The sequence below is a fragment of the Nyctibius grandis genome, chromosome 1 (genome assembly GCF_013368605.1).
Source record: "Nyctibius grandis isolate bNycGra1 chromosome 1, bNycGra1.pri, whole genome shotgun sequence".
NCBI classification, from domain to species: Eukaryota; Metazoa; Chordata; class Aves; order Nyctibiiformes; family Nyctibiidae; genus Nyctibius; species Nyctibius grandis.
In genome coordinates, this window is record NC_090658.1 from 89,101,433 (window position 1) to 89,245,611 (window position 144,179).

General features: G+C 41.7%; 1 protein-coding gene and 1 long non-coding RNA gene across 7 annotated transcripts; one reads left to right on the forward strand and one right to left on the reverse strand.

Moving 5' to 3' along the window:
* Positions 1–41,265: 41,265 nt before the first annotated feature.
* MAP3K7 (mitogen-activated protein kinase kinase kinase 7) lies at positions 41,266–90,425 on the forward strand. Of its 6 annotated transcripts, none has more exons than XM_068423336.1 (17): positions 41,266–41,498; positions 53,429–53,539; positions 55,182–55,247; positions 56,173–56,218; positions 56,867–57,005; positions 58,154–58,278; positions 62,253–62,381; positions 64,418–64,548; positions 64,949–65,030; positions 66,222–66,373; positions 67,015–67,174; positions 69,566–69,646; positions 75,949–76,013; positions 81,807–81,915; positions 84,711–84,772; positions 85,327–85,442; positions 87,488–90,425. In XM_068423336.1, exons 1-17 carry the CDS (start codon positions 41,409–41,411, stop codon positions 87,666–87,668), a joined length of 1,845 nt encoding a protein of 614 aa, XP_068279437.1. In that variant the 5' UTR covers positions 41,266–41,408; the 3' UTR covers positions 87,669–90,425. The 6 variants fall into 6 exon arrangements, with proteins under 6 accessions (XP_068279437.1, XP_068279517.1, XP_068279845.1 ...); XM_068423744.1 differs by lacking the exon at positions 41,266–41,498 and adding an exon at positions 54,493–54,551 and having other exon boundaries at positions 53,451–53,539; positions 56,847–57,005; XM_068423503.1 differs by lacking the exon at positions 41,266–41,498 and adding an exon at positions 54,493–54,551 and having other exon boundaries at positions 53,451–53,539.
* Positions 66,696–72,339, reverse strand: LOC137676786 (uncharacterized). Its single transcript, XR_011050138.1, has 3 exons — positions 72,099–72,339; positions 71,117–71,192; positions 66,696–67,141 (listed from the first exon to the last, which is right to left on the reverse strand). It is a non-coding gene; the product is annotated as an uncharacterized lncRNA (long non-coding RNA).
* Positions 90,426–144,179: the final 53,754 nt, after the last annotated feature.

Genomic DNA, 144,179 nt, shown 5'->3' on the forward strand with positions numbered 1-144,179 from the left:
TCGATCCATGTTGGGCTAGCTGGGTCTTCTTACACTAGCTGATTTATTGCTTCTGCCTGCTAAAAAAAAGAAAAAGAAGAAGAAAAAGAAGGTGTTCTGCCTCCATGGCGAACAAAGTACCTAAACAATGTCTGAAAATGAATAATTTTTAGCCTGGCTGCTGGTCATCTCAGTGGCAGGTGAGCTGTGACCTTTCACCAGCCGTTTTGCTGAGACGCATGCTGATGCTGGCATGTATAAACGATTGTCAATTTTCCTTATTAATTTATTTGGCTGCCTCATGTATAAACTAGAAGATCTCATTCACCCTATATGTCCTCAGCATGAATCTATCATATTTACCTAATTTTGTGATTTCGCAGTGGGTTGCCCAACCTCCTGAAACTGGAGAACCACTTGAAACACATTCAATGCCTATTCGCTCATGCAGACAGAAAATGGGGGCAGATGGGTGAATTTACAGTTATTGGTGTTCCAGTATAGGTCAGAGAAACAGGTTATCATCATGCTCTTCTTATTCAGTGGCATCTGAAGCACTTCAATGATTCACCAGGGTCTAAAATAATGTCCTGGAATTTTAAAAGATGTCCTCGTATCTGTCTTGGTTGCATTAATTCTTTCTTCTTTCCTCTGGATCAGAGAAACAAATCACTTTTCTACTGGCCAAAAAGCAAGTTTATGTTGTTGCAAGTTGCTGTGTGGAGCTTTTCTATTATCTGTAAATATGAATTTTTGACTGTGGCTACAAAGAGATAAAGAATATTTTTGTGTACTTGGTTATCTTAACCAAAAGTCAGTTTCTGGCCACTTTTTCTAATAGGCTGAAGAATCAAAAAAGAAATTTAACAAGGAATAACTACTGTTTGCAAAACTGAGTACCTCTCCTTTTTATACAGTGGTGGGGTCATTCATTTTTTCATTAAGCATATGCAATTGGTTAACCAATCCTGAACTATTCTTATATGTACTAGAAAGGGTTACAAGCGTAAGTACAGAGATGCTGTGTTGTAGGTGGTCACCAAGAAGGAATTTGACTACTCCAAATGTTGAGTAGTGAGTTATTTTCCTTGATGTCTCCTTTCCCATCCATTATGGATCTTAAAGAGCACCTTAATGCTGACTCAAAAGGTTCAAGAGGGAAAAGAAAAACAATCCAGCAGTTATATGACTTTAAGAAAGGAGGAAGATGCATAGAAGAAAGTACACAAGTCTGCACTGTAGAAAAACAAAGAAAATTCAATAATGTCCACTTAAAAATAGAGTTAAATAGTACTGATGGAGGTGGATATTAAAGTTGATGATACCCTATGCTTAGTGAAGAGAAAAAACGCCAAATCAAAGCAAGACTTAGACCAGCAGGGAAAGAATGAGTTATCTTGCAATTCCTACAACAGAAAAAGCATCCAGAAGATCTGGGGCTTTACTTTCAAGTATTAAAGCCTAAAGAAAAATATGTCAGACCACAGCTCAAGCCAACAGCTATTAGGAAGAGACCAGTGGCAAGAGTTAAAACAAACTGGAAGAAATTTTTCAGGTAGAATTCCAGTGAAACACCTCAGACCAGAGTGCTACAGCTACACCTAAATAAAAGAAACATTAGAAGGGGTGATTTCAGTGCACCTTTTGGACAAGACCACACCACCAGTCTTCATTCCACAAACAGAGCTCCCTGATGGCAAGGCATCCCCAAAGATCTCGAACCGGACAGTAAAACAACCCCCTGCAGAGACAACAATGGGATCTAGACCTGATGACCTCCCACTTTTCTGGTCTGTCTATCTTCATCACAGTTTTTTCTCTGTGGGTGTGATGCAGGCTAAGATTTTGTCAAAAGACAGGAAGATATTCCCCACCAGCACTTTGGGCAGGGCTGGCATGGGGACAGTCTTCAAACCCTTACTTATTTTAAACCAAAGCATTCGTCTTCTCACTTGATTTTTTGGTTGTTAGATGTAACAGCAGTTTTGTTACTCAACATGATGACTGCCGGAGAACAGCCAGTGGGATCTTCTGGACAAAACTGAATTGGGTTACTCATTACTACAGGAGGAGCTGTCCCTTTGAGAATCTATGAAATTCAACATTGCTTGCTGAAAAAGCCTTTTGTCATTCTGATAAATGACGACCATATATGGGACTCTCCACATAAAACAAGGACTTGCCAGCCCTGGCATTTGCCCAGCTACAGCATTTGACACTGACTTCAGCTAAGTATAAATATAGAATAGTGCATAATGGACATTGGCCTCTAACAGCATGGAGACCTTGAGTTGAATTCAGTTATAGAAAAATAGGTTCTAGGGAAGATTTTGTTGCTGCTGGAAAGTCACAAAAAACTGTTATCCCTTCCTTCTCTTTTCCCAAAGGATGGGACCATAAAGCAAACCTTGGTATTTCTTGTCTTGGAGATATATGTAAGGATCTAAGACTGGAGAAAAATAGTGAAGAAAACATGAACGTCAAGATAGCAGGAGGGCTTGTCATTCCTAGGGATGGAAGGAAACCATAATGCATCAACTTCACAGAATTTGAAAAGGCAGCATGCTCAAAATGAGTAAAAGGTCATGTGAATCATCAGGAAACTCCACCAATACCTGAGACACATCTTTGCCACTTGAGGCATTCATCATATATCCCTGAACAATAGGCTACCTCTTATAATGGAAGTTTAAATATCAAGTCTACCTAACTTGGTATCTGACTTTTCACCTACATTTTAGGCACCAAAAGTGGTGTTCATCTCATATTTAGGTCTATACAGTATAGATGTGTACATCTGAGTTTAACAGTGGAGTCCAGAAGGCAACTTGTTTGGCCTGCATTGGTCAGGTGAATAAACTCCATTGATGGTCTTGGTTAGATCGGCAGTGACCACATCAGGAACGAGACATCTACTCACCAGTGGACTTCCCCACCTAAAATCAGACAAAATTAGTGAAGCAGTGTTCTTAAAGAAAGTGCCCAAGCTCTCTGAGTAGTGTAGACATGTCTTTTTGAGGGATTTTAGTCTTTAAAGTTCTAAAGAAAAAAACTTGTTAGGACTGGTAAGGAAACAATGCAGAAAGTTATTAATGGGGAACTATAATCACAGGGTGCTTGATTTGTTTTGCAACACAGAACAAATCCTCAAGTTAAGACTGCAGTAAACCTCATCCAGCTTTTGAAGGGAATACAGCCTGTTTGTCTTTACTGAACTGAATCCTCAACATGCAACAGCTAATTAAAGACTCCAAAAGTCTCTAAATACTTGACGAATATTGATATATCAGCCCAAGACCCTCACTTGGGTAGCTGGCTAAGTCTTTTCTCATTTAGTTCAGTGACGTTGAGAATGACTGGTGATTTCATCATCTTCAGCTCCTAATAAAAGAGCTAGCCCAAGTGATAAGATTTATAAAGAGGATCTTTCTGATATATAAACCAAAGAAATTACTTCTGAGAAAAGACGGAAAATGGAATCTCTCACTGTACATATCTACATTTGTAAGATATGTGGGAAGAATATTTCCCAAAGTCCTTTTCATTAAAATGAGCAATAAAACAAAGGATCGAATTCAGAGCTGACTTACAGCAGAGAAATATTATGAAGAATTTGACTCTGCTAGAGTCAAACTATTTACACTACTTCGACCAACCTGGCCTAAAATACTTAAAACATGGTCAGTTTGATGCTTAGGTTCTGACTCCTCACACTATCATGTAAGATTTACATGCTGAGGAATATTTTTGCTATCCATTTTCCTAATTCACAGTGCCACTGGCAGCAAAGATCTAGATACCAATCATTTTTCAAAATACAACTGAAGTCTAACTATAGTATCAGCTTTTATTATTTTCCTACCCGCCTGATGCTAAACCTACCCAAAGGTTATAAACATAATACAAGCTGGCAAGCAAAGGCACATAATTAAGATGCATACGAAATACCCCGTGCAGCAAGTAAATATTTTCTTTTTAATTATATTATTACCTGGGTTTATGTTACTAAATTGCTACACAATTTCATATATAATTGATTTTCCAAGAAAAATATTACCAAAGTGGTTCTGTAGTTCAAAACAGCATGAACTTAATAATATACAAATAATTTTTGTCTCACAACCTACAGTGCTGCATGGGATTTAGTATGCTGAAAAAATATTCCTTTATATTAACAGTAATTTTGAAGGTAACATAAAAACACAATGACTTTTTTTCTCTGTATTTGTTAAGAAGAATACTAAAAGTGCCTCCTGTGTGGATATATTTTGTAGGTGCTTTTGCAAATTATGAAAATAGTTGTGAGGAAATATTTGGATAAAGGAAGACAAAGTTCCAGGTAGCAATAGGTTTCATACTGAGTTGATAAATGCAATTAGGGATCAGAAGGATGAACAATTACTTCAGGGGGGTTTTGATACCAGAATGCAATATCGGATGATTAGAAAACTGGAAAAATATCATCTTTTTTCTTGCTGTATAAGCACCCAGCAGTCTCAGCACGAGTGAGAAAACCTTTGTGCTAGGGCAATGGATATTGCATGCCTCAAAGTGTTCACAGGCTCAGTAATCAAATATGAGAAAGGAATACCTGCCTGATCTTGAGAAACTGTTAATCTACATTACTCCAGCACAATGAAAGGAGTATTGTGAAGAGTTGAAATGAAGCAGATCTGAGGGAGATCCTTCTTGGCCCAGAGGGTCTGAGATGGGTGGAAAACGTTGTCCCCTTGCAGGAGAAGAACAGAGAAACCCAGAACCCACCGCTACAGTTCTGATGAAGGGGTAGATGCATTTCACAGCAACTTTTAATGAAGGAACCACGAATTTATCAACGCTAACATCTTGCCAAACAAATTATAGCAATATCACAGGGTTTGTGTTACTAATTGCCAGAATTTCTCATGTAATTAATTGTCAGAGAACAATATTGCCAGCAGCATTCCACCGCTGCTGTCCGATGCTGAGAACCTCAGCATGCTACCAGCTGCATTGAGTTCCCGTTGACTACAGAGGACGCGCAGCCTCCCCCAGACAGAGAGGCATGGGATGGGTCTTCGCAGTCCTTCAGAGGTGAAGTTTTTGTTGAAGAAGAATTAAACTAAACTTGGTAACTTAACCTCTGATTTGGTCTCTTAGAACTTGGAGGGAAAAGTAATGGGATAATAAAACGTGCTGATCAGCTGAGCAATTCTAACTCAGTTATTTTTTCCATTATGTGGCTAATAGCTTCTTCTGAACAGGCTTGATTTTTGTATCTGTTTGCATTAGAGTCAATTTGCAGTATGAGATTGGTATATTTATTGAATGCTACACTTAGCTGTAAAGTTAAAAGTATGACAAGCTTCTATGAATTTAATTACACTACTGTGAGACACAGGCTTGTATAGATGCTATAAATTAAGTTTAGCAAAAATGACTGGTGTGGTGAATGGTCAAATGGAGGTTACTAGCTCCATGAAGTTGCTTTAGTGCTTTCAAATGCTTTATGGACTGTTGTTTTGAGCTGAGTTGACCAGACTTTTGGGACTTGCTTATTTTGTGGAGGTAAACATTCAAAATCAAGCCAACTTTACCTAAATATGTGAGGCTAACCTGAGCCTGAATATGTTCAAACTTGGAGGTAAGTTAGGATTCAGTATCACTGAGCAATGTGACTGTGCACTGGTGATTCTTTAATACATTTGAAACCGCAGAATTTTTTTCATTACTGAAAATACTTAGTATTCTGAAAGGCAGAATGAATTTGATAGCAATAAACATTAGTGCTTTTTCTCTGCTTTGTCTAAACCCTTCTGCTCTAAGCACTACAGACAGTTTCTCTCTTTTCTTGTTCCAATGCGTAGTTGACAGCTCTACCCAATGTCCTTTTCTACCTTTTGATTTTTCCCCTGGCTGCTAATAGCATTCACTATTTTATACAGCTTCAGTCTATTAACCAAGTGCCTGACCTTGTGGGATGCTGAACACCTGCTGGAATACACTCAGCGCCCGTAATTCTCATTGATTTCATTAGGAGCAGAGAGAACTTGCTCTCTCCCAGGTCATTGGAGCTGACGAACAAAACCTCACTAGTAAAGACAGAGCTCTTGGTGGACCCTTGCAGTTCCAGAAATTCAGACCAACGTCAGAGGTAGCTGCCTCCAGAGCACCCAGCCTGGGACTGATGCCAGACAGCATTAATTGTCAAGAAATATAAATTAGGAGCAAAGCTACTCTTCATGTCTTACACAGTCAGTGGAGGGAAACATTAAGACGTGCCCCACTGGGTCTCACCAGTGATCCATCTAGCCCAGTACCATGCCTCTGACTTGCACAAGAAAAGAGACACTACTAAGGACAGCCCACGAGCCAGATTGCTTCCTACAGTCTCTTCTTCGTGTACCCCCAGCTGTTGCTGTAGGCATGTTTGAAGGTACGTTCCTGCTTCTGAGACTGTTCCAACAGTGCAGCGTTTGGTGAGTAGCAGCAGGTCTGCCTTTACCTTATCTAGCGCCTTGGTGACTTTGGAAACTTCAGTCATATTCCTCCTCAGCCTTCTCCTCTCCAGCTGTATTGTCTCACATCTGTAACTCATCCTCATTCAGCAGCTGCCCCACTCTATTAATTACTCTACTCACCCTTCTCTGCATCTCCTCTAGATCCCCTATGTCCTTCTTGACATAGGGCCAGAACTGCTCACTGTGGTCAAAAATGGGGCACACCAAAGGTATAACAGCAAAACAGAGCCTTCTGTCTTGTTCTGAGTGATGGTGGATCTGAGCCGCAGAGCTTTGTGTTTATACACCAGTGACCATGGGAGCTGTCACATCTACAGCAGCTGTGCACATCCAAGCCAGTCACCCCAACCTCTTTTTAAGGAAAAGCCCCCTTCAGACATGAGTCATCTGATTTATTTTCTCATCTATTTTAAGAGAAAATAAACTGCTTTCTAGGTGCCTGCTCCTTCCTGCTGCCTGTAAAGATAGACTACACAGCTAAGGCAGGTATAGACACCTGGGCTGCGGCTGTGTACAGCCAACCAGAACAATCCCTCCTGGTGTGTCTCTGATTTCCAAGTCTGCTCCCTGCCTCCTTGCGCTGGGATTTGGGGAGAAGCGATCTAAGGAAGAGAGTCCTGAAGCATCATGCAGTGAATTAAAACTTGGTTTGACCCAGGAAGAGGTGAGAGAAGAAAGGGAGATGTTCTTAGCATAGGTTCATCCAGGCTGCAGGTTTTCTGGGCAGGTGTGGCTTGGGCTAGGCTTGGTTAAAAGGGAGTTTCTTTGGCAAAAAAAGGAGCATTTGAAGTGTTAAGCTTGCACAGTGATGTGAATGAGAATATAAACTAGTGATAAAGGAATACTGAAATATGTTCTAGCAAAGATTGGGACTAAGAAAGAACAAAGAAAGGGTGATAGACAGATAAATACCATTTTCTTTTGCTTTGTCCTTTCCTGGAGAGTATGCTTTTCATTTCAGGAATATGAGTAGTTTATTACAAAGTGTGGGGAGTGACAGATAGAGAGAAGAAAAGACTGAGTGCCAACTGCTATCCCACCAATTATTTTGTGCCCCGGTCACTACTGCAAGAGTGATTCATTCTGCTTTAGTTTACATGCATAAATTTGGAACTACTCAAGAAAACCATTTTGAGGGTTCACTTCAAAAAAAAGGAAAAAAGGGTGAGTATACGAAGAGATAAAATACAACCACTGCACTCCAGTCCAGCCTTGTTTTGAGTATCTTCAAAGATTTGCACAGTGAATTAATCTCCAGTAAGACAACTCATGTGTGATTTATTAGGCATCTTGCTTTTGTTTTAGTGAACTTTCCTGTGAGGGAGCATGTTATAATCAACTTTGAAACACAGAGTTAGTCATAACCTTTAACTATGCAGACACAACCATCTCTCCATAATATTTACTTACTGGCTTATTTGTTTGCAATTCTCAGGGTAGTAAACTAATAATAAGCTCCGACTAAGTCACTGAAAGTGATAATAACCTTTCACTGACATCACTAAAACATATAATCATGAACTATAAAGGTTTAAAAACCTGGAAACTGCAAAGATCAAAGGTGAAAGCTAAGAAGTATATATTAGAAATAACAACAGATGGCCCCAGAATGAAAACAAATGAACTCATTCCTAGAGCTCTGCTGCTATTCGTAAGCCATTACACTGGGAGTTTGTAGTTTATGAATTAACTGGGCCCTTCCTGAGAAAAAAAAAATCTCGTATTCACTATGGAGCCATAATTTGTATAAAATTCTTTACATAATTTTTATCAAATTCTAAATGTAACAAATATTTGCAAATTTATTTTTTGAATTTTAAGATGTATTTACCAGCGACCATTTGCTCTCATGTTGTTTGTTAGGTAGAAACCTGCAGAACACATTCACCTCATAATATGATAGCACATGCACCAACATTCAATCACAAATGCCGTGCTGACACTTCTCATAGGCTCCTTTGCTGTACAGTGCTCCTGCTTATCAGGTCCAGCCAAGCCTGCTGTATCCTTCCCAGGAGACATGAAAGGAGCAATGAAGAATGGAGAACAGTATGCCTTATGCCAACTGCTACCCCTTATGTTCTTTTCTGTTCCCATTTGTAACTGAATAAATAAAAACAAAGGTCAACATAAGCAGTACAGCTGTCCACATGCACTGTTTACTTTGCTGTTCCTTTGATTTTATATTTTTTTTGCCCTAACTCTAGAGAGGGTTAGTTTGGAACATTATGCCACTTGAGAGTTGAAATACAAAGAACTGTATTGAAATGTATATTAGCATAAAAGCCTCTAGTATTCACAATGCGCATTTTCCGTTTCTTTTCTATTCCTTATATTCTCTTTCAGACTATTTAGCTAGAGCTGTGGACTTCCTTGCCTATTCCACCTTGTTGCCAGAGGGACTCCAGTCTACAAGGGAACAGGAACAGCAGGACAAATAATGGTCAATGCAAAACTCAGACCCTAAATATTTAGACTGCTGAAGTATAGTAGCTTGGCCCTAGCAGTCCTGGGCCTCTGCTAAGAAGGATGTTTCCTAACTTCCACTCCTGCCACTATCAGTGTATGCAGTGTTAAAAACTTTGCAGGTGCATACAGTGCCCCACAGGAACAGTGTGACTGTAACATTTATAAAACCTTCTAAAAAGTCACTCTAAGTGGAGCATCACATACTTTGTGGCTCCTTAGGCCAAGTCCACAGTACACATAGGACACTCCTTGCCCCCTCCTTTCCCTACCTTTATTAGAAGGTCCTATATGCCCTCCTCCCAAGCACTTTTATTCAAATAGAATAGAATAGACTATTTCAGTTGGAAGGGACCTACAAAGATCATCTAATCCAACTGCCTGACCAATTCAGGGCTGACCAAAAGTTAAAGCATAGAATCATAGAATCGTTTTTGGTTGGAAAGGACCTTTAAGATTATCAAGTCCAACCATTAACCTAACACTGCCAAGTCCACCACTAAACCATGTCCCTAATCACCACATCTACACATCTTTTAAATACCTCCAGGGATGGTAACTCCACCACTTCCCTGGGCAGCCTGTTCCAATGCTTCACAACCCTTTCAGTTAAGGAATTTTTCCTAATATCCAATCTAAACCTCCCCTGGCGCAACTTGAGGCCATTTCCTCTCTTGTTATCATTTGTTACTTGGGAGAAGAGACCAACATCTGCCTCGCTACCTACAACCTCCTTTCAGGTAGTTGTAGAGAGCGATAAGGTCTCATCTGAGCCTCCTTTTCTCCAGACTACACAACCCCAGTTTCCTCAGCAGCTCCTCATAAGACTTGTGCTCTAGACCCTTCACCAGCTTTGTTGCCCTTCTTTGGACTTGCTCCACCATGTTGCTTAGGACATTGTCCAAACGCCTTTTAAACACTGACAGGGTTGGGGCATCAACCACCTCTCTAGGAAGCCTGTTCCAGTGTTTGACCACCCTCTCGGTAAAGAAATGCTTCCTAACATCCAGTCTAAACCTCCCCTGGCACAGCTTTGAACTATTCCCATGCATCGTATCACTGGATACAAGGGAGAAGAGCTCAGCACCTCCCTCTCCACTTCCCCTCCTCAGGAAGCTGTAGAGAGCAATGAGGTCACCCCTCAGCCTCCTTTTTTCCAAACTAGACAAGCCCAAAGCCCTTAGCCGCTCCTCATAGGACGTTCCTTCCAGCCCTTGTGCCAGCTTTGTTGCCCTCCTCTGGATGCATTCAAGGACCTTCACATCCTTCTTAAATTGTGGGGCCCAAAACTGCACACAGTACTCAAGGTGTGGCCGCACCAATGCTGAATACAGTGGGATAATCACCTCTATTGACCACCTGGTTATACCGTGTTTGATGCACCCCAGGATGCAGTTTGCCCTCTTGGCTGCCAGGGCACACTGCTGACTCGTATTGAGCCTGCTGTCAACCAGCACCCCAAATCCCTTTCTGCAGGGCTGCTCTCCAGCCACTCCTTTCCCAATTTATACTTGTGCCTGGTGTTACTCCATCCTAGGTGCAGAATTTGGCATTTCGACCTGCTAAATTTAATCCCATTAATCTTTGCTCAATGCTCCAATCTGTCTAGATCCCTCTGCAAGGCCTCCTGTCCCTCAAGAGAGTCAACAGCACCTCCCAGTTAGGTATCATCAGCAAACTTGCTAATGATGCATTCAACTCCTGCATCCAGACAGTTGATAAATATATTGAACAGGACTGGCCCTAGAATTGAACCCTGAGGAACACTGCTGGTGACCAGTTGTGGGTTGACCCTGGCTGGAGGCCAGGTGCCCACCAAAGCTGCTCTATCACTCCCCTCCTCAGCTGGATGGGGGAGAGAAAATACAATGAAAGGTTCGTGGATCAAGATACGGACTGGGAGATCCATCAGCAGTCACTGTCACAGGCAAAACAGACTCAACTCAGGGAAACTTAATTTAATTTATTACCAATCACATCAGAGTAGGATAATGAGAAATAAACATCAAATCTTAAAAACACCTTCACCCCACCCCTCCCTTCTTCCTGGGCTTAAATTTACTCCCAATTTCTCTACCTCCTCCCCCCGAGCAGCACAGGGGGATGGGGAATGGAGGTTGCGGTCAGTTCCTCACACGCTGTCTCTGCCACTCTTTCCTCCTTAGGAGGAGGACTCCTCACACTATTACCCTGCTCCAGTGTGGGGTCCCTGCCACAGGAGACAGTCCTCCATCAACTTTCTTCAACATGAGACCTTCCCACGGGCTGCGGCTCTTCGTGAACTGCTCCAGCATGGGTCCCTTCCACGAGGTGCAGTCCTTCAGGAACAGACTGCTCCTGCATGGGTCCCCCGTGGGGTCACAAATCCTGCCAGAAAACCTGCTCCACCGTGGGCTCCTCTCTCCACAGTCCACAGGTCCTGCCAGGAGCCTGCTCGAGCGCAGGTTTCCCACAGGGTCACAGCCTCCTTCGGGCATCCACCTGCTCCAGCGTGGGGTCCTCCACAGGCTGTAGGTGGATATCTGCTCCACTGTGGACTTCCATGGGCTGCAGGGGGACAGCCTGCCTCACCATGGTCTTCACCATGGGCTGCAGGGGAATCTCTGCTCCAGCACCTGGAGCACCTCCTCCCCCTCCTTCTTCACTGACCTTGGTGTCTGCAAAGTTGTTTCTCTCACATATTCTTACTCCCTTCTCTGGCTGCAATTGCTGTTGTGCGGTAACTTTTTCCCCTTCTTAAATATGTTATCACAGAGGTGCTACCACTGTCTCTGATGGGCTTGGCCTTGGCCAGTGGTGAGTCCATCTTGGAGCCGGCTGGCATTGGCTCTATTGGACATGGGGGAAGCTTCTAGCAGCTTCTCACAGAAGCCACCCCTGTAGCCCCCGCTGTGGCCAAAACCTGGCCACACAAACCCAGTACACCAGTCACCAGCCAGATGTAGCCCCATTCACTACAACCCTTTGAGCTCTGCCCTTCAGCCAGTTCTTCACCCAGCACACTGTGTACCTGCTTGTCTCACAGCTGGATGACTTGTCCAGAAGGATGCTGTGAGGAACAGTACCAAAAGCCTTACTAAAATCCAGAAAAACTACATCCACTACTTTCCCTTCATCCATTAAGTGGGTGACCTTATCATAGAAGTCTGTCAAATCAGTTAAACAGGACTTTCCCTTTGTGAGTCCATATTGACTGTGCCTGATGACTGCATTATTCTTCAAATGCCTTTCAATAGTACGCAGTATAATCTTCTCCATAATTTTGTCAGGAACTGAGGTTAGACTAACAGGTCTGTAGTTCCTTGCGTCTTCCCTCACACCCTTTTTGTAGATGGAATAACATTGGCTTGCTTCCAGTCAGTGGGGACCTCCCCAGACTCCCAAGACCTTTGATAGATGATCGAGAAGGGTCCTGCCATAACATTCTCTAGCTCCTTCAGTACTCTGGGATGAATCCCATCAGGCTCTATGGACTTGTGTACATTCAGCTGATACAGCTGGTCCCTTACAATTTCAGTGTCCACAAACAGAAAGTCACTGTTCCCACACTCATGGGAAGCCTCATCCTCCAACTCAGGGGACCGGGCAGCCCAAGGTCTATCAGTATTACTAAAGACTGAGGCAAAAAACACATTGAATGCCTCTGCTTTTTCTTCATCACCATTAATCAGATGACCAACTTCAACAAGCCCTTCTTATTATCTGAAATAACACTGGCCAGTTTCAACTCTAATTGAGCTTTGGCCTTTCGTGTCTTCTCCCTGCATAAATGAACCACAGTTCTGTACTCTTCCTGTGAAGCCTGACCTCGCTTCCAGAGATCATACAATTTATTTTTCCTCTTGAGCTGTCACAGAACTTCACAAAACCAAGCCAGACCGACTAACAAACTAGAAACAGGGTTTATTTTACAAAATGATAACAAAATCAAACTAAGTTTTACTCTAACTGAAACTGCTTTGAGAATCTGACAAACATTAACAATCCACAGGTTCAGAATGTCATTTGGGAGTTAATACTACACAACTGACTTAAGAATTCTTAAGGTTTATGGCCGATGATCCAAAATGTGCAATCACTCACCTAATAAAGGGAGAGCTCTCAACCTCGAGGAGTTTCCTTGGGTGACGTCTTGACCCAAGGGGAGAGTCCCCAACTGCAGACCCACTGCTCCAAGGAAGACCGACTCAAAATGGCTCTCCATCGGGGCTCCGTTTATACACTAATCAAATCTGATCTGTGGTCAAATATGGTCACGTAGACCCACCATTGGCTGAGGAGCCCAACTTCCTCACCTTTTCACCAAAATACGTAGGTGCTGACCACCACCATGTGGGCATGACAAGAGCTCTGGTGGGAAGTTTTTGTGGGCTTTTGTCATGTCTGTGTTATGTCTTTGTTAAGTCTTTATCAGGCCTTTGTCAGGTCTTTGTCAGAGTGCGTGCATCTGCCACACGAGCTCCACAAGGAGTTCCCTGTTCAGCCAAGCTGGTCTGCTGCCCTGCTTGCTTGACTTACGACACAGTGGAATTGCCTGCTCCCGCGCTTCTAAAAGGTGGTTCTTAAAGACTGACCAGTACTTGTGGACTCCTAAGCCCTCAAAAGCAGATTCCCAGGATACTCTACTAAATAGCTTCCTGAATAGCTTAAAGTTTGCTCTCCTGAAGTCCAGGGTAGCAACTCTGCTGTGCTTTTTTCTCCTTACACTGAAAATTTTAAACTCAGCCTTTTCATGACCCCTGTGGTCAAGACAGCCACCTACTTACTATCTTGTCCCCCACGAGTCCTTCTCTATTCACAAATAGCAAGTCTAGGAGGGTGTCTTTCCTAGTTGGCCCACTGAGTATCTGTGACAAGAAGTTATTTCCTACAAACTTCAAGCATTTCCAAGACCTGCTCGTCTCAGCAGTATGATATTCCCAGTTGATGTCTGGGAAGTTGAAATCTCCCATAAGGACAAGGGCTACTGATCCAGAAATTTCTCCTAATTGCCTATAAACTAATTCATCAGTGCTTACATCCTGGATGGGCGATCGGTAATAGACACCCACTACAACATCTCCTTTGTTTTCCATCCCCCTAATCCTTACACAGAGGCTCTCCACCACATCATCACTAACTGTAAGAGCTGTGCAATCAAACCTCTCCCTTATGTATAGTGCAACACCTCTTCCTTGCCTTACCTGCCTACCCCTCCTGAACAGCCTGTAGACCTCCATCCCAGCACGCCAATCATAGGTCTCATTCCACCAAGTCTCACTAATACCAACGATATCGTAGTTCTGGGAGCTGACCAATGTTTCCAGTTCATCCTATTTGTTTCTCCAATGCACTTCTGAAAATTCCTGCCATGCCACCATCACTGTTTTTCCTGTCTTTTTGATGGAGGAATAAATATTTCAGGGAGTCAGCTCTTCAAACTGTTTTGGGAGGATAAGCAAAGCTGACATGGACAGTATAATTATTTTGGAAGAAGTGAGTGATTGCTATCAACCTGTCCTTCAGTTTATAAACAATTAGAGAAGTGAGTGAAGCTACTGAATCTGCTAATCATATGCCAGGTATTCACATCTTCTCTTCCTTTTTTTTTTTCCAACTGTTACCTGAAACAGGGTTTTTCCACCGACAATTGAGAATATTCCCCGAAATGCCCTGAGCAGCTATGCAGAAGTTTCTTGTTATAGGGAAAGGAAAAAAAAATGCCAAACTAAGTACAGAAGCTTATTTTGTTCAGATAAGAAACAAAGTGTACTTTTTCTTCCCCTAAACAAAGCAGTTTTAAGAGCAGGATGGAGGACACTTAAATCAATAACCATTAAGAAGCACAAAGATGCTAAAAGAATACATCTTTGGAGAAAGAAGTTATCAGGCTTGATGTAGAAATTACTGAGTGAGATTCTGTTTATGCAGGAGGGGTCCAGATTAGATTATCCTAATAGGCCTTTTTTGGTGTCGCAGTCTGAGAAACTACGAAACATGAGAACAAATGAAATAAATATTGCTCATCCCTGTCACAGCTTTTCCAGAACACTTCCCCAGTGACACAAAACTCCACTCATTCACTTACTGCATTGAATTTATTTTTGTTCTATGTATAGTTTATTATATGAAGGTTTTCATATTGGGAAAATCATGTTTTTCATGACTTAAACTCCAAGTCCTTCTCTTCTTTTCAAAGGGAAATACAGAAGAGAGTAAACACAACAGCCACACCAGCTGACAGCATTGTCAAAGAGGACGTAGGAGCAGGAAGGACAAGTAACACTCCGGGGGTGGGAGATGCTCAGTACCCATTAGAGTAACCATTGGAGCCTGGAAGCTGCCTCACAGCAAAAGAAGAGCCACATTTGACTGAGCGCACCCAAGGAATAGGAAGCAATAACCTGATCCTACAGATGTCCATGGGAATTTTGCCATTCATTTATACAATCAAATACTGAATAGCTACTTTAATTGCCAAAAGAAAAGTGTTATAAATATGGGACTGCTTAGGTCAAAACTAAAGGATATTTATATAGACAAGAAAATATACCGTCTCAAACAGCTGGAAATCTCACTCTCCATCCACTAATGACTGGATTTCCAGATTTTGGGAAAAATCCTATTTCTCTGCAAAAGATGAAGGGACCATCCCCTGCTATCCCTCCATGGCCAGGTAACGCTCCTCTTCCTGCTTGGCTGATGTGCTCTAGAGCTGCTCCAAGAAAAACGGCCGTGGCACCCTCCAGGTTGATCTGTAGTAGAAGGTACACCGTTCATTCCTTCCCCTGTTCCCACCCTAGTGGATTACTGTGCACTTGCCCCTAAAGCTAAACAAACACTTGCACGCCTGCCCCAGAAAGGCCATTTTGCTTCCCACAGAAAATCCTCGGAGGGGTATCAAACACTCCATGCTGCTACTGGAACAGTTCAGAGGATTTATGTTTTCCAGGAAACTCACTTTGTGCTGTGCTTTTGCATAGCTGACCAAGCACCAGAAGACTTATATAAATGTACACAGCTATTGGTTTAGCTTCTCTAGGTGCCTCTACACCACAGGGTTAAGAGCAGTATGACATATGCCTCACATTTCTTCTTAAATTCCACAAAGAATATCTAAAAATGAGTAATCCCTCTATAACGTGATGACACAGGAGATATTACTGTGCTCAGGGTGTAACAATATAATGCTTCTCTTCACTGGTGATATTTCAAAGCCTTTAGAATTAGAAATACCGCCGCTTTTTTTTTCCATTTTTCCCTCTTATTTAAGGCAACGGATTACTTGCAAGTCAAAAATCATGTATTAGCCATTGGGAAAGAAGGAGTGCACAGTTCTGGACCATAGCGTTTTCATGCCATCAAGTGCATTCCACAGCAGTATGAAGCTGAGATTTCCTCACAAATAAGAGCACTGTGATGTGAATGCATTCATCACAGATGGGGGCTGGTTCAAGATCTTGCAAGCATGATTTTTAGTGTAAAATCAACTATTGGAATTTCATTAAGCTTAAAATTAACACAATTTATTTCCAAACAGTATTAATCATAATTACTAGAGTTCAGCTTCTGATTACTCTGGGAGTATACATTCATCACATATATGCAGCCTAAATAGAAACTTATACCATAGTTTGTTGCCAATTGACAAAGATATTACTGAAACAAAATAAAAATTAAGTTGCAGCTTGAAGAGATAAAACCAATGTTTTAGTCAATATTTCACCCATAGTTGAAAAACCTGACTGATTACATAAAGGTATCTTATCAGAGTGGAAAGTAGAGGCATGAGGAGACAAACAACATCTAATCCATGTGTGGAGTAACTTCAGTAAACTTCGCTGTAGTTATACCAATGCCAGGATTAGCCCACAAACTTTGAATTAAAGTAGGAACCATGCTCTGACAACATGATTGTAATTTTTTCATTTTAATCATTGAGGAGAGAAAGAAATTGTGCAGATTCCAAGAGCAGAAAAAGAATTGTTACATTTATGATTCTCCAATTATGGCTTATGGGGACTGTTTCTCAGCCTTCTCTTCACCCCCATGAAGGTTTTACAACCAGGCTTTTGAATAAAACAAGTGCTTTCAATAGCACCAGCAACATAATGACACACTTTTGCAAAGGAGGTATTTTCATTTTGCTTTGATTCATGTCTCAACTTACAGAGAATCAGCCTTCTATTTGTTCAGATTGCTTAATCCTCACTTATGTTTTTGCTCTAAGTGGATACACAGAAAAAGCCTTCCTAAGGTTGGTCTTTGCTATTTCCACTCCTCCTTTATAGTATTGTTTGAAAGAGGACCTATTTTAAAAGGAATAAAGTGTTAAATAGAGAAGAAAAGCAAATCCTCTTGTATATTCTGCTCAGCCTGAACTGCTCTCATAGGGGTCTAGGCTGAGGAAAAATGTCTTCTTTGCATCTCATGTACGCTGAGACAGTGGACCCTGAACCCAGCCGCAAGTTATCATATGCCAGCAGATCACTTGGTCAGGTCAGCAGGGAGGGATTACTAAGGGTTTCAAGGTCCATTTGCTTTACAGTTGATGTTCACTACTTTGGAAAAGCAGAAAAATTAGCAGTCCACAAATTTTCCCAAGAAATGTTGCTGACCTTCTCCCTGATTTTATAGACTATTGTGCATGAAGCTTCTATATCCAAACTTAGGTCAGATAAAAAGAGGAATCAAAATGTAGAGCTGGCCAAGATGACATAAATGATTCATAAATCACAAGGACGGATGACATGATATGATATATGATATGATATGATAAGATATGATATGATATATGATCAGTTAGCCTGACCTTTCCTTTCCCCAAGGAACTTTAACAAGTGACTCCTGCATCAAGTCTATGATGTCTCAGTAAGCTATAGCCCATCTCTGAGAAAAATATTCACTATTGATTCAAAGACATCAGGCAATTGAAAAGCCATCTTATTCCAAGTTAAATTGTTTTGTGGATTAATCACCCTCAATACTAAAAACACACATCTTATTTGTCCATCTTGTTTTCTGACTATTGGATCCCATTATCGCTTTTCCACTGCATTAAAGACCTATCTCCACAACTATCTTCCTTACCTAAGTGTAAATCATAATTAGTTCACCTCTTAATCTCATCTTGGAGAATCAAAATACATCAAGCTTCTTACATCTCTAAATTTATGGTATATTTATAGACTTGAAACCATTTTTATTAAATCTTGGTGAAAGACTTGTGACAGGTGCAGTAACATTTCCCTGGCTTTCAGTATTCCTCTTGAAGACATTCTGGTCTGATTTATTATTATTCTTGTAAATATCTCCCCAGCATCGAACAATGTGGAATACTGTTTTCTCATTCATACCTGATATTCCTTCCTTACACACCTAAACATTGTGTTCATGCTCTGTCCTTAGCACTTCCCAGTGAGTTCCCTCATTCAGTGGCTTAGCATATCATGAACTCTAGCCTTTTTCAGTCACTGCATTTTAGGATATAACACTTGATTTTTCTGACCCTAATTGGCCCAGTTTTGCTAACTTTACTCATAGAAAGCTGTGCAAAGCTACATGAGTTGTTCTGACTGACTGAATGAAACTCTGCAACCTAAAGAGGCACAACTCAAAGAGCCAGGTCTCAACCAGCGTCAATGAACAGAGTTCCCCTTGCCAACCCATGGTGTGACATCAGCTGACACCAATTCAAGCTCTGGCCTCATGCATTCATCATAAGCACAGCAAGGTATTTTACAGCCATTCATATAGCTGTTTCTCCCTGAATCTTTCACATCCTTTTCTACCAGATAGGACAGAAAGAGGGGCAAGAGTTCAACAGAGTTTCCTTCAAACATAATGGGAAAGTAGGTAGATGACCTGTCTGTCACCATCTATGAGACCCGACCTGTTGACTTGAAGGCTCAGACAAGTGCTAGGTAAGCAGGATACTGCACAGAGTTGATGCCTTTAGTGGAGCAAAACTTAAATGCTTCTGCCTAACGCTTCATCTCATCATAGCAGAAAAAATACTAAGAAAAAAATCAGCTAACTTATGGCATACTTATCTTTATGCTGCCCAGCGCAACACCACAGGCTTTTCTTTCTTTATCCTCATGGTTACTTTAAGTTCTGACAGAAACACATTTTTGTAACATGCCCCTTTCTAACCTGATAAGCTTTTCAGGTCTAGAAATCCTTCTGGTTAATAAGGGTCATCAGCAGGGACTAAGGAGGGACAAAGAGGGATTTTAATGTGAAATCAGAGACACCAGTGAGAAGCAAGACACTTGAGAAGTCTGCCAACATTCGTGTCATAGAAAATAACGGATCTACATTTAAAAATTATAGCCCTATTAAAGCACGGAGATATTGCACTAAAGGTGTTAAAATAACCAATTAAACATGCAGTTTTACTCCTGCAAAAATACAGAGCATTTCTGTGGAAAAAAATACCACTGACAAGAGTTCACCATGACTGCGAGAAATAAAAACAAATAAATAGCTTTAATTGGAAAATGAATACTTCAGACCACAGTGCACAGTTTTGTGGGCAAAGTGAACCTGTTAGCCAGCCTTTTAATAAGCACCCATTGTACTGGAATCAATTTAGCTTTTCTGTGAACATGGACAAAACCTGTTAATAATTTAACACACCTTTGGTAAAGGAGGAATGCTGTAAATAAAATGTAAACAAATAAAACAAAAGCAGTGCTTTTTTTATGCAACTAGATGGCAAATTAATGGAAAAGATAGCTATCACAACACAAAGACTGAAAATATTAAGCACGCAGAAATCACGAAATCCAAAACTTAAGATTCCAAAAGAGATATGAGCTTTATCATATTGCATAATACGTATAACATGTTTTTCTTCTGGAACAGTTTTTATGTTAAGTGTGTGCTCTCAGCTCTATGTTTGTTTTTTTCTATAGACAGAAGCAATGCATATCACAGAATCACAGAATCACAGAATGTTAGGGATTGGAAGGGACCTTGAAAGATCATCTAGTCCAATCCCCCTGCCGGAGCAGGATTGCCTAGATCATATCACACAGGAACGCGTCCAGGCGGGTTTTGAATGTCTCCAGAGAAGGAGACTCCACAACCTCTCTGGGCAGCCTGTTCCAGTGTTCAGTCACCCTCACCGTAAAGAAGTTTTTCCTCATATTTATGTGGAATCTCCTGTGTTCCAGCTTGCACCCATTGCCCCTTGTCCTGTCAAGGGATGTCACTGAGAAGAGCCTGGCTCCATCCTCATGACACTTGCCTTTTACATATTTATAAACATTAATGAGGTCACCCCTCAGTCTCCTCTTCTCTAAGCTAAAGAGACCCAGCTCCCTCAGCCTCTCCTCATAAGGGAGATGTTCCACTCCCTTAATCATCTTTGTGGCTCTGCGCTGGACTCTCTCTAGCAGTTCCCTGTCTCATGATCAAGGAACATGAATGCATGATCCAACCAGAGCTTTCATACAAGCAATTGTAGGTATTGCACGTTAGTGGGAAAAAAAATATGTATTTATTTAAATTACGAACCAGCAATAGCTCATAATTGCATCAGGGGTGGAAAAGCACTTTGCATTAGTTCATTTATTTCAGCGTGTTACAGGTTTTACTTGCTGATTATTCCAAGCTTTGCCCTGAGTGAAGGTGATAGAGGCCACGGAGCATCAGCCCATGCAGGCGTGAACAGCCAGCTGCCGGGGTCACCCACTGCTCTCCCAAATTTCACTGTCTGAGCAGGCTTCTAAGGCTAACCCAGGCCACAACGCTGGCAATCTGCTCTGAATAAATTTGCTACGTTAGCAAGAGCAGCGTAGCCATGTTAGGCTAATACCAGCTAGAGAGGGACAAACTGCGTATACAGCGTGCTAGTGTGGAAGCTCCTCTTCCCACGCATCCACTGAGGCTGGCTGGGCTGCAAGCAGTGCCGTGCACCTCCCTTACAAAGTCTCCTGGGGGCTGCCCCTGCGGGCAGCAGCTCAGGTTCACCAGGGCATCCGACCTGCTCTCTCCTGAGTGCCCACGGGGACTCAGCCCTGCCTGAGCAAGCCCCACAAGCCCAGCCGTTGGCTGACACCTCTCCATGGGGTAGGATAGCCTTCCTCCGTCTGTACACAGCGCCAGCATTCAGCATGCAGCCAGCCTAGGCACCTTCTTCATCTGAAGTTCCCCCCAAATTATTTCCTTTGCCCTTCCATCCCACTCTTCTCTGGCTAGAAGCAGCTTATAGGTCCATGGATATCTCAGCTGCCAGCACATTTCTGGCTGCATTTGCCACAATCCCGCAGCACTGCGGGATTGCAGACCCCTTTTGAACAGCTCTGGAGGCCAGTGCTGCTCCAGATCCAAGGAAAGCAGTCTGAGGGGCACAGGGATCCTTCATGGAATAATTCCCCTATTTGTCAAGCTCTCGTTACCTTCCTTCCATAAATCTTTCCAGTTTCCTTTCCACACAGATGTGGCTCCCCACCTCAGCCGTTAAACTTCCATGGAAGGTAGAACTTCAAGTTTACTCATGTTCTGCCACTTGGAGAAAAGCAAAGATTTGATTGCTAAATAGAGGCCCATAATCCATAACCATGTAATTGTATGTTACGCCAGTGACTTCTGTTAAGAACTGAACTCAGGCAGAGGCGCCGGGCTGACAGGGAAACAGGGGCTGCTGCTGCTGGGAAAACGAGGGGAAAAAAGGATGTCGAGAAGGGGAGGGGAGAGAGAAGAGAGGAGCAGCGCTGAGAAATATGTGAGCCCTGGGAAAGCGGGGGATGAAGACAGACTGGTGAAGAAGGCTTTGTGACGGTGCTGTGACGGGAATCCTGGCAGAGCCTGCCGGAGTAGGTGGCTAACGTCAACGCACCAAAGAGACCACAGTAGAGAAATACAAGGACTGGAGCATTGGTTTGGTAGTTTGTTCCCCTGAAAAAGTTTCACCCACACTAGGAGGGGATATGGGAAGTTGGAAAAAAACACTCGTGTCAAGTCCTTCTAGTGTGATGCACATCTCCAGCAGACGTGGGAGAGTTTTAGAAAACCAGCAGTGCAGGGGCACACGGCAGGAGAAAGGCAGATAAACCTTTTGCTGAGGAACTAGAGCAGAGGCAGAAAGAAGCTCCAGAACTGCTGCCTCCTGGCCTGTCTCGTCCTGGAGAGCCCACACAGGGTTGTGATGGGTTCATCTGTGCCAGGATGGAGGTGCTGTGGGAAGATGGAGGGGCCAGATGTGAAGACCAAGCAGGAAAGGCGGGATTTGCCTGCAGTGTTGTGAGCCTTGCCAGACATTTGAGCTGAGCTTTGTTACAGAGTTGAAGATTTTGTGTTCCCTGTATGGTGATAAGTTCACATAAGCAACAGTGAAGGCACTGGAATATGTCTGCACTTCTTATTTCCTTTATACCATATGTCCCTTCCCATTAGACATGAGAGGATCCCATTTCCAGCTTAGGATGCATGAGTGAGAACAAGGACAGAAGGATAAGAGAATTGCGCAAAGCCTCATCCCTCTGACTTTTATAACCCTTGTCATCTATCAAGAGACTGACTGCTTCTCTTGCTTTTGCCTTTTTTTTTTCCTCCAGCATATTTGTAAATGTTATTTACTTATTGTCACTAGCTCCTTTGGGCTATCTACTTTAATTTTGTGTCACAAATTGTGACCGGCAGCATTTTGTTGCTGCTTTCTTTATTAAAGAAAGGAGCAACATGGGAGGAGGCCTCCCATCCCCCTGGGGTGAAATCGGTGTGCTCAGCTCGCTCCCTGAAATGCCTGTACACCAATGCACGCAGCATGGGGAATAAACAAGAGGAGTTGGAAATCCTTGTTCGGTCGGGGGGCTATGATCTAGTGGCAATCACAGAGACTTGGTGGGACACCTTGCATGACTGGAATGTGGTCATGGATGGCTATGACCTGTTCAGGAAAGACAGGCCACTAAGGAGAGGTGGTGGAGTTGCTCTTTATGTGAGTGAGCAGCTAGAATGTATTGAGTTCTGTCCAGGGGCGGATCAGGAGCGAGTTGAGAGTTTGTGGGTGTGAATTAAGGGGCAGGCTGGCAGGGGTGATACTGTTGTGGGTGTCTATTACAGGCCACCGGATCAGGATGAGGAAGGTGATGAGGCCTTCTACAGGCAGCTGAGAGCAGTCGCTCAATTACAGGGCCTGGTTGTCATGGGGGATTTCAACTACCCTGATATCTGCTGGGAGGCCTACTCAGCCAGCCATCCTCAGTCCAGAAGGTTCCTCCAGTGCATTGATGATAACTTTCTGATGCAAATGGTGGATGAGCCAACTAGGAGAGGAGCACTGCTGGATCTTATCCTCACTAACAAGGAGGGTCTGGTTGAAGAGGTGAAGGTTGAGGGCAGCCTTGGTTGTAGTAACCATGAGATGGTAGACTTCAAGATCTCATGTGGCAGGAACAGAATAGCTAGCAGAATTGCAACCCTGGACTTCAGGAGGGCCAACTTTGGCCTTTTCAAGCAATTGCTAGGGGAAATCCCATGGGACAGGGTACTAGAAGGTAAGGGGGCCCAAGATAGTTGGTTAGCATTCAAGGACTGCTTCTTCCGAGCTCAAGATCAGAGCATCCCAGCAGGTAGGAAGTCAAGGAAGGGTACCAGGAGACCTGCATGGTTAAACAGGGAACTGCTGGGCAAGCTCAAGTGGAAGAAGAGGGTGTACAGATCAAGGAAGGAGGGGCTGGCCACTTGGGAGGAATATAAGTCTGTTGTCAGAGGATGTAGGGAGGCAACTAGGAAAGCTAAGGCCTCCTTGGAATTAAACGTTGCAAGAGAGGTCAAGGACAATAGAAAGGGCTTCTTCAAATACATTGCAGGTAAAGCCAACACTAGAGGCAATGTAGGCCCACTGATGAATGAGGTGGGGGCCCTGGAGACAGAGGATAAAAAGAAGGTGGAGTTACTGAATGCCTTCTTTGCCTCTGTCTATACTGCTGGAGGCTGTCCTGAGGAGCCCCAGACCCCTGAGGCCCCAGAAGAAGTCAGGATAGAGGAGGAATCTGTCTTGGTTGATGAGGGCTGGGTCAGGGACCAATTAAGCAACGTGGACATCCATAAATCCATGGGCCCTGATGGGATGCATCCGCGGGTGCTGAGGGAGCCAGCAGAAGTCATTGCTAGGCCACTCTCCATCATCTTTGCTAAGTCGTGGGCAACGGGAGAGGTGCCTGAGGACTGGAGGAAAGCGAATGTCACTCCAGTCTTCAAAAAGGGCAAGAAGGAGGACCCGGGGAACTATAGACCAGTCAGCCTCACCTCCATCCCCGGAAAGGTGATGGAACAACTTGTCCTTGGTGCTGTCTCTAGGCACATCACGGATAGGGGGATCATTAGGGGCACTCAACATGGCTTCACCAACGGGAAGTCATGCTTAACCAACTTGATAGACTTTTATGAGGACATAACCCGGTGGATAGATGATGGTAAAGCTGTGGATGTGGTCTATCTCGATTTCAGTAAAGCGTTTGACACGGTCTCCCACAGCATCCTCGCAGCTAAACTGGGGAAGTGTGGTCTGGATGATCGGGTAGTGAGGTGGATTGTGAACTGGCTGAAGAAAAGAAGCCAGAGAGTGGTGGTCAATGGGACAGAGTCCAGTTGGAGGCCTGTGTCTAGTGGAGTCCCTCAAGGGTCGGTACTGGGACCAGTTCTATTCAATATATTCATTAATGACTTGGATGAGGGAATAGAGTGCACTGTCAGCAAGTTCGCTGATGACACAAAACTGGGAGGAGTGGCTGACGCGCCGGAAGGCTGCGCAGCCATTCAGAGGGACCTAGACAAGCTGGAGAGTTGGGCATGGAGAAATTTAATGAAATATAACAAGGGCAAGTGTAGAGTCCTGCATCTGGGCAAGAACAACCCCATGTACCAGTATAAGTTGGGGGCAGAGCTGTTGGAGAGCAGCGAAGGGAAAGGGACCTGGGGGTCCTAGTGGACAGCAGGATGACCATGAGCCAGCAATGTGCCCTTGTGGCCAAGAAGGCCAATGGCATCCTGGGGTGTATTAGAAGCGGTGTGGTTAGCAGGTCAAGAGAGGTTCTCCTCCCCCTCTACTCTGCCCTGGTGAGGCCGCATCTGGAATATTGTGTCCAGTTCTGGGCCCCTCAGTTCAAGAAGGACAGGGAACTGCTCGAGAGAGTCCACCGCAGAGCCACAAAGATGATTAAGGGAGTGGAACATCTCCCTTATGAGGAGAGGCTGAGGGAGCTGGGTCTCTTTAGCTTAGAGAAGAGGAGACTGAGGGGTGACCTCATTAATGTTTATAAATATATAAATGTTTATAAATATGTAAAGGGCAAGTGTCATGAGGATGGAGCCAGGCTCTTCTCAGTGACATCCCTTGACAGGACAAGGGGCAATGGGTGCAAGCTGGAACACAGGAGGTTCCACATAAATATGAGGAAAAACTTCTTTACGGTGAGGGTGACCGAACACTGGAACAGGCTGCCCAGAGAGGTTGTGGAGTCTCCTTCTCTGGAGACATTCAAAACCCGCCTGGACGCGTTCCTGTGTGATATGATCTAGGCAATCCTGCTCCGGCAGGGGGATTGGACTAGATGATCTTTCGAGGTCCCTTCCAATCCCTAACATTCTGTGATTCTGTGATTCTGTGATTCTGTGATTTGTATGTTACTGCTCCAACAACAATAAACAGTCTTCAGCCCTCCCATAATTTGTGCTCTATTTTGTACCAAAATCTCACAGGAATATTTATAGTATTCCAACCCCAGCAGGGTTAGGAAGGAACTGTGGACATCACTATGGCATGCCCACACTTCCAACTCACATCCTGGTCCCTTTTACATAGAGGAAAAAATTATGCAAGAACATCATTATCAGCACTTCTACATTTCTCTTTGCATCACTAAGCATCACTATTGGCCCATTACCAAAAGATACCTACATTTTGCTGGCATTTAGTCTCCACAGTTCAGTATGTTATATACACCTAAAAATAATGCTTCACTCTTAAAGCACTTTAGACACAAAATTTCTTCTGAGTCTTGAGCAGTTCAGAAACCCTTTCTCAAGACAATTTTACATACAGAACTTCTTCCATCAGAATTAATATTCTACTCATGTGAATGGCCTCGCCAAGTTTCTCTAGAGTCAACATGTCAGTGTTTTATGTGCCACTGAATTTGTTATTTTTATCTGTGAATATTGAAATGGAATTAGAGGCTTGACTCTTTCCCCGTCTATTTAATACTTACTCCCTTTCTGACAGTCGTCATTCTCAGTTCTCTTAATTTAGATCATCACACTATCTCCAACCAGACTGTAAACCTGAATGTGATGGTCTGATTATTAAAAATTATTGAAATTGTCTTCTCTTTCCACACTTGATCTTCTTTAAATACTCATGTCTCGCCACAAATAAAATTTGTAAAAACAATTCTTAGACCAGTCTTTGTGCAATAATGCTAATAAAAGCAATAAAAAGTATTTTTTCTGTCATGAAAAACTTGTTTGTGTGTGCAGAGTAGGTATTTAACTACATTACAGGACATTTAATCGCGTTTCTTACTAGCAATGATGCAGAAGCTATATCCTATGAAGGGAAGTTCTCCAGACAGATTTGGCTCCGGGGATCCCCAGAAGGCACATGGTGTTGCAGCAGTTCTGGGTTTCTGTTCTTTTGCACAGCATGAATTGAAACTACTGCCTCTATAGTACAATATATTACATTAAAATGTAAAACAGATATAACTGAGGGGAATAAGAGGAAGGAAGAAAGGCCAGAAATCTCTGATATTAACCAGGATGAATCAACTTCTTTTCAAATGTGTTTAATTCCTATAGGCTTGAGTTACCATGTTTTAAAGCACCACTCATTTTCTTAAAGGTATTAGTCGGGGTACAGGAGCTGTGAGATAAAAATAAGGTTGGATAAATCTGTGTCTGCAGCTCAGATCAACATCCGTTAAGCAAGAAGCTGCCTGTCATTTTGTCTGCTTTGTATGCCGTCACTGTTGATCGCTGAGTGCAAGGATTCATGGCATTATCACAGCGTCCTTCTCTAGACCTAAATGCTGCCTTCAACACCATTTGTTTTTTTATTACTATATAGTAGAAAAATTGAATGACTCACACTGCCCATACACACTGGCTCATGCATTTGTACACAACAGTCAGAGCCAAGGGTTGTCTGAACAATACACAGAGTGATGCTTTGAAAATTCACGTTCAAATAAGATCCCCCTCTCATTTCTAAATTACTTTCTTCCTACTTGCAAATGCATGTGAGGCATCCACACGAGGAAATACGCTTTTTTGCTATACCAGGCCTGATTGTTCGAGTGAGGACATTTTTTCCTCATCAAATCAATTTAAAGAGAAATATATCCCTCTCTGTAGGATTTGTTGCTCTAGAAATATATAGTGAAAACATCATAAAGAAGCTATTAATGACTATTGTTTAATTCTCAGGGGTTTTAGAGTAATTTCTTTAAAATGCTATTACATTTTTATTGAACTTGTTCAGGTTTTTTAATAGCTTTTAAGGCTAGAAGGGGCTACTGAATCATTTAATCTGACCTCCTGTATTGCTCATAAAATAGCACCCAGTTAGTCCTGTCTTGAGCCCATTGCATTTGTTTGAGTAATACACATCTTTCAGTTTCAGCTCATTCATTCTAAGGGATCCCTGGGTAGAATTGCCTTTCAAAAAACATGGATGGAAGCCACATTTTAATTGGACAGACAGGAATCCTGGCTCTCCTCTCCCAAAGAGAAAAAAAGAGGAATTATGAGAAATTAAATTCCTGTAAAGTACTGAAAAATAAGGGAATATTGATTACTGAGATTCCTTCTAATAATAATAAATAAAGCTATAAATAGTCATCTATTGTCCCCTAAGCCTAAACAGCCTCTCCCTTGGCCTGAACTAATTTTAGTGACCTAATTAAGTCACAAATTTTGAAACTTCCAGGTCTCAACCCCTCTCATGTGTTTGAGGTATCTCCTTTGGTATAAAACAAATTGCATCCCAGAAGTGCCTAGTTTCCTTCATTAATTAATGAAGGCAGGCGATTAGCTCAGCTACAAACAGCTGTGTTTGGGCAGATGAGTCTCATTCACAATGACTTGATATTCAGCCGTCAAAAGAAACAAAAATTAGAAGACCGTTATGTAGCATTTCTCTGCTTCACATAAAGCTCATAGGATCGTCAATACAGGGAGTATGAGGTCCTGGGTAAGCTGCAAACGTAACCTATTAAAGGGTCTGACAGGTATTGCTGTCATGCCTTGAACAGAAAGTCATCATGAGGAATAGGCTAAAATAGTTGCTTATTTCAGGGTTAGAAGCACCTAGCAAGTACTAAGAAGAAAAATGCTTGTTTATCAACAGATTTCTTAAAAATAGAGTCCTGTAAGAAACAATCCTCTCTCAAGGCCTTGCCAGCATCTACGTGCACCATGAAATGGTGGGGTCAGAAAATATGGACTAAAACGCCAACAACCCAGAAACAACACGCAGTGCTGCATAGACTTCATTATCCCCCACCTTCGCTCAAATCTCAGCTGCACAAGTGATGGTTGAGCCCACTGACTGTATCCCCAAACTGGCAATGAGCCACACATCACCATAAAGTATAAAAAATGCCATAAGTGGCCACACCATTGCTATTGTTAAGGAAAAGGATGGGGAGAAGGGGAAGGCGAATATACTGGCATCACCACATGAGCCAGAAGTAGCTAAAATTTGAAAAAATGACTGGACAACCTGGAACTTGAGAGACACAGAGGTTATGTTGGAGGCTGTGCAGTACACTTCAAAAAGTTTGTAGTCACTGTGCAATATCCTTTCTTTGACACTGCATGCCCAGAGTATTTAATTTAGGTTTGGATTTCACATTCACACCAAACTCCCAAGGAGCCATATCCATCGATAATGCTTTCTTTTATCTCTGATTGGTTAAAAGACTCCATCCTAAGCAAGTCCATCTTAGTTATATACGCCATCATTAACTCCCATCTGGATTGTAACAGTGCATTTTATTTGAACATGAAGGACTCAGATCTTCAGAGACACCTGCTAGCTGATTACAGTGAACGAATCATATTACTTTCTCCACTGATTCCACAAAATATTGAATTAAGCTCAAGACTGCAGCGGTTTTGTTCAAAGTATTCCCTGGACCTCAGAAAGTTCTGTCACAATGAAGCCTTACAGGGTAAGAAGAAAAGTTATTTGCTTAAGAAAGAACTGCCTTGTGATCTAGTCTGCAGCTTCTCAATCCCACAGAGCATCTCAGCGTCTCCTCCACGGTGCATTTTATGCCTATGTAAAATTTTAAAGATTCTAAAAAAAAACAAAGCTCACAAGCACTCACCCCTCTTCCCCAGGGGTGAACTGGGAGAACAAACCCCAAGTGACAAACGTTACTCGTGGCAGTAAATACTTTATGATTTTGATGGCAGTAAAACTGCTACTACAGGGGACACACTCTAGATGTTGCCACCTCTGATAAAAATTGTCATGTTCAGATGGATTGATAATCATACAAATTACAATAATTCTTCTGCCTTTGCTACATATTATTCAGCTATTCTTTTCCTGACTTTTATTGCAGTTCCAGCTATGGGATGGACCAGAATAAATATATGCAAAGTAATCCCTTCTTCCCATAATGAAATAAAAAGGCAATATATACTGTGACTAACTTGCTTCTATCAGAAGTCATAATTCTTCAGGCAGACACACAAAGGCAGATTTTGCCCCGTTTACCTCTGCTCAAGAAGGACTCACTTCTCCTCTTTCTCTGCCAGATGACTTCTGAGGTTTATTACTAACTGAAAGATTATATCTGTAATAATATTATTTTTCTACAAGGTAGTGCCCACCAGGAATAACAGACTAAATAGTGTTCTAGCTTAGACAATTGTTAACACACACCACATGAATTCTTTCTTGACAGTTTCAATGATTGTGCCTGAGTGTTTACAGAGTCTGTTTCACAAAAGCACTTACTGGCTTTGCAAGCCTTTTGCATATAGGAAACTGGGGAGGGGGGAATAATTTGCCCCACACAGAAGGATAAATAAAGATGTAAAAATCTTACTGTCTGTAAGGGACTGGTACTAGTTGTGAATAGTGACTTTTGGGAGATGTCAGGGATTTGCAGGATCCTCTCCCCCAAAAGAGATTCTATGTTTTCCCCTTTGCATTTTGATCACCTTTAGGAGAGCGTTAGCTCCGAAGGCTGGATTTCACATTGGTGAGTGAGGAAGGTCAAGGCAGAGCTCTCTGAGTGACTCTCCGATAGGGAGGACTGTGAGAGGGGGACCTGACACCCCTCAGAGCACAGCAGCCATTAACAGCACTTCCCAAGGAGACGTGGCAGGGGAACTGCAAATGCTGCTCCTGAAACCGAATACATCAATGTCATTGTCGTCCTTGCTAGCTCAGATGCATAGCTCTCAGCTGGCATATTTATTATTAATTATTATTAAATTTATTTATTTAAGTGTGCTTTGAATAGATAGACGCATTGTCAGTCACCAAGGACTTAATATCTAAATTAGTTAGGACAAACAAACACAAGATGAAAAAACACCATAGCAAAGAGCATATGAGGGGATTACTAATGAGGAGAGAAAGAGAGAAGTAACTGTTTGAAGTGGTGGGTTATTTAAGTGAGCCTTTAAAGAAGAACCCATGGATTTTAAAACCAGACAATATGACCATTACGATAGTTGAGGCCAACCATTTTATACGATGCAAAAAGCACGCTGTAACGTCAAAATGGGTGCTCACTGAAATATTTCAACCTAGGTCTTGAAGCCACCTCACAAGTGGGATTCAGTTCCAAGTCTTACTGTCTATTTCCCTGATTTTTTTGCTTCCTGATGGATGAAAAAAACCCCACACATTCATAAAATGAGGACAAAGAGGTTTTCCTGATACAGGAGAAGGGATGCAGATAGTGAAGCACAGCAAGAAGAAGGGAGAAGGCAAGGGAATAAACAGAGCAAGAAGGGGATGGCACAAATGGGCCATTCAGAGGGAACTGGAGTATGTGCACTCAGGTGAGAAACATGCAGGGAGTTCCTAGGGTATATAGCCTTACAGGATTTTAAGTGAGCTTACTATTAAAAGGGCTGGAGGTAGGAAGCCAGTTGCAGAATTAATAATGTATGTTTAGAGTAGCTGAAAAGGATAATAACTGTATCAGCAAAGCACCACTAGATAAAGAGAGGAGGAATGAGCAGGGCATGAAGGCCAAATGAGATCTAAAATGTCTTTGGCTCTTTAATAAAGGCAGGCTTTTATCTGAGGTCTTTTTCATTTCTTTCATCCAGATAGAACAGAGCAGCAATTTATATCATTTATTAGATAAACCAGAATCCATTCTTCAGTGGATGACTAGAATATATGTTTGAATTCTTCCAAAAATGATAAAGCAGTAGAAGAGGAAAATACACAGATTCCCAAGCTTTGAGGGTCAGCTACTTCACCCTGGAGCATCATGTAGACATATCTGGCAAAATCAACTGACAAAGAAATTACAGGAGCATAAGAGACTTTCCACAGGTCATTATCTCAGCTCTGTTACCTCTTAAGTGCATTCTTAAACAATTTCTTATAATCTTGATCCTGTAGTCCCCTTTGGTGGCCATCTCAAACTGTCGACCCTTAATTTTCTTTCAGTAACACCAATGTTGTGCTTTAGTTGAAGTTCCCTAAAGCCCAAAACAGCTCATAAAACACTGGGGTTTCTGGTTGCTTTACGTCAGAGTCTGCAGATGTTTCAGAGTGCACATGAGCTAAGTCTGGCCTGTGAAGGGATGAGTCCAGCTTAACAGTTTTCTTCGGCTTCAGAGAAGGAGCATTTAGGAACAGAAACCAAAGCTGGAAGCCACAGGGCAAATATTTTCAGTGTCTGCTACTCTTCTTTGTGTGATATTCCTCTGCTTTCAGAAGTGTGATTCTTAAAATTATCTTGTGTGGCTTCAATTCAATCTCTGAAGCGCATTTTTATAACAAAGAAATACTGTTACCGGGATCCAGTGCCATGGGAAATAAGAGTCCCGGTTTATAGGGCATATGTACACCTCCTTTTCCTGCTTGTAACTACGTAGCTCACTTTTCCCCCTGCAAAGTTGACTTGTGGCACCAACAGCATATTCTGACATGGAAAAAATTATATCGGAGAAGCATTTAATCTCTTTTCACCTGTTTTTTATGAACTCTAAGTCCTAGAAACAAGAACCATACCCATATTACTAAATATTCCCACCAGCAATCCTATCTATGTACTACTGGCAAACCACTTCAGTGTGATTCCTTCAAGCATATTTCTCCCATCCTGAGGTCTCAAGAGCCTTCCTAAGACACATGCTTATTCTTCTTTGTTAGATCTCATTCAAACACATTTGAGACACTGCTCCCAGGTCCAGAACACCAGGGCATTGCATATATTTTTCTCTCATGTAGAATTAATATTCCTAATTATCTCCACCAAGAAAAAAATGGAGATCTGAAAGAACCCACAGAAAGTGTTATTTTAAGCATGCATATTTGCAGGGAAGTCTCAGGATTCAGTGGACTTCTTTGTAATGGGGGAAAATAGTAGGAAGAAAGAAGCCTTTATCAACAATAATAGATGGACATTGTCCAAAAGCAGAGCCAAAAGCTGAAGATGCTGTTAGGTCATTTTCCAGGTAGGGTGTACAGGCATTTAACAGACCATAGCTTTATCCTTTGAGAAGATATATTCATAGATAAATTCTCTGCTTGGGATCTGATGCCCAAAGAAGGGACTCCCATTTGTAGAGCGTACAGAATGTCTGAGTCAAAGTGTCTTGTGTAGCAATTCTTATCCTGCTCTCACATTACCTCCAGCATAATAATATGAACATAATATTGACAGCAGACTCCAGCGATCTGCTTTGCAAGCATTATACTTGCCTGGGGACTAGTGGCCCTTCAGCTCTTCTTTTAGACCCTATCTGCTGTTCCCATGCCTCCCACTTCCTCACCTCACTGTTGGGAAGTCACATAGCCCTAAAAAGAGGAGTATCTTCTGTCCTGTTTTCACCTCAGCAGGACCAGCTCTATCCTCTGACCTAGAGGCCATGAAGGGCAGGCTGTGGACCTTGGCAAACAAGGCCTGCTAGGCTGCTCGTGGACTTAAGACATTCACTCTGCCTCAATAAAGGATTGTACAGTGCCACATGGATGCACACCCTTAATTCGGGACCTGCCTAGGGTCTCTATCACTTGCCCGAAGCATGTTGTAGTCCCTTGCCCGCCATGAAGGACAAGAACCTGGAGTGGGATGCTATTTGAAAGGAAGGTTTGAAAGATAATAGCCACACTCAGCTCTCAAATTTATTTCTGCCACTCATGAAGAATATACAGAAACTCTATAGAAAACTAAATAATTTATTTTTGAAAAAGCTATTAGATATCACTAAGTAATGCATAGATCACTGTTTTCTAATGTCATATTTTTTAAATTACAGTCAAATGTGAGCCTCCAAATGCATTAAAAAGCTTCATTGTATATCACTGGACCCCATTTTGATGTCCCCTCCTGCTTTTAACTATAGATTGTGCATGATGCTTCATACCTTGTACGACCAGCATCTGTACAGTAACTGCTTTTTCAAGGTATCTATGGTGTATCAATGTACATTAGGTGAAGAGAAACAGACAACACACAGAAAAATAATGGATGTAAAAGATCATAAAAATAGGAGTTCACATTTCTAAAACTGAGCAGCCCCAAACCTTCCTGAGTGCACGCTTAGCTTGGAGCACAAGCATGACTCAGTGGGTCCCAGTGGCTACATAGATATAGGTGAATAAAGCGGGCCACAGCCTGTCCTCTGTTCTTGAGACCAATAATTACTGTGCAGCAGGTACCAATATAGCTTAACTCTCTTCCCTGTAAAGCACAGGCTACAGTCAAACCCTGATAATCTCTGTCTAGGGGAGTACTTGATGTCCTGGGTCAAAGCCATGCCAAGGACTATGCTGACCATGTAACAGCATGTAGACCCCCAGACTAGTGCTCAGGCCTCTATCTTAGCCTTATTCCATTTACTAAAATAAGCTATAAACTACAGTAGTGTATTAGTGTAGACAGGACCATGGAAATTATGCAAGTTCTCAAATGCGATGGTGGGTGGGCAAACACATGGAGCTGTTCACTATAGATCTTACAGACCTCCGCAAGCTACTGGAAGAACCCCATGTACTGACACAGAGGTTGATTTAAGCAATTAATTGTGTTTTGTTTCTGTGCTTGACAGTGGTTAGGTGTGTTTTCAGGGAGAAAACTGCATTCTCCTGAATATTTAATGGTTTTAATTTATTTTCATTGTTGTAATTAATTGTAGGTGCCTCTTTACCTACACGTAACTAAAGGGAAAAAAAAAAAAAAGGATGAATTTCTGAATAAACTTACAAGAGCTATTGTTTTAGCTTGAAAAACAAGGGATTCTGACATAGACTGATTAGGTTTAAAAACGCAATAAAAGGTGAAAAAGTCCAAACAGCAATAATGGAGTTTTTCTGATAACCACAACTTGCAAAAGAATCTATTTTTAATGAGACAAAAAGTTAGGAAAAGAAATCACGCCAAAAAAAAGAGTCATTCTGCTAAGAAAATTCATTCCAACACCAAAACTGTCTTCTTCACAGACAAAAATCTGTCTTTAAAACATCTGCTGAAGGGTTACAGAAATAAATCAACTACAGCCAAGAGTTCTATAGTCAGTACCACAGTACCACCTTGTGGGGAAACAAAAAAGGCCTCGGTATTGACTTCTCCCACTGCACAGTTTCAGGAAATACCCATCATATAAACACAAAATTCTAAGACAAATGAAACAGACTCAGGAAACAGCAACGTACGCGCTGCATGATTTCTCCCAGTGTCAAATTACTCTTTTTGAAGAATCCATGTTCTAGTCAAAATCTTTCAGAAGTCTAATGTAAAAACTTCCTGGAAGAAAAATGTCTCCTTTTACATTTGCTTGCATTCCTTTCTTGACTTCCATTTTCTGCAAATTTGTTTCTCTAGTAACACTGAATCAAGAGAACAATTGCAACAGGCATGTCAAATTCCATCCCCGCAAAACGCTTCATAAAGTTAAAGGCTATGACATAAACAAACTAATGCCAGGACCTTTGAGATTACTTTTTTTTTTATTGCTTTTCTCTAGCTGGTGTAGAGATTAGAGACGGTAATATTCCCGAGTACATTTGAAGAAATAAGGTTATCAAATCCTCAGATACCCAAAGGGAACTATCAGCTGCTTTTCTCCATTTCTTTCACATCACAAAAGAAATTTGTATGATTAAGTAATTGCTGGCTATCAGAAGAAACAGTTGCCCAGTCATCATATTTTAAGAGCTCTATTAAATGTAATTTTCACACTTTCAAATATAACTTCTTAGAGGCATCTCTGAATTTAATGCCCCTAATAAAGCAGAGTAACTAGTTCTTTCTTTCCTAAGTGGTTTGAATATTGGCCAAACCAACAGGCAGACTTCCCTCTGCATTTTACCAATGGGCAGCACTTTTAACATCTGCTCTTCCTGACATTTCATTTTGGGGTATTCTTTTCTGGAGACCAACAGTCGGGTCAAATTGGGATAAACTGTGCCAAAACACAGTCTTGAATTAATAGTCTTGAATATAACATTGTCAGGGAAGGGAGGGGAGGGAAGAATTCTTTGGGGGGATTTTTGTTTGGTTGGGTTTTATTTTTTTCCAATATAAAAATAAAGTTTAAACCTGGTTGCATTCCTGCTTTGAAAACCTCCCATTAACGGAAACAGTGCAGGATCAAATCCACGAGAAAAAAAACACAATTGTATTCAGGTTGACACTTCATACAAAGCTAGGCTGTGAATTTAGATGTCTAGAGTTTGGGGGCTGATCCACCTGCAGCTATAATCTACTAAGAGATGGACATTGGCTTTAGCTGGGTTGGTGTCAGATCCTGATGGCGGGATTCCTCGCACCTCACTTTAAGTAACCAGAAATTAGGCAATCAGTCCAGTTGCCCATACATACCTAATTAGCGTCATCTCAGATTCCCCGGGATATGCTTCCTGGACCTTCAGCTCATGACTTACATCACATTTGCCAGCCCCGTACAGACGTCTCAGAAATCTTTGGGGGCCTCAAAAGTCACTAGACGGCTATGGGTGGGAAGATGAATCAAGCCCTAGGTGTCTAATTGAAGTTTGTCATGTAGGCTCCATCTACAGTCAGTAGAGAAAGAGACATCTCCAAAGAGTAATTCATCATGTCCTAATACATATGTCTACGACAGATGGGAAGAAATACCCTCTGAAGATGCCTGTCTCTTCTCACTGACCAGAGAAGGCACTTGGAAACCAGATTTCTAACTTTCAGGTGATGACATTCTGCCAAGATGAATCCAAAACCTAATGTACAACAGATTATTGACTTTCTCTCTATTTTGCATCTTGATAATACACTCCAGGTTGCACATTGTACATACAATTTGGACAATGTCATCTGAACTATAATGTATACATTGTGCCACAAGCCTCAGAGGAAGGATACTAAACAGTCATCTCAGGTCCCATCATTAGTGGTGGTACTTTTAGTACCTTTTTCCCCACCAGCCTGTCACAGTTTAAGGCTGGGCTGGCTATTAATCCAGTGGCAGACGCTCTCTGTTACACCTCCCCCCCAAAGGGGAAGGGAAGGAGAAAAGGGAGAGAGACTTATGGGTTGGAAAGTTAAAACAGTTTTAATAAACTATAATAATGAAAAAGAGTATAATAATAATAATAGAAATAATTAAATATATACAAAACCAAGATCAAGCTCCCCCTGATGTCAGTCACGTCACCACCGGCACTGCAGGGCAGGCTCCAGGAAGGCCCAGCGACAGACAGGAACTCGATTCAGGGACGCACGGATCGGGATCGGGGGCAGCAGGAAAACGGACAGAGTCCTCTTCGGACACCGGCCATAGCAGAAAGGGGTAAGACCCTCGTTATCCACCCGCTTTATACTGAGAATGACGTGTATGGGATGGAATACCTTCATTGGTCAATTCTGGGTCACCTGCCCTGTCCGCTCCTCCCTGGAGGTGTGACCCTTCTGCGGCTCTTCACTCGTAATTATTGAGGAATTCAGCAGTGACCTTAGTTTCTCTAAGAATAAGTACAGCAAGAGCCTTTTCATCCCTACCGGTGCCTCAGTGACAACTACAAACTTCGAGCGTTATCAGTCCTGGAAGCAGACACTGTCTGCAAAACATGCAGTTAGTTTCAGAAAGTGCAGTTACTTAGAAGAAACTTAGCTGAAAGTAAAAATCACTGAAAGCAAAATTGGTCTCTTTTAGGCCAAACCAGGACACAGCCACTTAGTCAGCCAGCCCCAGCTGCTGACAGCTGCAACGTGTTAGTTTGGTTTCAGGCCTGCATCTAGATCATCTCTCAGCTTTACTTTGCCCTTACTTGCACAGTGGCTGCATTATACCTCTTTCCTAGCTCTCGTGGTGGAAAACTTTGAGAGATCTAATACGCCTCAGATTAGGAGGCAAAATAAGGTTCAGAAACAACTGTGACTATTTGAGTTCCTGTTAAGAGAAAAATAATGCTGGTTTGCTTTTCTTAAAACCCTCCTAAAACTGTTACGTGGAGTGATTTTAAGGGAGCTGGACGGAGGGTAGCCAGGATCATATATCTGCACCTTTGTACTCATGAAAATGTGCCCAAATTCTAAGCCGTGAGATTCTGTATAAGTTGGATAAATTTTAGCTATGATATGCAGATGTTAGGGCTAAGTCTCAGGTCTGTTAAGCTGGCCATATAGACTTATTTTATAACTTGCATAAGACCTACTGCCTCATCTTCTGAAAAAAATATAGCTCTTAAACCTGCTCTATGACAGGAGCTACAACAGCTCCACAGCACTTATCTCAGGTTTGAGCATTTGTGCATGCTCTGACCATAGTATACTGAGACTCCGAAGAATCTTTAAGTAAGTGGTCACGTTCCTGGCAGTGTAACCTCTTTCTGATGTTAGAGACAGGCGATTGAGAGCCAGAACATGGCCTTCCCAGGTTCTACGTTTTTCTTCTAAACACAAGAGCAGCTTTTCTCCGAGAGAAACACAGCCTGTGGAGGATGCAGCTTTTCTTTTCCTTCACCCTTCAAATGCATTTGTTGAAAAAATAGTTAAAATATTCTGTTTTGGGGGTGTACAAGTTATACCCGGTCCCCAACACAGCTAATTAAGACTCTCTCAGTCAGAAAACAAAAAGAAGTAACACCAAAATTACCACATCCTTAAAACCCCACCTGATCTTCATAACAGTGACATTTTGATAATGATGATGACTCTGCCTTCACAAAGAGAGAGCTCATTATTTTTGAGATACATATTTCTACATCAATTTCTGAAAGGAAATGAACCTTACAAGCAACTATAATTGGAATGCTCTCCTCTGTGCTCTTAATTCTCATCAATAAAAAAAAATAAAGGTAATAGAAAAATCTCACCACTAAAATATAAAAGACTGCAGTTGTTACTTGCCTGATATATATCCTCAAGACAGGTCTGTGAAACATAACAAAAAGCCAAATATTCAGTTACTTTTACTAGAGATCACCAACTGCCACCTAAAGTACCATCACCTACCTGGCCATCTTTCTAAAAAGCACTGATGCAGTTCACCTTCCCTAATGCATAACATACGTGTCCTAAAAAAGAAAAAGGGAAGTTTTAACTTCAGAATTCTGCCTGACACCACGCTCAAGATTGCAACTAGGTATCGAGACCAGCAGCAATACATTTTCACACATCCTTGTTTTTCATTCACTCCTGTTCCTTGGCTTCAGTTGACTTTATGTGTTGACTGCCTTGAATCCCAGTCTTAAGTGTTTAGAGAAATGAAGCAATTAATCTAGCACTATGAATTTATCTGAGAGGAGCCTGGTTTTGATCTGATCTGCAGTTTCTCAATGCCTCAGAAATCCATATTCTTGATCTTCCAAAAACCAACATATTGCACACTCAGCAGCTGAGACAGTAGCAGCTGCTTACACAAGTGATACACTTTCTTTCAAGAAGTCGTCAGATGCAGGTACAAACATGGCACTTTGTGACTCCATGTCACAGTATGATCAAGATGTGCATTAATGGTGGCTTTCATGAAAACAAAATTCAAATACACCTCTGGGTATAGCCAGGTGCTAGATCTGAATCATCCAGAGACTACATGTTTGGAGAGCACCAGGGTCGATATGAACATCCAAACCTACACACAACCTCTGAGAAACTAGGGGCTCTGAATAATCCCATTGCTGGATGAAGCAGATATTAGCCAGATTTTGTGGTACCTGGAACATTCCCATGTCTAACAGAAGCCTCTTTAGAACTTTCTAGATCAAATCTTATCAGAAAATCAAAAAGCAACAGGAATTCAATGCATTCAGGACAAGAGTCTGCTCCCCACGCACACACAGATCACTTGGGCGATGTAATCACACCGATCCAACCTGTTCTGGAGACTAGTTTCATCTTGCATGCAGCACAGTAAACCGGTACCTGTACCACGACTGCTTGTCTGGGATTTCTGGATTGCTAGACATCTGGGAATCCCGGACAAATTACTAAAGCTGACAGAAAAACACAAGAGGGGAGCAAACAACCTAAAATGACAACCTGTCACAAAGTGCAGTAGCTCAGACAGAGGTACTTTAACTTTTCTAACAACAGCTGAGCCATCATGAGAGTAGGTCACTGCCCATATTCATCCTTGATCTTCTCTTTCCTAGTTAATTGCTTAAGTGGCTTTCTCAGGCAGCTCTGCAAACCAGCTCTATCTCCCATTTTATGAGACTTCATTGGGAGGTACATTCGCTAGCATTTTAACGGAGGAAGATCTGGGAAAGCTTACTAGATCTACTAAAATTACATACTATTAATAGTATTGTTCAATAACATAACTTTTTATATATAGCCCCGAGGCTAAACATAGCGAAATGAAGCACAGCTGTTTCAGTGAAACACAGCGGCTATATCCACTCATCGCAGTACTGATTTCACACCGTGGGCCGCCCTGAAGCCTCAGCCTGTGAGATTTACCACCAAAACACCGATGCTTTGCTCCAGTCAGACGTTGAAGCAGGTGCAAACTGTCAGACAAGTGGGCCCAGAGTCCCATTAGCTGGGGACTGGAGAGGGAGCGGTTAAGGTACACATTCATTCCCGAGTTCTATCTCCTTACTGCTATGTGTTTACATTATTCGCTTAATTACCCTCCGCTCCCCAGCTAACCTCCTACACACACTTTCCCCTGAGAAAGAAAGGGCCGCTGAATTGCACAGGCCACCCAACGCCGCGCTTCTGCCTTCACAGAGCACGTCCCCCCTACATACACCTCTTCCCCTGGGGAAATATTTACACATATATACATATATATTAGGAAAAGGTACATTCAGCACTCGTGGCGTGCTGCCCCGCACTCGCACGGAGCTAACGCGCAGCGGACGGCTGCCTCAGCCCCGGCCTGGGCCCTCTACCCCCGCCCGCCTCCTGCAGAGCAGAGGCACCGTCCGGCGGCGGGGAGCGGAGGGACCCGTGGTGAGCCGCGCCCGGCAGCTGCCTGCAGCCCGGGGAGGCCCGCCTGCCTCTGCTCCTCCAGCCCCGGCTGAGACCCGCCGCCGAGACGGCAGTGTCCATTCCTGCCCCGGGGGCAGCCAGCGCTGCCCGCCGCTGCCGGCCGTTCCTCAGCGGCCCCGGCCCGGCCCTGCCTGCGGAGGCGGCAGGAAGAGGAAGCGGGCCCGGGGCCGCGGCTGCGCCCCCTGGCGGAGGCGGGCGGCGGGGCGGGGTCGCCGCCGCCAGGCCGTGGCCCCGCCGCAGCCGCCTGAGTAGCAGCCGGTGTCGGTGCCTGTCCCGTTCCCGCCCCCTCCCTCGGCGCTCCCTCCCCCTCTCCCTCCCTCCCGCGCCTCCTCGGCCGGGGCAGCAGGAAGCGGCTCTGATGTCAGCGGCGGCGGCCGCGGCGCGGCTCTGAGCAGCTCCCCCACCTTCGCCGCGGCCCCCTCGCCCCGCTGCCGCTGCCGGGGCTGGCGGAGGAGCCGGCTTCGGCCCCCGGGGCGCCCCATTCCCTCCGCCGGGGACGCGCGGCCGAGGCGGCGCGCAGGCTCCGCAGAGGCCGCGGCCTAGGGCAGCCGGCGCGGCGGTCCGCGGGGGTGCGGGAGGGCGCGGGATGCGGAGCGGCGCCGCCGCCGCCGGCGGGGCCTCCGCCCGCCACCACTGAGGCCTGCGGACGCCGCGGATGCGGCCTCGCCCCGCGCGGCGGCCCAGGCGGCGCCTCGGCCAGGCTCTCCCCGACCTGCGCCCGCGCGGAGGGCAGGAGCCGCCGCCGCGCCCCGCGTAGCCCCGGCCCAGGCCCTCGGCTGCCCGGCGCCGAGCCCTCCGCCCCCGGCCTGCCCTGGCCTCTCCTCCCCCAGGTGAAAGAGGAGGGATGTCCGCTGCCGCCTCCGCTGAAATGATTGAAACCCCCCCGGTCCTCAACTTCGAAGAAATCGACTACAAAGAGATCGAGGTGGAAGAGGTGAGTGAGGGCCCCGCCGCCGGTCCGCCTCCCCGTGCACACCCCCCGCTCCGCGGGCGCGGCCTGCTGGCGGGCCGGGGCGGGCAGCCTGGCCCCCGCCGAGGCGCCTGCCCCGCTGCTGCCCCCGGCGTTGCCCTCCCCGGCGCCGTCCCTCCGCTGGCGGAAAAGGCAGCGGAGGCTGCAGGGCCCCCCTGCCCTCCCAGTGCGGTTTCCTTCTCCTCTGGATGCTGCGGAGGTTGGCACCAGAGAACAAAAGCGGTATGGCTGGGAGCGGGGGTGCCAGCTTACTTACACCAACCCTAGTGCTGTGCTGTGGGGTTTTATTTAAGCGGGATAGATTTATTCAGGACTTTTTAAAAGTTTCGCCGCCTATTCTGCCATCCACTTTAGTATGGGTGGCAAACACGGTTGTCAAACGCTGTCACAAGAGGGAACTGTTAATTCTGATGTTTCTTTCAGATCTCTACTTCTGTATGCCTCTACTTTCTCCTTCTGCCACCTAATTGAACCATTGTATATATAATCATCATACCAATCTTAATTATTTGCTAAATTTACAGCTCTGTTAGCTGTAAGGACATACAGATGTCTTTTTGTTAGTTTTTCTTAACATAGTTTTTCTTAACAAAGGTTCTGTGACATTTCATTTGTGATCTCTGCGTGTTACCCAGGAAGTGACATTCAGTTATCGTGTAACATAGTTGGAAGCAAGTATTTCTTATTCTTCTGTACAAAGTTTTGTAGTAAAATTATTGCCTTAAATTCTTTGAGGCTGGAATGGGATGGATAAAGTACAGAATTTACTACGTACCTTTCGTCTGTCTGGATTTCCTGTGCAAGTAGGATGGGTGTGATCTAGGACAGCTTACATGCTTTACTAGAGGGGTCAGTAGTATGTTTGTACCACGATGTTGTTTAACTCTCAGAATCACACAAAAATATTGCTGCTGTTGGATTTTTTTCTTCCTTCCCTGCTAATATCTCTATAGGAATGAAGTTGCTTCATGCCGATCCGTACTGAATTTGATGAGGCCAGCTTGGATGTAACAGACACCCAAGACAGCCTGAACAGTCTTTGTGCTTTTATTCATAGATTAACATCTTTCTCTTTCAGTAATAATTACCCTCCTTTTCCTAAAAGTTTATGTAGCAGTGAATTTAGTTTTGTGTAGTACCTTTTATAGATATGACAACCAGTGTCTCATGTTTTTAAAGTGGTTTGCTAGATACTGATTTGTTCATAATTATTATGCTGGGCTCGCGTGGCCTGGGAGAGTTCACAGAACATAAAACCTGCAATATTTTCATAGAACACCAGGGCACTTTTTGCTGTATTCAGGTAGGTATGTGGTAACTTTGGCTTTCACCATAGCAGACACTGGAAATTCTCAGAAGATAATATCTTCCAAAAGATTGCCTTTTCCTCTTTCTATGAATATGACAATCATGAAGATTTTTGGGTCTATAAGTCTAATCGTTCCTCTTCCCTTTATGCATTTAACTGTTCTGAAGTGAGGAAGTTTTATGGTGTTTGGGAACTGAAAAGTATTTTTGCATTTGATAATATGCTGATGTTTTTGCAATACTAATGGACAGGGATCAAATCACATGCTTTGGGATAAATGGCTTTTTTCACCCAAAGAAAAAAATAAAAGTTGATAGGAATTTAACCACCATAACAAGGTGTCCTGTGATGGTTCGTAGAAGTGAGTAGCACATCTAATGTGTTACACATAGCACTTTGAATGAATAAAATGCTATACAAATCCTTAATCCTCATGACACCCTTGGGAAGGCTGTTAGCAAGGATTATATTGCTATTTTACATGTAGGAAATGTGGAGCTGCATAGCGTGTAATTGGTGTAACTAGAATTTATCATTCTAAGGTTTAGTGTTCAGAGCTGGTCTGTGCCCTACATACCTGCCTAGCACCCGCTGAGACAGGAGGACTATGTGCACGAAAATGTATGTAGAGATGATGCTGAAGTAGTAATTTGTGCTTTATTTAATGTGATTGTTGCATTATCCTCCAAGTAGTATCTTCTTTGGAGATGACAAAACTCATGTGATATAAGCAGGGGAGGACTGACAAAGTGTTCTCTCCATGAGAAAATCTGATGACAGCTGGTGGTAGCATTTTGTTACACTCAGTGTACCTGTCCTACCAGAAATTCTTCTAGGCAGTGGGGATAGCATAGTGCTGAACACAGTCTAAATATCATTGCATACAGGAAGAAATAAGATCTACTTTACAATAAAACAGGTGAATTAGAGACTGTACTTAGACCTTATTTTTCTCAACTGTGGGTGTTGACCTCTTACTCATGATGCAGTTTCAGCGCAAATAGTCAATTTTGCAGTCATAACAAAACATAATTACTGAAGATTTTCTGTGCTCTCACTTCAGGCTTGGAAGTTTTCAAGGGTTTTTAAATGGCTGTAAGGACTCAAAATGGTCAGATTTTAATATGCTTGACAAACTTCAGATGTTTCAAAATGGAGCATCAACAGATCTACACTGGGAACTCAAATGAATGCTTGTATAATCATAGCTTTGCTGTTGTATTATCAAGGCTGTCTTGTCAGCAGATAGCAGTTCCACTCTGCCACTGGTTTATTAATAGATATTGAAGTTCTGGAATACTTGCAGGCCCTGAGTCCTTGCTAATAAATGTGAGATCTATAAGTGCGCTTTTATTTAGGTTTGGCTGAACTCTACTGGATAATATCAAGAATATACCATATTTTGTTTTAGCTGCCATGCACGTGACTAACTGTAGTGTTGCTTCTCATCAGTCAAACATGTCTCCAACTTCAAGCTGCCTTTTCATTATTTCAAGTGCTTAGATTGAAGTAAAATATAGAGATAATTATTGTGAATGAGTTGGAGTCAAATCAAAATAGATGTGACACAGTGGGAGCATCTTCAAAACTAGAAGGCGAAAAGCGATGCAAAACTTGGGTTTATTAGAAATGTTCCCTACTTTACCATGCAAATGTTTGACTGTGAGAATGTTGTCTCTTAAGTTTTGAGATATTAGATACACAAATCATTATAAACTGAATAAATAAAACTACAGAATTTATCAGAAAACTTAATATAACTGAAATTAGGTTAACAATAAAAAGCCTGATAGCCCTAATTTAAAATCTCATATTTAAATCTAGCCTAAATACTGCTGTCTCTTCTTCCCAGAGGAGCTTTCGCATCTAGGCAATGAACAGACTGGTTGGGAATTGTTCTGGCAACCTGCTCCCTGCCACTCTTTCCTGAAAATCCCACAGCCCTTCCTCCGTCATGTAACTCGATAACAGTCCCATACATGACCAAAACGCAGACCTCTTCGTCACATGATGTGTGTATCCCTTGCATCGCACAGCCAAAAGATGCATGTCTGGTCATGTATGCCACGTCCCTGCCCAGTCACTGTCTGATGTAGCCAGGTTGAAAACCATTGCCATATTTGTGTAGTTGAAAGTTACTTTTTAACAGTCTGAAAGTGTAAATTATTTGAAAACTGTTGTGTAACGCTCTGCTGGTATGCTGTGGTATACACTGAAGTTTATTTTCAACAATCTATTTGGGCAACAGTAGTTAATTCTAAGGGGATTTAGAATAATGTTTTCTTTAAGATGAACAGGTAAGCTTTCTAAATATTTATTTTAGAAAACCTACTTAAGGTGCCAGCAACTAAGGAGGTGCAATTTATGGCATGTTCACCTACCTTAGACATTTTTGAAACAGTTGAATAATTTCATTAACTGTCTGAGAAGTGTGCTGGGAACTGTGTGTGTTCCTTGCAGTTACGGAGCAGAGCAGTGCTTTCAGCAAGAAAATGAGGAATACAGCAAGACAACTGGTTTTTGCTCTCCTTTATAGTAGTAAACTTTTAAGAAGGACAGATGTAGTGACCAATTATGTCCGTTACACTACAAGGTAAAGCGATTTGTGTGAGCTGCTGCTGCACATGGAGTTGTTACTACCTCCGTTGTTTTTACATCCTGGGGGGGGTTGGGTCCAGTTGTAGAATACCAATCTGCAAAATGGGAAGAAGTGTGGACGAGAACTGCAGGTGTGATTTGAGATCTGAACAATACTCTTGGGTAGCTGACATGAGTACGAAAGGCTTGGTTCTCAAGAGCCAAGGGTGGTAGTTAAGAATCCGTTTGAAGTCAGTCTCATCTACAATTTCTCAGCCTTTTTCAGAAAGTAAGCCTTTAAGGTGCAAAGTTGGGCATCCAGAAGCAAAGGCAAAAAATTAGTACATGGTGAAAACATACGCCAGAATTTTCTGTGATTTTACTCTAAATACATTTCTGATTTTATTCAAATCACTATTTAAATTTTGTTTAGTTTTAACAGTGGAAGATTCTCTTCATTCATCTGCATAAGAAAATAGCTGAAGTGTCAGTAACTTCATAGCAGAAGTTACACAACATCAATTTAATGAGAATGAAATTGTTAGAAGATGGATAATAAGCTGGTTAAACTGCTACTGTAAAACTTTACACTTATTTCTAAACATGCAGATTTATTCAATGAATCAATTTGTGTCCTGTAAAATAAAATTACATTTTGCTCTCGCAAAGAATGCATGGGAAAGAAACCTCACAGGCTTTTCTGTTCCAGTGATGAAAGCAAGATGCATATTTGTGAGATAATAATAAAGTTCCATGTCTAATGCGGCAGCTAGGGTCACAACTGAGTGACAGTGAAACTGCTATCAGAAATTAGGGGGGGGGGAAGCCTTTCCCTGAGAAAAAAAACCCTGAAACCACAGAAGAAGCTTCCCATGTCCTTTATTTATCCCACCCAGTGGATTCTAGCAGTATTTTACTGACAGCAGAATGATTATTTGTTTTTCAAAGACCAGTAATTTTAGACTGTGCCAGACCAGCAAGCCCAACTCATGTTGGAGTCCTTCACCCTGAGTGCCTCATTACCCAGCATTTTGTGTCTAAAACTAGAATCTCCTGTCTGGGCTGCTGTAACAGAACCAATTGGTTCATACTAGAACATCAGACAAGTGTTTTGTTAATGTTTTAAAATTACTGGTGATTAAAGTGAGTTCAGTTCTTGAGACAGATGTGTAAAAGGCTATCAATATGTAAAAAAGCTGGAATGAAAGTATAACCTGATAAACTGTTATCTTTGCTCGAGATGCACACGTTTCTTAGAATGACTGAGCTATCGAAATGCAAAGAGGTTGGTTGTGTGTTTAGAGCAAAGGAAGAATTTCTGGAAACACCCATAATTTTAGGAACATACATGATGGTACTTTGATTCTCCATAAACATGTTCTGAAGAAGTTGAAAAGAGAATGATTTCTCAAAACAGAACTAAATTCAGATAGCAGAGTCACTGAATAATAACTGTACAGTGTTGTGCAGCTCTGACAGATGATGCCTTAAATATAGACCAACTGTATTAGCTTGTGGTAAACAGAAGTTATGTATATTTATTAAGAATATAAGTTGATTTTTAATAACTGAATTTTTTCATTAAGAAATATTTTTTTCCTGCGATGTTTTGTATAACTTTAAAGTTGAAACTTGGAAACTAAATCTAAACTAAATTACTTTGTTCACTTAAAATTAGTGGGATTGTTTACAGGGTTTTTTTTTTCAGGGGCGGGGTGATTTTGGGGTTTGTTTTTTTTCTGCTGCTGTATGAATCCCAGAAAGGGAAAGCAACATTTAGAAGTGGGTTGAGCACTAGTACAAATAAAACCAGTCAAAGAACGTAGCTGTAAGAATTGGCAGATCTGAACTCCTTCTTCAAAGTGCTACCAGGGTATTGGCCACAGTCATTTGTGGCATGAGGCCGATTTGCTTCAACCTGCTTAATAAAGCATAGCACATGCAGAGGAACCAAAGCTGGAGTTTGAGGCTGGTTGAATGAATGATAGAAAATGTAGGCATATATTTTTAGGGGCTGTAAACTGTTGTTCATGGCTTCTTTTGGCACTTCTTTTTTTTTTGTCTATATGCTTTCTGTGTGTCATATGGGCAGATGTGTGAAAAACTGAAAATATTAGTATGCTTTCTTGGTACTGCTGGAACTCTGGTATGTAGAAAGAATAGAAGCAACTAAATTTAAAAACGTGTTTCTGTTTTTACAAAGCATTGTAGAACATCTTTCCCCACCCCACCCTCCGTCCTGCATTCTATCTGAAGCTTGAGAGATCCAGAAGTTCAGTTTGCATAAACCTTTCATTTGCAAATGTACCAGTAACCAAAGGCACAGAGATATTAAAGATAATTTAGAGACTGCTGTCTGTTTGGAAGCACAGGTTTTGTTGGGTTTGAGTTGGGTTTTTTTAACTGCTTGTCTTCCTTCCCAAAATTGTAAACAAACATGTCTTGTAGATACTGCAAATGATGAAGACAATTCTCCAAAGAATACTACATCTTCTAACCAGGGAGCTATTACATTTTATTGCTGTCTTATATATCCAGCAAGGTTTTTTTGGAAAGAAAAGTACTACCTATCCAGCATGCAGAGCTAACTAACATGGAAACTTCATAGACAGAGATGAAAACTTTGTATCTTTATATTTTTCAGTGAATAGAAAACCTGGGCAGTTAGAGCAAAGATAAAATTAATTCTTCCAAAGTTTTGACGTTTGATAGGGGAATGGGGTGCATCTGAATAGAGAGAGATGCGTTTTTCTTGTTTTAATTATTGGTCACATCCCTTAGGACAAAATACATCCTTGAGGGCTTAACATATCTGCAGTCTCTATTTCCTGCATGTTTTCTAGCCTACATACTTACCAGTCAGTATAGTCTACATACTTACAAGTCAGTATCATGTATCTTTGTTTATGTACAGCATTTGATACTATTTGTACACAGAGGCAGAGGTAATGTTTGTTCCAGGGATCTTGTATGGTTCATATTCTTTAAATAAGACTCCAAATACATTATCTGGAAAACATGAAAACAGCACTCTTTCGCCGTGTCGCTTTGTCACACAGTAAAACATAACTTTTTACTGGTATGAATTTTATAGGGAGAGGAATACATTTGTATATACTTTTCAATCTTTAAAGCTCTTCAGGCATTTCTGCCAGTTTAAAATGTGTCTGTGTCATGTACTAACTGGGTGGTTCTTGACAAACTTTATTCTGTGGAAAAGTAGAAGCACTGGTGTTCTATTTCTAAACGTGTCATCTGCCCTATGTTTTCCTTTTTTCTCTTAGAAGATATTTAGAGGGAGAAAATCTTTTACCAAAATAATGTGTTTATTTTTAGATCATTTTCCAAACATACACAGTGCTACAGATCAACTTCTGTTTATTGATTTGTTGTGTCAATAATTCCATTAACTGTGCTTCATATAATTCGGAATATGCGCTACTGCCCAAACATATGGTGTGGTACCAACAGCAGGGGACAAGAAGGAATGAGTGTGAAGAAACTAAAGTTCAGGCAGCGCCTCCCTCCTGTGCTATTAAGTTACTTGGTTCCAGCACACAGTGTTGAAGGAAACTACGTAGTGTTTAAACTGTTCTGAAAAATTCTAAGACCTACTCCTTTGAAGAATAAGTTCAGTGAAAACTTAAAAGGAAGAAAATGAAATGTAAATGGAATCCAGCACAAGCTCCACTCTCTTGATTATAAAGGATATTTTTACAATAAGTAAGATACTTTTTCCAAATTAAGTAGGAAAGACATACTGGGCTTTCACATACAGTAAGCTTCAAGTTTGTATCAGATCCGTCATTGCTTCTGACGGTTGCTCCTTTCGTATGCTGTCCAAGAGGCTGAGCTGCTTTAATGGAGGATCAGCTCTTCTCTGTTTTCCCTGTATCCTAGGTAAATATCCAGTGCATTCGTGTCCTCTTCTCAAGTTCAACCCTCTGCATAAGCAGGCACCAAGTCACTGATAAATTGTTATGAAACCTTGACTGCATAGTCATTTATCAAACTCTTTACACCAACTGTAAAATTTATAAATCTGATGGTCTCTCACAGCTTTCTATTATGTAATTAAGATTTAGATTGCCTGGTAAGCTCTTCCTGTTGGTGCCTGGCACTGATTTTTTTTTTTTTCCAGTTATCAGCAGGACTTCAAAAAGTACATCTGATTCTTGGAATTTATTCCACTTTTCAACTAGAGCCCAAGTATTGTGACATTTGTGGTACAATGTAAAAATGTCCCATTGGGTGGTACACTCCTTTGTCTTAGTTTCTTCCCTGAATAAAAGTGTTATTTAAAAATATGGCAAAACTGAAAAATAATGGTTTCTCTAGTATGTGAACTGGAAATACGTGTACCAGTTCTTGGTATTAAACTTGCAAATAGTCATGGATTTATCTTCAGGGAAACAGTATGCAATTGTATTGGCTTATGGGCTGAATTTGACCACATGGAATCAAATGTAAGAGATACTTGGGCTTTCTTTTTTTTGTTATACATGTAATTTTACTTTTATATACATGTGAGAAATAAATATGTTTAATATATAAAAATACATGTAGTATATATTACATAGTTATAATATTAAAATTATATCTGTAATACGTAGAATATATTTGTCCGTACGGACATATACAAGTCTTCTCAGCAAGGAAAGATATGACTAGCCAAAAAAAGTAAGCCTGATCCATCACAAACTGTTGTAAATGATTCAGGCTAAGTAAAAGAAAAAGTCAAATTGCTTCATTAAATTTCATCAGATGTATCTGAGACCAATCTTTTAACTGACGTATATGCACTGTTTTCAAATAGCAATTTTTTTTCTGTGTCACTGAATCAAATATAACAGAGTTGTAGTCAAAAACTGGGAAGGCGTGTGAGAAAAGGTACATTGAGAGAAGGAGCCTTCTAAAAGGAGTCTCACTCAGCCTTGTGCCGTAAGGCTAATTGTGTCCAGCTAGGAGAAATCATTATATGCATACCTTCTTTTCCCTAAGTGGAGGGAAGAGTTATTCCGAGTTACTTGACCAGTTTGGATTCTTCCATATCGTAGGGGAGCAGCAGACCTCCTGCCACTGCAATTCATCCTGCCCGAGTTGCTCTGTGGCATCCTTCTCTCGTTAACTGTCCGTCCTTAGTACTTCTCAGGTGTGAGCAGGCTGCTGTCTGAGTTACATGTGCTTGCACAGTGGATGATTTCCATGTGCTCAGTGAATCAGCACTGTGACTGAAATTGGGTAGTTTTATTCAAAGCGTCATCTGAGAGAGAAGAGGAAATACCAAGGGAGACTATTTGGGACTTTTAGGTCTTCAGGTGACTCGTCGTTTCCATTTGTTTATATGTACTATTTTCGTAGGCTGCTTGAGTGTCATTCATATGGGTTGGTGTTTCCAATCTCGGTTGTGAACTACAAGAAAATAATTGGTGTGTGTTGTATCAAGAGAAGAGTCAAGGCCCTATACTGTAGTTTGGGGAGGAGGTTACAATCAACAGATCCCTTTTTACATGGGGCAGAATGGCGTATGTTCTGTGGATCTGCTCTGGATATCTTGTGGTGGACTCAGTCTATGAACCATTGTTGTGGAGGATGAGAAGCCAGGAGATCCTGTAAGGCTAAGTGTGTGCTGTAATGTAAAAGAGAAAAATACTTCTTTGTGTGTATTAAGGAAACCAGAAGAGGAAAATGCCATTGATCACCGTTCCTGGGCAGCCATCTCTCATACCATATGTAACCTTACAAAAATATTGAGCATACTTCCCCTTTTCTCATCTTTCTTAATGCAAAATCTTGATTTTTTTTTTTTTTTTAATTTGTATTTTTCCCCTCTTCAAATTGGGCCCTTGATTGCAGACTTTCTCATCTTCAGCATGAAAGTTATCTTGGACTATGCACCTGCAACCTTATCTACCCTATTTTCAGGGGAAATCAGCTTCACTGTTTATTTATTTATTAGGAAAGTACATAGAGAGAACCTAACCCAAGCATGGTTTACATACATGATAGTCAGTTTGCTTTGACATGGAGCCTTGACAAGTACAGTCTGGTGCTTGCACATTCCTGGCTACCGAGTTGCCTTCTCTGGATCAGCACTCTTAAAATACATTCCAGATTATTACTGGGGGGGCATCTCAAAAAAAAAGAGGTATAATTATTAAATGTTATTTCCTCAAAGGAAGAGCATTCAGGCAGCAGGTGGTTTGCATTGTTTCAGCATTGGGAATGTGTGGTTATTCACTGATCTCTTACAAATCACACTTTTCTTTTAAGAAACCATTCTGTTAAGGAGTGAATTCACTAGTGAACCTATAAGAATCAGTGTACTGTTTATAGTGTGGATGTGATATTATGTTTCAATATTTTGTGGGTCCTTTCATTATGTTGTATCTCTATATTTTAATTTTGAATATTCCTGCCCTACCCCCACCCCGAATCTTTTCCTTTTTTTATTGGATAAAGTCGTAAATAGCTATGACTTTCTAGTGAAGAGCTTTGTGATTTTGGGAAGTGTGTTTTTCCATCCAAATTAATATTCGTGCATGCATTACCTATTTAAGGAAGACCAAATTTTGCCATAATAAACTGCTATGGTAATCACATTTGTAAATGCTTCCACTCTACCCTCTCCTTACTCCCCTTCCTTTCCCTTCTTTTCTCATTCACCTCCTGAAAAAGTGTTGATTTCATTAGAAGTGTCTGCTTTGTTCCTCAGGATACATATGATATTACTTGAAATCAAGGACTAGGAGCACAAGTACAGAATGCTGTTAAAACCAAAGACTGCTGGGGCCAAACACAGAATCCAAGACCAGCCCTCCTAGCCCCTTGTCCATTTCTTCCCCCTGCTATCCTTCTCATCTGCCCTGCCTTGTATTTTTTGAAGTTGGAGGAGCTCTTATCCCTTACCTTCTTCTGTGCTTTTGTGTACCTTCCATTTCCTCCTCCTCTTCTCTCCACCTTTCTTTTGGGTATATGTGTAACAACTTGCTTGTCTGTGCTTTCCTGTAGCAGCTAGAGTCACTGTTTTGGTGACCCTCTAGTTTCAACTTTACATTGCATATGCATGTTTTGTTGTTATTTCTGTATGTTGCCATTTTTCCCCTGAAGAACACAATTGAAAGAAGTGAAATTTCAGTTTACTGTAGTTTGTAACTCACCAGTAACTGAAAGTGACTTCATAGAAAAGGGACACTTCTCTTTATCCTGCTTTCATTTTCATGCTTGGTTTCAAAGAACTGCTCCAAATAGTGGTGGTGTTCGAGCCCCTTCCCAGCAAACATTAAAGGATTCTTGGATAATATAGTATGCAGAAGCTGCTATTACTGCTTCTGTGAAGTTGCAGTGAAGTTATGACTCTTGTCTGGTTTTGTATATTTTTAGGCAATGTTAATTTCAAACAAACTAGAAAGCAGACATCAACAAAAATAGAGAAAAGCATAGTTTTTACAGACACTGCTTACTTGGAGGACTCTCGGGAGAATTTACTGTTCTTACACTGTTGAGGCATATGTGAGAAAATGCAAGGATAATTTTGAGCACCTCAAACACCTCATCCAGCATAGTCCTGTGCAATTGTTTGCATATGCATTTAAATTTCAGAATTTTGAATTCCTGTCAGTAGTAAGCATAAACGAATACAGCAGACAGATGCAATTTTACTGGATAAATCTATAAAAATAAATTTGCCATCATTCCCCTAATTTTCTTCTGAGCAGATCTTGTTTGAAATAATTAAGATCATGTTTTCCTGAGATACTGTTACTGCATGTTAATAATAAAATGTTTTGTATGTGTGTTTTCCTGTTTCTTCTGTAATTGATCTCTGGAGGAAGCTTAGCTAAGCTCCAGTGATGCTTTGACGGCATAGTATTAAATTGCTGCTGCAAAACACGATTCTGTGTTTTCATTTTTTGAAGGTAAATTTCTTTTCTGTTTGTGAATTCCTGCACGGAAAATGAAACCATTTCGAGTTTTAATTCAAGTGTTTCGTATTATCTTGTTCTAGGTTGTTGGAAGAGGAGCCTTTGGTGTGGTCTGCAAGGCAAAATGGCGAGCTAAAGATGTAGCCATTAAACAAATAGAAAGTGAATCTGAAAGAAAAGCCTTCATTGTAGAGGTACAGTAAGTTCGCTGGAAAATGTGGGGTTTGGTAGAGCTTGTTTTCTTAAATTCATGGGTGTAATACAGCTAAGTCTGTATTACAAGGTAAATGCAGCCTATGGTATCCAGTACAGGCCTGAACCCCTTGTCTTGCAGAGCAGGACACCTGTCAGAGCACATTGCAGCTCCTTTAGTTCGCTTCCCATAAAAACTGGAAGGCAAGTGGGGAGAGAGGAGGGCACACAGATTGGGGAAACACCAGTTCCTGGATTCTGTCCCAGTGTGGAGTCAGGGTGCAGCTGAAATACCCACCAAAATCCTGGAGCTGATTAACACTTCCAGGGGCTACAGTGTAGGTTCTTCATACAATCAGGTCCGTACTTGAAGCTGTTTCTTAGTTTTTTCAGCAGTTCTAATCATTTCATTGTTTTTTCTTACATATAAGTTTGTTGATACATGTAACTCATTTAAGGGCAATCACTCTTTCCATTCTATGTCTGCTTCTTCAGAAAGATCTTGAGTAGTTCAGATATACTGATACACTTCCTAAGATACCTAACATTTTCTAGAATCAAAAGTTAGCCATGTAATTTAAATGAGATATTGTGACATGCTGCGTAGTATTTAGTCCGTAAGAATCTAGGATGTTCGAGATACACAAAATATGTTAAAAATAAATCTCTCAATTTTGGAACTAAAAATGTAACACACTGAAGGGTTAAAGGAAGCATATTTGTAATAGGCCTCTCTGTGTAAATATTTACGTGTCATTCGTTACCATGGGAAGTTTTTTAATGTTACTAGTCTGAGTCTAATTTAATTCTGAGTAGATCTGATCAGCCTCTGAGCATTTCTGTGCTCAAAAGAGGTCTGAGAAGATAAGCCCAGAAATACTTCAGTAATTACCAGGATTCAGGAAACCTTATACAGTGCGAGCATCAGTTGTGATACTCCATTCTGGTTTTTTAGAACTTCTGAAGCGTCCAGAGAAAAATAACATTAGCTGCCTAGACGATGAACACCATAAGGTACCCCAGAAGTCTGTGTAAAGGGAAAAAAAATTCCTTTTTCTTTCTCTTCTACTACCTACTGGTAAAGAAAAATTCAGTGCAAAATAGTCTGATTGTCAATTAGTATGATCATCAATTAGTACAAGCAGCAGTAGGTTCTTGGAACTATGTCACATCAATATTAAACTGGCTGGCTTATTTTATAGGGTTGTGGCTTTGGTGGTTTGGGGTTGTTTTTGGAGTTTGTTTTTTTAAGAAGAGTAATTTTATACATTGTGAATAAAGGCTATGTGATTCATTTTTTTATGAAGTCAGTCGAGATTTCAAAATTGGAGGCTCCAGGAAGAGTTCCAAACCTATAGAAGTCATGGTTGCACAGGTTATGACTTGAGTGATTTCACTACACCATGAAAAAAATACTTTCTTTAATCTCTTTAAAATTTCTATTAAATACAGTTCCAGTTAGGCATAAACCTACTTACATAAATTAAAATGCAAACAGTCTTGTAATTCCTCAAATCGCCATCTAGGGTTATGCAGATATATAAAACTGTAATTGCTGTTGCGGTGTATGAATTATAGATGTGAAAATAAAGCATTAGCCTTTTTTCCCCCATGGTTTGAAATGAAGTGTGATTTGTATTGCAGCTTCGACAACTGTCACGAGTAAACCATCCCAATATTGTCAAGTTATATGGAGCCTGTCTAAACCCAGTAAGTTATAGCTTTCTCAGTATGACAAAAGGTGACTGGCTTAACATATGCAAGCATCAATGCACAAAATGTGTATTTTATGTACAAAAATGTATATTCTATATATATTTTGTATGTTTTATCCATAATAAGGAAATATACAGCTATGTAGGTTGGCTGATGTTTTCAGGTTTTTGATTTTTCTTTCCCCTGCTATGAGAAATAAATTCTTTCAAGAAAACCCCAAATGCTTTTTCTAAACATCAGTTATACTTCAGGTTGTCAGAATGGCATCATGGCATCTGGTGTATTATATATGTAGTGTCATTCATAGCTACAATCCCATTAATTGCAAATCAGCAATACACAAAAGAAGACACATTGGCAACACATGATTCATAGCTTGTAAATCAGTTCCTATTCTCATGTATGCAATTTTCAGGATTTCTTTTCTTTCTGCCACAGCTACAAACAGTCCCAAAAATTCTTAAAGTGGAAAAGCAAGTACTGTGACAGGACAGATGTATCCTTAGCTAATTCTAGTACAGGCTATTTAATTGGTTAAAATAATGCTGCATCCCTTTTTCCTTAGTACTAGTGAAATTCTTTTGACATGGTGTTTAAAATTTTTTGTAAGCCGCTAAAAAAAAGTAAAGGCAAATGACTTGCAGTTTGAAGACAGCATTTGCTTGTCAAGACTCGGGGGGGACATCACTCTCTTCTTCCCTAACTTACAGTGGGAACTAAGTATAAAACTGATTCTTGTTTCTTATACATAAATATGTACCATTCAAACTGACTTTTTACCTCATAGATAAATTTTCCATTAGCTTAGCTATGGAGACCTTGCAGTTCCTCTCAAAGAACTTTCCTTTCAGTTTACAAAAGCTGTTTTCCACCCCTACATTTAAAACATCCCTATTTTTTGTCCCCTCCCCCCCCAAAGGTGTGTCTTGTTATGGAGTATGCTGAAGGAGGTTCTCTGTACAATGGTGAGTATCATTTCAACATAGCATCTTTCTGGAGCTGAAGTGCTACTGTTAGGGCAAACATGATCTAAAATATAAAGTTGTTTCATACATATGTCTCCATCCTTGGAGATACTCAGAAGCCCCATGGATACAGTCCTGGGCAACTGGCTCTGGGTGGCCTGTTTGACCCTGCTTGGTGGACCTCCAGAGGTCCTTTCCAACCCCAACCATTCTGTTGTTCTTTGAAATCCTTAAAATAATTTTAAGGAGAAAGGACTGTGCTTTTAAAAACCACCTTTCAGTCCACTGGTTTGTTTCTTGATACCAGTTTGTTATATTTTGTAGAAGTCATTTAAGGTTTTGGAGTGGAATATCTGAAAAGATTCTTCCTTAACTTGTAAATTCCCTGAGCATTTGTTTAACGTAGACTTTACCAGGGATAGCTGAGAATGAGCAACACCTTTCACATTGAATTTTAACATCAAAAATTACAAAAAACATACTAAGAAATGGAAAATATTTTGACATTTCCATTATTTTAACAGTCTGCAGAAGGATGTTTTCAGTTGCAGTAATTACCTGAGCTTTCTGACTAGTATGTTGTTAACTCCATTGTATCTGTTGTAATATGCAATAAAGTTCTTTTTAGTTTGTGCCTTTGTTTTGCAGTGCTGCATGGTGCTGAACCTCTGCCTCATTATACTGCTGCACATGCCATGAGTTGGTGTTTACAGTGTTCCCAAGGAGTGGCATATCTCCACAGTATGAAACCAAAGGCTCTAATCCACAGAGACCTGAAACCACCAAAGTAGGTTTATGGCTCATGTTTCATATTTCCTTACAACTGGAATTTAAGATCATTTGTAATAATTTCATTGCATTTGAAATAAATACCTTTAATTGATACTAACTTTATTGAATGTACTCTATTCTAAATGAAAGGTGTGCATTTGAAACTTCAGTTACAGAACGATGGTGCATGGTACAGGAAATGAACTGTACTCGCTTACTTTGTGTTAAACTGGAAAAACATCCTGCTCCTGCCCTGCATCATGGAAGAGGATTTTGATTGGGATAGGGCTTCTAATCAGAGGCATTTAAAATGGCCCAGTTTTACAGTGGGTTGTGGTGTTCAATAAGATAACATTGGAGGGGAGAGTGTTGTTTGGTTGCTTGGTTTTAACGTCATATTTAATCTGATGTATTAGAGCTCTTTCCCCACGTGGCCATCCTCCTTTATCCCCTCCTTCTGCCTGTTCCACTATCCCTGCCAGAATCTCCCATTACTTTCCACTGAAACAGAAATGAATAGTTTTCTGCCCAGTCACTTCGTTGATCTGACTCATTTACAGCTTCAGAGCTGGCTCCGCAGATTAGGTGGAAACAGAGATTTGGGGATCAGGAGGATCACCCCTTTTTAGTGGTAGCCTGCAGTTATTACCAGATGAAATTATAATGTGAGGCCACACGTTATGTCTTGAATTCTTTCTTGTATCCCCTGTTTTGCTTTAGAGAGCTGCTAACATGTAGCTTCAAGTGCTTTCATTTAAATAAATAGCTACATTGACTGACATTAATGGGAGTCTTGATCATTCTTCTTCTGGTAAAATTGTTACAGCACTTCTTGTTTTTCAGCCTCTGGCATCTGAAAGACTAATTTTGTCAATATATGCTTAGTGGTTTTACTATGGCTGAAGATATTTATTTAAAATCTAGCATGTAGAAATATTAATAAATTACAATATGTATTTGATTATTTTAAAATATTTCATATGTTCAGATTAGGCACAAGTGACCTTATTTATTTCTTAAATTATAAAACTAAAGCACTGAGAAGCCAAGCCTTAGATATTTAACTATATTGGTATGATAGTTGTTGGGATAAAAAAACAGTGGTTTATTACCAGACTATTTCATCCTACAATTTTAATTTTTTTTTTTTTAATCTCTTGACAGTTTGCTCTTGGTAGCCGGGGGGACAGTTCTAAAAATCTGTGATTTTGGTACAGCCTGTGATATTCAAACACACATGACCAACAATAAGGGAAGTGCTGCTTGGATGGCACCTGAAGTTTTTGAAGGTAACAATAATTTACAATGTCAATATTATGTGTTCTTTCTAGGGATGCAGCTATGAATGAATTTGGTATAGGAAAAAGAATTCTAGAATCATTTAGGTTGGAAAGGACCTTTAAGATCATCAAGTCCAACCGTTAACCTAGCACTGCCAAGTCCACCACTAAACTATGTCCCTAAGCACCAAGTCCACACATCTTTTAAATACCTCCAGGGATGGTGACTCCACCACTTTCCTGGGCAGCCTGTTCCAAGGCTTGACCACCCTTTTGGTGAAGAAATTTTTCCTAATATCCAATCTAAACCTCCCCTGGTGCAACTTGAGGCTATTTCCTCTTGTCCTATCACTTGTTACTTGGGAGAAGAGACAGACACCCACTTCACTACAACCTCCTTTCAGGTAGTTGTAGAGAGTGATATGGTGTCCCCTCAGCCTCCTTTTCTCCAGACTAAACAACCCTAGTTCCCCCAGCTGCTCTTCATAAGACTTGTGCTCTAGACCCTTTAGCATTACGTGATGCTTTAGAGCATCACGTAATCATACTTTATTTCAATCAGTGTACTAAAGTTTGAGGTAACAGCTGAAAGAGTCTTGACAGAAGTAGTTATGTTTATTTAAAAATCTGTATGATTGTATATTGCCAAATAATTATGCAGTGTTTCAAAGAGCAGCACTCAGTTGACTCAATCATGTTAGTATTAGTTTATTACATGAAGATGTGGAACTTTTATTTGTGTCATTGCGGAGATTTACATAAGTACCACCTTTGGACAGCTGCTGTTTCTTATTTTACAAGCAAGTAAAACACAGTCAGAGGGCTGTTTCCCCAGGATTGTGCTGTTTTCGAGATTCTTAAGTCATGTCAAACTCTTCTGACATTTAAATATGCTGTCATTACTTTCACCCCCTATTCTGATCAGCTTTTATATTTAGAATTTACCTGTTAGTGCCTCTAAATTGAACATAATTGCCTTCATTTTCAGTCCCCCACTTTCTTGTAACTTCATCTTCGTCTGCTCTTTGTGTAATCTAGAGATTTGATGTATGTATGTCCTCTTTCCTATATACTGAGGAACTTGTTGTTAACAGTTAATTTAGTTACGTAGGAAAACAAGCTATTTCTTGCAGTGTAGCTGAGGAAGACTGATGACACTTGACGATTAGATAGGTATAAATGCTGCATGATCATCAGAGAAATAATCCAGTCAATATCAGATTGCAAATTAAACAATTTTTAGTCAGTCAGTACCTTAAATTATCATTGCGATTAGCAGAGTGCTCTGGAGAAGTCGTCTTCGTGGTTTAGGAAGCAAGTGTCCTGGTTTGATATATTTGGCAAGTGCCTGTGTGCAGCAGTAGTTTCTCAGATTCTGGATGCAAGTGGCCTCTCTTCTTTTACTGTCCTTATTCCAGAGAGAAGCAGCAAATTATATATGTCTGTACACATTTTTAGGAGGTGTTTCCTCCCGAACACCACCTTTGGAGCTTTTGTTTTGAAAGGACCGTTTTCTCCCGCATATTGCTTAGAGGACCTACCCAAGGGTGATCTGTTTCATTCTGGTGCTTAAAAAATTTCCATTATGTCACTTTATATTGAGGCACCTACTCTATTTCTTTAACTCCAGCTAGGAATGCTTTTTTTCTTAACATTTGTTTACTATTAAATGAAATTGTATAAAGAAGAGATAATTTTTTCTTTTAGAAATAAACAACTGGACAATGTGTTAAAGATAGATTTTTTTTTTGAGTGAAAAATCTTAATTTAAACCAGATTTTGAAGTAAATATATTGTAGTAGGGATTTACAGTGCATACCCTAATTCCTCTGGTGTATGAATTCAGCAAGGCAGAACAAAGAAATCTTGTATTGCAAATTTATTGTTGGACAGCAGCAAAAGCCTTCACTTTACAGTTGGTTTTCTGTGCTTTTATCTGAAAGCTTTAGTGATAATGGCACAAATCTTTATGCGAGTGTCAAGGAAGGAAAGGAATCTAGTAGCTTCTATGATGCAGCGTATCAAGTTGCTCTTGAAACAACTTGTTTCAACAACAGTTGCTCTTGAAATTAAACTACTAAAATTATCATGTGAAATGTCAAAACTGTTAAAAATTCGTTTCCTTATGCTACTGCATCAGAATTCAACAATGGAACAAATGCTAATACTATTTTAGTACTATTCTAGTACTAATGTTTTTAGATGAGAACAATAAAGGCACAAGAAGTATCTGTTGTAGATGGCAGAATGTTCATTGAAGTAATTGCCCTATTATTAAGAGTTTTCCCCCTTGTTTTAAATATTAGGGAACCTAAAGCCTTGTACAGATCAAACAATATAAATGAAAAGAGTGTCATTTACATCAGGGTAAAGTGAAAGAGAGCAAGTGCTCTAATATCAGAACACCCTTTGGAAGAAACTATTTTAAAATTGCTTTGAGATAATTGGATAAATCGGGGAATTATGATGTCTCTCTGTTATCCTACCTTGGTCTGTTACATGATGAAACAATACAGAATACTCTCTCACTTCTTTTGGACTGTCGGTTTTCAGAATTAGTCGAAGACTTCTCAGCCACAAAATAGAATTTTCTTGCTCAAACCTGAGAACAACACTACTTGCCTGTCATAGGCTGTGTTTCACAGAAGCGCTGTGGCTGCATAGACGAGAGGGACTGTTTTCCTTCTGTTAGCAATCTGCCATTGTTAACAGATACCTTTTTTTCCAGCACCCTTGGAAAAAAAGCTGGCTGATAAAGCTGACTTTGCTATTCCCCTTCATTAACTTTTGAACTCATAAGCCACATTCAGCTACTTTGATACAGGTGTAAAGCCAAGTTCTTCAGGAGTTTTTTAAAATGGGTAGCTGGGAGAAGTCCAAATTAGTGCCTTCACTTAGAGAGGACTTGTGGTCATGCTGCAGCCTGTCTCTCCTGTCTGCGTTGCAAATTGGCTGGTCTGCAAGAGCTGGCCTGAGAACATGCTGCTTTTCTTGCACAGTTTGTCAGAGGTATGGGGGCAGAGGAAGATGGCTCATAGGTAGACTGGAGCCTGTTGCAACTGGATGCTATATGATGGGTATCCACATGAAACTAAGCTTCTTTAATTCCACTGTTCGTGAAGTGATTTGTCTCAATGATGCTTTCTGATTATGTATTAACAAAAAAAAAATCTCTTGACCACTCGATGCCAATTTTGATCCTTGTTTGCAGACAGATGAGCAAATCTCTATCATTTGTATTCACGCATTTATTATCATGTCATTAGCCATTCACATTTCTTTTTAGTATTTGCACAAGTTACGTTTACAGAGCATACGTTCTTTTTTTGCAGTCTCTGAACATTTTTATTCATTGTTCTATATTACCTATGTGTCTTCTGCATCTTTAACAGGAGTCTTAGAAATGTTGAACTTATGGTCAAAGAACTTTAATTAAGTAATGACATGACAAAAAGAGTGAGAATAATAAACAGGGAGGAAAGAAGATGGTGAGGAATTGAGGAATCTGCTGATATGTTCATATGGTAACTTACTATTCTGCTAAAGATCTGTAATTAATAAAAGCAATGGATATCACAGAGACGTTATTGGCTGGCATGTTGTGACTAACATGGGAGAAGTGAGTTGAAGAAGAATATTTAGAGGAAGCAAGCATAGTCTGTTAAATCCTGAATGCAGGAGATCTTTGAAACTTAATAAATCGCATTTTGTATTGTGTAAGAAAAGTGATGGATTTTATCATTTCAGGATGACTCCAAGTGAAAAGGATTGATTTCCAGGGAGGGGCATTCTTAACAATCCTACTGTCAAATGATTTCAGACTTAAGTTAGTGTGAATCGGCCAGCTTTAGAAAACTGTTTTTTCTCAGCAAAACAAATGTGAAGTGAAACGAAGCATATAGAGCTATTTATCAGCTCAAACTGTACTTCTTTTTAATGTGTTATCTAGAAAAGAGACAATTATATTGATGGCTTTCTTCCAGGTAGCAATTACAGTGAAAAATGTGATGTTTTCAGTTGGGGTATTATTCTCTGGGAGGTAATCACCCGTAGGAAACCTTTTGATGAGATTGGTGGTCCAGCTTTCCGCATAATGTGGGCAGTTCACAATGGTGAGTTGAAAATACTTTATTGCATTTGAAGTTGTGTATTTGACATATAAATTTGCTAAACACTCTTAACTGTGCAGCTTTAAGTTACTAGTTTTTCCGTTTTATACTTCATTAAATAAAGACTTGATATAGACTGCTGCTTTTGTGGCAGTATGGGTTCTGTGTTATTTGGCTGCTACAGTGCTTGCATTTCCTGCTACACGTAACTAGCGTGTAAACAAGCAAAGGAAGGGCCATGTTCTTTTTGTTACGACACTCCATTTTAAAAGTAATCTGAATCATGCGCTACAAAAAAACCCACAACCCCTCTGTCTGGATGAATGACGATTTCATTAGCCAAGTTGTCATCATGTTTTTGTTTTGTTTTTTTTTTATTGGATGTCTACCAAAAATTTGTGAGTGCAAGTAATTTGACTTGTCTTTAGAAATGCTAGAAACTGTCAAATTCCTGTAGGACCATTAGGCATTAAAAATATTACTTCGGTTTTCGTGTGGGTTTTGTGGGGTTTTTTTGTTGTTCTGCCATTTGATTTATTTTATCTTTATATCTAGGTACCTATAGTCATAGAGCAGGACTCTACTGTGCTAGTTACTATACAGAACACTAGTTACTATACAGAACAGATTCTCAGGAGCTTTGGATATAAACAGGAGACAATGGTTTGATTCAAATGGACAAAAGAAAGCAGTGGTACAGCACTGGTCAGAATAATAGACTGTAGTATCTTTATGCTAGTGGTGTAACTTTTTTTAACAGTGTGTTTTTAGGTACCATGGCAAAGCAGAGTTTTAAGAAGAATAAAGTAATGGTAGTGAAGTAGTTCAGTGAATGTCTGCAAAGACTTTCTGCCATTTGTGAAAGACAACATCAAAGAAAGCATGAATTTGTTTGGAAGATGTAATTAACAAACAAGCAATGAAGGCCAGTCTGCTGTAGTGTCATTGCTTCAGTACTAAATTATAGAAGCTTAAGGTGAGCACAGGCATCCTATTCGATAAAAAAGAGAAAGGGGCAGACAGCGATAGGATGGATGAGCATTATAGTCCTAATAATGCACAAAGATAGATGTTTGCAGATGGCATTTTTGAATGAAGAAATTCTCTATTTCAGTTTTTCAAGGACACGAGTCATTGAGATTAGAAGTGATGAGTGCCTTGCATAAAACCATTAACTGTAAGCGTAAATGTAATAGTCATAAATCAGAAAGCCTCAGTAAGGTGCAGGAGTATCCTTTAGGGGAAGACAAATTCCCTATCTGTCCCTTTTTCCCCTTTTCTTCTTTTCCTTCTTAGGGCAGAAGTGTTAGTGTGCTTCATCTCACTTGAAACCATTGTGGCACTCTTACTTCATGTATTACGTGTTATGGTTAATACATTCTTAAATACTTGCTGCTTTCTATGCAAAATGTCACTGTATTTCATGTATTAAAACACAATTGGATGTCCATTAATCATATTCATTGTTGAAACAGTAAAAAGAGTAGAAACTTGAACCGAAAACCAGCTGAATAGTTATACAACAGTTGAAGTAAAATACGTAATTAAAAATGTATATAGGCCATGAAAAAGTCACCTGAAATTGATACTTACAGTGCTTAATAATTCTTCAGGGAGTTCTTAAGAGCAAAATCAGCCCTCAAAAATACCTCCCTCCACCCACCCCCCATGTGAGTACAGTATTAGGAACCAAAGACTTACTGCTTGTTTCCTAGTTTGGTCTGGAGCTTTATTCTTCAGAAAGTGGTAACATATTCATTAGCCATTGTAATATGTTGTGTTTGGTCAGTCAGTGAATTTATTCAAACCACTACTGAAGGAAAAATTTAATTTCTTTCTATTTGTTTGTGTGTAATTAGAACTTGTATGTAGTGCAAAGGAACTTTTTTTGTCTAAGTACAGGCCAGTTCTTTCAGACTACAATTAACTATACGTTTTCCTGTATTTATTTAGCAAAATATCAGAGAGAGATCAGTCGCTGTCAGTCATCGTATGGTCTGCTTAACGAATTAAGGGTTTTTTTCTGATTTCAATTATAGGTACTCGGCCACCACTGATCAAAAACTTACCTAAACCAATTGAGAGTTTAATGACCCGTTGTTGGTCCAAGGATCCCTCACAACGACCATCTATGGAGGAAATTGTTAAAATAATGACACACTTGATGCGGGTATAAAAGTTTATTTTAGTATCATAATCATTTCTTAACCTATTAAGTTGGGAAATTGTATTATAAAAGGTATGCCTTTTATCACACTCTCAAGGTGGGCTTGCATGTTTTCTCTCTCCTCCTCTCTCTTTTTGATAAAAATTATCAAATTATTACAGTAGAGAAGGGAAATCATTCCTCTCCTTATGGAAGAGGTATACTAACCCATAACAGATTTGAGGAAATTAATACAAATAGTCATAGATGTATTTTAATGTATTACTAAAATAATTTCATTTATTTCTCTTCTAAATAAATTATTATAATATATTTTTATAAATTATTTTATGAGGTACTATTTAGATAATTTTAAAACAATTGTGTTTTTTTTTTTAATCAAATCATTGCTGTTTTTTCACAGTACTTTCCAGGAGCTGATGAACCTCTGCAGTATCCTTGCCAGTATTCAGATGAAGGCCAAAGCAACTCTGCCACTAGTACAGGTACACTTGTATAAATAAAAGAAAAACAACAGCAACATAAAATGATGCAGATCAATTATAAAGCACATTCTCATATTGATTTTGAACTCAAATTGGGAAAGGTAACCTTTCCAAAATCTTAAGCATTGGCAGGAATCTGTTTTTTTATTAAGACTTCATACCACATCATATTTAGTGTTCCCAGCCAAATGGTTTTGCTGAAGCTTACCTTTAATGGAGAACAAGCACATAATAAAAGCTGTCTCCGAATGTCCAGGTTTAAAGTCTCCTCCTTTTTTCCCCATGAAGATTGCTAGCAATTGACACTCTTTCACTCATATGTCATGTTTGGGAGTTGGTATTTTTAAATTTTTGGCTGTTCTTGAAAGCTGCACCTGCTTTCAGTTATGATCTCCACAAATTAAACTTGCAGTTGTTTTTATGTTAAGATGCAGTAAATACAGTAATTTAAATTAAGTGCAAGGAAATCACTAGAAAGGTGAATGGAACAAAATGTGGGCTAGGCTTTCAGGTAGTCTTGCTCTCAGAGAAATCCTCTTAATAACAGAAAATAAAGATCATTCGGTTTCTCATTTTTTAGAGTACTGTTTTCCCACTTCAGTTGTTTTTAATCTTAGGTGTCTTCACCTGCCACTGGTTGGTTGGTTTGTTTTCTGTCTCCAAACAAATTGCTGTTATTTTGGATAAAGTTTCCTTGGCTACTTTGCAATTTAGTGACCTGTACATTACAAAATCTTTTCAGCTGTAGCATTGTACTGACTTTACTAGCTGTTCTCCACCCCTCTACACATGATTTTGAGATATGATTTATCACTTTAAACTGTGAATATATATTGTCTGTTATTTTTAAAATATTTGTGCTCCTCTATGGTTACTAATGGAAGTTGTCATTAATTGTGAATGAGGTTACTGGTTGTATTGTTAATATAACATCTACCCCAACAATTTCACAGCAAGCTAAAGATTGACTTCAGAATGTCATCATAGTACTTAGTTGTGTATTCTGTCTTTTTCACTCCTTTTTGCATTAACGGATCTGTTGCAATCTTGTAGCTTGCCTTTCATTAAAAGTTTTCAAAAGTGTTGCTTTAAAGCAAAGTTAGGCTTCTGAGAATGCTCAAGTGAAGAGACACACTTTATAGTATTTTTAATGGAAATTCTCAAATGTTATTCCATGTTATTGATTTCTAGGTTCATTCATGGACATCACCTCTACAAACACAAGTAACAAGAGTGATGCTAACATGGAACCAAGTGACTTCCAAGGAGCTTCTACCAATGACACTATTAAACGATTAGAGTCAAAATTGGCGCAGCAAATGAAAAATACAGCCAAGCAGCCGGTAAGCCAGTGCATGCAATTTTGAACCATAGTAATGAAATGGACAAAGATGGACAAAAGTGTTGTAACTGCTACAAAACTTTAGTGACTTCTTTCAAAAACAGTACATAATTGGAGCGGGTTAGTTGCACAAAAAGAATATGAAAAGGGATGGAAAAATATTGAATGATTACAAAAAGGTAAACTGGAAGGATCTAATAAGGTCTTCAATGAAATCAAAAAATAGTTCATTTTGTTTAAAGAGATTCATTAGCTTAAAAACAATTTATATTTGAACATTTCTTCCTTAACTTAGAAGCTAAACATCAGTATGACATGAAAGGATTAAAGATTTATGTGAATTTTGAAAATACTATGTTTTATTTCAAGTAGGACGAAAAAATACGATTCCCTTGTGACAATATTGGTCTAGTTCTGCTCAATTTTTATCTGCATAAAGTTAGATTCTTTTGAAAGTTGCCAATATTTGATTCTTGTATGCCAATAATAGCTAAATTGTTACCATTTATTGAATTATAAATTTTAAATCTTGTCACGTCTAAAATGCACATTACAGAAATATTTTAACGTACATACTGTGCATGTCACAGAGGGGCTTCTGCAGAATTTTTTTTCTTTTTAAAAATGTAACTGTTGAAACAGGGTGATCCTGGCCGTTTGAGCTTACCCCCATCTCGTGGGAGCAGTGTGGAGAGCTTGTCAGATGTTCGCGTGCGACCACAGTCATCCCTTGTTTCAGGAGAAGCCAAAAGGATGAGTGCTGACATGTCTGAAATAGAAGCAAGAATAGCTTCCATCACAGGTAAAATAAAGGGACGTTGGGGGATAGACAGAGGAGTTGGAAGGAAGGAAAGGAGGAAGATATAAAAAGTGCATAGTCTTAGAGAAGGTTAATACCGTTAGTCGTATGAAAATACTTCAACTTTTCATGTAGTCTTTATTGTCCTTTATTAATTGTGGGGGGAAATGGCTTCATTCACAGTTGTACACTCAACAAGGTTGAGTATTTTAATTGGGTACTTTTAAGGTTGTGGAAGAGATTACTTTTGTTGGATTAGACCTTTACCTTTCTAAAAAAATCATTATGAGACTTGTAAATATCAGGCCTATCCCAAATGCACAACTTTCTCCTTTGCATCTGAAATAATGTTATTCCATCTCTGCTATCATAATGACTTCTAAAATAATATTTCCTTCAAGGTTATTCCTATAATATTCTTGAAATTAAGAGGTGGGTTTAAAGTTCAGCAGGTTCCCAAATAAGTTTTAAAATCCACTTTGACAGATTTCAGAAAAAGAAACATAGTTAGATTTTATTCATCAGATTAACAAAGCATTGGTATCTTTTGTTTAAAAAAAAAAAATAAAAGCTACAGATGTTTTGCCAGGTTTGCTTCAGGTAGCTATAAACTGTTGTGTCTAAACATTGAATCCTTGAGTGAACTGGAATTTATGTGTAAGTATAAATACAAAATTTTATAGTGAAAGCATCTTTATTCTTCTCAAAAGAGCAAATTAATAAAAATGTGTATACTTGGTAAACACTTTCTTGTCTCTTCATCAAAGATATTGTTTGTTAATCTGTGCAAACTTCAGGTTTTAAGTTTCATATCTGAAACTTTTTTTCATTATGGTATATAACCACAGATTTAAATAATCAGGCAAAATTACTTTGGTTAGTCCAGGGTTATTTAGCTGTTCTAGTATTTGTCTACCAATCTGAAAATTAGAGTAATCGAGTAGCTGTAATTAGTAAGGAAATATGCATCATATTCTGGCTTTCTTGTGCACCATGACTATTTCATTTTTGTTCTTCATTGTATTATGATTACTCCAGGATCTTGTTTTACAAAATACTGAAGTTACTCGTTAAATAATATTTTTCTTGCCCAACACTTTTTACTTTTATGTTCTTATTTTAAAGTCATGTTCCAAGATTTGTCTTTTGTATTGTCAGTCTTTGACTGGATGATTGTGTAGCACATCTCACCTAAGTATCTCTAAAGGTTTCCTAACACAGAAGACAGCTGTGTACTTACCTGATAATAATAACATGCTGGTTTTCTTTTAAAATGTCAGGACTCACTTTGGTCACTGACACTCTAAAGTCAATGTAAGTTTTTGACGTTAGTGGAGATAACCTGGCCCTCCTTTGTGTGACTTTTTAGTTTTCATTGTTTGTCTTCCTTAAGTACATTGCTCTGAATAGTGATGACTATTTCAGAATATTCTAAGATTTTTTTTTTTTATTATTGTTATGAATATAGGGTTTCTTTTTCTTGAAACAAAAGTATATATTGAACATACTAGGTGGTTTTTTTTAAGAAATCACTTTAGGCAGTAGTGGACTACTGGAAGTGAGGTCAAACTCACCTGACCGTAACTTTTTCAAAAAGAGCTGAAACAGCACTGTATTGGTTTTGCTTTGTTTTTTAATCTTGTTAACTGTGTGACAGGAATAGTATGCTGTGAACCTGAAAAAAATTGTATGGCTGGGTGAGAATTGGGCTGTTGTTAAGATTAAATCAGGTTAAGAATCATTTAATCTTCTTGTTTCGTCTATCACTAGATTAAGTGTAAATCACGTAATGCACGTCATCATTACTTGTTAAGTTTGAGATGGATACGCTGCAATGTTCTACCTTTGGGAGATGTATTTAGACTTTTTCTCTAAATGGGAACTATTTATCTTAAACTATACAAGTAGTAAAATAACAATAAAAAATGTGTGATTAGAAGTACCTAACTATTAATCTTGTTTATAAAATAGTTATATAATAGTACCGAACACTAAAGAGAAAATGTTGTTCATTTTCAAGTTCAGGCAATCAGGAATTTATTCTTAATATGCAGGTGATCTGAAATAATTTAATTTGTTCTCTGTTTGGATAATTACATTTGGTTTTCCCTTCCTTGTTGCCATGCTGCTTTCTGCGTTTGACTTTTGTGTTGCTAACTATAACTAATTACACGGTGTTGTAATGACAGCTAGTTCTGCATTTTTTGCTTTTTAACAGTTGCTTTACTATGTGTAAGCATGAGTGGAAGGCAATGCAGTTTATTCTGCATGACACATTTTTGCATGAACTATAGTTTAACCAAGTTTATGAAAAATGCAGTATTAGGAATTTAATAATTTTGCTATTGCCATTTTAGTGTTTTGCATGTGTATTGTATATGTGTATTTTTTCAGCCTATTCCAAGCCTAAACGAGGCCATCGTAAAACTGCTTCATTTGGCAACATTCTGGATGTCCCTGAGATCATCATACCAGGTATCGCAGACCAGGTGAACGGGTCAATTGGTTAAGATGCTGGAATAATGATCAGACTGCTAAAAATACTTCTTGCTCCAGTTGCTCTAGGACAGAAGTAGAAATTTTCCCAATAATTTTTCCATAACGTCTCTGTAAAGAGGAGCATGATACTTTTAAGTACAAACTTACTTTTATCAATAAAGGATTTAATCTTCTAGTTCGAATTTACTTCTATTGATAAAGGATTTTTTCCTTTATGATCTTGATATTAAGAGTCTTCTTACAGAGCAAAACTATATATGTAGTCTTTTATTACAATACCTCATTTGGTGAAAATGGGCTTAAGTTTAAAAAGTCCTGTCTAGGTAATTTTCTTGCCCCAATCTTTGTTGTGTTTGAGCACCCATTTTTAATCTAATCAAATATTAGTAGAACAGAAAACTTAAATACGTTACGTACAGAACTTCATATTATACTTGTGATTTAAAAAAATTAACGCTTCATCTATGTAATTCTTACATTTGACTACACCTTTCCAGAGCTAAAATGTGTCTGCATGAGGTATTTCTGTTGTGTTTAAGTTAATGCAAACTAAAATTATTAGGAGAGGCTTCTGACAGGAAGAAAATCAGTATAATCAGGCACCATAGCTGGTAATTTCGGTTGGGACTTTAATGAATAATTCTCATTTATCCCAAGTCTATAGTTAGCAGCATATCGTTTTCCTTTCCCATTCCTTTTTTTGCAATCAGAGTGGATTTCTTTCTTTCATTTCATACATCTCAAAGCCTAAAAATAAGTATAATCAATCACAAACTTTGATAAGTATACCATTAGCAGTACGCAAGTCACTTCAAAATGATTTGTCAGAGGCAGGAGATGCAAGTAATAGTATCTACTGCTAGTCTAGAGACCCATTAAAACCTATGGACCCCTACTCTAAATTTGTGTTATCTGAGGTATTTCCTTATAAATCTTGACATTGTTTGGTATTTTAAAGTTGAACGCAAAAGATAATTTCGTACAAAACTTTCTTTCAAATAACTTTGTTAAAGTTTACGTGTAAAAATACAGAATGTCAAAAAGTAGATTCCAAAGAACAATAGCACTGCCCATGAAAAGAAAACCTATTTGGCATTGAGGCTAACAAATTGGCAAGAGAGTTTACTAGTGTAGCTTTCCACTGTCATTTTCAAACGGTCCTGGCCTGCCATGACATAAATGAAATCCTGAGAGAGCAAGGAAAGAGAAAGTGAAGAGATCTGTCAAGTTTTGCAGTGTCAACACATGATGAGAGCCTGGTAAAGAAGCTCCAGAAGCTGAGTGCCTCTTGTCTGTGCACACTGTCTGCATGTAAGACCACTGAGGCTTCCAAGAAACCTTGAAACTTTTAGAGAATAATTAAAAAGTAAATGAAATAAAATGCCATGTTGTTTTCACATTGTTTTTACTCATGTAGGCAGAGGAAGTCAATTACATGTTCTTTACCTGGACTATTTTAGTTGAACTTGACAAGATGGGAATTTCAAGGTGAATTTGGAATAGCTGAGAGAGAAATAGCAACCTGTAGAAATGAAAGAAGGTATAGGATTGGAGCAAGATATTAATGAATTTTCTCAATATTTGCTCTTAACGTCTTGTTTAAGTCTTAAATAAGCGATAATGAAATTCACTGTTAATGCTTTGTCAGAAGCGACTATTTGTACAGAGGAGGATTAGAGTATCACATAGGGTGAAATTTGTTGTGACTGAGGGGAAAAATCAGAAATAAGGTAAAATCCAGGGTCATGCACCGAGTTACACACTAGCAACAATTTCTTTTAATAAGATGACTGTAGCAGGTACATGCAGATTAATCCCAGGTAGTATAAGCCACTAATGTAATGCAGTTGTAAAAAACTGTGAAATCTTAGGGTTCATTTCCAGGAAAGATAAGGAAGCACTAACACTAGTTACAGGCCTTTGTTGAGGTTTAATCAGGAATTTAACATACTGTTCTGGGCAGCCATATAAAAGAAACATAGGTACACTCTGAAATAATAGCAAGAAGAGCTACTAGGATGGTATGGAGAGTACAAAGAAGAATCTGAAAGCATGACTTTTTAGCCCACAAAGTGAAAGCTGAGAAATGAATAATTATTTTCTGTAGTGAATCTGCTGCTAAAGACTAGGAAGAGAGAACTGCTTAAGCTAAAAGACAGTATTGGCACTATGGAAAAAAGATGTAAATGGTCTGTAAATAAGTCTGGGCTGTATATTAAAAGTTTTCTGGTTGTCAGAACAGGTTTCCCATAAGAATCCCAAGGCCAGAAAGAGATAACTGTTACGTGACAGGGATGTGATCATCTGCCCAGTAAACTAATTATATTTATCTGTATACGTAAAGCAGTTATTCAAAAGTACCTTACTCAGTTATTCCTTTTAAAGACAATATAACAGGGCCCATTTCTCACCTCTTTCCTTTCCTTACCCTCTTAGCACAAGTCTTTCAGTCCTGGCCTCTTAACACGCTTTTCCCCTTCTAGTTACACTTCCAAGACCCCCAAACTGGCACCTCCGTCTCCATCCCACGCCGTTTCGTTCCTTAGCACTTCTGCCACATACTCAGCTTCTCCGAACTCCCCTGGGCATGTCCGTCGGTGGGGCGAGCAGCCCATCTCAGTCCTCGGGGCAGCACAAGTGCTGACCCAGTCTGTGTTGTTGCCTGAAGTTCTGCTGAGCGCATGGTGAAGCAGCTGCTCACCGGAGAGGGGAGGCACCACTCAGGCATGTTACCATGAGTCAGCTGCTTTGGGGCAGGGCTATTTTAGAAGTATGAGTACTATGTCTGCTATCATTGGGGTTTTTCGTAATGTGTTGCCTCAGCTGCTTTTCATCCATTAACTTCTTATGCTACCAAGGTCTTAAAATACAAATTTTTATCAGTTGAAGGTAAAATGTTAGCAGAAGTGGAAGTTTTTAATATATATATTTGCTCTTCTTTCTAAAGAGGTTTCAATAAGGGTGGATAGAACTTTTTTTCATTTAAGATGCTGTTTTATGTTACTAGCTTACAAAACTTAGAAACTCAAAAATGGGTCAACTAATTCCTTTTTTGTGTAACAACTTGGCAAATGAGTTTTCGGTGATGGTATTCTGCAACCAGATAGCCAAGTGAAATATCAATATTTTTTTTCAATTCATAGTATAATAAGCACCAACATTTTATGTACATGAAAAATAAAAACCCTAGTAAGTACAAAAGGCTTAAGTAGCTACAGTTTAAAGAAACAAAAAAAATCAAGCATAGTTTGTAATGTGATCAAGAAAAATAATGAGAACACCTTTTTGATACAAACTAGTCAAGCAGCATCTAGCAAATATACCTTCAAGTACAGCCTTTTCTTCACTGGCAACGTTACACATCTCATGCATATAGCATGCATGCATTTGGCTTTGTAATTTTGTCATCTAAAACTGTGCCACAGCGTTAAGATTTTTATAGCATTGACACTGCATAAGTGATTACTGAGGATAGACACGTTTCGTTGAGTGTCTTTAGAAAGTGGATAGGATTTATCGATGCTTTAGGTCTGTAATTTTTCCATCTACTTTTAAAACCAATGTAAGCCAGAAATCCCACCCTTGTCTCCCCAGATCACTTCATTCTTCTGGAATTCAGATCAATGTAACTTCTTTAAAATGTCTTCTAGCACTGTTACATTCACTGATCATCCTGTGCTGTGAGAGGGGTTTGGGTCTTGTAGATGTGTAAGGAAGAGAGAGTACTGTGCACAAATAAGAAAGTGTAAAAGGAGATGCAAGTATCTGCTAAAGGGCAGGGAGGAGAGTTCATAGCTGGTCTGGGTATTTGGCAGGGGGTGGGGACAGTGATCAAAAGCCTTAATAAATTGTAGAATTTGGTTTTGCTGGAGTATGTGGGGTAGCACAAGATGGAAGTTTCCTGTTCGTTTTGAATTTCGTTTTAGAAGATAAACAACAGTATATGAAATGTTTTTTTTGAGGCCAGGAAGTAGGTTTGTGATATTTGATTTTTAATCTTAAAATCCTGTAAACCACTGAAATCCTCACCTAGTGCATCAAGCACTGTATATTAATTTCTGTGCATTTACAAATCTCTTAGTTTTTATAATAAGAAAAAAATAGTTCTAAATGGATGTAGAGGTAAGAACAAGATCAAAACTGTGAGAGGAAAGCATAGAGAAGTATCAGTGATCATTTCAAATAAAGATTCTATGTTGTATAGTATATTTTTCAATTGAAATTTGTCTTGAATGTGGAGCAATAAGTATTTGTTGATTCGTAGTCTGTTTCTGCTTTGTCTAAGCTATTTGCCAGATGTCTGCAGTAGTTATACTAATTAAAATGGCATTGCCTAGTAGAGCTTGCTCTTCCCTCATGCTACTAACTTGAAGATACTTCATTTAAAGGCGTTCATTTATTACAGCACAGTAGTTCTGGCCCCTCTTTCTCCCCCCAAGGCATTTTCTTTTCTTTCTTGCACCCCGCCCTGATTATTTTAACATTTTGGCAGCCTTGTTCTAATATTTCAGCAACACATGTGCTGGGTTCTTTAAATTCACAAATGTTGCTAATCTGAAAGGAGAATTTCAGATATTTTTGCAAGCCTATTTCAGCTGAGCTAATTTTATAAAAGTGTTGTTGAATGAAATGTGCATATACTTTTGTATCGGTCGTGGTATCTTGAATATTGAGACGAGCTGTGGAAGCCAGATGAAGTATCCACAGCACAGAATTCTATTAAATGTATAAACTTGTTTGTTAAATGATTAGGTAGTGAGAAAGTTCACTGTAAAGGAACAAGTTCAGAAATTTTGGCATAGATTTGTCGTTCACACGATCTCTAATATCAAAGTATTAAACATAATATGGCCATTGTTGCTTAGGTAAGTATATACTTTCCCTGAATTTCAGAAGCAAAAAATCAAAATCGCAGAAAAGTTGCAATTTAAATTCATTTGTAGTCAGAGCAAAGAATATATTCCCATTATAGAATCCATCTTGATTTTTTTATATGCTTGTTTCTCATAGTACTTTCTATGAATTTTAGACTATAAAATGTCATGACAAATTGGTAAAGTAGCACTGAGAATTTTGTATTGCTGTTTTGTGGTAACATGTTCCTACATGTAATAGTACCGATATTTAAAAATTTAAAGTATGATACCATTAAATGTATTGATTAATATTAAATAGTCTTACATTTTTGTAGTAACTGTTGCAAATCAAAACACCTGTCAAGATAGGCCGTGGAGTCATATGGAAATGATGCTGAATAAGAAGTATCTAAAAGGTTGAAAATGGGATACCTGTTACAGGGGTTTGAGTGAGCTGGGTTGGCTGGTGCGTGCGGGGTCGCTGGGCGAGGGGCTGCCACGGCTGCAGGACATGTTTCAGATGCTCCCCTCCAGTAAAGTTACATAATGCAGGGCTAAGAGCAACAATTTTGAGCATTGTCAGCTGTTACTCAGGACGTTTTGGTGTTTCCTTTCGGACAGCTGACCTGCTCTGAAGAGGCAATATAAACAATCACCGTAATAAAAATCAAAGTAGCCAGGGAGATTCCGTTGCATAATCTCCTTTCGTTTTTAAGGAGACTTTGGTTCCTGGAAATGCCTTTGATTGCGTGTCAATGTTAAAATTTAAACTGTTTTATGTAGCTGTCACTGGTGGATAATTGCTAACAGGTGGAAGGAGAAGAGGAAAAGATTACAGCATTGTGCTCAGTAGGTTGATGGTGAGATGTGATTTAGCTGAACAGTCCCCTTTTCACACTTCTCAGAGCATGAGAATAGGACATAGTTTTGTTAGCTGAAGGAGACAAAGACCAGAAGGAAGCGCTTTTGCTTCTTAATTTTCGTTAGGGGAGCGGCACGCGGGCAGAAGTCCTTGCTGTGTTTCTTGAGCACGCCAAAGAGCAACAGGTTAAAGCTGGCAGCCTGTTATCTTCGCAGTCTAGCTTTTAGAAATCCCCATAACGTAACGCACTTGAAATAGATGTCGTCATCAGCTCCTGCCCTGAGTACTAAGCCTGACCAAATACATGTGACAGAAGATGGTGGAGTAGAGTGCAGCAGCTATTCATGTGGTAGGAGTGGTTATTGTATTAGGGTATACTTTTTGTTGACAGGCCAGCATGTTTTGAGTTAAAATTCTGCAGCTGTCTCTCTCTCCCCGTCTCTCACTTTCTCTCTGTGGATTTGTACAAATTCCAAGCTCCTCTGCAACAGTCGCACCCTTCTTATTTTGTTCTGAATAGATTTCACTGGTTTGTTTTTGTTTTGTTTTTTTCCCATCAGGAAACGGACAGCAGAGGCGCAGATCCATTCAAGATCTTAGTGTTGCTGGAACAGAGTCCAGTCAGGTAACGTCTTTCTCGTCTCTTTATCTTTCAGTAAAGTCAACACCAAATCTGTACAGGGAAACTGGTCTGGAAATCTTCACCTTCCATGCTTTCGTAGAAATGATGTGGAAGCTTGGCAGACAGTAGTGTCGTTTGTATTGCCTGTAGATGAGATTCCATGAGGGTAATCTATGAATAAGCTCTAGGTGAGAAGTGTTTTCTGTATAGCTCATGCGACATTTATCATTTTTAGGTACACGTAGTTTTTGTGTGCCACTTCATTTGGCTGAGGGCAGATGTTATGCAGGAAAGCCTTTTTGCCTCTCTATGTGTAGAAAACAATAGTAGTTACTACTTATGATTGTACACATACCTTATTATACACATATGTACACATACATTAGATTCACTTTTTGCATAAAAATAAAAAGCATGTGCATCAGTATTATAAATGTATTTATTATGAATCTCTGAACCCTGAATAGTAACTTACAGTAGTATCTCTCCATTTCTTGTGGAAGGTTTACAGGAGGGTGCTGTCACAAAGTTTGATTTAAAAAAAAAAGACTATCTCAATATGATATTTTTCTTTCCTGGTATCATAAGTGCCATGGTAACAGACACAGTAGTATGCTACATAAAATTGAAATTAAACTAAGACTAAATTAAACTAGGAACATGTTAAATGAGAAAAGTACAGCTAATGCTTCATTCAGATGTGTTTATTTTGTGTTTTTAATTGCTTTGTTGTCTGTTTCAGTAATTCACAGAGGCTATTTGGTCATTAGTGTGAACTGGCAATTTTGAGATCCCTACTATTATTTGGATGTGGGAAACTGGAGCTTAGCATATTAATCAGGTTAATCAGGTTACCATATTAAACAACCTACTGCAATAATCTAAAATAGGTGGTAATTTTGGGGGTGTGTAGTTATCAGGGAGATCAACATTTGATCCTTCTTTAATTCCGTGGAGTGCGATACCCACAGAAACCTCATCAATCCCCCAGATAATATTAGCAGAATTTACTATGTACATCTATCAGAAAATAACAAATGAGTCTTAAATACATTTTAATACCTTCAGAGAAGACAGATTTGTTAGAAAGAAATGAATCTGCAAAATTTAGTAAAGAAATAGATTAACCTATTCAGTTAATCGTAGAACTAAAATTATGCAAGACTTGGGGGGAAAAAAAATTAAGTGCCAGTACATCAGTTATACGAAATTGCACTGATTGATGTATGAATATATTTAATTATAGCTTTTTTTCTTTAAAATTTTTCATTCAGTTCATTTTAATGAATGGTTAATATTTAAAAATGTAGAATTTCAGCATTTACTTCATGATAACTGTTACAACAATATTCTTTTGAAAGCTGTTCTACTGCTTGTATGGATGTTCTGGCTAAATAGTCCTTGTGACCAGGAGGATACAGAAAAGATTTTTTATTTACCTTACCAATTTCTGATGAGGGTCTATAGAAGTACCAGAATCACATTTTACTTTCTTGCTTCTGATAACATACATATTGGAAATCTAAGTGAAAGAATTAAAATTGTCTGCTTCTATCTTGCAGTTTTTGGAAATGTTATGATAAAATCTGGAAAACATAGTATTTTAACAGGCATGAAAATGCACTTTGGAAGAAATTTTTGCACTGTCCATATAAATGAATAAAGAATTTTCATTCCCTTTTTGGTGTGAGAAGAGATAGAAAAGTCTGCTGAAACTAGTGCTAACTTTTGGGTACATATGTTTGTATATTTTTTTAAAAAAATAAATCATAAAACAATGAAGAAAGCAAGCACAATGTAGTGATGGCAAAAGACTTAATATTATTCTTTATGGGTTTCTATAGCTCTGGACCTCACTGCCTTTGAATTTTATTAAAAATCTTGAACTGCTATCCATATAAGCAATCTAGTAGCCAAAGCAGAAAAAACATCTTTGACCAGCGAAGCTCTGATCAGTTTATCGTATCTCCCCATATGCGCCATACCATATATAGGTTATCCTTTCTAATGTGAAAATCCCCTTCCCCCTCCCTCCTTTCATTGCAAACATCCTTCTTCCCCACATTCCGTTCTCCTTTACACCCACCCTGCGGCGCAGCCTTCCTCACCGAGCCGCCATGGCACTGCGTGCTTCCGCTCCTGCACCCAGCCCTTGCAAGCCCCTGTCCCGCTCAAAATTGAAGGATTGCCACGGTGCTGCTTTTCTTTTTTTTAACTATTTGGCTGACACACTAAAGCAGATCTTTTTACTAAATCTTTTTATTAAATGTCTTTTCCTGAAGACTGCCACTGTTGTCAATAGAAAATGATTCCGTTACAACTATTTTCTTAATCAGGAAGGTTTTTCCAACTGAGAATGGAATTTTTGTTAAGGTGGAGGAAAACACTGGACTTGGTAATAATAAATATACCAAAGCTTGGGATGCTTACCTGAAAGGGTAGACCAAGACTATTGTCTCCCTGCTTAACTGCTGGTCTGTTTTAATCTGACCTTCTTGTATGTTTCATGATTATATGTATGTATTTTTGTGGTTTGTATGGCTGATTATTACTATTTTTATGTTGTTGAGACACTTAAGGCATTTTCCAGTATTGCTTTTACTGATGTTATCAACAGCAGACAGTAATAGTGCTTTGCAGGTGATTTTCCTACTGAACTGACCCTTTTACATCAACAGTTTACATAGGAAAATATGCTAAGCCGTTGACGGAACAACAAAGGTGTTCCGTCATTGTTTTAGCTGTTAGAGTGGTTCAGTGTTGAGAACATGTGTTTAAGCCTGATTTTTCACAGACTTCTCTCGTGCTTGGTGACCTTAGACTGGACCTTAATCCAAGTGACATGAGCAGCACTGATGCAACCCTCTGTACAGGCAAACGCTACGTTTCCATTTGTTTCCATCCGTATACTGTGATGCTCTGTTCATTTGTCCACATAAATTTCTTTCGCACTGAATTGTCTTTTGCCTTTCCATTTCCCTGTACATGCATTTTAAAACATTGTATTGTGACGTCTGTCCAGCACTACTGCTTTTGCCTAAACACCTTTGTAACACAGAAACAGACGTGTAGACTCTGAACTGCAGCCATAAAAACTTCCGGGGGCTTGAAGGAACACAGCGAACCTGCTGTTTACACTGGATAGAGTCTTTACAGAATTTGATATTTTATACTGATACTGAGAAACATATTTGGCGTAATCACTCAGGAACTGCAGGTTGTGATCAAATGCCTAGAAAGGTATCCATGTCCTTGCCTGTGTATCTTTTATTGGGTTGGTTGGTTTGGTATATCATCCTTCACAGTGCTATTGTAATATAAAAACTACCTCTTTTCAACTTTTTTTTTTTTAAATAACTGTTGCTGGGCCTTCGTAACTGTTACAGTTTACTTTGAAGTGAAAAAAATAATTATTAAAGAAAACCATGTACTGTAGTGAACAGTTGAGAAGCAAGGTCAGAATGTACGTGCCCACATGCATGCAAGCTAAGTGTGATAATTTGGGGGATCTGATATTTCACACATGAATCATTCTGTCCATGAGATTGTGAAATTGGTCACAGATACACTTTTTTTTTTTTTCCCCTCCCCTTTCACAGTGAGATAAAATCCACAGATGAGGAGACAGGGCTAGTAACGATGATTTCTTTAAACTGGGTTGCCCATTTAAATTAAACTTGAGGGGTGGATTATACCTCGGAGCACACCAGCTTTTAAAGACTGCAAGTCTTTGAGAAATGGAAGCTGAGAAGCTAACAACACCATGTGGGTTTGGCCACCTGGCAAAGATGATTTGAGAGTAACCTGATAACAAGTCTGTTGAGCATACTGAGGTACCTGGAGGAAGCAATAATGAAAGGATACCTGTGAAAGGGTAGCAGAAACTGATTGCTAAAGAACAGTCGCTGGCTTACCTGTCCAGGAGGCCTGAAGCATCTCACTCAACACACACTCAAACGCTGTAATCTGACAGGTGTTCAGTTTTGGGAACTTCCCTTGGACTTTGCAGTGCTTTTTAGATATGTTTCAGATACAAATCCTTTATTTCTATCTCTAGTCATTTTGTCTAAATAATATTATCAAGGAAATGTATTTTTTCTTTTGATAGATCAAAACAATCTGGTACAGCAAGCAATCTGGTACAGCATTGAGAAGTTACTATAACTAGAACACTTCTCAGGTGCCATTTGCCGTCAGGTGTAGATACTCAACAAATCTCTTTTTGCTTGAAGGGCTTACACACTGTTAAAAGTGCTTGCTCTGTCTTCTGACCTTTCACATCAGCGGAGTGTGTTTATCATTCATATCTGAGGACACTGACAGTAAGCAGTAAGCTCGGCAGCTTAAACCTTGCTTAATGTCAACAAAGACTCCAACACAAAAGCTTTTTCAAAATGTCTGATGCTGTCATCCTGGTAATATCATCCATCGGATTATTTCTACAATAGTTTATTGCCCTGTTTCTGGCTACTAACATAAAACACTAAATTGTTAACAAAAATTGCAGGGGAAACATAATGCAGTTGAAATAATGGATAGTTCAGTGTGTAGAATCCTGTTACTCTTTGGATTGTTACTTGACTGAAATCCTGGCTTTTAAAAATTAAGTTAAGATAGGATATTTGGAAATTAGAGTCATGAAGAAGTACAGTTTCCAGGTAATGTATGTTTGAGTGCTTCTTTTGAAAAATAGGGACTTCTAATTAATCAGTTAATGATAAATACACCATATTGAAAATAGTTGTATTTTAATAGCATCTTTTCTTTTTACTTCATTTTTTTCATAGAATTATAGAATGGTTTGGGTTGGAAGGGACCTTAAAGATCATCTAGTTCAACCCCGCTGCCAGGGGCAGGGACACCTTTCCACTAGACCCGGTTGCTCAAAGCCCCATCTAGCCTGGCCTTGAACACTGCCAGGGACGGGGCATCCACAACTTTTTCCTGAAAAACTTGCTGGGCTTTATAGTCTTAAGTCCTTTACTGTGCTCATTTTGTGTCAGTGAGGGGTTATATGAAATACAAGAACATAAATAATAATTATGAAAATAAGCTCAGTAGCATAATGAAGTCTGTATTATGTTTTTGCGCTTTTGTAAAGAAAAGGATTGGAGGAGTCAAACTGTATATAAAGGAACTTCCTACAGAATTTTGTTGTAGCTCTTAATTTGCTTTGTGAGAATGTACTCATTTTCTAATTGCTTTGCTTTAATTGATTGATCTTTTTTGATTAAACACTTTTTTCATGTTTTCTAAAGGTGAATAACATAACCTCTGAGTTAACTTAAGAACCATAAGAAAACTGTAGATTAATACACCGCAGCCTAGTGCAGTTACTAAGCTTCATTCCTTTAGTTGAATGTAGTTCTGTTCATTGATTAAACACTGGAAACAAACTTCATTTCTTCTTATGTTACGTAGCTGCTAGATTTCACTGAATGGTGGTGTGAAAATTACTAGACGTAGTGTCACACTTTATATAAAAGATCTTGAACACATTGTTCAGCACTGCTTTTTATTTAGCTGAATAGCCAAATTATATCTACTTCTTTTTATATGGTAAAAATGGAGTAGAAATGGGGATGAAATTATCCCTGCAATGCATGTGAAGTTTATCAAACTATCTGGAGAGCTTTCAGGGTAAAAGCTTGAGGAGGAGGGTATTTGGGAGGGTTATAGGTTCAAGTTTCTTCACATTTATTTTTCTTTTTAGTAATGTTTTTTAAAATGAACCCTTCAAAAAATCTTTTGTTAACTGTTCTTGTAATTTTATTTTGTTTTCTTTTATCATTTCAGGAGAGTAGAAACAGCAGTAGATCATCTAGTCCTAGTGTGAGAATGATCACTACCTCGGGACCAACCTCTGAAAAGCCAACTCGTAATCCATGGACACCTGATGATGCAGGTAATCCTTTGTTCATTAGTTAACTTTTTGCCTGTAAAAAATACTAAATATTTATTTGATTATGGTGTGGGATGTATGCCTAGACATTAACAAAATTAATCAGTGAAAGTCATGGTCCGTTTTAGTTCTGCTTAAATTAAATCATTACATTACTGCTTTGTTTTGCACACTGGCTTTAAGAACTTTTTTATATAGATTATATTAAGTTACATAAACTTGTAAGCGTTTTTGCTTGTAAGAAAATACTGTACATATGCAGTAATAGTAGTATTTAATCTTTTAGCACCAGTTTTTGAGTGTAGTGTGGTTTTGGGGAATTAGGGGAATAGACATCTTAGAGCGTTTTAGTCTTGTGCCTTTGTATTATGAATGCACAGTTAAAGCTTTCATTGCTTTGACTTCTGGAATGAAATGTTATGTAGGTGAGTATCAGTTGGAATACGTTAATTCTGTTTTTTTATCCGTGTTGTAATTTTGCTTATGCAGAATGTATGTGTGCACACCATCTTACTGTTTTTAAATGAACTAACATCAGTGTGTCTGCAGAAGTGTTGTAAATACTTCTACTGTAGCATCACTGTTCTTTTGTTATGAAATAGGATTAAGAATGAACATATATTAATGAATTCAATTTTTAAAGTCACAATGCACTCCATTATGAAAAGGACTGCATGAAAACAATAGATCCCCACAAATTCCTTTTTAGAATATAAATAAGACTTAGATTTTTGTTAACAAAATCTACGTGTTGAATCTTAAACTTAGTCTCAAGCTGGTACTTCATAGTACCTCAAATTCTGAAATCTTGTGATCCATTTCATCTTTGGCTGATCAGACTCTTTCATTCTTTTCCTGTAACCAACTGCAAAACGGAAACTCACATGTGGACTGACTCTTGCACAAGCATGTATATATATACACACATATATTTATGTGTGTGTATAGATATATGCACACTTGTATTTTACCAAATATAAGGTGATTCTGTATGTAAGATGCGTACTTTTCTCCCCCCCACCCCTGCCCCGTTTTAGTGGGAAGAGGGCAACATACTCTTACATTTTGCTTCTGTGCTTTCTTCTTTCTGTCCATTGTCACTTTGCCTGATCACACTCTATGCCTTGTCACACATAACTTCCCAAAGCCCTTGCCCACTGCCACAGCCCACCCTGTGCCTTCTTTTGTGCAGCATGGGTCCTGAGTTGCTTTAGACAGTGAGCACTTGCTGCCTCACATGGAAGCAAGCTCTTACCCAATCAATAGTTCACTGGGAACTGAAAGCTGCTGATCGTATGCCAGTGCAAAGGCAGTTTGTCCCAAGTCTTTGGCCTTAAATGCAGCACAGCACTAGAACTAATAGTCAGGTCCATTTTCTGGCCCACAGAAATCCCTCACCTTATACTCGGGTAAATACAGAATGTACCACATGTATATTTTTTCTCGTTAAGTTTATGCAGTCCATGAACAAAGAATTGTTTGAATTTCTAAAGAGAGAAATAATTTTAGCTTTCTGTAAAAGAGGGTATGTTTTTAACTTAATGAGGCAAAATGATCAAATGAGGATGTGGCCAAATCTGGTCAATCACAGGAAAAGTTACAGTTCTGTGACAGTGCTGAAATGCTCAGGAATGTAATCTGAAATATTTTGCATGTATTGATGTATTTGAAACATTGTGAAGGTGCTGTAGCAGTATTCCATATATGGCAATAGTCTAATGTAGGGAAGGACTTTTTATATTGTTCTCATTTAAGATACTGTAGTGATTAAGTCTCTGGTTTTAGGGTTGGTTTTTTTTTTTTACCACCTTCCAGTTTCCTTACAAGCATACACTTAACCACTTTTTCTCCATTCCCACTCTCTTATTTCTGTTTCCTTTTGAAGCCGCTCTTGGAGATAGCATAGTCTTTGAGGGCAACACCTTAGTTTCTCTACCACGACTGCTCTGTGGCAGGTGCTTTTGGGGTATGGGTAAGCAGCCCCTTTTTTTTCCCACCTACCCTCCTCCATATAATCCTCTAGTAGTAATAATGCAGCTATAAAATGAGTAGATTCTCCATGTCTCTTTACTCCTGTGTCTCTTAAAGCTTAACAGTAACCTTGTGATCTCCAGATTGTGGGCTACCAAAAGATAAGATCTATAAGAATTCAGAAACATGTTAAATCTGGAATGAAAGCACTAGAGAAATTCAGAGTAACTGCAGTGTAAAAAGAGAGCAGCCAGGCCCAGGAGACAGATTGGTCATTGGGTTCCTTGCTACCCACAAAGTATCTCTGCAGAGCAAAGAAGATGCCCTAGAGCATGTTGTGAGGAAGATACTTATAGACCTCACTGGGAGTAGGTTTCAAAACTGAGCAGGAGGTTGTGCTTATTTTATTTTGGCAGAGCTGGTTTGCACAGCTTCTAATTTTAAAATCATTAGGTGCATGGGCTGGCTGGCTGATCCTTCATAAACAAGAATGAAATGGCAATTTTTTTATAAATAGAGAATGTGATTGCAAACTGTACAAAAATAGTATTTTTAAAATCTGTGTGCTCTTACATGGCTTCTAGAAGTGTAGGATGATAACCTTAATCTTTATTTCTTCTTGGTGTGATAGACCATACTTTTGAAGTTCTTAACTTTATCAGAAAAACAAAATGATTCATCTGCCTTGGGATTGGAATGCTGCTATTTCCATTTGCCTTTCCACATTCAGATTGTGTATTGTGAAATGATTTAGTATTCTTGGTTTTGTCCTATAAGAACAGAATTAACTCTGAAAATACATTAAAATTTTCTTGGTGTTGTTACAGAGACCAATGGGTCAGATAACTCCATCCCAATGGCATATCTTACATTAGATCATCAGTTACAGGTAATAAATATATGCTTTATTAGAGACTTTATCTTGCATTTCATTCTGTGTGTGGATTTTGGGCTGCAAAATATAGTGCCACATACTTACCTGTGTTTATATTCTGTCTAACTTTTGACCAAGGCTAAAAAAATATATTATGTAATTTGAGATTGGTTGACTGAGATTTGATCAAGCTATTAAAAACAAGCCCTGGGAAACATGATCCTGAAAACCAAATATAAGCTGAGTTTGACTGTCAAAATAAGACATTATTTGCTTGAGTCTTACTGAATTAAATTGTTGTATTAACTTCATTTGTTGTGTGGGATTAAACACTACTTTGATTTTTTGTTCCTTGTGACAAAAAGAGTATCAGATTAATAACAGCAGATTTGAGGTTTGAGTCAACTTTGACATCAGTGCAGTAACATTTTCCAGGGCATGGTTTAACACTAATTTTAAAACCTTACTGGTTTTTTAAAGACGTTATAAATACACTGCAGAGACATTCTAACACACTATATACTGAGATATCAGTTCATTAGTTTTTAACATGTCTGATTTATTTTCAGCCTCTAGCACCATGCCCAAACTCCAAAGAATCTATGGCTGTGTTTGAACAGCACTGCAAAATGGCACAAGAATATATGAAAGTTCAGACGGAAATTGCTTTGCTGTTGCAGAGGAAGTAAGTGAAAAGTCTTGAACCTTTTCTGTTCTTCTGTATGTTTCTTTTACCCTAAGTCTGTTATTTGTGACTATTATTTCTGCCTTTATGCAGTAATATTTCATAGGGCGTAATTATTTTCCAGCCTTATTCTCAGCAATACTGGGCTGCTCACCATAGGTGAGAGATTCAGAGCAGGTAATTGAAAATTTTGATCAATCTTAAGACTCTTCTTCTGGACAAGTCCTACTTTAAAGTGTGTAGCACATCCGTATATGTAACATACTAGTAATGTTTGTATCATCTCAAATGAAAGACCTGGACTTTCGAGGAACCTTGGAATTTTATTTCACACACTGTCCAGTAAAAGATTTTAAATTGTAGTATATAGATAATCATTTGGATAATGCACTATAGAATTTTGAGTAACATCAGGTACTCATTTTGCACTTACTTTTTATCTTATGTATCTGACTTTGTCAATCATTGCATTGTCTTATCAGTCTTATCAACACACATCTCCTATTTTTCTACCAGGGGTTTAGGACCCAATACTTAAAAGCCATTACGTGCCTTTTTATCCTTGTGCACTAGAAATACTCTCTTTCCTCTTACGTTGTGTACACATGTAAGGGAAGCAACTTCATGTATTGTTGGATTAGGGCCAAAGTTGTTGCTGATTCAGAACTTCAGTTTGCGATACGTTCTATTGTGTTCTGCTTCTCAGCCAATGCTGGGGAGCAGTTCTGGGAGGTCGTTATATACTCCCATGCTATACCAAGTAACCAGCTTGTTACCTAGCAGTGGCTGAGCCACTGCAGGCGAGCAGTTGTTAATGAGGAGCTTGAATTGGTGTTGGTGGAATAGCTAATGAGAAAAATGTATGTATAAACCTCTTGTACATTAGAAATAGCATACAGAACGGGGAAAAAATCTACTTTGAGATGGACCTCCTATCATCTATTCACTTTTGGCTTAGCATCCTGAAAACAATTTTTTTTCAAGTGCAACTAGAATTTTTAGACTTCATGAGGAGATACTGAAGCTAGAGTGAAGATCTTAATTTTGGTTATATTTCTGTTATCCTTAAGGGTCAATAAATTATATAAAAATGTGTTTCTGTTTCAAAACTGTTAATTCTGTACCTTTAGATTGCTACTTTATCTTTTTTTCTAGAAAGTCTGCAGACACATTTCTCTCAAGTTGTTTTTTCTTAGTTGGAACATAATAGCCCATAGGTGTTAAAACAAAAAATAGTATTGTGATTGATGAATGTAATGCTGGTTAAGGTAGTTATTAGTTCAACCTTTATAGAATAATTAAGTTTTCTTTAACTGTAATTACAAACCATATGGCAATAATTAATGAGCATGAACTGTCTCCTCTACTATTTTGTTGCTAAAATATTGCTGGCAGCTTGCCTTCTTGTCACCTCATAAACAAATAGTAAAACAAACTGCTACATCAGTTTTGCAGGATAATTTATAGCAAGTTTTTCAGTGTGTTCCTCTAAAATTGGTGCTAAAAAACATATTGAACACTTATGGCATAAATGAAGTGAAATGACAGTTAGAAAAATAATTTGCTTGAAGCTGCTTTTCCACTGCTTTAAGAAGTTCAAGTCCAAATAGAAAACAGCACTTTACTAAAAAGTTACCAAAATTATTGCAATTTTGCTTTTTAAGTTGCCTTTTGAGTTTTTAAATGTAGTTGTTGTTAAGCAAAATTAGGGTTGAATATATTCATGAAATTCTGTGTGGATCCTTAGATGTTTTACTGTAACCTGTAGAACTACGTCTGAAAGCCATTATATAAAGGACAGTTTTAGAGATTGAGGCTGTGGCTTGCATCTATTTTAAAGTTTAAATGTGGTTTTGATTTGGAAGAGAATTTTTCCACAAACTACAGTAAAGAGTAAGATTTTTTTGTCAACTTTTTTTTTTCCCACAAAATATCACCAGCCACGAGTTCAGACAGATAAGCAAATACTGATTGGAAACATATGAAGTCATCTACACACAAATAGAAGTAGATTATAAATAATTACTTCTTTTTTTTTATTTTAGACAAGAACTAATAGCAGAACTGGACCAGGATGAAAAAGACCAGCAAAACACATCCCGTCTGGTACAAGAACATAAAAAGCTGTTAGATGAAAACAAAAGTCTCTCAACTTACTATCAGCAATGCAAAAAACAATTAGAGGTCATCAGAAATCAGCAACAGAAACGGCCAGGCACATCATGATTTCCTGGGACCTTTCAAGTGAAAAATATGCACAGAAAAGACTGATTTTTTTTTTTTTTTTTTTTATTGTTATCCCTTATTATGACAACTCATGAGTGTTAGCTTCTTGGTGTGATCTGTATCTGTCTGCTACACTTAAGATCATTTAATTTTCCTTTTCCTATGGTGGACATCCAGTTCAACAGGTTAATCAAATAAGGTGAGAAAACAGTGACTTGAATTAACCAACAGCCCTCAATTTAAAGCAAGAACAGTGGCTGTATGCATGCTCCTTGTGTGAAGGCTAGCCTAACAAGTATTACAGTGGCTGCTAAGTTGTAAGATCCTGGTTTTAGTTTTTGGTGTTACCTCGATAAGAGCAAAACAAAAACTTTCCTGTTTAAGAATGGGTTTGTTCCAGTGTCTCATCTCAAACTATTAATATGATTATTATTTTCAGGACTTAAACATGCACCAAGCTGCAGAGGTGATGCTGGCTGACCAGAGAAATTCATGATGCATTAGCGATGCCTTCTTACCTGTAGACATAGTGTATTTTTTCCACATGCAAAATGGTAGGCAAACTGATGCCAGCATCCTTAGTTCAGTGCTTGATAGCCCTGCATTTTGACTAATACATTTCTTGTAATCTTGCATTCATAAAATATTTGAAGTAAAAGGCTGTATTTTCTTTACTTTCTTGGGGGGAATGGCATGCAGTTTCATCTAGCTGCTGGGCAAATGTTATGAAGGTGATTCACTGGGCAAAGTAGGTCCCTTGTATAAATAAGTTTGTTTTGGATAGGGAGAGAAGGGTTTGGGGAAATGAATTTATTTTAAATAGCAAATTATGAAATGGAGTTGAGTATGCAAATAGCGGAAGCTATTAAGAAAATGAGGGAAATGGCTTAGATCTCCATCAGGAATCTCAGTTATTCCACTCATCTGAACATAGTTCAGAGGAAGTCCATCACAGAATGCCTGCTGCCTTTGTGACTAAAGAATTGCATTTAATGAACTCAAGCAGAGTATGTAATGATCAGTGTCATTATTTACCATTACTACATGGGAGAAAATAACTACTTGTTTACATTGCAGATTGATTATTTGGATTATGAATTAACTTTTAACTGGTACAAAAATGAGGCACTTCTAAATATAATGAGAAATTATTCCTTACGTAAGCTCTTGGAGTACTCAGTTGTGGGCAGGGTTTTAATAGAGCTCTTTTGCAAAGGGAAAATAGAAAATTTAAGTTTAGCTGCTGAGCCCTCAAACTATAAGAGAAGTGATCTGAAATTTGACTTACGCTTATTTCAAATGAATTCATAAGAGCCCACTAGCAGAACCTGGAGAAACAGCAAGAGTAAAAACCTCCCAGTATTTTCCCTTACTGTTCCTGCCTACCTGATAACAAACATTAATACTATTGTGCTTATCTGCAAACAACGAAGATGACGAATAGTGCACTGAACAGCGTCATCCTGTCTTGAAAATAAATCTGTTGTTGGCAAACCTTTGGGACTTTGAAACCCTTCCCTCATTTTATTTAAATAAAGGAAGGGTTATCATTCCCAGAACCTTAGCAGATAATTTGATTAGTTAGCTGAACCTGATATTGGGATCAACTTAAGGGCACACATATTTATAGCAAAATTTAATTGGTAGAGAAAATAACTGTAGTATTAGGAATAGCACAAGTTATCCGGAGCATTGCTGTTCACATACATCTGTCCATCTACCAAAATGGACACACACGGTGATCAGCAGCTTGCTTAACATATGCTGAAGCACGAAGGAGAGCAGCATAAATACTAATGCTCAGCTTCAGATGCATGGTTGATAATTACATACACAAAATCATTTCCTGGGACAGTTTTTACAGATATGCTTAAGGTGAATCAGTATGGTATATGAAATGTCACTTGATGGCAAAGTTTGAATAATGGAAGTGAATGCAATACTAACTTAATGGTACATAATACAAAAGTCTGTTCTAACAGTTGCTTATGACTTTTCAGGGTTTACATTAAAAAGGGCCTCAGTTTGTACATCAGTACTGTGCTTCCATGCACTGTTGAACTCAGCTCCATTCGATAGTTAGGTTATATTGCTCTTGTAACTTACAAAGGGAATTTGGAGTTTGGCCTTTTACCTTCAAATTGTCCCCTTCTTAATTCCACCAGAAATTTAAAAAGTATTTGCCCAGATTTCTCAGTGAAGTGTTCTGTGTGGCAAAATCTGTGTATCATTAAAAAAACCCATAAGGGTAGAATATAGTGGTTTGGGCTAAGAAGAGTTTAATAGCTTAACTTTCAGTGACCTATATTATTTTCATAAGGCTCTTGTTTCAAAGTTGTTTACAAATGTACTTTTATTTTTCTGTTAAACTATCTGGAGTGTGCAGGAATTTTTTAATGTACTCTTTTGTCCAGTTAAAACTGTTCCTCTAGTAATGGAGGTGAAACATCTGGTTTCGTCTGGGCACTACTTTCTCAGAAAAGGTAACAGGCTCTGCTTCTTGTTACAGTATGTGTTCTGTAAGATATTTTGTAATTGAAAGTATGCTTCTGTACACTGTGCAGTTCTGCCAAAATTGCTTTTTTTAGGCTTTTTGGGTTTTTTTCTGATGAGAAGTTGAAGATTGTAATTCAAAACTTGTACATAAAATGGTGAATGATTTCATATGATTCAGGAATGAGCAGTGTGGCTTTCTGCTACAGGGTTTTACTGCGTTGTCAGGAATCTAATTAATAAAAGCTGAGAGACTTCCACAAACATGTAGTAATGCCCCAACACTTGCCAGGGCATCCTTGATCTCCGATGGAATCCCACACAGGGTGGGGGATAATCATCATGCAGTTGTTCCCACCGCCGAAAGAAAATTCTTCTGCTATTAGCTCTTCCCTTCCTGTGTGCAGAAGTAGGGTGTAGGATGAATAGTCCTGCTCGCAACTGAGTGTCAAGGTATTTTAAGAATGCCACATCTTTCATACAGATGTTCCGCAAAAAGATAAGCGCTTGTCTTACGTTGTTCAGCTCGGACAAATCCCATTCCCTGGAACTTCTCTGTTTTGTCCATAATGGATTTTACTACTTAAGAGTTTCCGTTGCTGTACCACAAACAGAGAAAACCCCTTAACTGTTTCCTTGCCTGCAAAGAACACAGAATCTTGCTTCAGATCTATTCTGAGCTGCTTTGAACAACTCGGCCGTTTCAGGTGCCCCGCTCAAACCTGCAGGAAAGTTTAAAAGGGTAAGAGCAAAAAAAAAGGTGCGGTGCACTCAACCCCTCAAAATACAGATTTCCCTGTGGTGAACTGGTTGAAGAGGAGGATCTTATGAAAGTAAGCCTGTGTACGTGTATAGGCACTGTTATGTTCTTATGTGTATAGGTGTAGAGCTGCATATATCAAATCAGAATTGATGTCTTTTTATTTCCAAAATCTGAGCTTTCTGTAGTTAGTTTTTATTTACTTTAGTAATGTCACTAGATGAGTGGTGCTCTAAGCCTGTGAGGATCAAGTTCTACAACAACAGATAAAACCAGGTGTGTGTATCAGGTTTTTCTGTGCCCATGTAACCTTTCTCTGCTTGGAGGGGCGATTCAGATCTCCCACCACGCTTGGACAGATTTGCTACAAATGTTTTGACTTCGAACCTACTCTGGTCATGGAGTAGTACTTAGTGAAAGAGCAAAACTGAATTTAGACCAAATACTTTAAATTTATAATTATTAATACTGTCTTAAAATACTTAGAGCACTGCTAATCCTAGAGCTTTAACCTAAACAAGCATTAATGGAAAAGTTTTTTATTCATAGCTGTGTGCTTTACACTAAGTAGCTAAAAATTTGAGATACTCTAAAGGATAAAATAGGCTTGTGTTTGCACAATTACACACGCTTTGTCATTGCGCCCTTCTAACGTGGATAAAGGCAGCCCAGCTACTCTTAGCTTGGGAACCATTGCCTTTTACGGATGGAAAGAGAGGAGCAAATCATTGTGTTGTAAGAAGTTAAAAGCATATCCTGCCTTGCAAAGCAAAGGGCACTGGGAGAGGCAGACCTGGAAGTGGGTGGAGTGGAGCCCCTACCTCCTTGGTGTGAGACCACAGCTCTTTGCCGGTGCTGGGGGAGATGGGGGGTGACGCATCGACTGCGGCTCCCCGGCAGTGCACAGATTGCAGCTGCGAGTTTTGGCTTCCCTCAGACCTCTTCGTATCCTTAGGCAGTGGGTGCTCCCTGTGTAAATACAAATCCGCTATCGCTGGCATGCAGACTATGGTGGAAATGCGAGGGTCTTCCCTTCTCCTGGCCACACTTTTCCTTCCCACTGGTGTTTAGGGGGAGAGGCTGCGGAGCAGCTGCACGTAGGCTGCTCTCCTTGTGGTATTTAGGCAGAGGACCAAGGAGTGACTTGCGTTCATAATAGCCTATAGGCTCAGCACGTGGGATGAGACATGATTTTAGCTTCCAGCAGAAAATTAGAAAAAAATCCCTAGTTGTCGGAGGCTTGAAGATCATATGAGGAGGTGGATATGCCTAAAAGTTCTGTCTGGGTCTGTTCCTCTCCTTTTTCATGAGGAGCAGCAAGGTGGACTTCACATGTTTGGTCGCCTTTGAGCGACGTGCAAAGCCAACACAGCTGTCCTGGTAGCTCCTGCTGTGTGAAAAGAGAGGTGGCCAAAAGCTGCTTGAGAAAAGGAGGAGAACTGTTTGCAATGAGCCTTTTATGCAGCATAGCTGGTGTCAATACAATATATGTTTAAGACTACTCAAACTCCCTTCTGAAAACAGGCTTACAAAGATTAGGCTAAAAGAGGGAATTAATTGTTCCATCATCTGAAGATGTCCATATTTGCCACGCCACTTCTACAGAAGTGTTCCTGTGAACATCTTTGTTCTCCAAGGCCCCAGAGGAGCCTGCCTGTGCCTGTCACCAGAGGACTTCTCGAACAGCTGTCTGCAAAAAGTTAAACCTGGTACGTGCAAATCAGACTCTTATTAAAAGTTTCTTACATCATCATTAGCAATGCGGCTAGAGCACAGCCGGGAATTGTTCATGAGGTAGGAGGTGAAGCTAATTTAGCTCATCCTCTGAGGGCTGCATGGGGTCTGCGGGGCTGCTGGGCACAAACTGCTTCTGTCAGTAAAGTTCTCAGATGGGACCTAAGAGGCAGAGGCGGCACAAGGAGCCATTTTGGTCAGTGCAGCTGTGCCTTACATCAGAACACAGTGCCATGGCTGAATGCTAGCAGGCCTGCTGGTGAGCGCAGTGCTGCTGGTTTTCATTAGAGGTCTTCAGCCACCGCTCCAGATATCCTTGAACACTGTCAGACACCAAAGCTGTAGCAAAGTTTGAGGGTGATTTTTTTTTTTTATGCACATCAAAAACACTAGGTACCAAGAGATGGCTGAGGAGCGATTTAGTTTATTAGCGGGAAAAAAACCTGAAAACCGAGGGTGAGGGTCCTTGAGCATGCTGTAGCCCACATCTCTGGATGAGGGAAGCACACCTGTAGCCTTGGTGCAAGCCCTGCTGTGAGTGCGCTGCCAAGGAACCACACAGAGAAACGAGTGGTGTGGTGGAGGCTTTCTGTTTGTTTCATGGTTGCTTTCCTGAGTGCTCTGACTTGAAAGCACAGACCTGAAAGGAAAAAGAGGAAAAAGCCCTATCAGCACAGCAGGGGATCTGAGCGTGGCTGGCTTATTTTGCATATTATGGCATGCCCCCCGCAACCCCCCCCAAAAGCGCTATAGGTCAAACTGAGTTTTCAGTCTCAGCTGCTTTAATTCTATGGTTTTAGGACTGTGTAACCTGCACCTCCTGGGCAAACCTCAGCCTTCGCTGGCCTTGAGCAGGTACAGCTGAAAGCGCCTTTCCTTTCCAAGAGTGGAAGGAGCCAGTGCACTCGTGAGAGATACCAGCAGCAACACTGCTTTTCTCTAAGTCAGTGACTTGAGCAAGGTGGAGGGGCAAATTCATCTGCCCCTCCATAAAACATAACTTTTTATCTAACTACTTTTGGAGCAGGACCTCAGGCTAAGAACTTGATCTCTTATTAATACAATCCTGATGTCATAAATCATGAAAGGTGCAAAAGGGGATGAACATTAAGAATTTAACTTGGTTTTAATTGTCTGAGAGCTCAGATTCTGGGGACTTTTTTCCTTCCCTGGTGCCCAGTCTCAGCTAGAAGAGGAGCTGACTGATACAACCTAAAAGCACACAGCTTTTCCGTGCTCTTTTCAGCTCCTACACATTTATTCTCTGCCAGTGAGACTCATGTACAGAGATTAGACAGTTGCTAAAGAAAGTCATAAAATCTAATGACAAAGGAGATGGTTCTAGAAAAGTTTAGCCTTTACTTGATTTACTTGGGAGCAAATTTTGTAACAGTGAAATGAATCATTTTCAGAACACCATCAGCAGGGAGATCAGAGTCCAATGGCAGGTGTTTATGTTACAAGTTTTTAAGCAGCACCGTGTCGTCGTTTGCCTGAGTGGTTACTTCTAGTCTGGCTATTGAAGTTGTGGAGGGAAAGCAGAGCCTTAGGTTCACAAAAAGTGAACCTGCAAAGTCCCTTTTCTGAAATCAAATGCTGAAATATCAAAAATTTGCAAGAAAAATTAAGGAGAATGTCAGTGAGGAAAATGAATTTGTGGCCGATCTGGCGTGTTAATCGAGATGTCTAAAACTGTCTGGGCAGGTGTATTGCCCTCACACCTGCAGGGGGGTTCCTAAAAATTTGAGTTTTCCAACTCTGCTAGTTGATCTGAGAGGTTGTTAACTATTCCAGCAAACCATGCCTGGCTCAGTCCCTTTCACTGTCACTACAGTCAGTATCACGCGACTACCTGCTCTTTGCTCTTTAACAAACAGCAGGCTCCCAAGACAGTACAGTCCTGGATGGGTAACAGCATGTGTAGGGGTAGGAAGAGGGTATGTTCTTCTACATTTCCCAGGAAAGTCTCACTAACATCGCAGCAGCAGCTGCAATGGCCGTGTTTCTTACAAATGGTTTACAGTGATAAGCAACTTGCTGCTTACGGTTTCTTAGTTTGAACTGGCTTCTTGCACCAAAAGACAGTATTTTTCATAATTACTTATTCCACCCCCAAAGAAAACATATTAGAATCAATTAAAAAGTAATTTATAAATTAACATTTAAGAAATCTGTGGTTTAGATCACTTTTTAAAACAAAAGAGCTGTCCATGCATGCAATGTAATATTAAATTATCTGTAGTAGCCCTCTGTCTGCCAGTGCTGCCAGGTCCCAAGAGCCCTTTTTGCTTGCAGGATGAATGAGCTGAATGCTTTAAGAAGTGCTTAAAAGAAGTTTGAAAGTGCTGATTGATTATATTCTGATTTAGCGTTCCTCCTGCTGTGCAATGGACAAGTGTGCAGTAGCTCTAAAATACGCCTTAAATACAGAAGCGTTCAGATGAGGCATTTATTCATCTGTGTTCAAGCCACCACAGCAGCACTGTATGTCGTGAACATTTTTGCAAGATCATCACACCAAATTTCTCAAATCTCAGTGCTATCAACTCCATCATCTGCCCTGCGGTCCTGCCTGAGCATGTCAAGAGAAAGTGTCCACCTCCACAAGGCAGTCAAACATCGAGTGCAACATCAGTGTTACTGCAGTCAGTTGCATAAAAATATTGCTGTACAGTACAGCAATGAATCGCAGGCTGTGCTGTTCGCTTATTAACTTGGCATAAATACAAATCCCTTAAGAAGCAGATGATGAACACTAAGCACTTTGAGCTCTCCTGAACCTTTATGATCCGGTGTCTGGTATTTAGTTGGACTAATGTTCCCCATGGTATCTGCTCAGACCTATTCGTTGCTGTGTGAGTGATGATCACACGCTAATGCCTGCTCCCCTTTCTTTCAGGCACAGCAGAGTTCAAAGATTTTCAACACAGTTATAAGTAAGCTGTGACTCTAGGGATCTTTTTTGTTTTGTTCTGAGATGAGGAAAAGAGAACTACAGGTTTCTCTTTATTTTCAAGAGCTGAGTGTGCTTGTCAGGATTGGAAAGCATACCCCAGTGTATCAGGGCAGCAGCAAATGGAAGAAGTTCCTGTTGCTGTGAGCTTGAAGATACGCAGCCTTCTCTGTAACAAGGATCAGGGCTGTAGAGGGGTGATGCTGTGTCTACTTAGTATATGGCTATTCTTCCCATATTGCCAATTTTCTCAGAGCTCAGCCCCGGAGCACATAACTGGAGGGGCGGTAGAAGTATTCACAAAGGCGCTTTCTCACACTTGCTTTACAAGCAAGGGAGAGGTATGTTCCTCCACAGTAATTGGACAGCGGCGGCAGCAGCGAAAGCGGCGGCAGCGACTTGAGGTTAGTGCGGGGGCGAGGGCGACATCGGGCTTAACCGGGCGGTTTTTCGTACTCTGGGCCCCCCCTGAGCCCCCTGCGACCATCAGCCCCGAGCTGCTTCCCCCTGACCCCGGACCCGGACCCAGAGGTTCCCGGCAACGAATCAGGAGAGGAGGGGGCGTAGCCGGAGGCACCGCGGAGGCACCGCGGGCGATTTAAGCGATTTAAACGCTCCACCCCCTGTTATCGGGTGATAAAAAGTCTCCTGGAGGGCAGGGACTAGTCCCTGGCCAGAAGGGAGTGGGAGACTCAGCAGTGCCTGTGTGAGTCAGCAGTGACTGGGTGTGTCCCAGGGCAGGAGAGGCTCCTCCAGGGCAGGAGAGGCTGCAGTCGTTTGCAGCTCGTTGGGGAGGGCGCTGACTCCCTCCCAGTGCACAAGGCGAGGAAGGTGCCAAGGAGCTGTGAACCAGGGGTGGCACCAACAGGTATTTCCCAGTTCAGTGAAAGAACAATGGTATCTACCCGGTGGAAGAAGACCAAAATGGATGTGGGAACCCAGACAGAGCTCCCACGGAAGGAGGCGATGGTGCAGGTTGCGGGCTGCAGGGAATGCTACAGCGTCTCTGTGGTGTCAGGGGGCTGTGTGCGCTGTGAGCAAGTAGATGATCTGCTCGGCCGAGCGGCACAACTGCAAAGCCAGGTTGAAAGGCTTCAAGCCGAAGTAGAAAGGCTTAGGAGCATTCGGGAGGCTGAAATGGAGATAGACTGGTGGAGCCAGGCTCTGCCCTCCCTGCAACAAAAATGGGAGCACCTGCCGGAGAGCTCCCAGGATCGAGGGACCCCTGTACTCTGCCCCTCTCAGGTGGAAAACAATAACCTAGAGGAGAGGAGTGAGTGGAGGCAAGTCTATGGCTGTGGCAAAAGGCGAGTGCCCTCCTTGCCTACCTTGCCTCCTCAGGTGCCTCTGAGAAATAGATATGAAGCCCTAATGGAATACAGCCGGTCCAACAGGGATGTGGTGGAGAGGCAACCTATATCAGAGGTCCCACCAGAGTCAGAAAAACCTGACAGGCGTATAGCTACCTCCTCCACAAGGAAGAAGAGAAGAGTTTTAGTGGTTGGAGACTCCTTCCTAAAGGGATCTGAGGGCCCAATATGCAGAGCTGACCCCCATCACAGGGAGGTCTGCAGCCTGCCTGGAGCCCGAATCAGGGATATCACCAGGCAACTCCCCAACCTGGTGAAGGCCACAGACTACTACCCCCTGCTGATCTTCCAGACAGGTGGGGAAGAAGCTGCATCCCGTAGTCTGAGGGGGATGAAGAAAGACTACAAGGCCCTAGGACGGTTGGTGAAAGAGTCTGGGGCACAAGTTGTTTTCTCCTCCCTCCTTCCATTTGCAGGTGATGACGTGGGATGGAATAGTAGGATTCTCTCTATTAATGCCTGGCTACGAGACTGGTGCTACAGGCAGGGCTTTGGGTTCTTTGATAATGGCTGGTTTTATAAGACACCAGGCGTGACAGTGATACATGGGGAAGGTTTATGTCGTAGGGGCAAAAGGGTTCTGGGACAGGAATTAGCAGGGCTCATTCGGAGAGCTTTAAACTAGATTCGAAGAGGGATGGGGTAGTAGCTGGGCTTGCACCACTGGGGCAACGCTCTAGTGTTGAGGTAGACCAGGAGGCCTCCCATCCCCCTAGGGTGAAATCGGTGTGCTCAGCTCGCTCCCTGAAATGCCTGTACACCAATGCACGCAGCATGGGGAATAAACAGGAGGAGTTGGAAATCCGTGTTCGGTCGGGGGGCTATGATCTAGTGGCAATTACAGAGACTTGGTGGGATGCCTCGCATGACTGGAATGTGGTCATGGATGGCTATGTCCTGTTCAGGAAAGACAGGCCGCTAAGGAGAGGTGGTGGAGTTGCTCTTTATGTGAGTGAGCAGCTAGAATGTATTGAGTTCTGTCCAGGGGCGGATCAGGAGCGAGTTGAGAGTTTGTGGGTGCGAATTAAGGGGCAGGTTGGCAGGGGTGATACTGTTGTGGGTGTCTATTACAGGCCACCGGATCAGGATGAGGAGGGTGATGAGGCCTTCTACAGGCAGCTGAGAGCAGTCTCGCAATTACAGGGCCTGGTTGTCATGGGGGATTTCAACTACCCTGATATTTGCTGGGAGGCCTACTCAGCCAGCCATCCTCAGTCCAGGAGGTTCCTCCAGTGCGTTGATGATAACTTTCTGATGCAAATGGTGGATGAGCCAACTAGGAGAGGAGCGCTGCTGGATCTTATCCTCACTAACAAAGAGGGTCTGGTTGAAGAGGTGAAGGTTGAGGGCAGCCTTGGTTGTAGTGACCATGAGATGGTAGAGTTCAGGATCTCATGTGGCAGGAACAGAATAGCTAGCAGAATCACAACCCTGAACTTCAGGAGGGCCAACTTTGGCCTTTTCAAGCAATTGCTAGGGCAAATCCCATGGGACAGGGTACTAGAAGGTAAGGGGGCCCAAGATAGTTGGTTAGCATTCAAGGACTGCTTCTTCCGAGCTCAAGATCAGAGCATCCCAACAAGTAGGAAGTCAAGGAAGGGTACCAGGAGACCTGCATGGTTGAACAGGGAACGGCTGGGCAAACTCAAGTGGAAGAAAAGGGTGTACAGATCGTGGAAGGAGGGGCTGGCCACTTGGGAGGAATATAAGTCTGTTGTCAGAGGATGTAGGGAGGCAACTAGGAAAGCTAAGGCCTCCTTGGAATTAAACCTTGCAAGAGAGGTCAAGGACAACAGAAAGGGCTTCTTCAAATACATTGCAGGTAAAGCCAACACTAGAGGCAATGTAGGCCCACTGATGAATGAGGTGGGGGTCCTGGAGACAGAGGATAAAAAGAAGGCGGAGTTACTGAATGCCTTCTTTGCCTCTGTCTATACTGTTGGAGGCTGTCCTGAGGAACCCCAGACCCCTGAGGCCTCAGAAGAAGTCAGGATAGAGGAGGAATCTGTCTTGGTTGATGAGGGCTGGGTCAGGGACCAATTAAGCAACGTGGACGTCCATAAATCCATGGGCCCTGATGGGATGCACCCACGGGTGCTGAGGGAGCTGGCGGAAGTCATTGCTAGGCCACTCTCCATCATTTTTGCTAAGTCGTGGGCAACGGGAGAGGTGCCTGAGGACTGGAGGAAAGCGAATGTCACTCCAGTCTTCAAAAAGGGCAAGAAGGAGGACCCGGGTAACTATAGACCGGTCAGCCTCACCTCCATCCCCGGAAAGGTGATGGAGCAACTTGTTCTTGGTGCTGTCTCTAGGCACATCAAGGATAGGGGGATCATTAGGGGCACTCAGCATGGCTTCACCAAGGGGAAGTCATGCTCAACCAACTTGATAGCCTTTTATGAGGATGTTACCCGGTGGATAGATGATGGTAAAGCTGTGGATGTGGTCTATCTCGATTTCAGTAAAGCGTTTGACACGGTCTCCCACAGCATCCTCGCAGCTAAACTGGGGAAGTGTGGTCTGGATGGTCAGGTAGTGAGGTGGCTTGTGAACTGGCTGAAGGAAAGAAGCCAGAGAGTGGTGGTCAATGGGACAGAGTCCAGTTGGAGGTCTGTGTCTAGCGGAGTCCCGCAAGGGTCGGTTCTGGGACCAGTTCTATTCAATATATTCATTAATGACTTGGATGAGGGATTAGAGTGCGCTGTCAGCAAGTTCGCTGATGACACAAAACTGGGAGGAGTGGCTGACACAACGGAAGGCTGCGCAGCCATTCAGAGGGACCTGGAGAGGCTGGAGAGTTGGGCGGGGAGAAATTTAATGAAATATAACAAGGGCAAGTGTAGAGTCCTGCATCTGGGCAAGAACAACCCCATGTACCAGTACAAGTTGGGGGCAGACCTGTTGGAGAGCAGCGTAGGGGAAAGGGACCTGGGGGTCCTAGTGGACAACAGGATGACCATGAGCCAGCAGTGTGCCCTTGTGGCCAAGAAGGCCAATGGCATCCTGGGCTGTATTAGAAGGGGTGTGGTTAGTAGGTCAAGAGAGGTTCTCCTCCCCCTCTACTCTGCCCTGGTGAGGCCGCATCTGGAGTATTGTGTCCAGTTCTGGGCCCCTCAGTTGAAGAAGGACAGGGAACTGCTAGAGAGAGTCCAGCGCAGAGCCACAAAGATGATTAAGGGAGTGGAACATCTCCCTTATGAGGAGAGGCTGAGGGAGCTGGGTCTCTTTAGCTTAGAGAAGAGGAGACTGAGGGGTGACCTCATTAATGTTTATAAATATGTAAAGGGCAAGTGTCAAGAGGATGGAGCCAGGCTCTTCTCAGTGACATCCCTTGACAGGACAAGGGGCAATGGGTGCAAGCTGGAACACAGGAGGTTCCACTTAAATATGAGGAAAAACTTCTTTACGGTAAGGGTGACTGAACACTGGAACAGGCTGCCCAGAGAGGTTGTGGAGTCTCCTTCTCTGGAGACATTCAAAACCCGCCTGGACGCGTTCCTGTGTGATATGGTCTAGGCAATCCTGCCCCGGCAGGGGGATTGGACTAGATGATCTTTCGAGGTCCCTTCCAATCCCTAACATTCTGTGATTCTGTGATTCTGTAATTCATGAGCTTGAATTTAGGCTCCTGAAGTGGATGATGCAGAATATGCATCTCTGCCTTGCAAAGTCATCATCCCCATAGACTTACATAGGTGGATCTGGGAGAGGTTACTCTCAGGTACCTGAAGTTCAGCATTTGTGAATACCCTGAGAACTCCCCACTTGTCAGCATCTGCCAATGAGGAAAACCAGAGATGGTACCTACACCCATTTTGACCCATCTGTTGTGTTTGTGCTGCTGAACATGTTCTGGACTTTAAAATCATTTAATAGGCAAGTGTATAATTGACCCACAGTTCTCACAGTAAAAGTGCATAGCATAACTTGCCCTGTTATTTGGACCAAGGCTAATGTTTGACATAGTAGCCAGATTTCTCTAATTATCCCTAGAATTAGCAGTAGCAAGAGCAGCACAGGCCACGTGTACCCTTGGTGTATCCGCAGGTAGGCTGCAGGAGGACCTGTGGTACAAGAAGTCGTCTTGTAGCTACCACAACTATTCACCTCAAAGAGCAGCAGGGGTGTTAACTTGTGGCAGTGGTTTTGCAAGGTGAATGTCTATAATCTAGGCTAACGTCGCCGATTCGCTCTGTGTTTGCCACCCAGCAGACAAATTAATGGCATGAGTCATTGTCAACTCCTACTAAATAAACCAGTGACCTAGAGATGAAAGGCTCTGTATCCAAAGTGTTTTCATTAATTGCACTGTGGGGCAAGGATAGATTTAATTTCAAGGACAGGAATATTAACCTCAATTCCTTTCCTTAATTGAGTGTGAGAAACAAGAGGCGCAAGCAGAGAACAAGGACATGGGTCATTAGCACTGTCATCTGGTCTCATAGGCAGCAGCGTCTTGTAAAAATGTCATTGCAGCAACCAGGAGGCAAAAGCTTATTTGAAAACGTACAGAGCATAGGTAACAAGAAAATTTACAGCAGCGACTGGATTTTCACCAGTATTTAGATGCACGAGTCTCAGCACAGGCTTATAATGATAAATCAGTAACTGGAGCCCATCTTCCAACAATTCATGAGGCAAAAACACCAGCAAAATGCTGCAAAACAGTTTCCATGGGTGATGCTGGCCCCATGGCAAGCCTTTAAGGGAAAAAGATGTGTTCATTAGGGCTACTTTTATTACTGATACATAACACTTGCAGAGTATTTCTCAACTGAAGGCTTCAAATCACTTTCCAAAAAGCACCGTTACAGGGAAAGAAAGGCCCAAGGGAGTGTAGCTGACCTTCCAGAAGGTCCATACCTGATTTGGGAATAAGATCCAAGTTTCCTGCCTGTCCATCCAGTAACATATCTAGTGGGCTCCAGTGATTCTGTCCCTGATTAAATATTGGTTAAGCAGCACAATTCAGGAGAGGTTTCCTGTATCTAGCTTGGCTGGAGAGTACATCCTTTTAGTCAGAAAAGATGGGGTCCTTTTGTTTTCTTCTTTTTACTACTGTTTGCAACCAAGTTGATTAGACTGATACAAATGGAAGTAAACCAATTACAAACCAGGTCAGCTGTTGTTGCCAAAGTGGGATAGCAATGAATGAATGGGTACATCTTTTGGATACACGTAACAGGGTGATGAAATTACATCTTAATATGAGGTAATATGTGTCCTACATATAAAAGGCTTTAATGAAACACCATGGGGTTTGGGCTTGCTACAAACTAGCTGACTCTGCTTAATCTTGCTCAGGGTCACAACTATGAATGAAATAAAACAATCCAAGAGTTAACTTTCTGATAATGTTCTGAAGAACTTTATAATTCGGGGAGAGAGTAAAAGGTTCTAAGCCAAACACATTGCTACTTGTTAAAAATTCTGTAGAAGCACTTAAAAATTATGGTATCGCTTTTTGTTGAAATAAGAGGTTGACAGAGATCTATTTATGTTATACACTTCAAGATCTTCCTTACAAGTGACTCTGCTTAATTACATTAAAATGCTGCGCAGTTAGGAAAGAATGTGCCTAAAGCTGTATCTCCACATGCAGTGCTCAAAAGAAGAAAGAATTTCTCACCAGGCTCAAATTCTTTCTTTTCTACTATTTAGAGCACAGGAAATGCAAGATCATCTTCTTTTATGAGTCTAGCAGTGATTGCAAAGCCGTAAATAAAAATACATTACTTCGTTATGCCACCAGTGAAAGAGCAAACAATAATTAAATAAATGCATCTTTCACTTATATCTGGAGAAAACGTTTAGGCAAGTACAGAGGTTTTGCGCAGTCATCTTCTACTTGTAATCTCTGTTGTAAGACTGGACATGTGCACAGATGAGTTTTAAACTACCTAATTATTGACCTTATTTGCCAATACATAGAAATAAATACAATAGACACAAAATAGCCTCTAAATTCAAAGTGGAAAAGAAAGTGTGTTACTCCTCTCTTTGCTGTGCATACTAGTAGACAAAAGCAATATACTTTCACTAAGTAAGTGGTAATAAATACACGTAGTTTTTCTGCAAAATTTTTCAGTGTCAGCTTTGCAGTAGCCAAGACACAACATTTATGCTGGATCTGCAAGAAATTACAATAAATTTGAAAAAGTTAATTAAACAATACTGAGACTGCCAGCAGGGGCTAAATCACGTCTTGCTGTAACCTGGGTTTCCTGGAGGCAAGAGAGACTTCTGCTGAAGGAGGGCTGAGCAGCAGGAGAAAGCTCTTTTTTTTGAGTTATATTGCTCATGGAGCCCTTCAAACCATGACGTTCTGCTCTGTAACTGTGATGAGACCCTGAATAAAGACCTGGCAACAGAAAAATGATGCCAAATAGCCCTCATAATCTCTGTTGTGCAAGGCAATTTTTCCCGTGCATTAACGTGTCAGAGCACTGAGGACTTCATACTTACTAAGACGTTTTGTTTTGCAACTTCCCACAGAGCAGTGAATTTTGTACTACTGAAAACTGTGATTATGCAAAAATATGGCTCTCCCCCCCAGCCCCTTGCCCCTTGAGGAATATTGCTGCTTTTGAAGAAGTGGCTCTGCTCTGCAGAGAGAACTCGGCAGGTCTGGTAACTTAAAAATCTGATTGCCAATGAGTGAGTCTTCAGTTGTGTGCACACTTCATTTTGACACAGTGGCCTGGGAGTGTTCCTGAGCTAATTAAAATGCACTAAGTAGTCAGCTGGTGGTTCTGAAAGCTGCTTTACAGCTTGGAAATGGGAATTGCAGTGGTTTCCTCCTTCTGGTCCGGAATTGTTGGGAAGGAATGTCACGTGGAGCCTGTTCAATGCACAAAGCCTCTCTAATGGGTACAAAATGGTTTTGTGTCTGAAATTAGACATTGTTAATAATTTAAGAGCAAAGAAAATGTGCGCTTGGGTAGAGGCTGGGGTTTGCAGCTGCTACAAAGAGCCTACTTAAAACCTAGACTGACCTTGATGACAGCTGGACAGGCTGGGACACAAGAAGGAAGTTGGATTATAGCAGTTAACAAGAAGTAATCTTAGAAGTATCTGAAATTAGCCTTTATTCATTTTTAATAAACACCTTGGATGTTACTTTTGCTTTAGGATTTTCCACATTTAAAAAAAAAAAAAAACCCAACAAAACAACACAGTGCCTAAGTCACCCAGATTAATTATTAAAGTAGCCTTTGAAATAACTCAAGCGGCCAAAGGATGCTTGCAGTATTTGCAGCTGCCACCAAAGAGCAGAAGGACAAGCGCAGGGCTCTCCTGCTTCGGGTGGTGACTGCCATGGGTAAGCCCTGGCATAAGCCTCATACCCATAGTGGCTTCTTTAACCCTGAAAGGATTCAAAAAGTGCTTGCTGGAGTCCAGCTTCTGCTTCAGCAGTGGGCAGGGCTCTCTTGAAGGCCAAGTGTGGCATTTGCATCCCTCTCACCCTCCTACCTGGCATGAAAGAGGCAGACAAAGCACTTGGAGATGAGGCATTTCTGCATTTAACTACATGCTCCCTCTGACTCAATATTTTTTGCAGTAGTGCAACCATTCTAAACTTACCGGTCATTTACCTGAGCGTGACAGAAAGGAAAACAAGGTGCATTTTTGCATTTCCTTCTGCCAAATGAGCACGTACTCTCACAGTCACCTATGGAAACTGGAGGGGTTGAAAAGTGAAGTTTCCTCTTCTCTTTGCCATTTGAAGAAAGTGTATGGAAACTGTTTTTGTGAATCTGCAGTCTGTATCTTATTTAAAATTAAAATTGTCCATTGAGTAGATTTCCACTTACTCTAGCAGAGCTCTGGTGATTTACATCTGTTAAGAATCAGCTCATCATTTCCTTTAAAGCTACTTATAGCATTCTGTGGTTATGAGCACTCTACAGAGCATTTAAGCTGCATTTTTAAAGAGAAGAAACCCTCAACAAGCTTTCTGTTGCAAATACAAGTTTGAAGTGATATTTCACAGTGAAGACATGGTTCATGTTCCTCTTCCAGAGATTTTAGTGAGGTTCAGCACTTTTTAGATATAATAATGAGTTTAATAAAATGGAAACGTTTCATCCTGTTGGTCTCTGTGTCAGTATTTGTACTTTATATTATGTTTTACAAAAAATCATTATCACGAGCCATTTTATTTAAACTCAACATGTTAAGCATGGCTTTCCTGAAGCTCTGATATACTAACAATTATTTAATAAGCATGAAGTTTACAACTTAGCTAAAGGTTATCATCTATAATAGATATATCTGTTTGTGTTTTCCCAAAAGCGACGCATTTTGACCTTTTTGCTACACAAAAGAGTAAACTGTTTCTGTGTCTGTACAAACTATGATGAGACTGTGGTTTTCCTCTTGATTTTGCACTGCTCGCTTTACATGATCTGGAATAAAAAAAATGTCAAGTTGCAGCAGGTTTGCGCCAGAAAATAAATACAAACACTGCTGTACTCTCTTGAACACTGTGATTATGATGTAAAACTTTATGTTAAAACCAATTTGGGGCACTGTCAGACTGCAACACAGAATACACTCCTGAGGACAATACTCCTTTCAGGAAAGATTCAAATTTTCTTGCAAAGGAGGCCATTTCTAGTGAGATAACACTTTGTTAAAAGAGCCAGATGACTTGGGTATCTGAGCTGCATGCTCAGAAGGGTAGTTTGGCACCTTGAAACCTAGGTTTCCACTGAAGTCAATGGGACTTAGTTTCCTAAAAGATCGAGTTGCTTTTGAAGATGAGTGCTAGTTGGCCAAATCATTTTGATCTGGCATCACAGTCCTGTAAAAAAAACATTAGCTCTTTTGGCATATATCAGTAAGGCCAAGACCACCTTATTTTTACTCCTTCTGTAGTCACTGGCACCCCTGAAATTGAAGCCCCTGGACTTGGGGTGACACAGACCACAGAAATTTGGCACCTAACCTTCCAGATGAAAGTGGCCATTGCTGAAGAGTGGTCCAGCAGTCCCACAGCCAGGCACTGGGGAATGGGTCCCAGGCGCCATCAGTTGCTGAAGAGATCAGTGTTTCAAGTGCACACATTTATTGTTTTTAAATGGGACAAAGGCTCTTAAATCATTGGGTGTATGTAAAATTTTTAGCCCGGTCCTACCAGAATTACAATTTCAAAGACACTTGGAGGAGCTTTGTGTTTGTAGTGAAACCCCAGAGCTGCTGCATTTTAGTATTTGGGGGTATTTTTGCCCCCACCATTATTCATGACATGAGGAGAAACGTCCCCATTGGGAAGGAAATTTTCTGGACTGATGTTCAGTGCTGTGGTACCTTGGAGTTACGTTTTGGATGTGGTTGGATGAGATGTTGTTTCTCTTGTTTACTCCTAAAAGAAGATGTAGCTGAGGCTTTGTGGGAGAACAAGAAAGCTGGAGAGGTACTTTTTACAAGGGCATGTAGAGATGGGATGAGGGGTAACGGTTTTAAACTTAGAGAGGGGAGATTTAGATTAGATCTTAGGAAGAAATTCGTTACTGTGAGGGTGGTGAGACACTGGTAGAGGTTGCCCAGAGAAGTTGTGGATGCCCCCTCCCTGGAATTGTTCAAGGCCAGGTTGGATGGGGCTTTGAGCAACCTGGTCTAGTGGAAAGGTGTCCCTGCCCATGGCAGAGGAGCTGGAACTAGATAATCTTTAAGGTCCCTTGCAGCCCAAACCATTCTATGATTCCATGATTCTAACACTCTTTGTTCTTTCCATGAACCTGTACTGAAGCAGGTAGGAAACATTAAGCAATCAATTATTTTAAAAGAAAGATTGTTTAAACCAGAATGCCTGGAAGCACCTTAACTCTAGACAACTGGAAATCATTTTCTAAAACGTCTTGTTCAGTAAGAATCATTTAATTCTCTGAAATGTAGGCCATTTTCAAGTCATTTTCTACAACAAATGGGACCAGCTCAATCTTTTCTTCACATTTTAGTAATTTAAAAGGACATAACTGAGTTTTATTTTAATGGTAATTGCAAACTCATGCAGAAAATGTAAATGCGCACTTCCCGATTAGCTTGCAGCATAAACCATGGCTTCTATTAATGTATTCCAATTTGTAATTCTTTGCACAGCATGAGATTTGAAAGCTGTGATTAAAATTAATTAGGTTAAGTAAAGTTTATCCCCCCTGAGCACTGCTATTTGAAGAAAGAAATAGCAAAACACTAGCTACATCTGGCACCGCAGGAGGCTAAAGCATCACAAGGAGTAGCAGCATTGCTTTTTCAGAGAGTTGCATGCTGCTTTTTTGGCATACCTTAAGCACCATGTATGCTTTTTTTCTACAAGCTAATTTGGAGCTATTAAGTTACTCTTGCCCTCTTGTAAATGCTCTGGAGCGACAACATCTGTATGAGCATCTGACGAACCAATCTTTGTAATAAAGTGGATGACACTAATTTGCAAGTGCCATCATCGCTACCTAGCTAGACATTAGAGTCCTGCGCCACCACCATGGGACCCAAGTTGAAGGGTCAACAGAAATGTTGTCCTGAGGGAGCTCCTGGAGTTTTTGCTTGCTAGTTTATTTGGCTGTTGTTGGTTGGGTTTTGGCCAAATCCTTTTTAAATTATTTTTTTCCAAAGAGGGGGTATTTGGACAGAAAAGAGCCTAAGTGTTGGGAACATTGAGTTGCTGGGATGGAAAGGCCTTTTTGAAAGAAAAGATGGTCACGCTCTGATCTCCCCTCTCTGGTCCAGATACCAGGACACTGGCTGGAAACACTGTGTAACTCGCTTGTGCTGTGTTTTACACTCTCTGACTTCTGTCACTCCAGAGGCAGCAGCCAATACCCAAAATCTGGTCTTTTGCCATTCTCTGTTCCTTCAGAGCAACTAATTGACTAACTGAGCAGTTCTTTACTAGGTGAAGCCTTTTACAATCAGCATCTGTCACAGCCAAACTCTTGTATTAGTTCCTGGGTATTGAATATGCTTGACCCAATAACCAGGTTTGTGCTAGAAGTAGGAAGGTATTTTTGGAGACTGATGCCATTTCGTGGTCCAAGAAGAAGCCTTCATACCTCTCTGATGAAGACAGGCTGTTCCCGTCAGGGGAAGGTAAGGGCATTGTGCCAGATGATAGATAGCTCTTGAAAACATTTTGCCCTGCTGGTGAGTGGACTCTTTGCCTTCTCTTCTAGGCAGATCTCACCATGAGCTGTGCCCAGCGGAGCCCTCCCTGCTCCTGTGAGCCATTCTCCCATGCCTAGAGCCTCTCTGGGCTTGTGTGGTTACCACGCTGCACCTCAGAAATTCAGTCAGCAGGAAGAGTGACGAACGATAGATGTAGTCCGGGCAGGGAGAATGAAGCATCCTTGCAGAGAGTGAAGCACGATGGGCTTAGCTCACAGCACTCACCAGACACCCCAACAGATAGCAGCAGGACACACTGACATAGGAATGGTCCCCAGGTTAAACCAGTTCAAAACTGGATGAATCTTTTAGAAGATATAAAAAATTGAAATGTAAAGCACACTCCAGGTCAGCAGTGAAGTCTGAGAGGAAGTTTTCACATAACTCTCTCTGATGCTGCCATGGCATCTAATTAGGAAAGAAACAGAAATGGATTTTGCTGTTGTTACCCTTGCCCTAGTCCAGTATTAACAAGTGCAGCAATACATGAGTTGTGGTGCCTTTCTCACCCAAACAGCTGCACTCTCTTACCTCCTATTTCTTTGCCTGAAGTCAGGCGCTGCGCAGAAAGCTCAGTCCCGGTGGAAGCGTGAGGCCGAGCTGCCGCGGGTGGCAGAGGAACCAGCACAGGCTGGCATCTAAGGCAAAACTGCTTGTTTCTATTTGTCACGGTTTAAAGCTGGGCCGGCTATTAAACCTGTGGCAGATGCTCTCTGTTATCCCCCCCCTCTCCCCCCAAAGGGAAAGGGAAAGCGAAAAGGGAGAGAGGCTTCCGGGTTGGAAAGTTAAAACAGTTTTAATAAACTATAATAATGGAAAAGAGTATAATAATAATAATAGAAATAATCAAATATATACAAATATGTATACAAAACCAAGATTGAGCTCCCCTGAAGTCAGCCACGTCACCACCGGCACTGCAGGGCAGGCTCCGGGAAGGCCCAGGCTGGGCCTAGCGATGGTCGAGAGCTGGATTCAGGAACGCACGGATCGGGATCGGGGGCAGCAGGAAAACAGACGGAGTCCTCCTTGGACACCAGCCATAGCAGAAAGAGAGCGAGACCCTCGTGATCCCCCCGCTTTATACCGAGAATGACGTGTATGGGATGGAATACCCTCGTTGGTCAATTTTTGGTCACCTACCCTGTCTGCTCCCCCCTGCAGCTGCGACCCCCCTTCGGCTCTTCACTCGTAAGCAGTGAGGAATTCAGCAGTGACCTTGGTTTCTCTAAGACTAAGTACAGCAAGAGCCTTACTGCACAACATCCCTACCGGTGCCTCAGCGAACTACAAACTTCGAGCGTTATCAGTCCTGGAAGCAGACACTGTCTGCAAAACATGCAGTTAGTTTCAGAAAGTGCAGTTACTTAGAGGAGACTTACCTGAAAGTAAAAATCACTGAAAGGAAAATCGGCCTGGTTTAGGCCAAACCAGGACACTATTTCTTTGGCATGAGAGTTGAAAAAGAAGAAATGGGAAATCCCATTAAAATGGAAATGCTTTACACTGCCTCCCTGACAGTAATTTCTGAACAAGAATTTCTTACTGTCCACGGTATTTCTGGATTAGAAGGAAAGCCCAGAGAATATACAGTCATATGATCCTTCAGCCATGTAGCTGCTCAGTAAAAGCACTGTCATTGGGATGGTAAACAAAAGGGACTGAAAAAAAAGACTTTGCAGTTCTGTGCAAAGCCACAAGCTTCACAAGGCAATTCACGGTCTCAGGCTCAGGAGAAAGCTCTGCAGTCCCTGGATCTATCATCCTTTTAACTCAGGCCAGGGAGTTACACCCAGTAATTTCTGTTGCAGGCCTGTAATTTACCTGAGCTACGCTGCGTGCTTTAGGAAAATGGCAGGGAGAACAGAGGAAGCGTCGCTAGATTTGACACGACAGTAAACCCTTACTGAGAAAATGGCAGGAGGCTCCAGAGCACAGCTGACACAATGCCTCCGAGACAGGTGCGACAGGAGGGCTGGTGAGGCAGCGGAAGGAGGGCTGCGGCTGGCCAGGATCTGCCATGCCCGGTTTGAAGGACATCCATCCCACCAGGCGTTGAGGGGCTCGCTGCACCCTGCTGTCCTTGGGGCTGCCGTCACAGGAAAAGAGCAGGTCTGAGTCTTGCAATCAGTCTATGTCAAGGAAGAGATCCTACATAAACCAGAAGCCACTCACCCTGCTAGGTACAAAGATGTCCTTGTATTTTTAAATATCACAGTCAATCCCACTCCTTCCAGCTGTCCCTTTTCCTTCCCCCCCCCACCTTCTCAGCACAGCACGCACACCATGACTGCTCTCCTCTTCTTGCTCTTCTGTGCTCCTCATGCCTGCTGCAGCATACACAAGCCGAGCAGCACGGTCTTGCTTGTTTATTGAAGGAGTCTGAGAGCAGTGGGAGGAAAAGACATGATCATTACAGAAACAGTAGACAACTAGGACACACTGGCTGGCCATACTGGCAGTGTGTAGGTAACTGGGAGTGGGAGCAGCGTGTGATGAAGGATAACAACGGGAAAAGGAGAAGCAGCACATTTACATGGGGCTTCAGCAGCTATGAAACATTCATAGGACAGCAAAAACTGAAGGCCAGCATGGGACTTCAGTAAGAGAGGTGTCCACTCCACAGCATGCATTCATCCATTCATAGCCCATTTTAGGGAGCATAAGAACAGCCAGTCTGAGCTATTACGAAGGTCTCCCAGCCCTTCCAGCCTGTCTTTGATGGATGCTTAGAGAAATAGGGCATAGATGCTGAGATCTTTCTACTGGCAAAGTGTCCTGGGCTTGGATGAGCAGCTTGGGTTTCCCCTGAGCTGGAAGTTGCAACATAAATCATCGTGTTTCATGAACCTTCATTGCTGCTGAAGTACAAAAGGAAACCAACTGCGAAGCATCTTGAAAACTGAGATCTTCTTATACACCACTTACGCAAGAGGGCTCCCTTTTGCCATATACCTAAGGAAGATAGCATGTTTTCAATAATTAGGTAGAAAGGGCTCGAGAGATTAATTTTCTTATTTCTCCATAGTGCAATATTGTTTCAACAATTATATCTCTTCAGAGGTTTGCCCAACCTACTTCAAATAAGCTTCCTTATTTGGGAATAATTCAAGGACTGCTTCTTCCGAGCTCAAGATCAGAGCATCCCAACAGGTAGGAAGTCAAGGAAGGGTACCAGGAGACCTGCATGGTTGAACAGGGAACTGCTGGGCAAACTCAAGTAGAAGAAGAAGGTGTACAGATCGTGGAAGGAGGGGCTGGCCACTTGGGAGGAATATAAGTCTGTTGTCAGAGGATGTAGGGAGGCAACTAGGAAAGCTAAGGCCTCCTTGGAATTAAACCTTGCAAGAGAGGTCAAGGACAACAGAAAGGGCTTCTTCAAATACATTGCAGGTAAAGCCAACACTAGAGGCAATGTAGGCCCACTGATGAATGAGGTGGGGGTCCTGGAGACAGAGGATAAAAAGAAGGCGGAGTTACTGAATGCCTTCTTTGCCTCTGTCTATACTGTTGGAGGCTGTCCTGAGGAACCCCAGACCCCTGAGGCCTCAGAAGAAGTCAGGATAGAGGAGGAATCTGTCTTGGTTGATGAGGGCTGGGTCAGGGACCAATTAAGCAACGTGGACGTCCATAAATCCATGGGCCCTGATGGGATGCACCCACGGGTGCTGAGGGAGCTGGCGGAAGTCATTGCTAGGCCACTCTCCATCATCTTTGCTAAGTCGTGGGCAACGGGAGAGGTGCCTGAGGACTGGAGGAAAGCGAATGTCACTGCAGTCTTCAAAAAGGGCAGGAAGGAGGACCCGGGTAACTATAGACCGGTCAGCCTCACCTCCATCCCCGGAATGGTGATGGAGCAACTTGTTCTTGGTGCTGTCTCTAGGCACATCAAGGATAGGGGGATCATTAGGGGCACTCAGCATGGCTTCACCAACGGGAAGTCTTGCTCAACCAACTTGATAGCCTTTTATGAGGATGTTACCCGGTGGATAGATGATGGTAAAGCTGTGGATGTGGTCTATCTCGATTTCAGTAAAGCGTTTGACACGGTCTCCCACAGCATCCTCGCAGCTAAACTGGGGAAGTGTGGTCTGGATGATCGGGTAGTGAGGTGGCTTGTGAACTGGCTGAAGGAAAGAAGCCAGAGAGTAGTGGTCAGCGGGACAGAGTCCAGTTGGAGGTCTGTGTCTAGCGGAGTTCCGTAAGGGTCGGTTCTGGGACCAGTTCTATTCAATATATTCATTAATGACTTGGATGAGGGATTAGAGTGTGCTGTCAGCAAGTTCGCTGATGACACAAAACTGGGAGGAGTGGCTGACACAACGGAAGGCTGCGCAGCCATTCAGAGAGACCTGGACAGGCTGGAGAGTTGGGCGGGGAGAAATTTAATGAAATATAACAAGGGCAAGTGTAGAGTCCTGCATCTGGGCAAGAACAACCCCATGTACCAGTACAAGTTGGGGACAGAGCTGTTGGAGAGCAGCGTAGGGGAAAGGGACCTGGGGGTCCTAGTGGACAACAGGATGACCATGAGCCAGCAGTGTGCCCTTGTGGCCAAGAAGGCCAATGGCATCCTGGGCTGTATTAGAAGGGGTGTGGTCAGCAGGTCGAGAGAGGTTCTCCTCCCCCTCTACTCTGCCCTGGTGAGGCCGCATCTGGAGTATTGTGTCCAGTTCTGGGCCCCTCAGTTGAAGAAGGACAGGGAACTGCTAGAGAGAGTCCAGCGCAGAGCCACGAAGATGATTAAGGGAGTGGAACATCTCCCTTATGAGGAGAGGCTGAGGGAGCTGGGTCTCTTTAGCTTAGAGAAGAGGAGACTGAGGGGTGACCTCATTAATGTTTATAAATATGTAAAGGGCAAGTGTCAAGAGGATGGAGCCAGGCTCTTCTCAGTGACATCCCTTGACAGGACAAGGGGCAATGGGTGCAAGCTGGAACACAGGAGGCTCCACTTAAATATGAGGAAAAACTTCTTTACGGTAAGGGTGACTGAACACTGGAACAGGCTGCCCAGAGAGGTTGTGGAGTCTCCTTCTCTGGAGACATTCAAAACCCGCCTGGACGCGTTCCTGTGTGATATGGTCTAGGCAATCCTGCCCCGGCAGGGGGATTGGACTAGATGATCTTTCGAGGTCCCTTCCAATCCCTAACATTCTGTGATTCTGTGATTCTGTGATTCCTCTCCTTCCTTATGGAGGTAACAACAATCTAGTGGACCACTCTGCAATCAATATTTATCAAGTTAGTAATTGTTAGGACAAGTCTGGCCACTTGCTCTCTGAGTTTGGGACAACCAGCCTGTCCTCCCTGTAGCTCATGCAAGGCAGCTTGGCATGAACTGTTTGGGCTCCTGGAAAGTCATTTTGCTGAGTACTGAAGTGGAAAACAGGCAGTGGTGGAACTGGCATGGAATTACCAGCAAAAGTACACAGAAAAGGCAAGAAGAGCTCTGCCTCACAGATTCTGGTGTGTGATTGTTGTAAGAGATGGGTTTCCAACTAGGAGGGCCCGTTCATGCACTGCCAGCGCAGAGCTGGCATTACAGAGCTAGTTCACGAGTTGCTGAGATGACCATGAACCTGCTGCCTCACGCAGTGCTCTTACATGGGCTTTTGCTCTGAGCACGTTAAAATTAGTTTTCTTTTCTTTTTTTTTTTGCTTTATGCCTGAATGCCCTATCTTGGGGAAAAGACAATCCTGCAAATAACAGATTGGAAGAAGGGACGTAATCCACTGCCGTACAGTCGCGGCATAAACTCTCGCTGACCTACATGGTGGCATGGTCCCAAAGCACTGGATTAGTGAGGTTACTCTGCACGTGGGCCTTTGCATGAGGAGAAGCTAATATATTTCCGCTGGCCTGGCAAAAATTCATAACAAATCTGCAATGCTTCTTCACAGATCCCCATAAACAATTCAGTGCTCTCGTTAGTGTCTACACCCTGCATATGTTTAAACCACAAGAAACCACAAACCACAAGAAACCTGCGAACTGAATAAACAGCTGCTGCTCCAAACTCAAAATCAAATTTACAAGATTCTGCTAATAGACAGACATTTGCATTGCAAAAGCAGATTTTGTATTACTAAGATCTATGTCACAATTAGACTATAGCTAAGCTTTTAGGTGTTTAAATGAATTCATGATAATATACTCAAGAAAATTATTGCTTCCATAAAAAAAAAAGTTCTAAAATATCAAAAGATAAAGTGGTACAGGATGTGGATGTATTAACATCTCAGGTAAATGGGACTCATTAGCTACAATATTTCATACATTGCAGTAGAAGTTATGCACATAAGAAAAAATTCCCTTGGGTTTTTGTAGCACATGAGCTCTCTAGGTCTTCCCCCATGTTGTTGCCTGAATTGTTTTAACACAACAATTCAGTACATAAATCTATGTGTCCACACACTGAAGAAAACACCACCCTTAGAGCTCTGGCCCTTGAACTTGCTTTTGTTACTGCGTACAGGGCAAGCAGAGAGGAACAGCCACCAAGGGCACATTCAGCCCGTCCCTGAGAGCAGCCGGTGGGGGATGCTTTGGGACCCATGTCAGAAGCAGAGTGGGTATGAGGTGATCCTCCTCTCCCAGTCACTCCTCTCACCGCACAGTTACCTAGGGCTCAGGGATCTCTGAAGAAAGTATGAAGGTTCTGAAGCTCCTTGGTGGGTCTTTCTGCCATGAGTTTATCTCAGTGCTTCCCCAAATCTGTGGCAGCTTTCCGATAGGCAGGGCAAGGAAGGGCAGGTCTCACAGGAGGTGCACAGTGATGCCAGTACAGCTGCCGGGCTCATCCCTCGCTTGCTGAGAGGGAAGGACTGGAGTGCCATTCAGTGAGGACTTGTGACCGATGAGTCAGTCATCATAACAGTTTTGATCATGCTGATTACAACTACCTTAGTAAATAAAATGGATCTGAGACTGCTTTTTAGGTCTCGCACCCACCCGCTCACACCATACAGGTAACCCCGTCCAGCTGCTGCAGCCTCTTACGAGTAGTCCCGAGCTATGTCTCAGCAAGGATGAGAGAGTGCTAGTGTGCCAGGACCTTGCTAATTAACTGTATGGACAATGACATGCCACTGTTGAGGCCCTTTCCCTTGACCTGTTTTGTAGCAGAAGCATAGCTGTTGTGTCTGAACTTCACAGAAGGAGAGACCGTAGTCCCTAGAATAACGTTGTTAGTCAAAGCTGTGCTTGTGACTAAAGGAAAGAGTGGGTCAAACGGAAGAGACTGGTCACAGCAGAGCTCACTGTTTTTCTTAGCAAAACCTGCTGGGCTCTGCAGAAAGAGGCGGCAGGGAATGTGGTGGAGGAAGAGATAGGCAAAGGTCAAACTGGGTGAAAAGGAGCTGAAATTCCTGGTGTAGGACTCAATGAAGGTGGAGAGACCAGCTAGCACAATGGCAGATGAAAAGAGGGGAGGAGTCTGCACTAGAAAAACTCAGCATCATGCTAAGATTTCCATTGGTAGAGTCCACAGCATGGGAAGGAGAGACAGGCAGCTGGGGATCAGGGAGCAAAGAGATGCTAGAAGCTGTGAGCAACGAGGAACTGGGCTGGAGGGTCTCACGGGGAGCCAGCAGCATGTGGGTGTTGATGGGCTGGAGGTCTGAGGAGAGCTGGGGTGCTGGGAGCAGGGGGAGCTGGGGCACTAGTGAAGCCATAAGAAGAGGACAAGGAAGCCTGCACTGGAGGCAAGGCCAGCAGACAGCAAAGAGGAGCAACAGGAGTGTTTCCCCTCTGTGTCAGGTGGTTGCGGGAGAAGGAAAGGAGCAGGAGGCAGACAGAGGCCTCGCAGCTGCCATCAGCACTGACTTCCTCTCTTTTCATGCTGTCTTGTGGGAAAGCGCTCTCCTGCCATTCAGTCTCTTGAGAGGAAGGGCGCTTACTGGGTCTACTTTTCTCAGCAACCTGGCTGTCAGTGTCCCCCTTTAGGGTACTCGCTGGCAGGAGAAGGCATGGCCCGTGTCTCAGTAAATGCCCTGATGCTGTCCCACCAGGCAAGCACCAGCCAGCATGAAGGGAAGCAAAGGGCTTGCTTGCCTTTTTGGTAAACCTGTACGTGTGCACTTCCCATTTGCTGAAACGTTAAAAATTCACATGAAATGAGAAATCAGGTTTGAGCTACCTCCAGCTTTTGTCAATCTGAACCACTCTAAAGTTTTGCCTTTTCAAATTCATTTTCTATAATTCTGAAATGAATGAAGACCTGAGTCCAGAACTTCACCTATTTATAAGGTACTCTAACCCAACATTCACCCTAAAGTCTGGAACTCCCTCGACTTCAGTGTTGATCTTTGCATTAATACATTAGACAATACTCTAAGAAAAAAAAGTATGCACACGAAAAATGCCACTGGAAAGTCAGTCTTGGACAAAAAGGTGAACAATGGGTGTTGCAAATCTCTCCTGATCCTACACTCGCAGCTGTGTTGGGGAGGAGAGCTCCATAAGCATAACAGCCACTAGATGCCACTATAAGCATGGGCTTATATTTAGAAATAAGATTTTTAAAAAACAAAGTAAATGGTCAAGGTGTGCTAATTTTAAAATAGTCCTTTCAGTTACAGTCCTTTTTTTTTTTTTTTTTGTACAGGCCAGTCTTGGCTTAGAATTGCCTTTTTCCTGGGCGAACTTTCTGTTACCTGTTTCCATCCTCAGATACAACATACAAAAATGTACTTGTGTGTGAACGTATCCCTTTGTGTTTTGCCTTTCCTGGGCCATCTTCCTCAGGAACAGCTACAGTAGAAATTATCTTTGGAGTTGTCTCATATGTCTTTCAAAAACACTTCTCACACCTCCATCAGGGAGACATTCATGTCACCTTGGGCAGAGAAATGTATTGCAATATCAGCAACGTACCCTGCTGTGTAGCATCATCAGCCATGTGCACCTGTGCATCCTGACCCCATTTCCTACATGGCAGGGAAGGACCACAGCTTAATCTGCTTTCACCCTACAGCCCAAAGCAGCTCTGCCCATTGCAAAATTGGGAATGGCCCAGGATCCTTTAGGTGAAGAAGCCTTTACGCCATGAAGAGCAGCTCAGCTGCACAGAGGGCAGGAGGAGAGGTGAGACTGGGCAGCACACAGGCACTGCGCCAAGCACCCTCCCTCACATCCCAGATGTTCCCCAGTGTCCCCAGCACTCTGCAGTGCTCTAGGAGAGGAGCAGCCCCATCCCAGGGCTCAGCTGTGCCTCTCTCCACAAGAAGGGGGATATTCTACACCCCAGGGGCCTCATGCTACTGAGGCACCATCCATGTGCCCTCTCCCAGTTTCAGCAGCATCTCAAGTACAGCAGAGGCCGGACACCCGCCCTCAACCCCAGCGTGCTGAGCAGTCACATCCAATGCTGCCACAAGCAGGACACACAGGCGCTGTTTGATCAGCCTCCTTCCTCTTCCATCTCACCCAGGCAGTCAGTGAAAATAACACTGGTTGTGAAGGAGAAAGCCCTACCCCCACCTACACATGACTCAACCCAAAACCCTCTAAGCCCGCAGCAGCGGTCAGTGTACTAATCTTCAGCGTGGCTCAGCCGACTTGGCACATATATGGGTCACGACTGTTGTAGGCCAAGCTACCACTAAAAGTGACCGTGAGGAAAGTACATTCTTCTTTCTAGCTGCCAGCATTGCAAACTGGGGTCTGAAAATTAAGCAACAGTTTCTCAGCCTCAATTAGCCATCTAACAGATGTCTAAGAGACATCTATTTTAAGACGAGATGAATCTCATCACAGATGTGGAGGTCTCCACTGTAATTACCTACACATGGATAAATGAATGTAGGTCTTGGGCAATATGCTTCATTTTTGAAATTTCAGCAGTTTCATATGTTGACTGTTTACAACTGAAAAGCCCAATGGAAACTGCTGCCACTGACTGACAACCCACATCATGTTTTAGAGCAGGTTTTGAAAAGTGAAGAGGGTATCTACACTCTTTGGTCAAGAACTGGTTGTAAATATTGAAGATGTTTGTGGTTTTCACATTCAATAACAATTTCAGTTGAATGCAGTGGAGGTCTGTGGTATCTGGGTGACAATTTGAGTTAGACTAATGAAATGTACCATCATTACTCATGTGGCACCTCCAGTTTTTTACCACGTCAGAGTTAACATACAAATCATGTTTTTCTCCTTCCAGTTATTTTTAAAATGGAAAGCAGAGTCTTAAAAAAGAGACACTTTAAAAAAGTTTTCTCTTCTATTTTTACCTGCACAATAGAATACTCTAAATCCAGAGCTCTTTCCCAAAGGACATTAAAAAAAAATGATAAATTCACAAATGGATGGGGAGAACGTTGGAGCTGAGCACTTGTTGGGCAGACATACAAAAAAATGAGAAAAAGTATCAATTCTCATGTGAATCCTCTCCCTTGGGTTGGTGCAGACACAGGCGATCCTCATCTCATTTGCAGTGGGGTTGGTTGCCTGCTTTACCCTCTAGAGATGTGCTAGCAAGAAGTCCCAAACCTTCCAAAACCATTTGCAAATGCTGCTAAGTGGAGCATCTATCTCTATTAAAGCAATGAAAACTAAGTCTCTTTCCTATGCACTCCTAGGATACTCTCTATTTTGGCCCATATTCAGGAAGGCAATTAAATATGTGCTAAGTCTATGCTCATGAATAGTCCCATTGAAATTGAAGGAATTACACATGCCTAAGTGCTTTCTTGAATGAAGCCCAAGGTTTGTATCCCAAAGAGAGCTAGAAACACTGTGGCTGAAAGCCACACACCGCTCTGAGGGCCATGTCAAGGGAGCTACAATTCACCAGAAGCTCCCAGGAGGGTGTGGGGAGTAAGCAAAAGGAGTTCAGATTTATGCGTGTTGCAAAAGAAAACCCTTAATTTTCCACTCGTAGGCACTGCCCTACCCCTCTGGGGAAAAGGATACAGTGTTTTCTTTTGTTCCCTGTTTCCCCTTTGCAGACCTGGTAGAATTTAAATAATGCCTGATGCTCACTATTTTGCAAAGTTCACCTATAGGGTCCGTCCAGTCCCCAGCCTTCATGCTGTGGAGTCTGTGCAGGGAAGATACAAAGAGACTCGGGGAATCTCTGCAAACAAGACACAGGAATTTGCTTGCGGTGCTACCTACCTCCATGGTCTTAGCAAAGGCAGGTAACTCTCTGCCTCATTTTCCCCACCTAATGATAATAACTGCCCAGGAGTAGTTATGCTAACAAGCATTCTGAACATGGTAAAACTCCTTTAGGACTATTTACTTGTAGTCAGTGCTTACACAAAGATCAGTGTCCCCTCTTGGTAGAAGAGCTGCTGTCAAAATAGAGAATCCTTCCAAATCAGCTGCCATGAGATACAGTAATTTACAGTATCTTCTGCCAAATTACTGCCACCATGAAGACTAAATTGTCTACCATGTTAAGCACCAATCTTGCACATACCAATGCGGTCCAGCAGCTTGTTTGTGCCTGGTTTGGGCTGAATTAGTCAATAATCTGAGAGGAGTGGGTTTGGCTAGGTATTAAATGTATCCTGATGGTATTACTAGGTAACTTCCAGTTGCTTCACTTTTTGCTAGATGTTCTGATACCCCCCGCATTTTGCAAAAGACAGCAGAATGTCATTTAGCACAAAAGATCAGTTTTTCCCTGCCAAGTCACTTGTGGACACATTCTGCCAGGAGTTGATGAATGATAATGTCACTGTGAAGGGACACTTGGGTGACAGTTGATAATCCACATATCATTCCCTTGGCAGCCGCTTGGGCAAGTGGCACTGAAATCAGCACACACCCTCCACAGGTGTTGGCGACTGGTTCACCTGCCTGCCACAAATTTCTTGTGTGGCCTCAGACAATGCACCCAGCCTCCCAGCATCCCATGAACCCTTCCTTTTCTCCTTTTCTCGTCCTTTCTGTTCTTTCCATCTGCACTCTCCACTACATCTTGTACATAGGGAGAAGGCCTAGTGCCATCACGCCCTGCTTTTGGGTGGAGACCAGCCACTCTGCCCAGCAGAAGAGGTCACACAGGGAAGTAAGGGACTTCAGACAAACCTTTTTTCTTCAGCTCTGGCAATTGGTGCCCTTGATTTGCCAGTTTGATAACAGTGACTTTCAAGGCAAGCTGCAAATTCACAGGAAAAAAGAGGAAATCATCTTAACTCTTAAGATTGGTTTGAAACACCATGTATTGTATGATCAATATTTTTTTTCCTGTTGGGTATTTGTTCTTCTTAAATGCAAAGACTTTTGGTTTCTGTTATGCAGAAAAGTGTTTCGCATAGTGACTTTTGGTTTCAGTTTAGCTAACGGGTGTGAAAAGAGCACTTTCTTCATTTGGACCCATTCATTCACAGTTAAGAAATCAGTCGGGAGTGGAAGAAGCAGCAAAGCTCATTTCCTCTTCCAACCTGTGACTAGAAACAGGTGGGCAAGGTCAAGACGCATTCATGAAGGATGTGGGTGAGATTTTCCAAACTGCAACTCAGCAGGTAACGTTCCCACTTCACACAACTGTCACTGAGTTCCAGTGAGATGATCTGGGCAACGCCACAGAGCACTCATCTGTATATTTAAGAACTTACAAGTCTTTGAATATCTCATTCTGGTCACTCATTCACGTGACCAGAAACAGCCTGTCCGTTCATTAACTGCAGTTACTACTTCCCTTATTTAATACATCTGTTAGACATAAGTACAAAACTTGTTTTGATGCCTCATCTATTCAACCTTCCCCACAAAACATCAAGCACATTTGAAGCAGTTGGGGTTTTTTTATTAATAGCAAATGACAGTGAAATATCTGATTTGTGTACTTTTAATTGACTTTCCACTTCCACCCATCAACTGCTTGACACAAATCATGGAAAAATTAGTTCTCACACGGTGAGTAAGAAATGTAATTTGCTGGTATGACACTTGTGTGTCTATACGTACAGCCTTGCTCGTGATCAGAGAAGATGGATGTCTCCCCTGCTGAAAAAACTGGTCCTGTGCCTGAGCATCAGAAAGGGGCTCCTGGTTACCTGCCATCCACTGCAGCAAGCAGACCTTCATCCTCTTTATGACCTGCCTCTCGAACACGGATCACCCACCTTTCAAAGTTGTTTTGCCAGGGCACCAGCAAGAATAAAACTTGTTTCCTGGAACCCTCTGCAAAAGCAGACCCCAAGTGGGTTTTGCTACCAAATCAAAAGCATCACTGCAAATGTTCTCTAGAGGCTTTGCTGACCTGTGATTTGTCCTTTGCTGAAGTTCCCAAGTTATTACTTGATCTGTAACCTAAAACCAGTTTCCGTGAGAAATATTTTCAGTTTGCTCATCGAGGTCAGAAGATAGCTGTCTGGCACAAACGTCCTGTACATTTTACCAAACTCAGTTTTTATATATAGCAAGTGCTCCTGTGAAATTGATTGATTACAGTTGGCTGATGAGCGTTATTTCTACCAGACAGTGAGATCACCTTGCTCGTGTGGAGACTGTTTTGTTGCAGGCTGCTGTTTTAACCTTGCTTGAGGTGTGCCCACAAGTCTGTTTATTCTCATGTATCTTATGTGGTCAGGGTGGTGGTGCTGGAGCTTTTCATTGCTGAGCAATTTCTTCTAGTTTGTTAAATGAATTTAGTTTCAAATGGAGTACTGGGTTTTCGTTTGTGGTGCTGCTTTTCCTGTTACTGTTGTTGTGGTTTACCGTCCACATTGGGGTGTTCAAAAACTGCTCTTCAGACTTCACTGAGCTTGTTTTGTGATTTGTGTTTTTACAGTTCTGAGCATTTCTTAATCTCGGGGTGCTGAGAGTGGGCTGGGACTCCCTCCAAGAGGAATTATGGTGTATACAGTGCTGGGGCAGCACAGGAGCCTTGTGACTTCAGCCAGACACATTTGAAGCCCTCGTTGGGCCAGGAGCTGAGAGGATGTAGGGTTCCATCCAGGCAGGGCTTACGATAGCAGTAAGGCCTTCTTTAATGTACAGATACTGTTAAAGAGTTGCATTTCCAGACTGGCTTCTTCCCTATATCTAGCAGTGCATTTTAATTGCTAGAACAACTCATTGGGGGGAAAAAAAAAAGACAAATAGCATACTTTCTTCCAGGATCAAGCAATTATTTAGACGATGATGATGAACAAGTTTTGGTAGTGATTTTCCTATTTGTAAGAGAGAGATATTAAGATTAATCACAGTGGGCTAGTCCCTCAAGGATGTCACGAAGGTTAACTCCTATTAGAAAGTACTCTGAGCTAAAAAGGTGCTACCCACACATATGTAGTGGGAGGCCTGGCATTTCTCTATCCAGTTAATGTGACAACATATGAGATCGTGACTCTAGTTCCCAAACATGAGCAATAAGGGATTTCGGCTGGGGCGGTAGGAGTGACACAACCCGAGAACACGTCCTCAGGCTCTTGGGAAAGGGATAACTGAGGGCACCACCTGCACAGCCCCTCAATGGCCAGCAGAGCAAGACCTCCCCGTTTTCACATGCATATTTACATCAGTGCACATTTCTTTAGGCTTCAGACAGGTACAGTTTAAACAGAACGAGAAGCACAGAAAACAGAAAGATGCCCCTCTTTCCTTCGTCAGCAGTGCTGCATCACTTTTTGCCTGCAATATATCTGACAAAGGCTGCTCAGTAGGTATTTGCAGTCATAAAAAGGCCTGCTTGAGTACTGTCACCTTGAGACTGGGCCTGAGCCTCCCTTGGAGGTGCACGGCCGTTTCTGTTGGGGGTCCCCCCAGCGAGGTGTAGCACCATGGGCTCACCACAGCTGTGGAGGAAGGGAGAAGGAAAAGCCACTGCAACCCAGAAGCAAATGCCCCCAGCTCTGCCCTCCACCTTGCTATCATTTCATGTCCTTTGCGTCGGTCCTCTCTGCTTCCAGCCCTGTGTCATGCCAGTAAGCCTATGGCCACCCACAAGAGTCCGTAGTTCCCCTTCACCTCTGCTCATCCCAAAACCCAGTTATTTCTTGCTTGCTTTAAGACTGATTCATCACAGCTCTCTGTGGTGACTCCTCTTGCACAGCCTCCCAACCTCTACCCCCATATCAGCTCCTGCGCACCCCAGTCACATCCCAGCCAGTTTTTCAGCACCCTCCCACTCTTAGAGACCGTTACAAAAGGTGGCTAACTCCCAAGCTGACTTTTCATTTGGTTTTAATAGAGCTGGTGTATTCCCTGTGTGATGTCTTTTGTGTGTGCCATCATCATCACCATCATTATTTCCAGTATTCAAAAGCCTTTAAGGCTCTTTGTTTTAAGACAAAACAATTTCACCATTTAACAATGAGAGGCAGAACCCTGCCAGTTTGCTTAAGTTGAGGTTTGGTGCAAAATAAAGGTTGGAAACCACCGGCCTAACCAGTTCTTAATCCCATGGTAATCTGCAATATATTCCAGCGCTCAGTGGTCCTAATCATTAGAAAATGTTTCTGATGGCTAACATAAATCTTCCTTGCTGTAAGTTAGGCTTGTTGCTTGTTGTGCTATTGCCAGCAGATACACTTTACTACAGTCTCCGTTGCAGCTACCTTTTATGTATTTGAAGGCTGTTGTCTTGTCTTCTCTTTTCCAGACTAGACACAATCTCATCTTTCAATTTATCCCCCGAGTTCACATTTACTAGACCTCTAATCACTCTTGTTGCTTTTGTCTGAGCTTTCTCCAGCACGTTAGTAGGGCAGCTAAATATATCGCTGCTCTTCTTTGAGATTCAAAGCGGCCTTTATGCTATGAATTATCCTGAGAGCTCCCATAGGCTTGGTTACCAGCCTAGTCACCTAAATCCTCTGCTAAACCACCACTTTCTAGAATAAAGCCCCCATTCCTGTAGGTAAGCTGCCTTTATTTATCCCTAGCTTCATGGTCTTTCATTTGGCTGTCAAAATGTATGCTGTTTAACCGACCTTCCTTTAACAAGTAATCCAGATAAATTTTTCTAGCTGACCTATCCCTAATGCTTCTTCACCATTTTTTTTGTTATTTCCAGATCTTCCACCAGGACCGGAAAGGAAACCCATGGGACCCTGCAAGGAACATCCCCCAGGGTGACAAATTCTCATTTACAGGCAACATTTAATCTGTTCAGTATGGTCTCTTTTGACTTTGAGCTTCTCGCTTATTTTCACAGTGTCATGCACAGGGAAGTCACATGTCTTACCAAACCCTAAATGTGTTGTGTCATCGCACGCACCCTTACCAAACCTGAGATCTGCTCAGGAAGCAATAGCAAATTTGCTATCTGGAAGGAACCTCCGGCTTTTGTAGGGAGTGATGAAGAGTTCAAGAAACCGAAGGTCGTGTGTTGCTTGGAAAGGAAAGGAAAAAATAGAGGGAGGGAACCTGTTAGACATAAGAGGAGTGTATCTGTACTCATTTCATAAAGATATGAATTAAGGACTGGAACTGACTATTACTCTAAATTGATTGCATCTGGTAAGCATTAACTGAGTATACATTTCTGAACTGTTTGCTGCTTTTTTGATTCCACTGGGTAGTCAGCTTCTGATACTTCCACTGAACCGTGTTTAATCATGTTTAGCAATATTTTAGTGACAAGAGTTGGTGGTATTATAGCTCCACTTCCAGTCTTTGATGCATATGATTATATTACCTCCTTCTTCAGTGAATGCAAAAATCCTCTGGTAATTTGTACTGTTGACGTCTGAGGAAGTCAGGGCTGTTATTGTTTCAGTGTTCAGTGTGCTGCCGCTGCATTGCTTTGATCCATGGCCTTACGTGGCTTTTTAAAGCGGAGGAGGGTGGAGGGAGAAGGGTTACTGGGCTTGTAAACATTTCTATTACATCAGATTAGTTTCCCTGCCTTGTACAATCTGCTGGTGTGACTCAGACTTTCACATTTTATAAAGTCAGCTATGTCTACAGGGACTACAACCCTTCTGAGAAATTCTAGATAAATGTGAATTAGTTTTATTCTTATCTTATTACACAATGTACAATTGTACAGAAAATGCCCTTTTGTTGACTTTTAGTGCAGATGTGCAACCACTGGCAGATAATGAGAACAATGTGTTCCCCACCTCACCAGCTCCTTTATTCTTTGGCTGTGAGTCTTAACCCAGGTTTAGGACTAATCCATGCTCATTCATGGTGTTCTCAGCTGCTCTCCACCTACCTCTCAATTTATTTATTTTTTTTTATTGAGGCTGCACCGCAGTGATCTGAGATCTGCCACTAAATAGTTGGAATCATGTGGATCATTCAACCACTTTTACCCTGGGGAACAGGGTGTGTTTTTTCACAGTTGTAAGAGCTGGGCAAGACAATTTATTTTTGCCCTTGTGTCAGTTTAGGACACTGTCAGTAGCATGGGAAAAGCAATAGTCAGACCAAAAATGCTAATGTCTCATATGAAATAATCTGTGGCACCACACATAACATTTTGCCTTCAGGACTTTCTGGGCAGGGTTTTCAAACACTTCACTTTGTAGCAGCCAAAGGTTGAAATGGCTTTGTTATCTCCCACATGTTTTCTTGCCAAGTGTTTCCATAGTTGTCTGCTATTCAAATAATGTCCTACCAATGCAGTGGTCATTTTGAATGTGCTAGGGAATGAGTAGGGTTCACAGGCTGTTTGCAAAGATCCTGAGCAATCGCCGTAATTTCTTCAGCATTGGGACACACCAAAGAGTGTTCTTTTTGGATGCCCTACCTCACACAGGCACATCACCATTTCTCACATTCCTGGCAATGGTCAACAGGACCCACTCACTAGCCTCAATCATAGGAAGCAACCGTGCCAGATCCATGAAGAAAACATGATGGTGTTTTGTGGGATGCCCCAAATACTCCCCCAGGGCCCTGCAATGCATCAGTCCTGCTCTGAAGCATGGACTCAGAGTTAAAACAAATGTTTTTGGAAAGTGCAAGGTAGAATTCACAGAGAAATAAAGGCAATGAGTGGGAAAAAATGTTCGGGAGGTCATGAATGATCCTTACCAGCCCCTCACGTATTGGACTGGGTGTCATTCTGTAACTGCTAGTCCAACCAATAAAAAACATGTGCAGACAAGAAACTATTCAAGAAATTCACTAGATCAGCCATCATGGTGGGCTGGAGCCTGGAGATTTCTGCTAGTGTCATGCATGAAAAGCCATAGCTACACACGTCAGGGTTGAGGTTGTTCTCATATGGGAATGGGATATGGGACTCGAGCACAAATCAAGCAAGAAACTGCATGGGCGACAAGGATCTAGTCTTCTTTCATTGCCTGACCTTCCTGAGTGCGTTTTTAGGTCTGTCTTCCTTCACCTGTATTTAATCACACACTCAGGGCCAGTTTTGAACACGGAAGCCTCTTGCAGCACAACCCAGTCCACAGCCCCCTGCTTTCTTTAGGCGAAGGGGGACCTCGGCGGTCGGCCCAAGGTGAGTCGAGTGCTGCTCATCCTGCAGCCGGTGAAGCACTTTCACCAGGGTGCAGCAAGCCAGCGGATGGTGGGAGAGGTCAGGAAGCTTTCATCTCTTGGAGAAGCGTGTCAGTGCAGGATGTGAGCCTAAAGATGCTCTATTTGTGGAAAAGCATTTTTCTTATTAACCAACCTGTATTTGACAGGGTTTTTACTGAAACAACAGCCTCCCCCAGGGCGGGTAAATGTGACTGTGGCAGCAGTTAGCATTCCCTGAGGCCTTCCTGCATCTAGGATACGATTAGATACATTTGTCTGCAAATGCTTTAAATATTTCAGCTGGTATGCCATTAAGGAATAAGAAAGAGTTTTATGTTAAGAGAGACTCAGAGCACTGCAAGGCAGCCAATATCACAGACAAGGCATAAGAATGATTTGGGATAGATAATGGTTGTGAGTAATGTTATAAATGATCTCATAGACTTCTTTTTTTCCTGTGAAGTAAATGACCTTCCTTCTTCCACTTAGGGAGCCATGTGGCCATTACAGTGTGAAAAATGTCTCTCTCTCAGCCAGGACTGCTCAGTACATTTTTACTGATATCCACTGGATAATTTTAATGACGTTTGCTCATTTTCACTCAGCTCTTTCATGTGGTCTTACCACGTCCCCCTCCCCTCCAAGACATGGGGAGGATGGCAAAGGACAAGGGCTGTCTCGCAGGGATGCAGGAGGCTTCATGTATCTAGGTCTTTTCTGATGTCTGAAACATCATTTACGCAGCCCACATCTCACCTTTACATTTTTGACCCCAGATTCAGTGCTAGCGCTCTCATCAACAGCAGCAGGAAGATTTACTCGTATAGCAGCTGGATTTGTAAGCACTAATGAGAACCATGGCATAACAAGACAAGATGCTTCACCTCTGTAACAGAAAAAAACCAAACCATCCCTCTTTCAAAGATCTGATGGGCAATAAGGTGTGAATATAACAAGCATGCAAAGACATAGGCAGTGGCAGTTTCTATGAATGGGAGGCCCCGAGCAAGGAAGCGGGACTCGGAGCACTGACATGATGCTACCAAGTGGGTTATCGGTGGGCATTACACAGCGTCAGCAGTTGGCTCGGGCTTTCTCCTGACCGATCCAGGCCAAGTCTTCGTAGATACCACGTCTTCCACCCCTGCCGCTGTACATGTAGCCGGGAAGCTGTAACGTGGCAGTTCTAATTTGAGATGTGCCTAGAGGCAGGGCTGCCCTGAGATCCCACCTTTGCTCTCTTTTTCTGTGTTAATGCAGTGACAAATAAGCTCCATTTGGAAAAGAAACCCACTCGGGACCTACTTAAAAGCTTTTCTTTTCCCCTTATTTGGTAAAATTTTCCTCCTTTCCATCTCTGTGGCATGTGCAAGTGATGTGAAGAGAAAATAATAGTACCTTCATTATGCCTTTGTTTTCCTAAGACATTTGCGCAGGAGATCCTACGAAAGGAGGCCTTATGCCGTGATCAGCTTTTATTATTCTAGATGTCTAGTAATGGGTGAATAGCATGAAAAGGTATTACATACTTGTTATAAGTTAAAGCATTTGTAATAATGTATTCAAAATTGTTAGACATCATGGCTAAAAGTCCAACTGAGACATCTGTAGGAAGTGCAAAACCCCCACAAAAATATTTCAGTGATATAAATTATTCAAATCATTATTAATCTCACCCACTCTACTAGTCAAAGTCTATCTGAAGGATTCCTGCATGGGATAAGATTCAGCACACAAGGCAACAATTCTGCAGCTTCTTTCAAATCCCAAATTGCTGCATTTACCACAAAAACTTTCTTTCAGTCAAAGTCCCCTTGCAAATGTGTTTCAACTTAAAATGTCAGTAAAAACACTCCATCAAAACCTGAAGCCCTGCCTCCTTTTTCATTCAGGATTTATTCTGGCAAACCTCCCCTCAAGTCAAGTAGAGACACCACCACTCTGAACAAAAGCTTCACAGTTTGACTCAACAAACTTGTCATCTTCCCATAAAGAAATGGATAAAAAGGCAAACAAGCCATTGTCCTGACGTGTCATGTAGCTTATAGGAAGGATGCTTCATTCTGCCTTTAAGTGGGCCGCTGGACCAATGCCGGCAGTGTTCAGTGCTGCTAAGTTTAAACCTTTAGTCATGGCAGTCCTACAGTGATCCTCAGGTCGCCCTGCCTTAACTGTCTGTGGTGGCCACACAGGGGCAAATGACAACCCAGCTCAAGCTTGCAAGTCCTGATGCATTTCTGGGGCTCACACTGATGCCCTAGTCTCCCACCCTGCCCCATCTCTTGGTGTGGTGAGAGCGTACCTAGGTACATCCACCCTGAACGCTGGAAACCTGCCAGCAAAAATCCCAAAAGCCACCATCTTTGTTTTCTGGCCTTTCTGCTAGAACATAACAATTTACTTTCCAATGCTTCCTCTCCTTTCCATAGATAAGGTCTGACAGCACTAGAAAATGGGCTGCTTACTGACGCATGGTGAGGGTGGCTCTGGTGCCAGACTATAAGATGTAATTAAGATATGGGCAGGTGACTCCCATATGGTGTGGGCTGACCGGTTATGTAAAGAGACCTTATGCTAGACTAGTAAATTGTCACGTCATATTTCCAGGAAGAGTAGATGGTGCATTTATGCCAGATCAGTGTACACTCTGTGTTGCATTTGACAGAAAATTTCTTTCAAGTTATCAGTGTTTTTTCAGAACCTGTAGACCAAAATACCTAACGTAACTCATTTATGCTCTTCTCAACACCATCAAATATTGGCCCTTAAAATTCATGGGCATTCAGGGTAAAAGATTGCCTGGATTTGAGATAGATATCATTGTGCAATAAAATGTTCATGTTTGGAGTTGAGAAAGACAATGATTTAGTGGAGTATTGATTTTTTAAGGAGAGGGAGAATTGCAATTGGTGATTGGAGTTAGTCCAGCACAAGATGAGGCAAAGAAAATGAGAAGATTCATCTACTTATGTTAGGTACTTAGTCTCCCTTACTTAGATAATTACTTATCTGCCATTGTAGAAAACCAAACACAATGTCTCTGTAAGGTATGGAAGCATTTTTATCTTCCATTATGCTCACAGCAGAGGCCCCAGAAGGTTGTGGCAGTGCCCACACAGTTTGGTGAGGTCACTGCTGAAGGCCGCCACCACAGTGCAAGCCCTTAGGACACACCAGGGGTATGATTGACCAAAAAACCTGCCTCAAAGGGTCGTTCTCACACTTGCCACATACCTGATACACCTGCATTTCTTACACCCTCTGAACCCAAGCCCTGGAGGTGCAGACACATCAGGTGTCCAACCCCCTGCAGCCCTCAGCTTCCCACTGATCATGGTGCTGTGGTAGGCTGATATGAGTGAGCAGAAAGGAACCTTTTAGAAAAGGGGGTGGTAACACCACTCATGTTGTTGTCAAACACAGAAGGCCACATGCAGATTGCTCTCCTCTGTACCAGGAGCTCTGAAAATCACTAGAGGCTGCTTCCACCAAGCTCAGACCTGTTAAATTCAGGGCACCTATCATGAACCTCACTTGCTTTTTGCACAGATGAGATGTAAGACAGTGAGTGAACTAAGAGTTTGCCCAGGGCCCCCTAAATCAAAATAACAAGCAGATGTTGTAAAGTGCAAAAATATTTTGCAATCGTCAAATGCAAAAACTTCTGTTCTCAAATGCAAGAAAATGGTAATGGTTTCCTGCAGAGAGGCTACTAGCAAGGGGTAAGCCTGAAAACCAGCCCACATTTAATAGCTTTGTGCTATTAATGACTAAAAATAAAATAAAACTTTTACAAAAGTTCCAGACTTCCTCACTGGGGAATCCACAGATATAGAGGTATTTTCATATCACTTTTTTATTTGGGCCAGTTCAGATTAAGCACAGACCACACACTGAAAGACCAGTCATTCTCTATTACAACAGCCATGTGGAATCCCCTCAGATTAAATGTGCCCAGACAGTCACTGGTTTATGGCTGGAATAGGTTACTGCAGAAAAACAGAAAGCATGAAAACATAATGTGTCCAAAACCTTAAAAATAAGTAAGAAATGTAGTCTGCCCTTTTAGTACCCACTTGGGGTCTACAGAAGTGCAATAAATAAAAAATTAGCGCCATTAGCCCTTTCTGACTTACTGTGTCAGGTCTCAAATCCAGATTATGAGCTATCCATCCATCTTCTTGGTAAAGAAGATCTGTTACCATCCTCTATAAAAGAACAGAGACAGGACAGTTTACCTTACCAAAAGAAAATCAAAGAGGTGGAAAATCCAGAAAACAGCCTGATGGTCTTCCCCTCAGTCCTGTTCTTATTTTTCATGCTGTCCTTTACCAACCTGGCCCACCACTGACAGCTCACCTGCCTGGCTCTGAGGCCAGTGTCCCACAGACAGGGCTACCTAGACAGAGCCATCAAGCTCACAGTGGTGAGACGAGACTGTATAACCACTCTCTGATGCACTGAGGAGGAGTGGGGGCAACTGTGGCATGCACTCATGGTCTTGCACAAGGTAGTGCAGAGCTAAGATCCGGCAGAAAAGTTCTTGCTTCTAAGGATTGCCTGGGTTGCCACTCTTCAGGGACTTTCTGAACACATTAACAGTCCAGATGCAGCCCATTGCTTAAGTATTTGACTTTCAGGACATCTCCCCCGAATGAAACTCCTTCCAGACCTTCTGAGTAACAACCAGGATGTCATTTACTCTGTGCAGTCTACATGACCTTTGCAAGACAGTCAGAAGCCGTATTGCTCCTGACAAGTAAGCAACCGAGCCAAGGTGGAGGCTTGGCTCCAGCTGCTGGAGGTCTCTGCTGGGGTATTGGTGTGTCTGTGTCAGAAGAAGGGCTACAACCCTGCAGATGCGCCAGCTGGGCCACTCACTCATCCTAGGGCTATCTGCAGAATCAGGCCTAGCTGCTGTGTGGAGTGCCTCACGCCTAAGGCAGAATTGCCTCCTCACATCCTTACCTCATTCCCAGGGTTGTTCCCATCCCTAGCCTGGTAGTAGGCTTTCTTCAGTTCTTCCCCTCTTCTGTGACACTGTTTGCAGCATGAATTTACCCATAACTTCATTTGCCATTCAGCAGCAAACTCTGTGCAGTGGTGGCTGTTGCAGGTGGCTTTTCCAAAGCAGCAATGCTACACTTGTTCTTTCAGCATGGAAAGAATGACATAGGATTCCAGCCAGGCCATACACCAGGATACATCCATGTATCCTGTCCATGTCTTGGTGGTTTTGTGGAAGCAAACTGCAGGAAGGTGCATGAAGATGTGATCGATCTTGTCACACAGTTTTCTCATGGCTATGGCTTCATGGCTGCGTGCAGGAGGACTCAGAGCAAACTCCAGAGAGGGTATTTCAGAGCACTATCCATCTTCCCAAGAGTGGATTCTGTGGAGGTCATAAGGCCAGGTTTCCTATAGGTTTCACCCCCAGAGATCCTAGCTGAAGTGCGCGCTGCTTTGACAGCTGGGCACCTGAGCAATGAAGAAAACTGGCCTTGAATTTCCCAGCAGGGGCACTGTTCGTGAGACAGTGTTTTTGCTGAAGACCATGTTGAAGACAGCTCAGCAAACAAGCGTCAGAGCAGGGCATTGGAATCCAGGTCTCTAAATGCAGGCCATGAATCTCCTCAACAGGCTGTCCTCACTGCTGCTGTATCCCCTTGTGCAGATGCCTACACACAAAACAACCCCTATTTAAAACAAAGTAAACTTTTTCTTTTCTTATCACCTACTGGGCTTTGTAACACACCATATTATTTTCCTTCCAAGCGTAACAAAACTCTGTGGCAGGATTTATCGGCGCCCCGATAACACTATTCAGCGCAGGTGAGAGAACAAAGCGGTGCCTCCCTGCCTGCCCTCGAGGAGCTTACGTGGTGCCTACACAAACATTAGCAATACGTGTAGCTGTTCCACTGTGCACTTACAGGGCGGAAGTGTCAATCTGATCTCCTGAAAGGGTATTTTTCGTGATGCCTCATGACATAATAGTCTTGTAGCATCTTTAATTTAAAACAAAAGCTCCTGCAGAAGATTGCTCTTACAGTCTTACCGACCTGAAGAAATCAAGCGGAGAGACGGCATGCAGACAGCAATACCTTAGAGGATGCCGCTCACGGCTCTTTCATTGTTTGTCTGACAGTAATGCAAAAAAAAGGCATAATCAAGATCAGCATCAGTTGTGCTGTGTGTCACCCAGATACACAGATATGATTGCAGGTCTGAAAATCTGTAAGCATATTTAACTAGCTGCTTTTGATCTGTACAGCATCTTGAGGTAACAGCAACTCTCACTTGACAGATAGAGCAGAGGCTGAAGAAGCCAGAGGCCAGGTCTGCACAGTGTTGTCTGCACACACGTGCACTACTGACACTATTAAAACAAGTTGCTGCCAAAGAAAAACTTGATCTGATTCACCAAATCATAGCGCTCTCCATGCACTGCATCTATTCTGGGAGTAGTTTTAGCTGAATTTTGGCTGTTTTCCTGAGCTGATTCTCAAAATCCTGAGTCCGCTCTTTGCACATATGTACATGCAACGAGTCAGCACATGGTCACAACCATTTATGCTGTGGAGGCACCTGAGCCATGAACCAGCTACCAAGGAATATCCAAGAAAGATGCACATCTTGAAGCCTGCTTCCCCCTTGAGTCTGTGCGCTCCACGCCTGTCACACAGGAATGGACTCAGGCTATGGTGTAGCAATACTGGCACAAGGCAACCCTACCCCATCTCCCACCCTTACACCACAGCAAACCCTCTCCTCATCTGTGTCAATGCAACTACTTGTGGATTGTGTCTGCTTCTAGACCTAGGAACCCCAAAAACATACATTTACTTCTTTCTTTCAAACAGAAAAGAAGCCTGATATAATTTACAGCATGGATCCACAAGCTGTTCTGTCAAGGGAAAAGAGTGGGTGAAGGTGGAGCGGAAGCTCCTGAAGTTGGCATTGACACCAGCACTTGGATGTTGGCAAAGCTCAGCCTCAACAGCATCAGATATGGACTCCTCCACTGCTGCCAGGTAATGGATGCCCAATCACAGCTGTGTCCGTGAGAGTACCAGGGTGGAGAAAAAAAGAATTAGAGCATACAAGGAGAGCAAAAAGACCATTAGCTGCACAAGAACGCGGTTTTTACATGCTGAGTGCCATGGCTTTTCCTCTCTTTATTCTATTTCTCTGACATGAATAATTTAGAAAATTAATAGATAAAAAATTAATATATGCCATTGCAGAATGTGCATCCTTTCCCCATTCATACTGCAGGCCCAAAGCTGACCCTACCCCACTAGACTCAAATATTTTTATTTTTCCTTTGTTCATTTTGGATCCAATAGCTCAAGGGGAACTGAACAAAGCTGGGAAATGAAATTACCAGTGTACAAACAAGACAGATCACGACTATGACATTTTTACACTAAAAACTGAAAAATAAAAGCATAGAGGAAAAAAAGGACTGACTGAAAAGGTACATGAAGAATTCCCCCTTGAGAACCTGTTTGTGTGTCTTTTGGGATTAATCAAGGAGGGGACTGTGGATATATTATAAATGCCTGCTGTTTCAACTGCAGGCTATTCTAAGCAACACAAGAGCTTGAAAATACACAAAAATCTCAAAAATACACAAAGCAAAGGCACAAGGACAAGAGAAAAGGCCATGAAGTAGTATACCCAATGTTCAACATCCTGTATCTGGTAGAAAAGTTTCTATTCAGCACAGATTACAGCAGTTTAAAAAATGTACTTTTATCAGAAATAGGGAAAATAAAATATTTCATGGTAAACCACAAGTTAATGATGATTTGCAAGGAAGATCTGCGCGCTTGCCAGGGAGGCAAGTTTTATGATCCAGCCTTCAGGTTTGAGACAAGTTCAAATTCTAGTATAATCAATGCAACATGTAACTTTTCCAAGGTAAACCGAGTGAATACCCGTCAGTGCTCTATCTATTTTCACACTCTTAGGATTCACATCCCTGTATTTTCCAAGCTGCCACTGTGTGTGAACTTGTATAGGAACTTTCATTATTATCTGCCTGATATGGACATGGAACATTTTGGTCAGGGTGAGGCTGAAGTCTGATATGGTGCACTCAAAATTTTCCACAGCACAGGCTGGATTTTCTCTGCCCTGGGTTGATCGTCTCTTGTGATCTCTTCATGTTGGGATCAATCCCTGCTTTTCTCCTCATCTGTTTCTCCCCTGTTCGCGTTCCTTACTTTCTCCCCCTGGTCGTCTTTTATTTCCACTTGGATTGTGCCTTCCTAACTAGAGATACAATCCTACAAAAGAACCACCCCAAAATCCAAAACCAAAACACAAATCACACAAGAAGCATGCAATTAGTCTCATATTTGCTGCCATCACATTATTTGCTGTGCTTGAACAGTGCACCCTACTCTCCCTTTCTTTTAAAAACTGTTTTGTGTCCCTCTCCTCCCCTGCTAAAAACACCAAGCACCCAGGCTGAAGAGACATAGGGTGATGGGGCACCCATGGGCTGGGGTGCAGGTCTTCTCCTCACAGCTCTCAGGCATCGCTACAGCCCCAGTGAGTTTCTCTCCTCCCAACACAGAAATGCAGCAGCAGCAGCAGCTAAATTGGGGAAGGTGAAGGCTCTGTAGGGAGGGGAAGGTCACCGTCCCACAGCAGGAGATTGCTTCTCCCTGCATTTCTCTAGCACAGGTCTTCCCTGGGTGCCTTTTAAAGGGCTTGGACACCCCTGCACGGAGAGGCTGGGGCTCTGCAATGGTGTTACATGGGGCAAGAAACTGGTGCTTTACCCCTGCTCAGCTCATTCCGAAAAACCCGGGATACCAGGAACATGCCCTCGCATTCAGGGCTCATCCCAGGATATTTGGTCCCCTCATCCCTGACCCCGAGGAGGCTGCCGTCCCTCAGGAGCACTCAGTCACTACCACCGCCAGTTCCGTGGCAGCAGCAGGAGCCAGAAGGGCTGCAGCATATTCACCTCCTCCTGGCGTCCCTCTTCTTAGTGGCATCAAGGGCAAGGTCTCCAGCCTACCCCTTGCTAAGGCCTAGCTTTGTCTGTCTGTTTGTCCAGCAGGAACCAGCTGATGGTTTTGCAGTGTCTGGCACACTTGGGTTCCAGTTCTCCTGGCCCTTTAATGGCTGTTGTAACAAATCATTTTATTAATAATCATTATGGTTGACTTACATTGTCCCACTCCACAGTGTATGAGTTGGCCTCGCAGAGCAGTCACTTGCAAGCCTCGTCCCCTGACACAGCTGCATTTTCCGTGGTGTGCCTGATCTGCGTGTAATTCATGGCTCAGCTGGGATTTCTGTGGCATAAATAGCATTACACCATTATGAAATGGCAATAGATGCCAGAAGCTGTTATCTGCCGAAGTGGAGCCCGAGAATGCAACTTCTACCAGACTAGCAATAATTAGGTTTGCGAGTATAACCAGATCCTATTGTTAAGCCCAGCTCTGTTTGGGCATCTGTAACAACTGGTTATGTTGTAAGACCATGATGGCTTCCAAGTAAGAAATCACAGCATTCTTATTATGTGCTGAGTGTTCATCACATCAGATCCATTTCTCAGCATTTAATGTTAATTACTAGCTTGGCTTTATATTAGCTGAGAGCTAAATGATGTAGTACTGTAGAAAACTATTAAGATCTGCGTCACATAGGCAAACATAACCATCCAAATGAAATGGATAACGAGTGGGTATAAAGGAGTTCTCAGAAACCCCAGCTGAATGCATTCAAGAGCAGCGCTTCCTCTTTAATGGGCCCTTTGCCAGAATGACACATCACTCTGCCTCACTGAAGTCATTTATAAACTGTCCTGCACAACACTCTTTTTCTCTCCTGCATGTGCTGCTTCTCCTCTCAGGGATAGTCGCAGAGGGAGGGTGCACCTGACAGTAAAACGCTGTACTATTCAGAATAGTAAAACTCTTGGAGAAAGCAAGAACCTGACTCTCCTCAGGACTAAGCCTAGAGGAAAAGGGAGTGCAAGGCGATGTGAAAGGCAGAGCTACACAGAAGGAGTTGGCTACCAACCAAATTCCCAATTCTTTGAGGTTGACTTGGGTTTTCCAATCGAAAGAACTGCCTTGGTTTCAGACTGTAATGCAATATCTGAAAGCATCCTGTGTAGTTCCCTGCATTCCTGGAGAAAGCCAGGCTGGAGGTGGAGGTTGAAGCAAAGGTCTGCAAGGTTTACACAGCACTCCCCTGGAGGGATGGTGCTGAGGTGTATCAAAGAGAGTGTTTAAAGGGAGGGAAGAAGCTTCTTAAAATCCCTGTGTACCTTCCCCTCCCTTCCTCTCCTTCTGCCCAAGCACGCTCCCATACAATGAGTCACTGGTGGTTGTCGCAGACTTGGGATCCCCGCTCTACTGTTCAGCACACAAGAACACAGTCCTTCCTTACAACACAAACATGAAAAACTAGACCCAGAGACGTAAGAGACCATGGGACAATTTTAGCCATCTTGCGGGTCCAGCAAACTACTGACAAGATTTTGGCTTGCGGTGTTCAAAGGGGAGTTTTTCTGAAAACAGGGGCTGGAAGAAAGAAAGAGCGCGTTGTGCATTTTTAATGAGGAGTTCCTCCCAAGCCCGAGGAGAAAATAGCAGAGGTGCTTGCTTGTGGTTGATGGAGGTGGAAGTTAGCCTCCCTACAGTGAATGAAGGTTTATGGGCAGGGTGGGGATAGGCTCTAACAGAGCTTGCAAATGAAGAGAAATTATTTCTGTCTGATATCACAAAGAGACGAGAGCCAGCACAGGGATGTGATCACCACAGAGAGAACGGAGCCAGCAAAGAAAAAGTGATGATGGAGTAGTCCAAGCAATGAGCTAAGGAAATGACCACTGCAGCAAAGCTCCTGCTGCAATAAAAACCTTAAGATGCTGGATGCTAAGAAGCTATGTAGACAGCCAGGAAAGGTTCTGTGTAGACGGGCTAAGAACAAGAAACCTGCAAGGCGTAAACTTGGCATGTTTATTTAAAGAGAAAATACTGATTACTTAGGTCATCAGGAAAAAAAAGTGCTTCCACTAACATCTGAAAATCCTTATGCCAGAAGGACTGTTATGCCTTTCTCAGGAAAGAGGAGTCAGCTTTTCTTTTGGGTAACTTGCCCAGCAATTACCTGATTCACCAAAGCAATTGCTTTGTCCACTGTCAGCTATTTATGTAACTATTTATACATGGCCCTACAGATGTTCTGTACTTAGAGTCTAGATGTGAAACTACAGACTCACATCGAAAGCACAGAGAGGACCGTAGCATGAAAAAATGTTCCTAAGCAGACGATTTCTAGGCAAAATCCTTTAGCAGAATTTTAAAAGATTGCCTTGCCTTTAACCAGTTCCATGTTATGAGATGCAGCACCGAATACTGAATTTAAGATACAGCAGATCTGGCAGCAGGGTTTGAAGTGCTGGGAGTTACAAGGGAAGAATAGCTGCTCAGTAACAAGCTTTATAACAAGAAGCTGCTTGTTTATCCTTCCTTGCTCCGGTTTCTTGGGCTTTAGAGGACCTTCCCTTTTGTCCCTATGAACATCCAGTACTTCTGCCTAGATGCGCTAGAGCCCCTGTTACTTCAAAACCATTGTTGGGAATTTCCACAATCACAGCCTTCTCCTACAGTTGGCGGAAAGGATGGCTTCTGACAATGAACTTCACATATGTGCAGACAAAAAATGCATTGTGTGGCTTGCCACTTGCCTTTGTTTCCCTGTTTTGCAGAATTTGCTTCTCTCATCAACCTGCCTAGGGCTGCCAGGGATTAATATTGCCCACGTGGTGTTGAATTCGTTAGTCAAATGCTGAGCTTAGGACAGAGAACATCTTCCTTTACAATTAAAATGAGCTGCTAACTGGGGAAAGGTAAGGCTGTCAGCTCCAAGGAAGTTTAACTTGTCCAGTAATCTCCTTCCTGTTTCAAGACTTCGTGACCTCTGTGAAAAGACACTACAAATTTTGTTACTATAGCCCTTTCAGTAATTCAGCTAAATCTTATTGAATTACTTGAGTAACTTCGTTTTCATCTTTAACAGCAGACTTAGACCTGAACACTCCTGTAAATTGAAAACAGACATAGGTTAAATACCCAGCAGGGATTTCTCTACCTACCCCAAAAGCTACTTAACATGTTCTCTTCTCCTAGAAGCCCCAACAGAGTCCTCCTTGTTAGGAAAAAAAATTATTAGGACTACAGATGAGCTTGCAGCGATTACTGTGGGGTAAAACAAAAATGCAACAGCGATGAAGGATAAAGAGGAAAGCATATAGGGAAAGAAAACTTAAGTCACAGCTTCACAAAAATATCTCCAATTCAGGCATGCTTTTTTTTTCATGAGCTTGTGCTCTCACATAAGCATCCAAGTTGCAGCAACCCATAGGACCAAACAGATTTGCTAATAGCAAAAGTAAAATTGCCTGGAACTACTGTCATGCTATGGGGTGAAGGAGGCAGCAACTGCAGATGCTTGGTGTTGCTCTCAGGTACCGCCGAGTCTGAAGCAAGCAGGGCTTTTTGCAGCCCGCCATCACTTCTAAAAACCACCACCTCCTTTTCACAGTGCAACTGTTTTGCAAGCATTGCTTTGCCCATCTGATGAGCATGCTTTGTGTTTAAAAGATTGGCAAATTACAGGTCAGGAATCAATTCTACTCAAGTACTGAAGTGCCAGCACTGAAAGGAAGAAAAGAATTTTCCTTTTTTTTTTTTTTTAATAAATTATATAGACCTTGTGAATACATGTTGAAAATGCATTTGGGTCACCATCTGGGGCAGGTGGACATACTCTATGGGGTATCCTGCCAGGCGTGTTCTCACAGGACATGGCAGCATGGCTGAGCCCATTGCAGCTTACCTGCTTTCTTCTCCTGACTTAACTCTGGAAAATTCTTGTTGTTGGAATCTTCTTCCATCCATCTCCATGATCAGATGTACTAATTTTGGGTTGTTCCAGTGGTGCATCACTTGCAATAGAAGTTTTAGGAAGAGCCGGGAAAGGGCCAACTCGGGGCATGCAGGTCTTGTGGCATGGGGGTCCCTTTCAAACCACCATGGTATCTCCATGTGCCCCATGGCAGGGGCTGTCAGGGCTGCAGGGAGCCCACTGGCCAGGGCAGGGCAGAACTGTCTGGCTGATGAAATGGGCCATGATGCTGAGCTGCTACATGCATTCCTCATTTCTTGCATAGGTTGATGCTTGTTAAGAAGAAAAATTATTACAGAGAGAAAGAGTCAAGTAAAATTAAGGAAACATAATTTTCTCATGGGTTAGCTCAGTTTAGATGTACCTGAAACCCTTGCAACATCTGTATAGAAATCAAAATGTAATGTAGTCAGTGGATTGCAATCTACTTTTCATAAAACCATGGGAAAGTGCAGATGCCGTGATTGCACTGTGTGCTCTAGCGTGGTGCAGGGCTATCATGGAAAGACATTACCCACCCTTTATTTGCAAGGGGCCATTATTTTCATTATTGCTGTATCACCTGCTAGTGTCGTTACTTTTAAATGTATATTAGTGACAATGTCTGTTATTAACTTCTGATTTTAGGAGTTTACAGCTGGGCAACTGTGGTAGTATTTGCAAGGGTGTAAGGTTGACATAAAAATCTCAGCCTGGAAAGATATTTATTTCCTAAATTCTGTGTTTTACCATTGTCATCATTGTACTTTGAAAAATAACTTCACAAAGTGGCTTAATTTCAGCAAAGATCCTTTTAGGATTTCTGTTCCATCCTTTCATCACCACTGATGGCTTGAAGGTTTCAAGATACCTGAATGAGATGGGAAAGGAAGGACGGGGGACAGAGGTATTCACAAATGCCAGTTTTTACCTCCTCTCTAGGCTGACTTCTGAGGCCAGTTTCCCAAGGGCCTGTCTGGAGTCAGTGGAGAAAGAAAGGCAACTCCAGAAGGCGATGTGGGGGACCTTAACAGACTTCAGATCTGGAGTGTCTTCTGGAGCTCTTGCACTCCAGCACAGCAGGAGCCAAGTGACACTGGCTTGAGGTACCTTGACCTACTTAGTTGGGTTTGAGTTGCTATTTTCATGTGAAGTATTTGAAATCAGCCTCATCATTACAGCAAAGAGCATTATCTCTCACTGTTTTCCAACTAGCCCCAAGAATAACTCTGATGTCAGCGGGGAGCTCTCTCTCTGGCAGCCGTCTCCTCGCTGCCAGCTTGTCAGATAAAAGGTCAGCTGGCTCTGCTAGCTCCTCAGATGGACCTAGTGTATGTGGTCCTCTGTTCACACCCAATTGCCCCAAGCAAAGCAGCCCCGGGAGAAGCCTGATCCTGCTCCCCGCTTCCAAGATCCCATTCAGTTGTGAACCTGCCCTCAGTTATACCACCCAGCTGCAGCCCTCAAAAAGACATATTGCAGCTGGGGTGGTGCTGGTGCCTTGCGGTCCAGCCATTCTTCCTCCACAGCAAATATCCCACGCTGGAGCCACAGGAAGGGGAAATACATCCCCATCCTCATGTCAGGGCTTTCCCAGCTAGCAGCTTGCGGATGGCCTCCATGTCTGTCCTGCTGCAGGACTGACATGGAGGGAGGGGAATAAGGCAAAAAGCTGGGACCGAAAGTGTAGAGTGGTGGCGTTGGGCATGTGGAGGGAGCACAGGCTCGTATAGGCCTCACCAGTAAAAGCCGGGATATTTTGTCAGTCTCAGGCAATTTGTCCTCCAACTGCAATACAGCCAGGAGTTCCTTACGTTAAATCACTACTCTAGCAAGAATATAAGAAATTGCAGGGTGATCAAGCATAGCCCCCCAGGAATCCAGCCCTGAACACACAGTCCTAGCAAACCTCATTCATATCGTTAACCACAATGGCCATTTTGCCTGAGGATAGACAGAGTTAGGACTTCAGAGTTTGGCCCAAGTCCTAGACTATATAAATAGATTTCTATGAATCAAAGCTCCATTATGTAAGACATAAAAATAAGAGAACAAATGGGAGGAAAAATAAGCTGAACTTCAGAGTCTGCAGTGAAGCATCAGCTTAAGAGTTTGGGCACTGAGTCAAGATACAGATCTTTTTCTTTTCTTTTTTTTTTCCCCCAGTCTGCCTGCTTTGCTTTAAAAGTGACTCATCCACTCACTCCCCCTTTCACCAGCACTTTCCATGTTGTTTCAGACATGCTTCTACATTTTAAATCTCAACAGGACCATCAAAACTGCCTGTTTATTGACTGCGCATCTACCTTTCCACTTCCGAATTAGAGGGGGGAAAGGAATGTGCACAAAGAAAAAATGCCTCAAATATGTCGCCAAGGTTAAAAGAACCACGGTTGAGGCGTGCTGCAGTTTACAATGAATTGAAATGTGACTAAAGGCAGCATGTGACAGCCGTCTATATTTAGCGGTGGCTTTTGCTTTTACACTCTTTGAGATACCCTGTCAGAAAAGCATCTATATTTGTGCACCTCAGCAGAAGAATGAGCCCCTGAAGGTGTAGGAAATCTCCGACAATGCCTTTGTATACATTCCAGTTGTCGCTGGGGCATTTGTTTATACACGTCACAGGCTCGCCTCCCACCCCACCTCTGGCACATTCTCATCCGCTCTTTGCTTTGACCAGGGAGTATTTTTAGCTGATGTAGCACAGTCATTTCACTGTTGGATCTCCTTGTCACACCTTTTCCACAAGCCGTTAAAAGAGAAGGCTTGAGACCAAATCACAGTGCCCCTCGTAAAGGTGCTGTGGTTATCATCCCTGTAAGAGATGACATACATATTCCTTTTGCTTTTGTCTTTTCTTAATTTATATTATTTGCATAGTCAAATGAGTGAGGAGAGTGTGTTTTGTACAACGTAAAATCATGTTGAACATAAATTGGTCTGAAGTGTTTTCTTTGTTTCAGAGAGATTCTGTTAGTCATATGTGCACCCTGCAAAAAAAAAGGAAAGAACTATATATATGTTTTTTAAAAATTCACCCTGAACTGTTGTTCTTTTCAGGGCAGAAGATTCGTTTCTTCTTCTTCTATTGCACTATTTTTCCACTGTTTGGTAAATAAAAGCATTTCTTACGTGCACTTGTATTACATGCATCCTTTTAGGTTTATAAATAGTTACAGAAAACAATACTTTTTTTCACAGTCCCCTTTCTAGACTGTTTAAAGCCTTGCCTGATGCTTTTAAAGAGGGCTTAGCGACATTTAGATAACATGGTGATGCATGCATATAAGAACTTGAACAGCACTAATAGTCTAGGTGGGATAAGCATTAGAGCATTCCCAGTATTCTAAATTTCCATAAATAACATAAATTAACCTCCCAGCTACTTATATGCAGTACCAGCTACAATGGCCTTTTATTTCATTCCTTTTTTCTCCCCATTTGCTAGATCAATATTCAGTCAACATTCTGAGGATGGCATCCATTTTTTGCAACAGGCTGCACAGGCACAATGGATGTTGCATAAGTTTCCTGGGAAACAGTCACCAAAATGTCTCACTGCAGCCCGTTGCTGCTCCATATAGGCCTCTCCACTGGGAGATTTGCAAAACAAAAGTAAGGCTTGTTTTATGAGAAGCTCTACATATTGTCATCCCCAACCAAGATGACAGTATCTGCCGCTGAACCCATGTCAGCCATGAGACTACACAACAGTAAAAAGATTTCTTTGCATAGGCCGGGAAGGGGATCAAACTCTCATCCTCCAGACCTCGCAGAGATTCTTGGTCCACAGCCCAGCTCTAGACCCATACTCTGTGTTTCCGGGGTTTGGACATCATAGTATTTTGTGTGCTACCATAGCAACTGATGTTCACATATCTGCTAGCAGATGGCAGTTCCAGGAAGGAGGCCTGAAAATGTCTGTGTAGCAATCTTTGCATTCCTTGGATATTTCAGAAAGACTCTATCTTCCAGGCTTTTCTTCCTGATGTTTTGGACATCGCTGGTTGGCATGTGGCTTCATGAAGTAAAGACAGGTCAAACAGGGAGCTGCCCTATCAATCAGTAACACTGCTAGCTGTACTAGATAAATGAATAAAAACTTTAAAAAGCACAGAACAAGTAGACACATGGAAAAATATGATATAATGGAAAAGAGTCATAATGGCCATTGTGCAGGGAAGCCATATCTCACAAATTTACCAGAGTTTTCTAATGGAGGTAAAGAGCGTGTAGATGTAGCCCATTTGGTTGATAAAGTAGGAGTGGATTTTCAACAAGGTTTCACAATACCCCTTAACAAGGGTTCTTAAAGATGCTAAACTAGGGGGAAAGAGCTCTCATGAATTAAAGTTAAAGATAAAAAAAAGAGGAGGAATATATGTTAAGGTCCTGTGGAGATCTGTTCTGCTTCTGTGTCATTAAGCATATTCACTAACCACCTAGAAAAGGCAACAGAGAGTAAACCAATGAGGTTTATTGACGATACTAAGCCACTGAAGCTGTAAAAATGAGTGATGATTGTGCAGAATCACAATTCAGTGCTATGGTACAAAGCAACAGGGCAAAGACATCAGATGAAATTTAGCGTCTATGAACACAACATCTATACATACAAGGAAAACAACCCTAGCTTTGGAGACACAGTGGTGAGTTTTGAGCTACCTGTTACCCCTCAGAAAAGTAATCCTGGCATTACAACAGCCTTTTCTAT

Bases quoted from the DNA above. Each gene is read 5' to 3' on its own strand.
- MAP3K7 (XM_068423336.1), top strand. From the start codon at position 41,409: ATGTCCGCTGCCGCCTCCGCTGAAATGATTGAAACCCCCCCGGTCCTC. The intron at 56,219-56,866 runs GTGAGTATCATT...TTTGTTTTGCAG, and splicing joins AGGAGGTTCTCTGTACAATG to TGCTGCATGGTGCTGAACCT. The intron at 67,175-69,565 runs GTAAAATAAAGG...GTATTTTTTCAG, and splicing joins AAGAATAGCTTCCATCACAG to CCTATTCCAAGCCTAAACGA.